Source organism: Tripterygium wilfordii, chromosome 18 (genome assembly GCF_013401445.1).
Source record: "Tripterygium wilfordii isolate XIE 37 chromosome 18, ASM1340144v1, whole genome shotgun sequence".
Taxonomy (NCBI): Eukaryota; Viridiplantae; Streptophyta; class Magnoliopsida; order Celastrales; family Celastraceae; genus Tripterygium; species Tripterygium wilfordii.
The window spans coordinates 8,758,978-8,876,367 of NC_052249.1; the positions used below are offsets into that span (position 1 = coordinate 8,758,978).

The 117,390-nt window shown below is 37.6% G+C and overlaps 6 protein-coding genes, 2 non-coding genes and 1 pseudogene across 9 annotated transcripts; 4 read left to right on the forward strand and 5 right to left on the reverse strand.

Annotated features, from left to right (window-relative positions):
- The first annotated feature begins 8,402 nt into the window (after positions 1–8,402).
- Positions 8,403–9,800, forward strand: LOC119983277 (protein SOB FIVE-LIKE 6-like). Its single transcript, XM_038826935.1, has 4 exons — positions 8,403–9,095; positions 9,179–9,265; positions 9,358–9,437; positions 9,528–9,800. Exons 1-4 carry the CDS (start codon positions 8,682–8,684, stop codon positions 9,535–9,537), a joined length of 591 nt encoding a protein of 196 aa, XP_038682863.1. The 5' UTR covers positions 8,403–8,681; the 3' UTR covers positions 9,538–9,800.
- An 8,954-nt stretch (positions 9,801–18,754) lies between these two features.
- Positions 18,755–21,951, reverse strand: LOC119983432 (annotated as a pseudogene).
- Positions 21,952–45,319: 23,368 nt separating this feature from the next.
- On the forward strand, positions 45,320–45,426 carry LOC119984905. Its single transcript, XR_005465003.1, has one exon. It is a non-coding gene; the product is annotated as a small nucleolar RNA R71 (small nucleolar RNA).
- A 2,962-nt stretch (positions 45,427–48,388) lies between these two features.
- Positions 48,389–51,871, reverse strand: LOC119983433 (geranylgeranyl pyrophosphate synthase 7, chloroplastic-like). Its single transcript, XM_038827116.1, has 3 exons — positions 51,803–51,871; positions 50,971–51,093; positions 48,389–49,909 (listed from the first exon to the last, which is right to left on the reverse strand). Exons 1-3 carry the CDS (start codon positions 51,869–51,871, stop codon positions 48,521–48,523), a joined length of 1,581 nt encoding a protein of 526 aa, XP_038683044.1. The 3' UTR covers positions 48,389–48,520.
- Positions 51,872–64,108: 12,237 nt separating this feature from the next.
- Positions 64,109–65,653, forward strand: LOC119983977 (geranylgeranyl pyrophosphate synthase 7, chloroplastic-like). The gene has a single exon (XM_038827718.1). The coding sequence runs from the start codon at positions 64,109–64,111 to the stop codon at positions 65,651–65,653; it is 1,545 nt and encodes a 514-aa protein (XP_038683646.1).
- A 13,982-nt stretch (positions 65,654–79,635) lies between these two features.
- LOC119983976 (geranylgeranyl pyrophosphate synthase, chloroplastic-like) lies at positions 79,636–81,513 on the forward strand. Its single transcript, XM_038827717.1, has one exon. The coding sequence runs from the start codon at positions 79,670–79,672 to the stop codon at positions 81,254–81,256; it is 1,587 nt and encodes a 528-aa protein (XP_038683645.1). The 5' UTR covers positions 79,636–79,669; the 3' UTR covers positions 81,257–81,513.
- Positions 81,514–82,341: 828 nt separating this feature from the next.
- Positions 82,342–86,364, reverse strand: LOC119983437 (uncharacterized mitochondrial protein AtMg00810-like). Its single transcript, XM_038827117.1, has 2 exons — positions 85,146–86,364; positions 82,342–82,399 (listed from the first exon to the last, which is right to left on the reverse strand). Exons 1-2 carry the CDS (start codon positions 86,270–86,272, stop codon positions 82,342–82,344), a joined length of 1,185 nt encoding a protein of 394 aa, XP_038683045.1. The 5' UTR covers positions 86,273–86,364.
- Positions 86,365–96,261: 9,897 nt separating this feature from the next.
- LOC119983978 (ribosomal RNA small subunit methyltransferase E) lies at positions 96,262–101,112 on the reverse strand. Of its 2 annotated transcripts, XM_038827719.1 has the most exons (9): positions 100,833–101,112; positions 100,623–100,696; positions 99,471–99,613; positions 99,332–99,378; positions 99,128–99,236; positions 98,892–98,953; positions 98,426–98,540; positions 96,801–96,965; positions 96,262–96,558 (listed from the first exon to the last, which is right to left on the reverse strand). In XM_038827719.1, exons 1-8 carry the CDS (start codon positions 100,995–100,997, stop codon positions 96,814–96,816), a joined length of 867 nt encoding a protein of 288 aa, XP_038683647.1. In that variant the 5' UTR covers positions 100,998–101,112; the 3' UTR covers positions 96,262–96,558; positions 96,801–96,813. The 2 variants fall into 2 exon arrangements, with proteins under 2 accessions (XP_038683647.1, XP_038683648.1); XM_038827720.1 differs by lacking the exon at positions 96,262–96,558 and having other exon boundaries at positions 96,831–96,965; positions 98,373–98,540.
- Positions 101,113–112,618: 11,506 nt separating this feature from the next.
- LOC119984906 lies at positions 112,619–112,724 on the reverse strand. Its single transcript, XR_005465004.1, has one exon. It is a non-coding gene; the product is annotated as a small nucleolar RNA R71 (small nucleolar RNA).
- Positions 112,725–117,390: the final 4,666 nt, after the last annotated feature.

The following is a 117,390-nucleotide window of genomic DNA, read 5'->3' on the forward strand; positions in this document are numbered from 1 at the left end:
TTAAGGGTTAATATGTCATTCTAAACAATGATATTTATGTAAAATTAAAAAAATTTAAAAGTTGTGTAAAGTTAAAGTTAGTACTTTAGTGGTAAACAAATAAAATTTCCTTTATTTTTTATTTTTATATTTAGTTGGGCTGCTGCTATGGCCTCTAAATGGTCTGCCACAATAGCAAAAAATACCTCATGGGCCATGGCCCATGGCCCATGATAAAGAGATGTGAAACTGGATGAAGGAAGCCAGTCCACTTGTAGCTAAGAAGGGCCTAGTCCTAGTAGATCATGGACTTAATTGGGTTTCGTGACTGGACCCTTTTTGAACCGCTAGAACTAGTGGCCGACCCCATGGTGCGTGCTACTTCTTGAGCCACGTGCAACCTAGGCTTGAGTTTCATCTTTTTCTAGGCCACAGATTAGCAGAGGTGTACACGGGGCCAGGTCTCAGGTCGGTCCCGACCCGATATTTTTTTAGAGGTGAGGGACCCGGTCCAGTAACCCTGTTAAGAATCTCCGGATTATTGGATTCGGGTTCTGGGTCATCTGATTTGGTTTAAAATTGCCTAAGGCCCAGGCCCAGGCCCAGGCCCAGCTCATACCCTTATTATGATATATATTGGACAGTGAGATTGGGAAAAGGACCGGCACTGCAGTAAACAAGTAACAATAACAAAATTAATAAGAATAACAGTAGGCCAGCAAACTTCATACAATAAAAAACCATAAAAAGTTTGACCCTATACTACACTCTACTTCAGTGTGAGCCAACAAGAACTTGTTCTTGCAGCAGCCAGCAATGACACCATTAAAACAATAAAAAGTTTATAACATTCAACCAATGCATCCTAAATTCCAGAGTTGCAATGACAAAATCCATGGTTTCAAAATAAATTGCTTAAGCATATTACAACCAGAATAGCTAATGAACTCCATTTCAACTAAAAGACTGCTTTCATAATTTCATATTACATCCCAATCACTTTATGCATTAATACCATTATTCAAAATCAAACAATCTAACAAAAACCCAAAAGGAAAAAAAGAAAACAAATTCCAATCAAGCTAGAGTTTGATGAATAAACCAAATATGAACATTGAACAGACGTAAATATGCCAGGAATATAACCAATTGAATTAACCAATATCCTATATATCAAATAAAAAAACCCTAAAATAAGTCAAAAATACTTTCTTGAATTGAACAGAACAGTAGAGGCAAAGACGGAGATGAAGATGGAGAGGATACCTGAGATGTTCACCGTATAGGCAATGTGAGATGCTGACAAAGATCGCAAGGGTGAAGGCCCAGACCGAGAGGCGGAGAAGCCTTCTCCGATGAGGATGAAAGCGCGATCGTCAGATACTCAGATGGATAGGTCAAACAATGATATGCTTCGACTGAGAGACGAGAGAGAGGAATTGGTAATCTAGGTCGAACTGTCGAAGTCTTGAAGAATGAATATATTTTATTTTCTACAATATACTAATTTAGTTTTACTTGTAATTACTAATATGTTTTTAAAATTTTATTTTAATTGGTTATCAGGTTAAAAGGTCACCCGAAAACATAAGAAATACATACCCGGTATCCAATCCTGTTAACTAAGGTCCGGGACTGGTTTGAAATGGTCAAATAAAAACCTTTTCTGGTTAGACCGATAACTACCAGGCCGGACCTGGTTTTCCGGCCCGGTATACACCCCTACATATTATAACTGGTTATTTTTGGGCCATTACGAAGGCCCAGATCTGGAATGACATGGCTTATTTAAAGGCCCATGTCAATTAGTCTAATTTTAAATTGGCGCGTAGTAATGAAGAAAAGTTAATAAATGGGGCCAGATTTTGTCCCGGAGAGCAAAATGATTGGGGGGAGTGGTGGGAGTCAACGTGGCAACTTGGTGCTGATGTGGCCCATTTCGTACCGCGTCCGTACCGTAGGTCGCTTTCACAAAATTTGCATGGAACCCAGAACCACGTGGCCTCCAGCCCTGGCTCTCAGAAGTCAGGACCGACCTGCATCTTCTACTTGCAGCTATCTCTAATTTGGATTTTGTACACCACCACATTATGGATTTATGGCCCCTTTCTTTCAGGAATTAACGGCATGTTCCCAAAAAAAATAAAAATAAATATTAAAAAAGAAAATTGGGTAGGTTATTTTTTTATTTATGTTTTAAGTAATAGAACTAGATGTGTTAGAAAAAAGACACGTGGTAATGGTAATTTCATATACTGCCAATGACGACAAAATGTCTATTAACCATTAGGCTAAGTATTAATCAATTCCTAAGTTACTTATTATTATTCTCGTAATCATTATCTTTTCAGTGTTGACTGGTTGGTTGTTTCTTAACATTGAATATATATAAAATTTATTTTATATTTTTTATATTTGAAATCGCTTTGACATATGCGGGATAGTGGGCTCCAATTCTTGATTCTAATTTTGGCTTCAATTCCCTTTCAAAAATCATGTTAAATCATGATTTCTTCTTGAAAATGTAATATTATAATTTAGAAGTTAGGAATTAGTGTTTAAGGTTTAGAGTATAGGGTTTGGAGTTTAGGATTACGATTTAGGTTTTAGTGTTTAGGGTTTAAAATTTAGAATTTAGAATTTTTTTTTTCAAAATTAATTATATTCAAATATTATGAATATCAAAATAATCAATAACACATTTTAATTCACGATTTAACATACTTTCAAGAGAATTAAAGCCGCTATCCCGAAATATGCCCATAGGGACTATGATAATAATGCTAACAGAACAAGAGAATGAGACATGTCAACATATAACATTAAAGTAGTTTGACTTGGTTATCGTGGCAAACAAAAGCTTCGATTTTGGATTCATGCGATGAGGTCAGAACAAAAGATAATGGGTCCTCAAGGCCCAGAGAGAACCCAAATTATGGCCCATATGAGCTGGATAGAACACTAAACATTAATGTTGCTTTTGTTACGGTTAGAAATGATATTAATTGAGAGAGAGAGAGAGAATCCCAATATTTCAATACTACTTGGATGTGATTTCAATGGGAAGTGATTAGAGAAGACAAAGACCAAATGGGCCTAGGAAGTTTTTAGCCTTTGATTCCTTTGGCGCCATGTGACTCTCCACCTCTAATTAGATAATGGGTCCATTTGGGAAAACTTTATATTTTGAGCAATCGAAGTGACGTGCTGTCAGATAAAAAGCTGTAAGGTGAATTATGTAAAGTGTTTGGTGCGTCACTAAAAGAACTATGTGTTGAAGTGAGGTGATATGCAAGTTAGTGTATGACATGTACAAAAATGTGGTCTGGTGTGTTCAAGACTTAAACAATTTTTTGTATAATATTTAAAAAATTATAACCAATTAAATTTTACAAAGATAACGTTTCTTGTCAAATAAAGATATTTTCTAAAATCACATAAAAAATCACGTTTTTTTTTTCGAAATAGAGTTCTGTAAAAAATTGTTTAGCGTGAAAGCAAATATACTAGCTGCTTTCACTTTGGCCGCTAATTGGTGGGGGTAAAACCCCCACCTCAATGGAGCGCCAAACATGGTCAAGGCTCATGCGGTGAGTTCGTTCGGCCTCCCCCGGGGTGCCAAACGAGCCCAATTCCCACATAGGTGTTTGTTTTGGTAATTTGAGAAAAAGGAAACAAATACAAATTTGGATAATTTAAAAAATTATTAGGTCGACATATATAGTTGTACCAAAAATTGTTAATCTAGAATTGGAGGATATAAGATCTGGTGTTAAATTTTTTTTTTTGAAAACAACACTATACTCAGGGCGTCAAATATGTAAGCACAGAAATGTTCCATCTCATAACGAAATAGATTCACCATAACTTTGATTTCGTACCCTAAATTTGATGTGTTGGGGTTTTGACAAAGGAGTGGGGAAGGGCACATGGAGAATATCAGCATATATCATTTTGTTTAGTAGCATGTGAGTCGTGATCTTTTGCTAATAATCACATATATTTTCATTTGGGGGGCACCTCCCTTGGTTATTCCCACGGCTTGTTATCCCTAATTTGGAATGCGAAGGACACCTAGTCAATTTCTTTTTTTTTAATTGTTTAGTACTACAACCATCATCAAATAATGTGAAGTACTATTACTATTATTATTTTATTGCAAACCCTAATCCTCGAGTCAAACGTAACTTTCTACATTTATTTGACCATAGTCCCACCACATGTACTATAGATCATCATAATTTCATTAATAATATTAAAATTTAATAATGTTTCTCTTATGGGAAGGCTTGGGGTTATTCATTGTAAATATGTTTTCCGGACCGGTAATGTTGTGGCTCATACTCTTGCAAGAAGGGCTAAGCATATTAATGGGCGGTTTACTTGGTAAAATAGATGTCCGTCGGATGTTGTTTCCCTCGTTAGTAGGGATCGATATAGTTCTTCTACAGTTTAATGAACCTTTTCTTCTAAAAAAAAAAAACAATCTAGTAAAGGAAGATACAACTATTTTGACTAAATATATAAAATGAAAGAATGGATAAAGATTAATTAAATTCAATTATTATTGCTTGAAATTTCTCTTATAGGGAAAGAAAAAAGTTAAATGTAATACTTGTACCTTGCTTGGTTAATTAAAATGAAAAAGATAATCACCATGATTGAAGTTCCTAATAATTTATGGAAAAAAATACATTTAAAAAAAAAAATAATTCATGCTATTGTTATTAGCATGAGATGAAATTCCAACTTTATCACCCACATAATTAGATAGGAGTACTATTTAAGAAGACAATAAAGACATGCATACAATTGCTCTTCTAGCTTGGATGTATTGAAACAAGTTGGACACATCTCCATCATATAATTGAAGAGATAATTATTTTTGGGAGGGTCCATTTAGAGAAGAAAAATCTGAAATCCAATTTAATGGAGATCATGTGGCCTCAGATTGAGCACAATCATTTGAGATTGCGAGAGGTCATAACATATATTCATCTCTCTCACATGCATAGTTACTCATAAATATATCGAAAATGTTAATAAGTGTCCTTATTACACTAGATAAGAACGAAAAAATTGGAAAAGGGTTGTAGTTATTTTAGCTGTAGTTAACTGTAATTACAGCTCTAGGTCCCAACAAATCATTTTTTTATGTTATTATTTTTAGGAGATATAATTTAGTGTTTAGAGTTTAGAATTTAGGGTTTAGTGTATGATTTAGGATTTAGGGTTTAAATTAAGAGTTTAGGGTTTAGTGATTAGGATTTAGAGTTTATGATTAATTTTTTTTTTTCAAAATCATCTACATTCTAACATTATGATCCAATAACACCAAAAAAAATAAAAAATATTATTATTTGGGGGATTTGGGGGGTATTATAGTTGTAGTAACTACAACCTTCCTATCCCAAAAAAACAACATTGAAACATGAAAAAACGAGTATTTTAAGTTTTAAAAATAAGGTGAAAGAGTATATATTACATATGACATACTATGATATGATGTAGTCAATTCTTAACAAGTGTCATTAGAGCACCATTAACACTATCCTAAATATACATACGTACCAAAATATTAATTACCATTGAAATTGAAAAGAACAATTTAGTCACATTGGAAGGATAACCAAAATTAAAGTTAGAATTTATTATAGTGAAAGAAGGAAGAAGAGAGAAAATTGAAGAGAGGTTGAAAATCGTGTGCACGTGCAAACATGTGTGTGAATATGTGGGAAAGCCCGCATGTGCACATAATATTACGTACGCACGCACACGTGCCCACATGCATGTGTGGTAAGAGTCAATATTATGAGATATTGTAAAAGGGATGGGGCATGTGGATTCATATAAACCTAGTCAACTTCATGAAATTTCTACTCTCTTCACACATTCGTGCATTCATGCCTTCAAAATTTAGGTGAATTCCAAATAGCTAATAATGAAGAAAATGGGTAATATGGATTCTTTAAAAAATGCTCGTTATCTTCTACGTTGGGCAAGAGATGTCAAGATTTCGACACTCAAGAATAGAAGTGTTTGGATTATGAATAGTACGTGTGTTCAGGTGTGTCAAAACTTATTGTCAATGTAAAGATTTTTGATAAGGGGTGCGCCAAATCTATCATGTTCACCAAACAAGTTGTGTGCAGTCTGAGAACACAAGGTTGCTAGTTCGAAGTAACCATATGAGAAAATGACTTACAATTTATTTGATGCCAAATGGGAAAAATAGGAGACAAAAGACTTACACTAGAATGAAAGAACTTCTATTGAAATAAAATGAAAAACAAAACATTGGTAGAATGCATCAAGAATTACATTGAATGAGAATACATCCTCGAATGTATTGCGGCGTGCTTTACAAGCTAAATCAGGAAGATAATCGTAGAGGCTTGAAAAGTAAATGGCTAAGCTAGAAACTAGTTGGCCAGAGCCATGCCAATTGAGAAGATAAATGATCGGAGTCATTGTCTAAGAAATCAATAAAGATTTGTAGACGCGGAGTCCCTGTTTGGCGCGGGATGTCTATTTGATGCGGAGTCCTTCTCCTTTTATATTCTTCATGGTGATCTTCATCTCCTGTTCCCTCGGCATGATCTTGACATGTACCGTCGTGGTAGATCATGGGGAACTGTCTTCTTGCTTGTTGTTTGAATTGCTGAGTTAATACTCTTCATAATTGCAGCCTAATAGGACATCATGGTGAGAGTTCCCTGGTTATGCTCCTTCTCCAAGATGCATGTGGGAATACTGAGGACATGCCTATTGTTCCACTATACTGAATTGTAGGCCTTGTGCTTATGATTGATGGAAAATGACTAAAAATTTCCATAATGATAGTGCTCCTGTATGCTTGAACTTGGGAGAATTTCTTCGTTTTCAAGGTGCAGGACGAATGTGCTTCTAGTCGCTGGTTGTCATGCAGTTGGCAGAAATGTGTCCGTGACATTTTAGGAATATATGCTAAAATTTCGATTTCTTTTGAACCTCTCTTATGCTTATTCAGCTGAAATCTCGATTTATGTTTAACAAATTGTTTTAAATAAGTATTAAAACAATTAGTGCAATGAATCCTTCTTCATAACTTTTCGAACATCGCCCTTTGAAAAATATTGATTTTCAGCAACTGTCTCCTGGATTTCAGGTGGAATAGCACTGGATTAACATGCAAAATGAATAAACATTAACCTAAAAATCTTCTTACCCTTGTCACGTGTCCTTTGAAGATTGGTTGACAATTGTAAATTGTGGACCCACGTTGGCACGTGTCACAAATGACTAGGGATGGTTTCTGGTACAAACAATGTAACTAGATAAATCATTGTATAATCATTCAGGACTAGTTGAAAAGATAATTTATTTCAAATGATTTAACGTCAAAAACAAAAATAGAAAATATTTGTTTTTTCGTTTTCTAGTTTCAAGTGATTATAGTTCTTTTTTTTCTTCATATTTTATAAAATGAAAAACCAAATGTGTTTTCTGAATTATTTTCTATTTTTTAGAAAATAAAAACAGAAAACACATGGAAAATAAGTATAGCAAACATATTCTAAATACTTGAAAATTTCACATAGATTCGAAAAGTGGAGATGGAATATCATACTATGAGAATGATTATATGATGTGGGGTACACAAGAATTAACGGGCCATTTGGTTGGCATTTTAAGGGGGGAATGAGGCGAACCGATGGTGAGAATCACTCATTCACTTGTTTGATTGAGTTTGGAGGGTGGAATCCCAAATTCATCCCACCCTCATTCCTTCCTTATGAAGATTAGCCAAGCTCACCAAAATGATGAGATTGAAATATCCACAAAGGAGAATGAGTTTTGATACTCAAAAGACTATTATACCTCTTATTAATAAGTAAAAGCAATCATCAAATTAATTTATTCTTATTTTTATGTGTAAAAAATTGGTTAACATGGAAATTGTACAATTAAAATTTTAACACTCATGCTCACTCTTCATTTCATATCAAACATAATAATGTTCATCTTATACTCACCTCACACTCCCACTCCCACTCCCACTCCCACTCCCACTCCCACTCATTGGATTAGCGACCAAATGCCTGTAAGTAGTTTGTGTTTTCAAAACAGCATTATTTCATCTTCACATTCATTTTGACACCAAAATCTAAAATTATTGGAGCTTATTAATTAAAACAACTGTACAAGGACCACTTAATATTTTTATCAATTAACCACAACAACTAAAGAAAAACACCCCCTAGTAATCGAAATCCCCGAAATAGAGAGAGAGAGAGAGACATTACTTCTCTAAGGGAGAGGTGTCCATATACCATGGAAGGGAAAATGGACGTGTACCTGGTTTTGTTAAGAGGGTACACAGTGCCTCGCTGTCTAGCATGTGAAGAAGTTGTGGCTCTTTCTCTCTCTCTCTCTCTCTTACATTCATCCACTATAACCCACACAACTGGCAATTCATTCATTTGTGATTCATTCACATAACATAAACATAAAAGAGAGTGAGTCAGGACAAAACCAGTCTAGGATTTGAGTCCGATTCTCTTTTGGTTTTTTCTACAAACACCTTCCCTACAATCCTTAGCTACTTAGTTGTAACTACCATAAATAGAGGCACATCACCATTTCACCTTCCCCTACTATTAATTACCTCTCTTGCTCATAAAACCCCCCCACTCTACTGGCCTTGATAGTAAACTAAAATCATGAATGTGTTGGCCTCAGAATGCAGTAGTGGTGAATCTGGTTGGACTTTCTACTTGGAACAATCTTTTCTTTCTCCAAATAATCAATTTGTTGATGCCAAGAGTGGGTTTTGTCATGATTTTGATGACCAACAAAGAGGCAGGAGGAACAGGCTGTGTGTAGAAGGAGCAGCAGAGGAGGAGGAGGAGGAGGACTTGTCTATGGTCTCTGATGCATCTTCTGGGCCACCTCATGTTAATGAAGATGATAGTGGGTGCTTCTATAATTCATTTAAAGCTCCTACATTGTCCAGTAATGGTGGGAAAAAGAAGCAGAAAATGAAGGAACGACGACGTATTGACCACAATCAAGAACCACCTTCTTCTTATAATCTTGATGATACTGCTAGTTCTCCTGCATTCAACTTCTCCAAGGTATGAATCATCAATCATCTTCATAGTTAAATGTTAATTTGTTTGAACTTCCATTGATGGGTTTTTTCCTGCAACTTTTGCAGAGCAATTTTGGTGTCACAAACAACAATCAAGCTTCAATGGAGAGTGTCTTGGACTACTCACAAGGGTTTTCAGCAACTCATTTTGAGGTACAGATTTAAAGAACTAATTAGCAGATATGCAATCAATGAATTAATACGTATAGTTTCACTGATCAGTCATTGATAATCAATTTATCCAGGGGAGATCTGCATACCAAGACCACCAGTATGGTTTCACAAATCCTTCTTGGTCTGGAAACCAACTTCATCACAATAACCAGTTAAGCAACATTCACTTGACAAGTATTTTTCTACTTACAAGTTTTCTTGTGTAATTGAAAGCTCAATGTGTTTTTAATCTGATTTGCAGGTGGTTTTGAATTCCACCAGCTCCTGCAGTTGTTCAAGTAAAGAAGGTAAGTAGATCTCAAAATAGGATTCTATTCCCTTTTCTTTTCTTTTCTTTTCTTTTTTCTTTCTTGGTTTTCCTTCTCCTGTCAATTTAGTGGGAAACAACAACCTGAGAAGAAAGGGAAAAAAAAAAGTTGGTAATAAATTCCTTGTTTCTGTCAAAATTAATTTCTCTTGCTGCTAATGAAAAGTGGCAGAAACAAAGGCAGCTCTCTCTCTCACTATATGTGCAGCAATTATATGCTTTAGCAACTTATCTTTCATGGAGCCCCATGCTTTTTCTTTATATGCATCCAACTACAATGCAGAAACTGATAAAACATGCTCCAGACAAACACCAGTTTCTCCACATTAAGTACTATATATATATATATATATATACACGCCTATAGCTGTAGTACATATACACTCTCATAGGATTAAGTATTGTCATTATTCACTACATTACTCTCCAAACCCCAATGAGAAACTATAGAAATTGAGCCTAATATCATAGAAAAAGAGACCAATACAGGGAACACAATGTCTATCCTTGAGTGGGTCATCCAGATTTATTAATTTAAGTGAGACATTGGGTTTCTTTTTGATGATAAAACAAAGAGCAAAGTAGTACTACCTACTACACCCACCTAACACTTTATCCAAATATCATTAGTAGTCAAGATATATATATTTATTTTTTTAGGTGGGATTTTCTCTAAATCTATGATGAGAAAAAGGCTCTATAGGTACCAAACATTTGACAATAACTGGATATCCTTGAGTACTTAGACAGTTTGATTTTTTTTTAAAAAAAAATTTATAATGACTCAGTATACATGTCTTTTGGATAATCCAATAAGCCAAAATTCGAGCCGGGCTAGGCACGGGCAAACCAGACAAACATGTTAGTTTGGTCGAGACCCAACGAAAATTACTTGGAAATACCTACGTCAGCTTAGAATCGGACTTTAGACCTTAGACGAGATTCTTTACGCCCCTAGTCCAGAAAAATAACCAGACAAGTGATTATACAAGATGAAAAGTGTGAATGTGTTATGGGCATAGAGTGAGATAAGATTCATAAGAATGCAATGACAAAACTTGATATTGTTGGAATATTTCAAAAGGTTTTTTTTTTTTTACTATTTAAAAAATGTCCAGAGATCCTGCCTGTGATCTTCCTGACCCAATGGAACATGCCTAATTCTTTTGTTTATTACACAAATCTCTCAATCCAACATTGTCTGCTCTCAAGCTGTCATTGGAGTTGGATCTTATACACAATGGTGTCAAATTTTCAATATTCAATTCTTTTGTTCCCAGAAAAAGTTGAAGTCGGGCATTTAGGATTGCCAAAAGTTCTGAGCTTTTACACGTGTAATTCTTGCAAATAATATAATATATTTCTTAGAGTAAGAAATAGAGGAGTCTTCTATGTATTAAAATAATTACAAAAAAAAGAAAGGAATGATAACAGGTATTTTAATAATCGAAATTCTTAAATTAATTATTATATACATAAAAAATGGATAAGGATCAAACTGTTGGGACAGCGGAAATATGAATGGAAAAGTGAGTGCTTGAGAAAGATTTTTATGATTGAATTCTCAATTACAACTTGAATATTTTGCAGTGCTGCTGCTCCTGCAAATTAGAGACTGATTTTCTTGTATTTTTTCTTCTGCATAGGATTACTACAATTTATAAAGTGCTGGTACATAGACTAGAATCTTCTAACTTAATTATTTCTAGTAACCAAGCACCTAGGGAGAAGAAAGGACATCTTGGATAACTTAGACATATTAACAGCTACTTCTAGAGAGAATGACTTCCAGATTATTCTTCAAAAAATATCTCTTATGAAAATTGCAAATTAACTTTCAACACCCCCTCTTAATTTGTAATTTTCAGCTCCTTCTTGAACTTCTCCAACTTCTCAACTGTGATGGCTTTGGTAAGCATATCTGCTGGTTGATCATTAGTATTGATAAACTCCAAGTAAATTTCTCCCATGCTGACTAAATCTCTGATGAAATGATGCCGCAGCTCGATATGCTTTGTCCGAGCATGAAACACTGGATTTTTAGTCATTGCAATGGCAGACATATTGTCACACCTTATCACTGTGGGCTGCTGCTGGACTTCTTGTAAATCAGCAAGTATTCTTCTCAACCAAACTGCTTCACAAGCTGCTTCTGTGGCCGAAATATATTCAGCTTCAGCTGAGGATAACGCCACGGTTTTTTGCTTCTTTGAGCTCCATGAAATTGCTTTTGTTCCAAGACAAAACAAGTAACCTGAAGTGCTTTTTCGGTCCTCCAAAGAACCAGCCCAGTCACTATCCGTAAATCCAATTAAATTGTTGTCATCTTCTTTCTTGTACAAGAGACCATGCTTCCTCGTACTGTGAAGATATCTTAGAATTCTTTTAGCTGCTGCAAAATGAAGTTTACTTGGCTCGTTCATGAATCTTGACACCATACTCACCGAGTGAACAATATCCGGCCTTGTATTTGTGAGATAAATCAATGAACCAACAAGGCTTCTATAAGTCTTTGCATCAACCTTCTGTGCTCCATCATTTTGTTGTAACTTTTCATTTAAAACCATAGGTGTGGACACCGGCTTGCATTTGTCCATTTTAAACTTCTTCAATAAATCCTCAACATACTTTTCTTGAGAGATAAAAATCTCCCCTTCAGATTGCTTCACTTGGATTCCAAGAAAATATTTCATTGGACCCAAGTCTGTCATTTCAAAATCTTGCATCATTTTCTTCTTGAAATCTTCTACCATCTTTGTGCTTGTGCCCAAATAAATTAAATCATCAACGTAAAGGCAAACTATGAGAAAGTTAGCCATACCTTCTTTCTTTATGTAGAGTGATGGTTCACTGGGACTTCTTTGAAATCCATTTTGACAAAAATATCTGTCAATTTTGCTATTCCATGCTCTTGGGGCTTGCTTTAGGCCGTATAACGCCTTATGAAGTCGATAGACTTTGTTTTCTTTTCCTTGCACCTCATAGCCTTCCGGTTGCTCCACATACACTTCCTCTTCAAGTTCTCCATTAAGAAACGCTGATTTAACATCCAATTGGTACACCTTAAACTTCAATTGGGCAGCTAAGGCTAGAACAAGCCGAATAGTCTCCATACGTGCAACCGGTGCAAATGTTTCGTTGAAATCAATTCCGGGCTGTTGTGCATAGCCCTTTGCAACAAGTCTTGCCTTGTGCTTTTGAATGGATCCATCTTCTTTGAACTTAGTCTTGAAGACCCACTTTAAGCCAATCACATCTTTTCCTTTTGGAAGATCAACAAGCTCCCACGTCTTGTTCTTTTCAATAGTTGCGATCTCGTCATCCATGGCTTTCCTCCATACATCTTCTTTGACAGCTTCATTAAATTTCTGTGGCTCACAAGAGAAGAGAGCAAGATCACATGACTCATAAATGTCAGTTAAAGAGCGCATTTTTCTTGGTGGCGAATCAGGACTCTCTTGGCTAGAAGGTCCAGAAACTTGCAATCTTGCTGGAGTTGAACTTGTACTTGGATTGGTTTGAGAGGATTGAGATCCATCTTGACATGCTGGAGTTGAACTTGCACTTGGATTGGTTTGAGAAGATTGAGATCCATCTTTACTTGTCCCTGGTTCAAGAAAATCATTCATAGTAGGTGCTTGAGAGAAGTTTTCTTCCCAAGTCCATGCAGCCAATTCATCAAACACCACGTCTCTTGAAATTATTAGCTTGTTAGATTTCGGATTGAATAGCCGATAACCTTTGGACTCGTTGCTGTAGCCAATGAAAACATGTTTTTCACCTTTCTCATCAAATTTCTCCCTTTCCTGTGATGGAATTAGAGAGTATGCAATGCAGCCAAAAACTTTTAAATGATCAACAACCGGCTTCCTCTTGTTCCACGCTTCATATGGTGTCTTGTCACGCACCGCCTTTGTTGGTGATCTGTTAAGAATATAGATTGCCGTGTTGACCGCTTCAGCCCAGAATTTGTTAGGAAGTCCTTTGCCTTTGAGCATACTTCGAGCCATTTCAACAACAGTCCGGTTCTTCCTTTCGGCTACCCCATTTTGCTGGGGACTTCTTCTAATAGTAAGCTGCCTTTGAATTCCATTTTCTTTGCAATACTCCATAAAAGGAGTATAAATATATTCTCCTCCACGATCAGTCCGCAAGGTCTTTATTTCATGTCCACTTTGTTTTTCTGCAAGAGCTTTGAACTGAAGAAATACAGAAAAAGCTTCGGACTTTTGATTAAGGAAGAAAACCCACATCATTCTAGTATAATCATCAATAAAGAGAATGAAGTATCTCTTACTGTTAAGAGAAGGAGTCCTTGTAGGACCACAAATATCTGAGTGCACCAATTCTAATGGAGCTTTTGCTCTCCAAGATGTTTTAGGAAAAGGAAGTCTGTGCATCTTCCCATAAATGCATCCCTCACATATTTTGTTCTTCATCTCAACAAATGGAAGTCCGATCACCATATTCTTTTGTTTCAGTAGGTGCAGCCCCTTATAATTCAAGTGGCCATATCTCAAATGCCACAATGTAGTTGAGTCAAAATTTTCAGTTTTGAATGCAACTTTCTCAACTTGGGGCATAACGAGAGGAAAAACCTTGTTTCTCATCTGTACTGTAGCCACAGTGAGATTGTTTTTCTTATCAAAAATTCTGCAGGTGTCATTATCAAAAGACAACGAATAACCTTTCTGTAATAGTTGCCCAACACTCAAGAGATTTTGAGCCAAGTTTGGAACATAAAGAACATCACCAATGAGATTTTTGTTACCTCCCTTTGTGTCGACAGCAATGACTCCTTTGCCTTCAGCAGTTTGAAACTTTCCATCTCCAAGCTTTACTTGAGAGGTGTAATTTTGATCAAGCTCCACAAAGATCTCCCGATTTCCTGTCATATGAGAACTGCAGCCACTATCCACGTACCAAGTATTGTGAGATTCATTTTGCACACTCATACAAGAAAAAAGTTGATCACCTTCATCTTGTGTGAAATTGACTTCATTCTTTTCCTTTTTCTCTTGAAACCAGCAGTCCCTTTGAGAATGATTGGGGATTTTGCATTTTTTGCATCTATATCGGCAATCTTTAGTCTCATGATTAGTTCTTTTGCAGATTCGACAAGAGGGAAAATAATTACCAGATTTTTGCTGCCAATTTCCTCTTCTTTCGTTCCCTTTTCCAGCATCCCCATTCTGTGCTTGCTGTCCTTTCCAGTTCCTTTGAAAAACACCTCGTTTGTTTTGCTCTCCTTTAATGGTTCTCTTGTTTGAGAAATTGATCTTGGATTGAAAAGCTTGCTCCAATGGTTGACTTGGCGACTTGTTGATTCTTTGCTCATGTGCTTGAAGAGAGCTCATTAGTTCATGGAAGGTGTAGGTAGATAAATTCTTTGACTCTTCAATGGCTGCAACAACATGATCAAACTTTGATGGAAGACTACGAAGAACTTTTTGGACAATTTTCTTGTCTTCAATGGTATCTCCACAGCTTCGAATCTGGTTCACAATTTCAGCCACTTTGGAGAGGAATTCTTGAATACTTTCACTGTCTGTCATAGCCATATTGTCAAATTCCCTCCAAAGTGATTGTAGCTTTAGTGAAATGACTTTATCACTTCCCTGAAATTCATTTTTCAGAATATCCCAAGCTTGTTTGGCTTTATTTGCGCCAAAGATACGAGGGTATATGGATTTGCTGACTCCTTGTTGAATATACCTCAGTGCACTTGCATCTTTCTTGACATTTTCCTTGTATAACTTCTGATTGGCTTCAGTCCAGCCGGTAGAGCTCCCATCTTAGTTGGTTCTGAATATGTGTCCTCCACAACTTCCCATAGATCTTGGGAGATAAAAATGGTTTTCATTTGGCTGCTCCAATAGTCATAGTGTTCTCCTTCAAATATTGGAACTTGATTTGGAGAATAGGCAAACATTGTAGGAACCGAAGTAGATGCCATTGGGGATGAAATAAGAGAGGTTTAGGGATGAAAAACAGGGCTGTGAACAAGGCTCCGATACCAAATTTGTTGGGACAGCGGAAATATGAATGGAAAAGTGAGTGCTTGAGAAAGATTTTTATGATTGAATTCTCAATTACAACTTGAATATTTTGCAGTGCTGCTGCTCCTGCAAATTAGAGACTGATTTTCTTGTATTTTTTCTTCTGCATAGGATTACTACAATTTATAAAGTGTTGGTACATAGACTAGAATCTTCTAACTTAATTATTTCTAGTAACCAAGCACCTAGGGAGAAGAAAGGACATCTTGGATAACTTAGACATATTAACAGCTACTTCTAGAGAGAATGACTTCCAGATTATTCTTCAAAAAATATCTCTTATGAAAATTGCAAATTAACTTTCAACAAGTGTGGGTTTAATTTTTATTGCCTTGCCAACCGCCATCAAAAACAAAACCTTTCAATACCCTGTAACATAACAGAGACTACATATATTGTTGTTTCTTACGCTCCTTAAGTTCAATAAATAAATAAATATATATATATAAATTCTCACATACTAAGATGCTTTACGGTTCACTTCATCATTTTATTTTGCACAAATAATCTATAGCAACCCAAATCAACGAAACACCTGAATAAAGTTTGAAATACTTACACAAATACAAGCAGTCCTGTCTAGGTGGAAAAATATCAAATGAACTATTTCATGGTAAAGTAAGTTAAGGACAGTATAGTGTCCCACTTCTCATACGGTTTAGCTTATCTCAACATACCTTCAAGTTGATCACAGCGAGTCTATTCCCCGGCACTGAATTGTTATTCTCCATAACCCAAGTCATTGACTTGAGATAAGGAATAACCCCCTGAGCATAAGGCCAATATATAGCTAAGTCAACACCTAATTTTTGCGTGAAAACTACTAGACTAACGAAAACATAGATTTTCATCAATACCATGCTTTCACTTGGGCCATCATCCCGGTGAAGGGACACAGGGGCCATGTGCGGACCATTTAGATCAGCAACAGATTGAGAATGGGCACCAGCATTGTTCAGATTAAATCGCCTTGACACTTCATCCTGTTGTGGCCATAACAACCGGGTTGTGTCTGACGCTGAGGTAGAAGTCTTCCTGTCATATGTATGTTTATCCAATTTAGCAAGTGTGTTAAATCCACACTTACAAACTACTCTTTCTTTCTATACTTTTCCAATGTGAGACTTTCTTATTGCTATACAAAATCCAACAATACTCCACATTTGTATAGCAAAAAGAATTATCACAATGTTTAGAATGAATTGGAGAAAAATAGATTTAATATGCATTAGAACATGTGTCTTTTGAACTTGAACCTTCCTTAGTGAATACTTGTCGGATTTACTGATGATTTAGTATGTACGGGAGACATTGAACTGTTCACCATATTTAGTAAACCTAGACAACAAGTATCACACATATCAAATCTTTACACTTTTCGATTCATACAGTTGTGTTCATTTTGGTCTTGAACAATCCCGACGTGAAGAAATTCAAGATTATATGGAGTATTGTTGGATTGTGACTGCATGACGGCTATTGGTAGAGCTAAAAATCATATGTATAATGGAAAGTCAAGGCACATAAGACGTCGACATAACATTATAAAACATATGCTTTCAAGTGGCATTATTTCCATTGATTATGTGAAATCAAAGGAGAATATTGCAGATCAACTTACAAAGGGTATACCAAAAGAGCAAGTTCTATAGTAGAAAATTCTAAACATTGTGATAATTCTTTTTGCTAAACAAATGTGGGGTATTGTTGGATTTTGTATAGCAATAAGAAAGTCCCACATTAGAAAAGTATAGAAAGAAAGAATAGTTTATAAGTGTGGACTTAACACACTTACTAAGTTGGATAAATATACATAGATGGGCTTGGGCTGTATGCTTGGGTTATATCAAAAGATGGGCCTTAGGGCTCTTGGGGTCTCATTGACTTAAGAAATATTCTTTATTTTTTATCCAATTACAGTTTATTTTTTATCTTAACAGTTATGTTTTGTCTGAAGAGTTGTGTCTGATCAACACAACTCCTCTGTGATAACTGGTTATAAACTGTTTCTTTGTTATTCTATAAATACAAGAAATGACATGAGTTTTATATTATCTGACATTCAAACCTTCATCACAAACACTTTGATCTGAGAGAGAGGAGAGAACAAGTGTGTAAAGTTGGTGCGTATGTGAGAATTTATATATATATACCTCTCCTCTCTTGCACTATACATTTGTTGTGGAAGCCACCGCATCTATAATTGAAAAACAAGTGCATAAATTGGTGCATATGTGAGAATTTATATATATATATATATATAAAAAATTAAATAATTAAGTTTTCACATTTTTAGTGACAACAGCTCCCTTGTCTCTTTGTCATCTCTGCCAAGGATAGAGAGCCTTAGCAGCTGCATCATACTTTACATATCAAATATGTTCACACCATGTCATATGATACGTGTACCATAGCCTTTGGTTTGTAAATAAAGTAGTACTAAAATAGATTTAGTCGATTTTTTAATAGGATTAGAGAATTCATATTATAAAAAAAAAATAAAACAAGTTGCTTATAAGTATTGAATGTTAGGTGAAAAAGCGCTTTTGTATTTTGACATTGTTAAATTCTAAATTGGAGCAAAAAAAAAAAATTGCATTTGGGAATTTATTTGATTTAATATATTGTCTAAGTCCATGTGAGCCCAAGGTACTCCTGGGCCCTGGCCCAAATGTGTAAATACTAAATAACATTCTAATAGAGGTCCATTATTTTGGGCTAAGGTTCAATTTTTTTTGAAGGGAATGTCAAAGTACTTGATTGCATTAGGAAAAAAATCAGTATAGAGTATCACATCTAGTAGTAATTTTTTCGACCCAATGTATAGACCAAACTCATGAAGACAATACCCATCAACAAAACGAAACAAACTAAAATCTACCGGTGCCATTTCTATAAATAAACCCACAATAGAAAATATAGAGAACTCAAATTATTCAGCAAATATACTAAGGCTGCCCACTAGAAAGAAAGAAAACAATGGGGGAGGAGGTAGAGAAGAAGGATCTTCACCTCCTCCAGTCAAACCGTCGGTGAAGAGAGTCTTAGAGAAGTTGATAGGGTTTTTGGATTCTGGTTATGTTTTTTGGATTTTGGTTATGATCACTCTATTACTCACCTATACTTACACCAGGCAATAGCAACCACATACAAGAATATGGTTCTAGTAGTACCAGCAGCAACAGTCCAGATGAAGCGAGGCATCCCGGCATTGTTTTTGCTCGAACAACTCGATGTCGATATTCATGACAAAAATTCCAGAAACTTAACAATAAAGGAGCTCAAAACTAGTGTTGCTGTCGTCAACATGACCCCCATTTGCAGAAGATGATTTTGTTTATCATCCAGCATTATATATATATATATATATATATATATGTTGATGTAATCTTCTGTGTCATCTACATACTCCCTCAGCTTCAAAGCATGAGAAACCAAATAAAGGAAGGACAGTCAATGATATCTCCATGGAAGAAGAAAACACATACTTATAATGTAGTAACCTAGTAGGTACTTGAGCTGCAAAGGCTGTGATCCACGAACCCTAGAGACATACAAGTGATAGCCCCCAAAATGCCCACGTGAAAGAAAAATAAAGAACCCAGTAGGAACTAGTATGACAGAAATGACGCGTCAGATTTTATTTAAATCAGAAACGACCAGTAAAGTTGAGTTGCATACTGTGGATAGTTTATTAAGTGTGCCCTCAATCTGCACAAAGTATGCTTCCAAGAGCATTTCTAACTCCTCTACATCAAGGGTTCTTGCCAATACCACTATGAGTTGTACTAGTACGTACGAGTCCCACGGCTGTCTTGATACGTACATATCATCCATGTCTCATCGAATAACATTGTAATTTATATCATCCCTGTTACTCGTAGAGGAGGAAGCTACAAAATCTTCAAGGTGATGAGCCGACCTGTCAGTCAGATACATCTCCGCCATATCTTCATCATCATCAAGCAGGTGTTCTAGTTCATCCCTTACCTAGATAGGAACAAGTGTACCAAATTGTTTGGGAAAGAAGAGCACTTTATAGCGTGAATAGTTTTTTGTTCCTTTTGAATAGAAAGATTTTTATTGAAGCACCAAGCTGGCGATAGCATGAAGAGGTTGATGCCATCTGATATCTGGACTAGCATATTATGCCAAAATGTAACGATGCTCATTCATTATCCTCACTGTTTATGTTCACAACAACCCCATAATTTTTAATTTATCAAATAGCAAAGATTGTTTCTTCAAATTGCCAAAATCAATACAAAACTGTAGACAACTTGGGTGCTCCTAAATGTGTTACTCGATCATCAATGGATTCAATTTCTAATTCCAACTTTTCCGTTATTTAATTGTTCTAATACAACAATTGAGGATCCGAAATTGGGTATTTGGCAACTCAACAGAATCGAGTTCGAGAATCCCAATTTGAGGCAATGAAAAACTTTCAGTGAACAAACGAAATAGAAAAACTTCGATGATAATAAAAGGGCATAAACAACTGCGCTGTAGGGTGTCTTTTTGGGTTACTTTTCATAATGTAAGGCGAGTTAAGTGTAAATACTCAGAGGTGAAAGCAGTTCACAATCACTTGGGGAGTGAACTTTTGCAAAAAAAAAATAAAATTATATTGGCCTTTAGATACTAGCCCAGACAAAAATTAATCAAGCCCCCAATTAAAATTTACTCGTTCTTTGTATGGAAGAGATTGAATCAAGAGTTAAGTCTTAAGAGGGTCGGGATATATGTTAGGGGTCTCATTACAAATCACTTTTGAACTGGGTTTTGCTTAACACTTCGTTAATCAGAATTTTGTAAGTGAAGGGTAATTTAGGTTATTCATTAAATATTTAATGTAAACTTATAAAATATGGGTATAAACTTATTAGAGTTAAAATAAATAGAGTAAAATAGGGTTGTTATTAATTGGTACAATTACCGTTACCATACCGATCCCTTCTGTAACTCAAAAAATGTTGTCGTTACCGTTATCAGAAGAGTCAGTATACAGATGGTCGGTGTACCGATTGATCAGTAATAGTAAACTAATAATTGATAAATTTACCACTTCTTAAAACTTATTTAAAAAAAGGAAAAATATGCCACATATATTCCACAACTAGGTGTCCCAACAGCATATTTGTTCATTCGTTTATTCTCTCTTCCCAGAACCATCTGCACTCACATTCCTTCGCTTCAGGAGTCTCCTCATTCAGTACAAACGAGGACATCCCATCATCGGTTTTTGCATCGGCATCATCATTTTCTGAAGATTCATTCGCATCTACATGCAGCAACTCCTCAATCTTCAATGGCAAAATAGAAGTGTTTCACATGGTAGAGCATGTATCTAGAGAGCGATGTTCTGTTTCTTATTTGTTTTTTGCTATGAGACCAGAGGTGACTAGGTGACGTAAAACGAGTGGTGTTTGCGTTTGAGGAAGGATTTGATGGGAATCAAGAAGAAATTGAGAAGGGAAAGCTCAAAAGAGTTGCATAGAAGAAATAGTCCTAACTTTTGACTCGGTTGATAGATTTGCTATTATAATATGTTTCTGAAGACTGATTTTTGTCCTCAAAAGTGTCCCAAAAGGGCTTTCCCGGTGCTTTCCCGGTTGAGATCGTTTTCATGCTTAAATTACCTGTTTAAGACAGGCTGATGGGTGATCAAAGTTTTATTAATTTGGTCAACCTTTTGTTTTAGGTTGTTTTGTTTTAGTTAATGTTTTTGTTGGTCTTTTTACTTAATTAGAGTCTCCTAGTGACTATTTAAGCTGCTGGACGGTTGTTATTAGAGATTATTTATTGAAGTAAATAAACTCTTTGGTTTACAACCAGTTTTCCTTGGTGGATTCTAATATTGTTTTCGAGGATTTACACTTGTATTTCTATTGATTGTTTCGTACTGCGTCACTAGGTGAGTAAAGTGAAAATAAACCTAAAATGAATCAATGATTTAGATTATAGGAGATCAATATAATGGTTATAAATTTGTAATTAAATAAAACTAAAATTAATATAATATTAATAAATTTAATATATATGTTAGTAATTGGGAAATTTATCGATTTTGAACTTTGATCACCGTTATCGTTACCGAATTCAGCGATAAATTTACATCAAAACCAAATACATCAAACATGTAACAAGCTAACAATTAAAAGTAAAAGAGTAGCAAAAATTCTAACTCAACCAGCCAAAACTGTACAACTGGCTCTACGAATCCTACTACTCTTCGACTCCTGGCGAAGGTCAGAAATACTCAGTTGTATACTTTGGTTGATGGGGGTAGCACCCATAATCTTGTACAAAGTCGAATTGTTAAAAACCTGGGCTTACCGGTTGAAGCTGTTCCTCGACTTTCCGTAACAGTAGGCAATGGTGAGAAACTTCAATGTGATGAGCGTATCTGACATGTTCCAATCTGTATTCAAAACTCTATTTTCACAGCTGATTTGTATGTGGTTCCGATTCAAGGGGCTGAATTAGTTTTAGGGGTTTCTTGGTTGGCCACAGTAAACCCATTCTCTATGACTATGTTCAGAAGGCAATTATGGTGCATCAGCAGGGCAACCCAATTAGGCTTTAGGCAGTTACACCCGAAACACCACAGGCAGTTGATTACCACCATTTACGCCGATCGGTTCACTTTGGTGCTGTAGGCACATGTTTAGAATTGACCTTGGACTTTCATGCCATTCACGAACCAGAGGAGTTGGTTGCTCACGAAATGACTGGGATATTGAGTCGATATGAGCAAGTATTCAACAAACCTCAAGGGTTGCCTCCATCTCGACCCTCCGACCATGCCATCCATTTAGTCCCAGGGACAAACCCAGTTAATGTCAAGCCTTATCGGTATCCTCACTTTCAAAAATCTGAAATCGAAAGGTTGGTTCAGGACATGTTGCAAGATGGAATTATTCAGCCCAGTACTAGTCCATTTTCATCGTCGGTTCTCCTCATGAAGAAGAAGGATGGTTCATGGAGGTTCTGTATTGATTATCGTGCTCTGAATGCAGTAACTATTGGGGATCGATTTCCCATTCCCAAAGTAGATGAACTCCTGGATGAATTAAGCGATGCAACTATTTTTTCTAAATTGGATTTATTGGCCGGTTATCACCAAATTCGGGTCAAGCAGGAGGATGTGGCCAAGATAGCCTTGCGAACACACGAGGGTCACTATGAATATCTCGTGCTGTCATTTGGGCTCACCAATGCTCCCTCTACTTTCCAAGCTACAATGAATACTATCTTTCGACCTTTCCTCCGCCGATTCATTCTAGTTTTCTTTGACGATATTTTGACAGCAAAACTCCTAATGACCATTTACAACATGTTGAAACTGCTCTACAGGTCTTACTTGCTAACCAGTTTGAGGCCAAGAGAAGTAAGTGTACATTTGGTCAATCCAACCGTTGAGTACCTTGGGCACATTGTCTCGGGCAAAGGAGTGCAAATGGATCTAGACAAGGTTATGGCAGTTGTTAATTGGCCACAGCCGCAGACAGTAAAGGCACTTCGTGGGTTCCTTGGGCTTACGGGCTATTACGGGCGTTTTGTTCGGAGATATGCTGTGATTGCCTATCCGTTAACTAATCTTTCACAAAGGGATGCTTTTGTATGGACTGACAAAAGCTCAGTTTGCATTTGCGTAACTCAAAGAAGCCTTGACCACGACTCCAATTTTGAAACTGCCTAATTTTTCTCTACCCTTCATGGTTGAAACAGATGCTTTAGGGACAGGGATTGGGGCTTTGTTAACTCAAGTAGGGCACCCTATCGCATATTACAGTGCCAAACTATCACCTCGCATGCAAGCCGCATCAGTTTATCATCGGGAAATGTTTGCCATCACTAAGGCTGTGGCTAAGTGGCGACAATGTTTGTTGGGTGGCCGATTCATCATTCAGATGGATCAAAGAAGTTTAAAAGAGTTGATGGATCAGACAATCCAAACTCCAGAATAGCAACAATAGTTAACTAAATTACTTTGCTATAGTTTGGATATTCACTATAGGCCGAGTAAAGATAATGGAGCCGCAAATGCCTTATCAAGACAGCACTGAGAGACCGCTAGCTTCCATGCTTTGTCCAATCCTCAACTTGATCTTGTGCCGCTTCTATTACCAGTGTCTGGAGGAAAGGTTGCAATACTGGTAGTGGTTGATCGTTTGACTAAATATGCCCACTTTTGTCCATTATCAGCTCATTATACTAGTGTTATTATGGCTGGTGTCTTTGTGAAGGAGATCATCCGATTACATGGGATTCCTCGCTTTATTGTCACGGATCGCGATCCTTTATTTTTAAGCCATTTTTGGCAAGAAATATTCAAATTGCAGGGAACTAAACTATCAATGAGTAGCACCTATCATCCACAAACAGACGAGCAAACGGAAGCTTGGAATCGCTGTTTAGAAATGTACCTCCGTTGCTTCGTACAAGATAACCCTGCATAGTGGCTCAAATTTCTGCCTTGGGCTGAATTTTCGTATAACACGGCTTATCATTCAGCTGCAGGGATGACTCCATTTGAGGCCCTATATGGTAGACCACCTCCACTACTTCATAAGTATATACCTGGTGCGACTAAACTCGATGCGATCGATCAGGAGCTCATGGCAAGAGATGAATTGTTGCGCCTTCTTAAGAGCAATTTACAGAGAGCCCAGCTGCGTATGAAGAACCAAGCGGATCAGCATTGGCGTGAGGTTCAATTCGAGGTGGGTGACTATGTCTTTGTTAGGCTACAGCCATACCGCCAACTATCTTTGCGGCTGCATCGAGATCAGAAGTTAGGTCCGTGTTATTTTGGGCCTTTTCCAATAATTCAGAGGATTGGATTAGTTGCTTACATGAGACCAGCACATGCCGCTACCATTGCTTACTAGTAATGCTGGGCCAGTTGTCCAACCAGTTACGATACTGAGTCAGAGAAGTATCAGTCGGCAAGGTCAAACAGTACCCCAAGTGCTTGTTCAGTGGGAGAATTTGCCTCAAGAGGATGCTACGTGGGAGGACTTGTCACATGTTGCAAAGCAGTTTCCTAATTTGAACCTTAAGGACAAGGTTCTTGCCACTGATGGGAGTATTGTCATGCAACCACCTGTTAATGCTGGGCTGAATGTTGGGCTGGACAAACCAAATGGTTATCTTGGGAAGCAAGTTGCTGACGTGGAACCAGTGGGTACAGTGACAGAGGAGGGTAATGGCACAGGAGACATGTTGAGGAGAATGCTGCGTGAAAAAAAAAAGGCCTAGCAGACTGAAGGATTACGTGTAGGGCTAGGATGTATTCAGTAGAAGATTAAATAGGAAAAGGGGGGCATGTAGTGGTTATGTAATGATTGATGTTGTGGCTCTTTTCTCCGGGTTATTATAACTACAGCAGCCCCAGCTGTAGCTCTTTTTGAGCTGCAAAATATTTTTATTTTTATTTTTATTTTAAAAAATTATATATGTGTAGTATTTGGAGTAACGATTTCAACGACGTATTTTTTGTTCGAAACAAAAATCAAATTTAATGTGAAAAATGTATAACAATTCTGAACCGTTGAATATAAACTCGAAACATCGAATGTTTCGATCGCAATGAATTTGATTTTTGTTTCGAACAAAAAATATGTCGTTGGAATCGTTAGACCGAATACTACACATATATAATTTTTAAAAAATAAATAAAAAATATTTTGAAGCCCAAAAAGCCTACAGCGGATAACTACAGCAGCCCCATGAACCCCTTTTCTCCTTCCTGCTTAGTTCTCTCTGGTTATTACTTGTTTTGCTGCATTATTTCCGTTTTGTTCTGCTGAAGTTCAGTATTATAGTTCATTAAATATATTATCAGTTTGTCCGGTTCATACCAAATGCAATGTACCTCTTAATTATGAGAGATATATAGTGGAGATGTGGAGGGACCCCGGGCCCGGGGAAGCCTTTAAGTTTTAGACGTGGCCGATGTGAAGGTATCAAGCTACAGGTATGTCTGTCACATATGATGTTTGGCTCTTTGTATGAATAGAAAGGCCGTTTTGAATTTTATTGTCCGAAAATTGTATATAATTGCCAAAACTGATAAGGCTCATTTATTCCACATATATGTGGACCAGCCAACTTGTAGCTTTGTGGCGCCTGTCATAAATATTCCCACTAAAAAATGAATTTGATTTAGCTTTTTTCCATATATGGCTAGATTCCTAGATATTTAGGTTTTGTTTAACTAGAGTGGAATATTTATGGAGCGACACTACTTTATAATTTATATTTAGCTTTTTTATTACTAATTATATATTAAATAATTAAGAAAAATCTGATGCTTAATCATGTCTCTAATATAATCCTGGCTATTGCATTTGGGTTCTAATTTTTGTCTTCTTGGCCTGAGTGTTCATGGAAGTTTGGGTTTGATCGGTTTTATTATAAGATTTTGTGTTTTCTTTATGAAATACCGATTTTTCTAAGAGCTCGAATTTGTAGGAGGGATGAATATTTTATCTTTTATATTACTAGTGAGGTTATTACTTTAACAGTACGCTCGACCACCCACGGCCACTCATGGCAAGGGTAACTTAAATCTCAAAGATTTATTGGTTTATCGTGAAAGATAAAATAAGAAGAATTAATTACCTAAAAATCACGTTAACTAATTTTAATTTGAAGGAACCTTTAGGTGTTGTCATCATAGTTGTCAAGAATAATCCAGCTACCTAAAGATAATGATAGAAGCCATTTCTTTGGTTATTTACTTTGCAACTTGGATCAAGAAAATAAGTTCATATAAGAAAAAAAACACACAAAAACAGCAATTTATAATAATATATTTCCAACTTGTTACATACATCTATATATATATATAAAACTGATGATCTCTCTGTGTCTTTGAAAATCACACTTATATAATTCTTTACATTATTGAATATTAATGGATTAATATAAATTAATAGCGTAATTTGATGTAACTAGTATTTTTTGTAACAGAATAACTTTTACTTCTAGGGTAATGAAGATGAGCAGCAGCATCATTTTCCCTGAAAGATCCACTTTCATCTTCATCAATTCTCCCCATGATCTTCTTCTCTCCAACACTGCAACTCCTCTTCATCTCATCATCATAACCATACCCCAATCCTTTGTTGTGATTGTTATTACGCACATATGAGCCCACATCATAGTTGGGCTTTGATCTGCTCTCGGACATCGATCGCGGAAGCCCGGGCCGGTGGTTGCTTGCCTTGTTTGGTGCAGAGCTGACACTGTAACTCCTCGCCAAGGATGAGGAAGCTTGTGGGTTTGGGTTCCCTGCCACTCCATTGCCAAACTGCTGCAAGCTCACCATGTAGAAATCCTTAGCCTTTGAAAATGTTCTAATTGCTGCCAACACAATCTTCATGGCCTTGCTTTTCTTTCTTGCTCCTGCTTTGGTTCCCATCTCAATTTGAAGAAGAAGAAAATAATGAAAGTTATTGGACTCTTAGGTTGGAGGTTTTTGAGATGGAGGAGACGGCTGTATATGTAATAATTGGTGTCTGTATACGTGTGTTGTGGTTGTGGTTGTGGTTGAGTATATATATATATATATATATATATATATATATCCTACAAATACAAACATAAAATAAGTACAGCTTTTTGACTATTGATTTAAGTGAAATGATTAGTGAGATCTACTATTTTGGGTCTCATATATTTTTAATCAATGGTGAAAACACGTGTACTTATTTTATGTACTTATAGGAGAATTCTTTTATATATATATATAAGAATTCTCTCATAGTCCTAAAGTGAGGTTTTAAAATGAGATCTTAACTTTTGAGGATCAAGATATTTTTTAAAAAATTTTAAAAAAATATATTTGTATTTTAATCGGTCTTACGAAACCAACGACATTTTAGGACCTCATTTTAAGACTTCATGAAAGAATTCCTATATATATAGGAATTCTACTATAAGTACACAGAATAAGAACCTAAAATCAGTATACATATTTTCACCATTGATTTAAAACATATGAGACCCAAAATAGTGAGTCCCATTAGTCATTTCACTTAAATCAATGGTCAAAAAATTATACTTATTTTATGTCTCTACTTTGTGTAATTATAAGAGAATTCCTATATATATATATGATAATATTTTTATTTGCGAGTTGCGTGGTGGTGGATATTTTAAACCAAAATTTTTTTAAAAAATGGTGATGCTCATTATCTGCTCATTATTATTTTTGTGCAATTAAGTCGGTATTGAGAGGACTGACCGTTGAAAACGTGTAATATAGTAGTGGCTGGAGAGGTCAAACTCAACCCTCTCCCATGCGAAAGTGAAAGAATGTTTGGTAAGCTCACTTGCACGTGTATATATATATATATATATATATATATATATATATATATATATATATATATGGTCACTTGCACGAATATCTTTTTTGGTAGACAGAAAACAAAAGTCTCCTAATTATTCGATCATATGGAGCATAGAAGGGAAAAAAAAAAAAGGTTATCGCGGAAAATAATATTCATAACAAAGATAAAAACAAATCATATATATATATATATGACTTTTTCTATATAGACATCCGCAAGTTAATAATTTGCGTATTAGGTTATTTTTTGAATAAATGTGGCACAAATCAATGGACTTCCATATGGTCGATTCACTTTTTAGAATACTTATATATTGGTAGACTTGGTAGTGGTATTGAAGAATTGAGTGAATGAGACAGTAGAGAGAGAAGGCAGGACACGTTGAAAGTGTTGCACATTGGTCAACGAAATTCAGACACTTTTACCTGCACTCAGTAAGTCCACTAGCACGCATGCATTACTTCTTCATTGGGAATAAATATATATATATATTAAAATTATTACAACTACCACGTCAGAGTTGGCCGGCAGGTTCGGAGATATCTAATTAAACCTGCATTCAACGCAACAGTTATGCAACAACATAGCTTGCGTTTTGTTCATCTACATGACACTAATCAACAATGCTAGAATCCCAGAAATAATCATCTCAAACATAACTCAACAGTGTGTGACATTTATTTATTGGATATGATTACATCATATGTAGCAATGAGCCCATTAAAAACCATACTCAATGAGCCTATTGAGTGTGATTATTACCAGTGGCGGACCCAGGAATTTGAATAGGTGGGGGCATAAAAGTATTGTGGGGGTTCGAGGGCAGCGCCCCCGGAATTTTTTTTGTTGGGTTCTATATGTAATCAATTTATGATTATTGATTGCAAATACATTAATAATAGTTCAAAGCAATAAGAAGATACATTGTAATTATCACAATAGCATTCAATATGTCTCTATCTTTTATTTGCAAAACCAATGATGATTCACATGTAATCTCCAACATAGTCAACATTAGTTACAAATTGAAAACAAAATCAAATGATTGCAAGTATCTCAAAAGGCCATGTGCTTGAGTTTTTTTGTTGAATTTGTAGCGTCACATGAAACAATTTCTAAGATTTATGAGGTTGGGTTGGGTCTAAACTAGTTAGTGGATTGGACAAAAATTAATGGATTGGGGGCATCAATTTTTTTGATTGGGGGCCTTAAACTTTATTTGACATGTAATTAACTATTTATAGCATATTTAGTATTAATTGTTTTTTCCACTGGGGGCACGTGCCCCCAGTCCATTCAACGTAGGTCCGCCTCTGATTATTACCGAGATTTTTATCATTATTGTACACTAATTGTATGGTCTAACTACTAGAGTACATATTTTTTCCTATTACTCTTATAAAGGACTTCTCACATGTTCACCAATTTTACATACTAATTTTTCAATCATAAATATAGTGAGTCTCAGAACAAATGTATAGTCTCCACCTTTGTTGTGTTTTATCATAGCGATTAGATTTTCCATGGAGTTGTCAACTGCAAGCATGGATGACGACGTACACTGATTGATTGGTAAGATAATAATTAAAAGAAATTCAAAATTATATATACAATTGCGTGAAAGAATTATATTTTTTTATGATAAGTTGATTGGTTAATTAATTAATTAATTTCATTTGTGATAAGCATTTTATCATCGATGTATATATATTAAATAAGTGGCAATAATTGAGATGGAACCTTGCTATTTTATATAATTTTTTTTTTTGAAAAGTCCACAGAACACATACTTTAAGCCATGCCCGAGGGGTATACAGACCACCATAGTGGATGAAAAACTATCCAAATCTCAAATCCCTTGGGGAGAATAGAACATTGAACCTCAAGGTCCTGAACAGACAACCTAACTAATCAAACTACATCTCATTCTCTATTTTATATAAACTTATCCTGGCAATGAGAACAACTTGACCAGAAGAAAGATGGATGGAGCGTAGTCACATCCACATTATTACAAGTATGGTCCATCTATTATTGCTCTTCCACAACCCAGCAGAAAATAAAACAATATATTTTCAAAATATATATTAATAAATCATGTTCTGTACATGCCTCACGGTTCACTGTTCACATGTGCGATTAACTAATTTATTATAACAGCGGCTTAATTATATATTTACTAGAATAATCTAGTAGTCGACTCGCATTTTTCAAATTGTTTTGTTTGTGTGGATAAACGTCCACATTATCAATTAATTTGTTTAATTAATAATTAAGGATAATATCTAGTTGGATATTAATCAAATTAAGTATTTAATTTTGAATGGTATTATCTTGAGAAATTTGATAGACTTCTAATCAAATTAGAAGACATCAATTCTTATCCCTTATGAGCCCATAAATAGAGGGTCATCCTTTGTATTTGACACACCAAATAATATACGTAAACGCTCTCTCTCTCAAACTCCGATCTTCCACCTACATGATCAAGGCTAGTTAGGGTGTGAATAGTGAGAGGACTTTGGTAGCAATCCCTGAGTCCAGACGTGTTCGTAGATCCGTGTTAGTCACCGACGTGCCAACGGTAAACGACGTGGAACTAAGCAGCTCGATCCGTGAATCTACGCTACAACAGGTATTCCGCTGCGTAATGATACAAGTGTATATTTTTTCCAACAATTTGAAAAATAAAACAATAGTAGTTAATCATTGTTCACTAATAAATCGTCTAAATCCTTACATATTTTTGGTATTTACTTTTTGGTAAGCCAAATATGGAGTATGGCTCATGTTATCCAAATCATGTTTAATAATTTTGTATTCATTATTTCTCTCTCTTTTTTAAAATAATAAATTAAAGTTGAAGGTAGTTATGTTGAAAAATATTAAAATATTTGATGTGATTTTGAAATGATGGATGTGATTGGAAAGGTGTAAGAAAATTAATAACGTAAAATAAATTTTTACTTAAAATAGGAGAAATTGTGTGTCCAAAATAGGGAATGGGAAAGACTCTATTCTTACTCCAATTTTTAACTCCAATTCTTCCAAAAAAACATATTAAATTATGAATTTTTTGTTGAAAATGATATGTTAGAGTTTAGGACTTAAGAATTAGTGTTTAGGGTTTAAGATTTAAGAATTAGTGTTTAGGGTTTAATAGTAATTACCAAAAAAGAGAGTCTAGGATTTATGATTTAGAATTTTTTTTCTCAAAATCTACTCTATTATAATATTTAGAACATGAAAATACTCAATAACACATTTTAAAATAAGATTTAGCCTAGTTTTTGGAAGAAATTGAAGTAAGGAATTGGAGCCCCCTATCACTAAAATAGGATACAGGATTGGACATGCTAAGCTATTTCATATTTCTTGGGAATAGATTATAATTAACTGCTTCAACTCTTTTAGGAGTAGTACTTAAAACTTAAATATCCACCCTCTTTAGCAGTCAATTAACGTAAATTCATGTTTTTTACTTTTTAATATTATATTAATTGAGAATGCGCGGCATATAAATTCTAAACGTTCATTGTATATAAATATAGATTTTCATTGTTTAAAACTTGTCCAACAAAGAAGGAATTGCTTTTCAATTTTGGCTAGCTTTCTCCCACATTTCTCGTCATTTTGTGCATGAAAAACGAGAGTGCATGTGTAATATTTTTTTTATTTTTTATTATAGGGAAGAAGATGGGGAGGCTCGAACTCAAGATCTCTATGAAATATTAGACACATGAGTGTCATCTGAGCTACTGATAATTCTCGAGTGCATGTGTAGTATTTATTACCAAGTCTATAGACAACTCCTATTCCCGAGTCCCTAAACATGTGATGATAAAACAACTCCTATTCCCGAGTCCCTAAACATGTGATGATAAAGGGGCAATTTAATCATTTTTGTTTAGGTTTGAAAGGATGGATTAAATGGACAAGAACATATATATGGTAAATGGGCCTCGTTCTGAGAAATGGATTCAAAAACCTTAGTATTGGACAGGCCCATCGAAGGTCCTTCATCTCTCAACACTTATGTTGATTGGTAATTTGGTAGTTTACTCATGGGCCGCTTCTAGAAACAAGCCCGAAAGTGGCATTTAAAAACTACCTGATGCACTTTATTTATTTATTTGGAAAACGTAGCGACTTTAACGTGGCATGTTTAAAAAAAAAAAGACTTTATAAAGACGCTTTCTTTAAAGCTTTTTTCCTGGCTTTTTTTTTGGTTGCCAAATTTTTCCTAGTTTTGATATGACTTGGAAGGGCCTTAGTGGCCAACACACCAGAAATAAATATAATTCATTCATTATAACATATAACACTTTCACCACTAAAAATGATTTTTTTCTTCGGCTACTGTTGCGTGATACTTGCAAGTGTACAAGTCGAAAAAGCAATAAAGAGTGAGTTGAGTTATCGTCCCACGAGAATATGTCGATAATTCAATCAAATATCAACCATGGCTAATCCTACACTAAATGGAGAATCGATGTTTGGGTTTGTTTGTCAACTAACACTAAAACAAGAAATTAAACAATTAACAATTAATTAAAGCAAGCAATCAATTCAAACACGGAATTAATTCAAGAACCCGAACACTAGGGTACCCAATGCCACCACTACCTATCCAATTACACTAACTTGATTCGTTAATCCCTAATTTTCTATTCAATCATTGACAATCAATTTCCCTATCCTATTCAATGCACCATTCCTGGCTATATCGAAAGTGCTTTCTATACTAACCCCTGTTATTCCTAACAATCGAATTCCAATATCAAAAACCCATTAAGAATGGTCGATAATCACATAACGATTGCATAGGCCATGCCCCTATATTCCAATAGTTCATGCAACCTATGTCATCTACAGTGAGAGCACACCCTAGGTATCTCCTTCCGGTTTCAACCTAGGCAAAACATCATTTGGATGGTGATCAAGCACCCAAAAGCATTAAGAACATCCATAGATAATCAACAAGAAAAAGGTATTAAGAATCACAAATCAAGTTCATTCAATATTCAAGGTGGGGTTCCATTAGGACCCTAGCTAGAAGATTATTTTGTGCAAATACATCAAAGAAGTATCAATTACAATCAAAACAAGGAAAAGAAAGAGAAATAGAACCCCCCTTGTGCTTGCGATTGAGAGAAAATGACTAACAATTGCCATACTGGTAGTCCTCCTGTCTTCGTGAATGTAAGAAGATTTCTTCTTCTTCAAAGTGTAGGACCAACGTAGTTCTAATCTTTGGCTGACGTACAGTCACTGGAGTCATGTATAAGGCCGTTTAGGAACGTACAGGCTTCGAACTCTGATTTCTCCTAAACCTCTCTTGCACTTATCCATCTGAAATCTCGGTTTCTGTTTAACAAAATGTTTTAAATCAAAATCAAAGAAATTATGACAATGAATCCTTATTTATAGCCTTTTGGAGAAGGTTCCTCAAACATCTATGATTTTCAGCAACTGCCTCCTGGATTTCAACTTAACTAACACTAGATTTATCTACAAAATGATCAAAATTTAATCTAAAATCTCCTTGCCTTTGTCACGTGTCCACTGGAAGTTGGCTTACCATTGCCGGTTGTGGACCCCATGCTGCCACATATTAGTAGGTGACTGGAGGTGACTTTCGGTATAAAAAACTAGTGACCTGCCTGTGCTTATATCCGAGTGTGATGTGTACGTATAGGAGTGAGGAGTACTAATATGATAACCAACACTTGATGCGATGTGGGTTCATTCTAAACAATCACTCCCGCGATGTGGGTTCATCTACACCAACTCAATGGGTTTCATCGACTCCATGAGCTTTGTTTCTTTTTATTTTTCAATTTCTCTCTCAATGTTCCTTCCCTTTTGTTTTCCCCTCCTTTAGTTCTCAATCCCACAGACTTACTGCGATTTCTATTTTTTTGCCCGATTCTTCTTTTACAGGGCTACGTTACTCTTTTAATAGGAGTGAATGAATGTATGATCCATGATAGAAATGAATAGAAAAAACAAATGCATGTGATGGATTCCCAATGATGTTCTTATAGACTCATGTAACCGACTCCGAATTTTTAGGATAAAAACTCTGTTGCTGATGATGAGACTGTTGGCTCTATTTTTCTTATTACTCAACCTTAGGTGTCCTTATCTATGGTACCACTTGTTAGACTTATATCAATAAAACATGTTTATTTAAGAGAAAATCACAAAACTCACGTCAATTCGTTCTAGATCTTAAATAGAAACGGGTGAACTTTCCCACCAACCCTAAAACTTTTTTTTTATCAGCCCTAAAACGTTTAGTTATATATACTGAACTACCAAATACTTTAATATTTAATCAATTAATAAAACTTCTATACAAATAGTTAATTTGATTATTTCTCAACAAGTAGATATAGTTTGTGTTGTGTGGAAAATACTTTAATATTTAATCAATTAATAAACCTTCTAAACAAATAGTTAATTTGATTATTTCTCAACAAGTAGATATAGCTTGTGTTGTGTGGAAAATAAGTATGTAGAAGAATTCTCACATGCGCACTAATTTTACACAATCGAAATCTAATATTTGTAATAAAATACAACAAAAGTGGGGGCCACACATTTGTCGTGAAAGCCACTGCATCTATGTCAAGTGCGTAAAGTTGGTGTACATGTGAGAAATCGCTTAAGTATGTAATCAATCTGTTGTTAATAAAAAAAAGTTGTTTCATGAGATCTATACAAGCTTTCATGCATGGTGTTACAAATTAATATTGACGTTAGAACAATTGGCCTTGAGAACGTTCCACAATTTTCCTGACATCTTTAAAAAAAATAATAATGCAAGAGAAAATCGAAATGAGGAAACAAAAGTTAAAAGGAAAAAATAAAAGAAAAAGAAAAAACAAGAACGATAGTATGATGGTCAAATTCTAGAATCTTGTAGGACATGAACTTGTTTGATAGAATCATCCCAAACTTTAACCTTTTTTTATTTGTATAACTCTGGTGTATATGTACGGGAAAATAATCTTGAAGTAGGTTACTCTGATTGGATCTAACTTAACAGATCTTATCTGTCTCATGATTGATTATTTAGACGTTTGGATTAGATTGTAGTTATCATCTACACGCTATCTAAATTATCTCGTATGGTTAAGAAAAATAGATAGATATTATCTAAGCCTTTTATGATAAATCGTGATATATTGGTTAGCTGAGATAAAACTCATCTACCTATTAGATTGTTAATCTCTCCAAGTGATAAACCTTTTTATGTTAGCTAAATCTATTAATCACTGATTTATATGAAAATCAATATTCCTTTCAAGAGATTTAACAAACTTAATGATAAGTTGGATTTAATCATAATCATATTATTTTCAATCGATTTTATCTATGAGACACATGTTGTATAAATGCACGATGCTATTCTCCAAGAAGATTATCGAAGCAATTAAAGAAATTCTGAGATCTTTGAGAGATTTCCTAGTGGATTTCAAACAAGACGAAGGTGACTTGAAAATCCTTGGTGAACTCCAAAGTTGGTTCGAGCTTGGTAGATTATGAGCAATATTGTCACAACAAATCCTTGATTGATTATGATGTACATTACAACTAAGGTGGACTTTAGCTGTGTTGGAACATACACTAGGTAAAGGTGGGTTGTGATTCAAAAGATTAGAGTGAGTGAGTCAGGTTCTAACCTTTGTAACATTTTTCATACTTAGTGGGTTATTTCAAAGGTTGGTCGCTTTATAGACTCGAGGTTTTTTTTTCGTAAACGTTATGGTGTTCGGTTATTGACCATCATAGCTGTTGTGAAATTATTCGCAAGCGGACAAGTCGCACAAGTAATAAAGAATGAGTAGAGTATCGTTCCCACGAGGATATTTTGGCAAATTCAACTTCAAAGTCAATTCAAGCAATTATTACACTAATTGGTAATGCGAATTGTGATTGTGGTCATTCAAAGCTAACAAGCAACTGCAAAATCACTAAGTAAGTAACAAATTGAACAATTAACTAACAACAAACGACAATTTAATTTCCAAGAAAGTTAAACACTAGGGTTCCTAATTTCACCACCTCTCATCCAATTGAACTCCATTGATTCTTTAACTCTCAATTCTCAAATTAGTTGTTGACAATCAATTTCCCACTCTATTCAATGTTCTATTCCTAGATACATCGAATGTGTTTTCAACATAAATCCGGGTTATTCCTAACACTCGGATTAGTACATTGTAAACCCATTAAGATCAATGGAAATCACTTAACAATTGCATAAGTCATAAACCTATATTTCTATGGTTCATTCAACTTATGTTTTCTATGGATTCTTGCAACCTTAGGCCTATCCTTCCGGACTCAACTCAAGCTAAAAATCATTCAAATGGTGATCAAGCATTTGAAAGCAATAAGTGTATCCATAGAAAATCAACAACAATAAGAGAGATTAAAGACTAAAAATCAAGTTCATTCAACATTCAAAGAGGGGTTCCATTAGGACCCCTAGTTAGAGGATTAGTTCCTCATAATCACGAAATACAACTTGAAATCCATACTAGCAGTCATTTAATACAAGAAATGAGAAGAAATTAGATGAAACCCCTGAAATTCCAGCTTGAGCTCCCAAGGGTTGCCGTCCAAGCTTGAGAGAATTTCTCCAAAGTTCCAACCCCTCAAAACCTAGCAACTTATTCCTTTTATACTCCTCATGACCCAGAGTCGTTTATCTCACAGGATGATGTCGTTTTGAGCTGATCTTTCTTGACTTTAGGTTGATTTCGGACATTTAAAGGCCTAAAAATTCGCGAGACTACTCTGGCCGATCGATCGAATTTTGGCCCGATCGATCGGAATTCTCCACTGTCCAATTCAGCTAAATCAGAATCCGATCGATCGGACATTTGGGCCGATCGATCGGTTTTTCCCTCCGGGTCCAATTTCTTGCTTATTCCTATCCATTAAGCTGCTTTTCTTCCATTTATGCTCCGGAACCTGAAATGTGCAAATAACACTCTTTAAGCAGCATATAATTCGAATTAACTCTTAAACAATGCAAGATTTCATATAAAAGGATGCACAATTATATGAATATAATTGGCATATCAAATACCCCCACACTTAATCTTTGCTCGTCCTCGAGTAACTCCAAAATCAAGAATGAAAGGAATTTTAAAACTTTCCCACACTCTCAGGAATGAAAGTAATTCAAAGACAAAGGAGAAGCATCAACAAAACTGTAGCTCAGTAATCTTTTTGACAGCCTTAGGATCATAAATCAAACTCTAGTAGAAAACACAGCACATTACAAAGTTTTTAGCTTCAACTTCAAGCCTCACAGATATTCACTCGCAAGCAAAATCGCACTGAAGTGGCTAATTGTTTCTCTCAAGTGCATGTGGGCGGAATATTATAAACAAGAACTCAGAATTCCCACATGCAATAATGTAATGAAAGCTTAAGAAACAAATGAAATGATCTCATGAGTGGATGTCACTTAACCAAGCAATTGACCAACATCCTTATTCACCAACTTGTGTTCAAATCCAAAGCATTCTCAAAATCAAGTGGGACTTTTTAAGCTTGTAATGTAGGGTAAAGGCTAGATGAGAAGGGCAAAGGGTATAGAATTTTGAATTAGTGGAGGATCATTATACAAAGAGATGTCATTCAAATTTTTCTCCATATTTCACTATCTTTCCATTCTTCCATCATTCCCTTTCCTTCACAATCAATTCACATTCACAATCGATTCACAAATATAGAGTCACATGCAATTGCAATTGGATATCTCTTTGTGACTTTTTTTTTTTTTTTTAAAGACTAAAAATCAAATTGCATGCTCCTGTTTCTTCTTTTCTATTAGTCAATACCCCCCACACTTCTTCCAAAAGAAATTACAACATCCATCCACACTCCCTCGATGACCAAAAGAAATTCAGCATATATCATCCCAATTTTTCATTTAACATAAATAATTCTTCCTCCACAATAAGAAGCAGGGAAATTGGCTATGAATAAAAGGTCAGTGTTTGGCTTCAAAAAGGGTGCAATGGATAGCATGTATAAAATATGATGAAAAAGGTATTTATAGATCCAAAAATGGCCTTACTCTCATCTTTCAAGAACACTATCGAATTTCCCACATGAAAGTGATTTGGATGTAATGTCATTCAATGAGAACTTAGTAAGCAACCGAGATGAAGAATAATGAGATCAAGCAAATATTATAGTGAGCAGAATAAAAACAATAGAGTTGATTTATATCACTCATTGAGAAACGAATGGCTCAAAACTCACATTGGTTCAAGTCTCCACAATTTGCTAAATAATGAATGTGCACTACCAAAAAGTTTTCAATTTGATCCTTTGGCCACAATTTTTTTTTTTTTTTGAAAATCAACAATATCAACTTTCTAAGCCACAATTTATCTCCAATGCAATGAACACATTAATAATAATAAGCATCATAGAGGGGGAAAAACAACACTAAAAATTTCAAAGAAAAATTTACACTACCATAAAATTCAAAGGTTCTAAAAGAAAAGAAAAACACAGTAAAACACAATAAAAGGAGAAATATAATCTAAAAAGAAGTTTTTCCTTCCCACCCCCACACTGGATGTGAACACTGTCCGCAGTGTTTCAAACTATGACTACACAGTAGGGAAGAGAGGAACAAAACAACCTGGGCGATCTCAGAAGGAACGACGCCTGGATGGAAAAGACACAGTGGATGGCCCAGTAGAAGCAGGTGCAGGAGCAGCTGGCGCTGAAGAAGAATGCATGGACAGCTGGCGTAAAAGAGCAACCATCTCCGACTGCTGAGCACGAAGAGCAGCCAGCTGGTCACGTGTCTCCAGCTGTAACATCTCAATAGCCTCCAAGCGCTCCTCAGTAGAGCGAACATGTGATGGATCAGCAGGACTGGACAGGGGACTGGAATCAGCCGGCTCAGCTGCCGGATCAACAGCTGGAGGGAGATGACCTGTACGCAGGTTCCAGTCGGCTGGGGAGAGCTCGGAAAGAAAAGGAGCATCATCGCCGGTGGCTGGTAGCTGGTGGCCCAAATGGCTGAGCAAACGAGTGATCAACCGGGGAAAGAACAACTGCAGCTTCTTCCCCGCACGCACCTCCGTGGTGCATTGCAGCATGGCGCGCACAAAATAATAGCCAATATCAAACCAGCACTCCTGATGGAAGAAATACAGCAACTCCAAAGTTGGTCCGCGCCTCTCAGATTTATGGCCATGAGGCCATAAATTTTTCTTCACCATACTGTCAATAACCCATAGGCGGGAAGGGATGGAGCCTCTCGTGGCAGCCTGTCTATTCTTTTGTCGGACAGCTGGATCAGGAACCAATGTGTGGAACATAGTGGTGTGGTCCACCTCTACCGGAGGGCCGACTGGGAGATCCTCTGAATAAGAAGATGGATAGCCAAGAGCATCACATATATCAGCAGTAGTGAATGTATATGAAACTGCTCCTCTGTCACCCTTGGGTATTCTCACAGTGTAATGCTCGGGACCGTCGTCGCCCTCACGGGAATCAACTGTGCGCAAAGTACGGTAAAAAGCCCGGATCAAGGTGGGATAAACAATAATCGCGGCCGGAGCATAGTCCCATAAGAAGTCTAACCGGGCGCGATGTAAATAATTCCTGGCCCACAAGTTCAACTGCTGCATCATGATAGCAGTATCAATCCTCCAATCTGGCTCAATACGGGCAGAAGCAAAGTTATCCTCCGATGGTCGCGGACGCGGAGGTGCCAAAGTCTTCTTCTTAGTGCCCCGCGCTCGCTTGGGGGAGGGTGGTGGTGTGGTGGAACCGGACGCCTCAGCTGCCTTGCGTCGTCCCATTCTGAGAGGGAGATGAACCCAAGTGAGAGAAATGAAGGAATGAAAGAAAATGTGAAAGAAAATGATGGAAAATGGTTGCTGGTCTCGGGTTCGGGTGAGAGAACAAGAGAGAAAAGAGAGAAAAAGGTGAAAGGGGAAGGGTGCAGCGCGGGCTGGGATCTTTAAAAACCCTGGCCCGCGAGTCCGATCGATCGGACTTAAGTTCCGATCGATCGGAATTTCCCACGGGTCCTTTTTTCACTTACCCGCTCCGATCGATCGGATATATGGTCCGATCGATCGGACTTTGTCTCTGTCCATATTTTCACAATTTTGCATATCCTGCACCAAAACACTTCCAATCCAACCCAGGCAGTTTTCAAAACAAGCAAAACAAATATGTACATGAAAATAAAGCAATGCAAAAGAAATTAGGGAACGAAAGTACCCCGGTTGGGTTGCCTCCCAACAAGCGCCTAGTTTATAGTCGATGGCCCGACTATGGCTTGCTCATTGTTGTGGATTTTGAAGAGGAAGAGTGACTTTCCCTCCAGAAAATTCAGCTGCATAATAAGGCTTCAATCGCTGCCCATTCACCTTGAATGAAGTTCCCATTGTTTCATGCTTTATCTCAACGGCGCCATGAGGAAACACCGCGGTAACTAGAAAAGGTCCGGACCATCGCGATTTGAGCTTGCCCGGAAATAGACGGAGTCTTGAATTGAATAGCAGCACTTGTTGCCCCACCTTGAACTCCTTCCGAACAATATGACTATCATGCCATTTCTTGGTCCGCTCCTTGTAGATTTTTGCATTCTCATAAGCATCAAGGCGAATTTCATCAAGCTCATTCAATTGCAATAACCGTTGTTCTCCCGCACTAGCCATGTCAAAATTCAGAATTTTAATAGCCCAAAAGGCTTTGTGCTCCAATTCAACCGGGAGATGACAAGCTTTCCCAAATACCAAGCGGAAGGGAGACATGCCAATAGGAGTTTTGAAAGCTGTACGGTAAGCCCACAAAGCATCATCTAGCTTTAAAGACCAATCCTTCCTTGAGGTATTGACCGTTTTTTCAAGAATTTTCTTCAACTCTCTATTAGAAATCTCCACTTGGCCACTTGTCTGAGGATGGTACGGAGTAGCTACCTTGTGAGTAATGCCATATTTGGCCAGCAGGGAATTGAATTGCCGGTTGCAAAAGTGGGTACCCCCATCACTAATAATCGCCCGCGGGGTACCAAATCTTGTAAAAATATTCTTCTTCAAAAACTTCAACACCCCTTTGGAATCATTGGTGGGTAACGCCAGGGCCTCCACCCATTTAGAAACGTAGTCAACCGCCACAAGGATATAGTAATTTCCCAAAGAATTAGGGAATGGCCCCATAAAATCTATACCCCACACATCAAAAAGCTCAACCTCGAGAATATTGGTTAAAGGCATTTGATTTCGATTTGAAATATTCCCGGTACGTTGACATTCATCACAAGCAAGAACAAAGGAGTGGGCGTCTTTAAACAAAGTAGGCCAATAAAAACCGGATTGCAAGACTTTAGCCGCCGTTTTGTTACCGCCAAAATGACCACCACATGGAAATGAGTGGCAATGCTTCAAGATATTAACCATTTCTTCCTCCGGAACACACCGACGAATAATTTGATCCACACATTGCTTCCATAAGAAAGGCTCCTCCCAATAATAAAACCGAACAAGATGGAGGAATCTCTTCCTTTGAGAGTGAGATAAATCCGGAGGAAGGATCTCCTTGGCCAAATAATTTACAAAATCAGCATACCAAGGAGTTGTAGAAGAGTGAATAGCAAACAATTGTTCATCTGGAAATGTTTCTTTGATAGGAATGGTCACTTCTTCACGCCCCTCCAATATTCTAGACAAGTGATCCGCCACCACATTCTCGGATCCCTTTTTATCTCGAATTTCCAAGTCAAATTCTTGCAATAGAAGAATCCATCGAATCAACCTTGGCTTGGCTTCCTTCTTCATTAATAAATAGCGCAAGGCTGCATGATCAGTGTATACAATGACTTTAGAGCCAATCAAGTACGATCGGAACTTATCAAGAGCAAAGACAACCGCCAAAAGTTCTTTCTCCGTTGTTGTGTAATTGAGTTGAGCATCATTTAGAGTACGGCTAGCATAGTAAATAACATACAGAATTTTATTCTTCCTTTGACCGAGAACCGCTCCCATAGCGTAGTCACTAGCATCACACATGAGCTCAAATGGAATGTTCCAATCCGGAGAAGTAATAATAGGGGCTGTAGTAAGCCTTTCCTTGAGAGTGGTATAGGCTTCCAAGCACTCCTTTGTAAAATGAAACTTAACATCTTTCAACAATAATTCACACAAAGGCTTTGTGATTTTTGAAAAATCCTTGATGAAACGCCTATAGAAGCCCGCATGCCCCAAGAAACTTCTCACCTCTTTAACCGAAGTTGGTGGAGGGAGTTTCTCAATAATTTCAATTTTTGCTCTGTCCACTTCAATGCCTTTTTGAGAAATTCGATGCCCTAAGACTATCCCTTCTTGCACCATGAAATGGCATTTCTCCCAATTGAGCACTAAATTAGTCTCTTCACATCTTTGGAGCACCATAGATAAATTTTTCAAACAAGAGTCAAATGATGAGCCAAAAACAGAAAAATCATCCATGAATACCTCAATTGTGTGCTCCACCATATCACTGAAAATACTCATCATGCACCGTTGAAAGGTGGCCGGCGCATTACATAAGCCGAAAGGCATCCTTTTATAAGCAAAAGTGCCAAAAGGACAAGTAAAAGTGGTCTTTTCTTGGTCTTCCGGAGCAATGGGGATTTGATTGTACCCCGAATAACCATCCAAGAAGCAATAATAAGAATATCCCGAAAGCCTCTCTAGCATTTGATCAATAAAGGGTAAAGGAAAGTGATCCTTCCTAGTGGCATTGTTGAGCTTCCTATAATCAATGCAAACTCGCCAACCGGTCGTAGTCCGGGTGGGAATCAATTCATTCTTCTCATTCTTCACCACTGTGATTCCACCCTTTTTGGGAACTACTTGCACCGGACTTACCCAAGAACTATCTGAAATAGGGTAAATAATTCCTGCATCAAGAAGTTTTAAAATTTCGGCTTTTACTACATCTTTCATATTGGGATTTAGTCGGCGTTGATGCTCCACCGAAGACTTGTAATCCTCCTCCATTAGAATACGATGCATACACATAGTGGGGCTGATTCCCCGAATATCTGCTATTGTCCACCCCAAAGCCATTTTGTGCTCCCTCAATACTCTTAAAAGTTTGTCCTCTTCTTCCGTATTCAACTTCGAAGAGATAATAACCGGTAAGGTAGTAGAATTCCCCAAGTAAGCATACCGAAGATGAGACGGAAGAGGTTTCAAAGTGAGTGTTGGAGCTTCTATGATACTTGGTTGTGGCCTTGAAGACAAGACACCAAGCGGTTCAAATCGCTGGAATCTTCTTGGTTTAGCCTCTTGCATCGATTCTAACCAGTTCATAAACTCCACCATTTCATCATCACCATATTCGAGAGCATCTCTATTCACCAAACAAGACTCAAGAGGGTCTTGGCAAGAATTTATGGAATAAGTATGAGCCAAAATATGGTCCACCGAGTCTATGTAAAGACAAGATTCCTCGTCATTCGGGTACTTGGTAGTGTCAAACACTTTGAACGTGACTTCTTCATCCGCAATTCTCAATACCAAAGTACCTTGTTCCACATCAATAAGAGTCCTCCCCGTACGTAAGAAAGGTCGCCCCAAAATAATTGGAGTATTAGAATCTTCCTCCATATCAAGAATTACAAAATCCACCGGAAAAACCAATTTGTCTACTTTGACAAGAACATCCTCAATGATACCCCGAGGATGTTTAATAGATCGATCCGCCATGATAAGAGACATTGTAGTGGGGCTGATTTCATGCAAGCCAATGAGCTTGGCTATCGATAGTGGCATTAAATTGATACTAGCTCCCAAGTCACATAATGCCCTTTCAATCACTGTACTGCCAATAGTGCAAGGAATAGTGAAACTTCCTGGATCTTTCTTCTTAATTGGAAGCTTTTGCTGCACTATTGCACTACACTCCTCTGTCAACTGGACACTCTCATAATCCTTCAACCTCCGCTTCTTAGAAAGAATCTCCTTCATAAACTTGGCATAGCTGGGCATCTGCTCCAAAGCTTCGGCAAAAGGTATGTTGATCTGCAATTTCTTGAACACATCAAGAAACTTTGAGAATTGAGAATCCGTCTTGGTGTTTTTCAACCTTTGTGGAAAAGGAATTGGAGGTACATATGCTTTAACTGGAGGTGCTGGCAATGAACTATCAGGCCAATCCAATTCAACTGCATACCGGGACTGCACATCCTTGCTTTTCTGCATATTTTCAACACTTTCATTTTGGTCTGCAGTGGTCCGATCGATCGGAATTGTAGCCGATCGATCGGATTTTTCTCCTGTCTCATTTGTAACTTCAGAGCTCCGATCGATCGGGTATGAGGTCCGATCGATCGGATTTGGACTCTGTTCTTCCTCAACTGCATTTTTCTGCAATTCTGCATTTTTCAATTTTTCCGCTTTTTCAGCATCGAGATCAGCAGCAGTTTTTACTAGATTCCCATTCCGTAAGGTGATAGCATAACAATGATCTTTACCTTTTGGATTCACTTCCGTTTGGCTAGGGAGTTCCCCTTTTTCTCTTGATGATAGAGCATTAGCTAGCTGCCCCACTTGTATTTCAAGATTTCTAATGGATGCCCCTTGATTCTGAATCATTGACGCTTGAGTTTGTAATGCAGAATCAGTCTTGCTAATGAAATTGTTGGTGTTGTTGGCTAATGCCTCCATACTTCCGGCCATTTTAGCAAACATTTCATCGATATCCCTCCTTTTCTCTTGTGGCTGAATTTGTTGAGGGGGGGGGGTTTTGCACATTTTTATTGTTGCTCCAAGAGAAGTTTGGATGGTTCCGAAACCCCGGATTATAGAAGTTTGAGTATGGATCATTTCGGGGCCGACTGTAATATCCACCTCCAATAGCATTAACTTGCTCACCTTGAGACGAAGATGCATTAGTGATCAAGCATTCTCCGGTTTGATGGTTAGTACTACAACAATAATCACAAGACATATGAGAAGGTGTGCTTTGCATAGCATGTACTCCTTGAGCTTGATTTAGTGTCAATGCCTCAATCTTCTTTGCCATTATAGCCAAGGTAGACATAACTTCATCATCTCTAAAACTTCCTCCTTGCTTTGGATTCCCCCTCTCCGAAGACCAAGAGTTAGTGGTTTTGGCCACTTTTTCCAGTAATTCTCTAGCCTCCTCTTGATTCTTGGTCATGAATGAACCTCCCGCAGCTGCATTAATAGTCTCCTTAGTATGCATGCTCAAACCATTATAAAAAGCTTGGTACACTACCCACTCCGGGAGGCCATGATTTGGGCAACTTCGAATAATTCCTTTAAAGCGCTCCCAAGCTTCATAAAATGATTCAAAATCCTTTTGGGCAAAAGACATGATATCCGCCCTAATTAGCACCGCCTTGCTTGGAGGAAAGAATTTCGTCAAGAATTGCTCCGCCATCTCATCCCAAGTGGTGATAGAGTTGGGAGGCAATGACATCAACCATCCCTTAGCCTTGTCCCTCAAAGAAAATGGGAATAACCTCAACAAGATAGCATCCTTAGAAGCTCCGTTAATCCCAAAAGTGGTGCACACATGCAAGAAAGAGCGAAGATGAATATTGGGCTCTTCATTAGGAAGACCATAGAAAACCACTGAATTAGAGATAATGTTGATGATAGCCGGCTTGATCTCAAAATTAGTAGCATTGATAGGGGGATAGCGGATGCTTGAAGGATTGGTGTCCCAAGTAGGCCTAGCACAATCCTCGAGAGAGCGAGGATCAAATTGTCTAGGAGGACCTTCAACCTCATCATCACCATGTCTTACATTAACACCTCCACCATTACCATTGCCACCATTCACATTTACAGCTCCACCAAGATCACCAAGATTTCCCCTTCCTTGATTGTCCCCAAAGCCTTCCATTTGATTATTAGTAAGCTCTCGTCTAAGATTGTGAAGAGTCCTTTCAATCTCCAAATCAATAGCAATTAATTCTGGATTAGAAGAACGTGTTCCCAAGCTCATACAAGAGGAAATAATTTCTGCAGAAAATTAAAAACCGAATTAGCACAAAAATTTCCTAAATTGACACCAAAAATAAAAATTTGCCTCAATCCCCGGCAACGGCGCCAAAAACTTGTTGTGAAATTATTCGCAAGCGGACAAGTCGCACAAGTAATAAAGAATGAGTAGAGTATCGTTCCCACGAGGATATTTTGGCAAATTCAACTTCAAAGTCAATTCAAGCAATTATTACACTAATTGGTAATGCGAATTGTGATTGTGGTCATTCAAAGCTAACAAGCAACTGCAAAATCACTAAGTAAGTAACAAATTGAACAATTAACTAACAACAAACGACAATTTAATTTCCAAGAAAGTTAAACACTAGGGTTCCTAATTTCACCACCTCTCATCCAATTGAACTCCATTGATTCTTTAACTCTCAATTCTCAAATTAGTTGTTGACAATCAATTTCCCACTCTATTCAATGTTCTATTCCTAGATACATCGAATGTGTTTTCAACATAAATCCGGGTTATTCCTAACACTCGGATTAGTACATTGTAAACCCATTAAGATCAATGGAAATCACTTAACAATTGCATAAGTCATAAACCTATATTTCTATGGTTCATTCAACTTATGTTTTCTATGGATTCTTGCAACCTTAGGCCTATCCTTCCGGACTCAACTCAAGCTAAAAATCATTCAAATGGTGATCAAGCATTTGAAAGCAATAAGTGTATCCATAGAAAATCAACAACAATAAGAGAGATTAAAGACTAAAAATCAAGTTCATTCAACATTCAAAGAGGGGTTCCATTAGGACCCCTAGTTAGAGGATTAGTTCCTCATAATCACGAAATACAACTTGAAATCCATACTAGCAGTCATTTAATACAAGAAATGAGAAGAAATTAGATGAAACCCCTGAAATTCCAGCTTGAGCTCCCAAGGGTTGCCGTCCAAGCTTGAGAGAATTTCTCCAAAGTTCCAACCCCTCAAAACCTAGCAACTTATTCCTTTTATACTCCTCATGACCCAGAGTCGTTTATATCACAGGATGATGTCGTTTTGAGCTGATCTTTCTTGACTTTAGGTTGATTTCGGACATTTAAAGGCCTAAAAATTCGCGAGACTACTCTGGCCGATCGATCGGATTTTGGCCCGATCGATCGGAATTCTCCACTGTCCAATTCAGCTAAATCAGAATCCGATCGATCGGACATTTTGGCCGATCGATCGGTTTTTCCCTCCGGGTCCAATTTCTTGCTTATTCCTATCCATTAAGCTGCTTTTCTTCCATTTATGCTCCGGAACCTGAAATGTGCAAATAACACTCTTTAAGCAGCATATAATTCGAATTAACTCTTAAACAATGCAAGATTTCATATAAAAGGATGCACAATTATATGAATATAATTGGCATATCAATAGCTTCTTTGGCCGGTATCCCCAGTGTCAAGATCCTTCTGATTGTCCCATGCCTACGTGTCTCATAGGTTGCTGGTTGCCCACTTTGACTTTTCTTCGATTGTACATTGAGCATCTACAGCGGACAACTTTGATTCATACCCAAGATCTTCTGCAAGACCAAGGTTCCCTAGATGAGCCAACATCTTCATCTTTCATAAATTAACCAAAATCATTCAACCCATCAACCTTCTCAATATCTACTTTCGAGAGGATGCGCCATCTCAATACCCAAGATCTTCTTCAAGACCAAGGTTCCCTAGATGAGCCAACATCTTCATCTTTCATAAATTAACCAAAATCATTCAACCCATCAACCTTCTCAGTATCTACTTTCGAAGAGGATGCGCCATCTCAAGAGTTTCTACGAATACCTAGAGTGCATTAGCAAAGACTTGAATTATATAACAGCAGATCAAAAAAACACAAGTATATAACATAAAAATATATAGAGAAAAGTAGGAAAGAATAACAACATAGAGTTTACCATGGTTCAGACTCAATTGGAGATCCTGAGTCCATTAATAGTCCACTATAATCCTTCAAGATGCTTACAAGATGAGTTTACAAGAGTATTTTATTCTCTCTCCCGCAACTCTTTTTGCTCTCTTTCGCAACTCTTGCAAGAATAACATAAAATCTAATTTTATTTTAAGTTCTACAAACTAAAATTTGCGGCAGATCACGATATCACTCGAGCGGGTGCATCTCGCTCGAGTGATATCATGTTTTGTTGGTAACAAATAATAATGGTTCCTTATAATAATCCTAAAGTGCTATCAACCAGCCCATTTGTTAGAATTACTTATTTAAAAGTAACTTATTTAATATTTTTGAAATTATGTCATTTTGGTAAAAAAAAAATTAAAAAATCAATTCATATGACAGCAACAGCATAAAAATAAAAGAAGAAGACGACAATATGCAGGAGAGAGACATCATGACATGAGGATACACACGATTAAAACATGATTTTGGTCGGGACTCCATCCAATGAAGGTTTTACAACAACACCACCCACCACTAGTTTTGACGGTCAGCGATGAAATGTGCCAAATGGTACAAAGGTGCAGCCCTTGCAGCGTCGAAATGCGCAAGCTCTTCCACCGCTTGATCAACCAGCTTTTGCGCAAAACTCCTCGCATTGTCAAGCCCCATCAGTTTCGGAAAAGTAGCCTTGTCGCTTGTCAAATCCTTCCCTGCAGTCTTCCCCAACTCCTCCGTCGACTGTGTCACATCCAAAATATCGTCCACCACTTGAAACAACAACCCAATACGACTCCCATACTTTTTAAGGCTTTCCACTTCCGACACATTCCCCCCTCCAATTATCGCTCCACAAACAACCGACGCCTCTAATAGCCTCGCGGTCTTGTGCAAATGAATATACTCCAATTCCTCCAAACTCACTTCCTTCCCTTCACATTCAAGATCCCCAAATTGTCCCGCCACGAGCCCGTCCAACCCGATCGCTGAAACCATCTCCACGATGGCTCCAACCACCCGTTCCGAAGGAACATGTATGGTCTCGGACCCTATGTGCTCAAATGCAAGACAGAAGAGCGCGGCACTAGCGAGAATTGCAACTTTTTCGCCGAACAATTTGTGGTTTGTGGGATTCCCTCGCCTGAGATAGTCGTTGTCCATGCAAGGAAGATCATCGATGATCAATGAACAAGTGTGAATCATCTCCATCGCACAGGCGATTGGCATTGCTGAAGCTTCATCTCCACCCACTAATTCACACGAAGCGATACAGAGTATTGGGCGTACACGCTTTCCTCCACCAAGAAGCGAGAACCTCATCGCCTCGCGAATCTTTTTGGGGGATCTTAATGGGACTGCCTCGTCAAGTGCTCTGTTCACTCTTTTGAGCTTCGAGTTCATGTAATCTTTGAGTTTAAACTCGCCTGATTCCCCACACTCCAGCTCCACAGAAGTGAAATTCTTGTTGGGTCTTCCTGGATCTGAACAGGGTGAGTCAATTTGGGCCAAAATGAACTTGAGAGCAACATGTTTGAGAAGGAAAATTAGGACATGGATAAGCATGCTTTTGTAAGTACGGAGGAGGATTTTGAGAACTGAAATTGCGATTTGTGCGAGTTTTTGATGGAGCTTAAATGGTACTATTCCATCAAGAGCCTTGTTGAGTTTTGTCATCATCAAATTGATGTAGTCTCTGAACTGAATTATGCTGAACTCCAACTCTTTAGTGATAATTTCTTGGGCTAGAGAAGGTTGTGGTGGTGGTGACGATGATGAAGAAAATAACTGTAGAGTGTCAGTACAGATAAGTTTCACAGCAACATGAATGAGAAACAAAAATGCACATCTGAGTAGGTATTTGCAAGCAGTGATGAGGGTTCTGAGAAGTGGGAAAGCCATTGAGAGACTAGTGCTTATAGAGAAGTACTAATTAAGGCACTAGAAGCTTGTGTGTCTATTATGACCTTGAAACGGGCCGCCGAGCAGTCCCGCATCACCAAATACATCATCATTTTACAGGGTGGTTCTACCCTCTAAGAAAAAGCTTCGAAATGGAGCTTTTTATGGGAATTTGGTGTTTGACATGAATACCACACCAAAAGATACTACTTTTATTTTTTAAAAATTTTTTTGGCAAGGGGTCCCAATGTCCCAAGCCTTTTTGCATGAGTTTCACGCTAAAACATGTTATTTCTTTTTAAATTTTTTTTTTTGCTATGGGTCCATAACTTTTTATTAAATATATTTAAATATTATATATTTATATTATACATATTATTGATATTAAATATATTTATATTGATATTAATATTAAATAGATTAGTTTATTAAAATAAATATAATAATTAATATTTATATTGAAATGAAATAAATAAAATTAAAAAAAATACAAACAATATATATTTTATACAACTTAACCGCTAACACAGTTAACAGCTCTATCAAGTACCAAACATCTCATACCTTATTTCACAATTTTAAATTCAGCTTTTTTCTCACAACTTAACCGCTAACATTGAAAATCAACACAACCGCTCTCCCAAACACACACTATATATAGAGAATATTATAGCAGAGGATTCTCTTCGAATAATTCAAGATCTCCTTTCACTTTATCATCATCATCAATCAAATATTCAAATCCTTTTCTTAGGGCTGATAATTTAATATTCCCTTGCACTTATGACAATTAAAGTTCGTTAATTCTACAAATGCCAAAGAAATAATCAGATCAAACATTCAGACACTCGTTTAGAAATTAAGAAAAAATCATTTAGCAAGTCCGACTATGATTTCCCCTATTTTAACCCAAAAACTTATTTTAGACGATTTTTATTATAACACCACCCCAACTCATATCCTCTATTTTAATATCATATCAATTTTTTCAGGGGTTTTTATCCATGAGTACAAAACTTAAAAATTATATTCCAACAAGAACAATCTAAAAAAAACTTTAGAAAAAATGACCAAGCCTAACAATTTACGAAAATACCCTCCATCCTTCTTCCTCCTTTCTTCTTCTTCCTCCTTCTTCTTCCTTGCGCCATCACATCAGAAGTTAGTCGTCCGACCATCATTTTCGATGAACGAACTACCAAAATGAAGCTCTAGGTCACCCCGATCAAAGCCCAGTCATCACCAACAGTAGAAAATCACTTGAGTCGTCGAAAAAGCTTCGTGAAATCACGACCACCGTTTGAAAAAGAGCTAGATCCGGTCAATACGGCCAACGCCGGCGACCATCAACACCTCCAATCAACTCCACAGACCAAGACGCATCACCTTTGAGGTCTTATTGCTTTTTCGAACCTTTTTTTATCTGAAATCGGATCTAAATTTGCAGATATTATATCTGTTTCGTATATGATATTACATTTGTTTTGTGTCTGTCAATATTATATATGTTTTGTATCTGTCAATATTCTTCTGAAATCGAATATGAATTTGCAAATATTATATTTGCTTTGGATTTGTTCTGATATGTTATCGGTTTTGGTCATTTTGGAACTTCAAACAGATAACATTTCATTAAGGACAGATAACATTTTAACAAAACATATAACATTTAGCAAGACAGATATCAAATCAATCGAAACATATAACATACACCTGCAGTCTGCAGATCTCGCATTAGAACCAAAAAACCACGAAAATCATCACAGAAATTGTCGAAAACAATGATGTGATGATAGATCGAAGGAAAACAACAAGATCTACAAGTCTCGTGATGTGTATGAGTAGATCTAGTTCGAACACAACAAAAATCTGGATGAAAAATCACTAAAAAATGTCATAGAACTCTCGAATAATCCATACGGGGCGGAGACGAAGCTTCCGGCAGCGAAGACAAAGCTTCCACCAAGATGAATCATATGTAGGAGGCATGTGCCATATTTGAGGATGAAGATAAGAGAATTTTAGACAATAAAACTATATATTTTGACTTTTTATCGTTCTTGAAATATTAGTTCAAACTATATGGACTTTATGGAATAAGACCTTTAAGAGTGTCTTTATTGAAACAAAACTTTTTAATGAGAGATTTATCCATAATTTTCCCATTCTTTTTTAATATTTTTAAGAGAGGAAAGAGTAGAGAAGTTGGAGGAGAGAGAATTTTTAATGATTTGATGGGGAAAGAAATGTTCAATCGAATTTCCAAATATACAATGGAGCTTCTAATATTCGATGTTGGTTCCACTTCTACTATTCGATGCTGGTTCCGTCCCAAGATAAACCCACACTCATTTTATCACAATTTTGATAGCCATTTTCCCGAATATACTGTGGAGCTTGTATCTGATTTTTCTGTCATCTAATAAAAGGCATGGAAGATTATCATGAACTCTTTTTTTGAATGGATAAAGTTCTATTAAAGCACCAACGGTGTGCCACCCCTTAGAACTATTATTAGAAGGCTGGGAGAAAAGACTCAGGAAAATTGGTACAGAGAGAGGAAAATTATTACTGGAGAGCACCATTTAAATAGCTCACTCACTACAGAGCCATTAATAACCCAATGGACATCCCATCAGAATACAAGCAACGTTCCAAACCCTTCTTGTCCAGGGGCGCGCAATTAAGAAGAAGATGGTTTATAGATTCAGACTCTCTTTACAAAGGCAACATCTATTAGCTAGAGAGAGGCCTCCGTTTCTGCAAGTTGTCTAGAGTCAGGATTTTACCCATAAAGCTTCCCCAATCAAAGAAAACAACACACGGTCGGGCATGCTTCACACCGAGGCTATGGCTTAGTTTGGTAAGGCATTTTGAAAATAGCATATATGTTAGTAAAAATGATGGTAGCAGAAATGTTAGAGAATTTTAGTAGCGGAAATGCTGCTCGAATGTTGTGTGGTGTTTGGTTGAACTTTTGTTCGTAACATTTTTGCTGAGTAGCATACATTTTTGATGGAAATTGATCGATTTTGAGTATTTTGAAGAACCGTCAATTAGAAAATGTAGTTAAGACCTTGAAGAATATTGGAAATATTTTGAAATTTTTGGTGAAGCCAATTGATCCAGAATTTCAAGACAAATTTTCCTAAAGTGTGTTTTCGGCAGAACTGCGCTACCTGTGAAGAAGTTGGTCTAGAAGATTCCACAGAATTTTTCTAGAGACCTGTGAGATATCCCTGGAAAGCTAGGACATCAAGTTTCAATTTGAATATTTTTCGAAATTTTTATGAAGGTTGTAACGTTGTCAGAATTAGTGAAAGATGCAGCAGTTCCAAGTTAACTTAGGAATCAGACTTTCCTTCTATTGTTCTTTACTGTTTAGGAAACTTGGGGTTGCCGTGAGATTTCCTTGGGATTCTAGTATTTTTTTAGAGGAAGTTTAGGGTTTTGGAGAAACATATTTAAGTAGAAATTTTGAAAACCAGAACTCATTATCACACACGTTCAAACACTTGAACACTCAGCCGACTTTTCTTGGGTGTTCTCCAACTTTTCTTGTGACTTTCATTCATCATTATATGTAACTAAACGCTTTTGCTAGGGCGTGATGAAGTCTTAATATGATTCTCTAGTTTGTTTATTACTCTTATCTTTGATTGCTCTTTTGATGTTAGATTTCTAATCACTGTGCTATATACTTGTTTGATTGCTTGGATGATTGACCACCAACTAAGTACTCAATTAAGTAATTTGATGCAAACTCAATTAGATACCATACGGGGTTTGGGACCAGCATCTTGTGATTAGGATTTGGGAATGCCAAGTGTAGATACCATACTCCTAAGGTTTACATGACATGTTAATGAATTATTGAACTTAAGGATATCTTGTATGTTCATATTTGAGTTAGATACAATAACCAAATTGCATGTTAAAATAAACGAATTAGCCTAGATACCATAGGTAATTCATCTCTTAATGGATTCGCCAACAATATTGATTAAGTGGATAAATGTGAGGTAAGAAACTGTTAGAGATATGGTACAACGGGAATCAAGTGATGAAAACTTATCTAGTATCAATTAGCAACATTCAAGGAGATTCAGTTTGCTATAGGTTGTGTTGCTAGGGATCATACGGGGTATTTGGTTGCAGCTTTAGCTGCTAAGGTGGGTTTTTTAAACTCGATGGAATGTGCTGTGAATTATTTGCTATTCGTGAAGGGTTACGATTGGCTGCTGAGTGTTCTATGATTCATTTGAAAATTCAGAGTGATTCCAAAGGTGCAGTTGATAAGATATATGCAAAGGAGACATTGTTGAATGAAGTGGGCAATGTTATACATGATATTCGGGTGACAAGTGAAGCTTTCCAGTACATAAAATTTGAGTATTGTCCTAGGTCTGCTAACAAAATAGCACACACTACTGCAAAGTTTGCGTTATCAGGTCCCACATCTCTTTTGTGGAGATCTCCATCTGAGCCACTTTGGCTTGAAGAAGCTGTAATGGCAGATATTCTGTCTATTGATTCTTAATAAATTACAGATTTCTTTTCAAAAAAAAAACATTCAAGGAGATCACAACAACATTAACGAGATCACATTTATCTTGTTCTCATATATAGAATTGTATAATTATAAACAGATTTGGTATTATCTAGCTCATTTATCAAGAATGGATACCTTGGACACCTATATATTTGTACGCACATTATCAATGAAAGTTAAGGCAAATTATTCTTCAACTTCTATTATTTACAAAACAACTTGAGAGGATTATTAAAATGGATTCATTGTTCTAGTATTTTCATAAATTTGCTTTTACAATCAAAATCAACAACTTTGTGTTTTCTTTTCTTCGTTATTGTAATTTCATTGTTTGCTATCTACAATCAATCATCTCTCAATAATTATTTCTTTTGCTAAATTTTGTACGTTAGTTAATCGTATTGTTTATCCAATCCTTGTGGTTCGACCTCGTACTTGCATAACCTATTCTAGTACGGTCTTGTGCACTTGCGAGTATTTTAATTTAGAATTTGTTTTTGCTTATTTTGAGCGATCGAAAATTGCTATCAATACGATTTTTGTTGTTCAAAATAATTAGGTAAATTACAGACAATTCGTTATAAAACAAAAACAATTAATCAATATGTTCTACATTTTAAGGGATTTAGGGACATGTTGAACACAAAAATAAAAATAGAATAAAGGATTGGCTATAAGTCAATTGAGGAGTGCTTACTTCAGTAGGGTGTTGAAAAGGTTTTCTCTATCAATGTTGATAATGCAAGTGCAAATGACAAAGAGTCATTGAAAACTTAACAAAAAGTTTGCTTATTGGGAGGGGAATTTCTTCATATGAGATGCATAACACATATACACATATATATAGATTGTCCATGATGGCTTGAAGAAGCTGGTAAATCAACTGTGGCTAGAATTAGGTGTTCGTAGAAAGTCTTGAGATGGCACAGGTTCTTTATATGTCAAGCGTGAATATATGGAACAGGTTCTTTATGTCAGTCTGACTGGTAGTTTGATGTATCCTATCAAGTTAGGACAAAATCATTTTTATTTAATATTTTCTCTTCATTCAATGATTGTAAATCAAGTGTGAGACTTTTTTTTTGTTTCCCAAGATATCCCCAAGCAAGTTCAGGACTAATCCTCCGAGGCATGATCTAGCGTCAAAGGTGGGGACCTCTCCCGAGAAGGTTTTCTTCTCCATAAGGATTCGAACCCAAGACCTTGCTTAAGGGACTAGAGCTTCTTACCACTCAGGTCAACCTTCGTTGATAAGTGTGAGACTTTTTTAGTGAATATATATGTCTGAGATTATTTAACACCGTATTTATATGCCCATGACAAGGTGAACACACGTTATGTTGGACAATACAAGAAAATATAATGCATCAAGTTATGGTAAAGTCATCTTCATTTATTATTATCTTATCATCGAATTGTAAACCAATTGCGAGACTTTTTGAATGTATATATGCTTAAGTTTATTTAATTCTGTACGTATATATGCAAGGACCCACAATATATTGGGCTAGACTTCTACCAACTTTAACAGGCCTTATTATTGGGCTGACTGACCGACACAAAAATGTGCATGTGTGTACTTACATCAAGTGTAGGGTAATCGACAAGTAATAAAATCCGAGAGTCTGAAATCGAATCCGTAAGAAAACAAATGTAATTTTCGTGGATGAATGTAAACAACTAACTAAAGATCTAAACGCAAAGAGTAACATGAAAAGTGTGGAAAAAGTAAAAGGACTGAAAGTTTGGTAAGCATGTGAACAATTTTGTAACCAAATTAAAGCAAGATTTGATTGAAAGCAATTTATCAAAAACATCTAGCCCCTAATCCTTTCTGATGGATACTCATTTCTCATGCTCAAAGTATAATTGCAAACACACACAACCCATACAATGCATTGTGCGTTACTATTAACTATGCATATGCAAAGGAAATTGGACAAAAAGACTTCGATTCTTACTGCATGGAAGCCATTGGGCCTCATGATCTACGATGAATACAAAGGGGTAAACACATATTCTTATGGATTAATGTACACCCTTGGGCTTGACTTTGCTAGCACCCTAGTTTTACACTCAAATGTCAATTAACCATAACTCTCCCAAGCATATTCCGTGAAGTACACAAATTTTCAACATCAATACACATAATTAATAGCTATGCAATAAAAACTCAATCAATTAAGGAAATCATGCATTGGACATTTAACAATTCCTAAATCAAGCATATTAAATTGAATCCCTAGACTATACAATCCAAAAACACAATAAACATATTATTCTCATGGACTCAAATACACAACTATCACAAAATTGAAAGAGAGAGATCGAAGTTGTTAAGGAGGATATCAAGGAGAATGATATGATCATTGCCTAGCAGAGTATATTATCGATTCCATTACCTTAAATGCATGTATAAATTAGGCAATGTTTACATCTGTATGCTATTGTTTAGGCATGACTTAGTGCTAGAAGTTAGTGTACAGAAGAGTTTCTTCTCCTATATGTATCATCAACAGAGACGTAAATAATATACAATTTTCTCAATATCATACACAATTCTTTTTCTATGTTTTTCACATGGTATCGGAGCTTAGGCTTCAACCCTTCTTGTAAAACATCATCAACTGCAAACCATTATTTCACCTTGCCTCCACACTCATGGCAAAGACCGACAACAATGACCCAGAAAAATCTGAGACAACCAAGATACAAACCAATAGGCACGATGATCCAAGTGATCCTCTCTATCTCCACCACTCGGACCAACCTGATCTTATCCTGGTGACCCAATCGCTGAATCAAGAGAATTATCCTCTTTGGAGCCATGCCATGCTCATGGTCCTTATTGCCAAGAACAAAGACGGTTTCATCGATGGAACCGTGACCAAACCTGCCACAAGATCCACGGCAGAGGTAAAACAATGGACTCGTTGTGATCTTCTTGTCAAAAGGTGGATCCTCAACACAGTAACACCTGCAATCAGACAAAGCGTCATGTACAACGATAGTGCTCTTGCCGTTTGGAATGAACTAAAGGAACTACTCTCTACCACCAACAGTGTGTACCTTTTTCACATTGAGCAGGAGATCCATGATTGCTTGCAAGGCAACATGACCATTGGTGAATACTACACCAAGCTCAAAAGTCTCTGGGACAAACGAGATGCACTTTGTCCTCTACCACCTTGTAGTGGGGATATTGCCAAGACTCTACATCAATACCAACAGACACAACACACCATCAAGTTCCTTATGGGACTCAATGAGGTTTATGCAGCAGCACGTGGTCAAATTCTTCTCATGGATCCACTGCCTCCTACTAACAAAGTGTTCTCTCTTGTCAATCAAGACGAAAAACAACGAGTCATCTCTTCACAAGGTCTGGGTAAAGCACTACAAGTAGCAACTTTTGCCGCTAGAGAAGGGTTCAATCATATGGGGAAAGCTCCTTTGTCCCGACTCTCCACTATTCGTTGCCACCTTACTGGTCACTCCATTGAAAACTGTCAGGCACATTTAAAATGTGACTACTGCGGACACAAAGGTCACACAATAGACATTTGCTGCAAGCTTAAGAGGGCCAAGTCTCACGGTGATAAGAGTAATCATTTGAACACAAACTCTCATTCTCGTTCAAAGGCTCATCATGTAGGTTTTCAACCAGACGAGACTGACAGCACACCATCTTCCTACAACCTCACGGCATATCAATACCATGATCTCCTTGCTCTTATTGATCAAAACAAAGTAGGAAATATGGCTAGTCAAGTGAATGCGGCAACTACAATGAGCAACGTTTCAGGTAACATAGTTTGTGCAAACTTTCTTACCCCATATAAGGAATGAATTTTTGATACAGGTGCTATAGATCACATGGTCTGCTCATCGACTCTTATGACCACCAAGACACCAATTCGCAATCGTCATGTAAACCTGCCCAATCATGCTATGGCTCCCATAACACATATAGGCACCATACGGTTTTCTGATAATCTTGTGCTCTAAAATGTTTTATGTGTTCCATCATTTTGATTAAACTTAATGTCAGTAGCCAAATTAGCCAAAACATCCCTATGTTCTACAATTTTTACTGATGTATCTTGCATTGTTCAGGACCAACGATCGGGGAAGATGATTGGGATGGGAACTGAGCGCAATGGACTTTATTACTTGGACGTTGCTAGGATATCTGGGTGTCATTCCGCCTCAACAATTACACCTTAAACTCATCCCATTTATGGCACCAGCGTTTAGGTCATTTATCTAATAAGAGCCTACGGGCCATATCTTTGTCTACCAAAAATATTCATTTTTGTTCAGTTGATGATTGTGTCATTTGTCCTCTTGCCAAGCAAACTCGTAACTCTTTTCCATTGAGTTCTATTACTACAAAAGTTCCATTTGAATTAATTCATGTTGATATTTGGGGGGATATCATATCCAATCACTCAATGGGGCAAAATACTTTCTTACAATTGTTGATGATTTTTCTCGTTGTACTTAGATTTATCTATTACATAGCAAATCCGATGATCTCTCATTTCCTTCATAAACTATGTTGAAACATAGTTTTCTACTCGAATCGAAGTTATTCGCAGTGATAATGGCCCTAAATTCTCCATGCATAATTTCTACTCTGAAAAAGTGATTATGCATCAAACCACTTGTGTTTCCACCCCACAACAGAATGGGGTAGCCGAACGCAAGCACCACCACCTTCTAAATGTTGCCCGCTCCTTACTTTTTCAAGCCAACCTTCCTAAATCTTTTTGGGGAGATTCCATCTTACCGCTGCTTATCTCATCAATCATACTCCCACTCCCGTTCTTGAAGGCAAAACTCCATACGAAATTCTCTTTCACAAACCACCTTCTTATACACATTTACGTGTGTTTGGTTGTTTGTGTTTTGCCTCCACTCACCATACTCGTCCTAATAAATTCGATGCCCGTTCTATCCGTTGCCTTTTCCTTGGATACCCATATGGTACCAAGGGCTACCGAGTTTACAATCTCAAAACTGGTCAAATATTCATCTCTCGGGACGTTCTTTTTCATGAACAATTATTTCCCTACACTACTTCCGCTGCCACTCTTTCCCCTCCTTCCAATTCCATATTGTTTCCCACTCCAATGGCCTCTATTGACCCATTACCGACAACTGCACCTAGTGCCATGCCCATTCCTTCAGACACCCGCACCTCGGCTACATCAAACAACCCATGCTTCTAGTTATCTTCAACACTACCATGTGGAAGTTTCATTACCCACTCGGGATCCACCGTCATCGCCTCCATCATTGGCTGGACATGCAGGTACTTCTCACCCTTTATCTCATGTTATATCCTATGATAAATTGTCTCCTTCCCACAGGGTCTTTGCCACATCCATCTCAGCCATCAAAACACCCACCACCTTTTCCCAAGCTGTCACCCCCAATGGCGCCATGCTATGGACCAGGAGCTTCAGGCTCTCCAAGAAAATGGTACATGGTCCCTCCAACTATTGCCACCCCACAAGAAACCCGTTGGCTGCAAATGGATTTACAAAATCAAATTCAATCCTGATGGCACTGTTGAATGCTACAAGGCACGGTTGGTTGCCAAAGGTTACAATCAGATTGAAGGTTTTGATTACAAGGAGACTTTTACGCCGGTTGCCAATCTTGTTACTATCCGTCTCCTTCTTGCCGTGGCTGCCACTCAACATTGACATCTTCGTCAGCTTGACGTCAATAACGCGTTTCTCCATGACGACCTTGAGGAAGAAGTATATATGTCCCTACCTCCAAGTTTCGGACGAAAGGGGGAGACTCGTGTATGCAAGTTGCACAAATCTCTGTACGGGCTCAAACAAGCCTCTCGAAATGGTTCATAAAATTGTCCACAGCACTCAAACTTGCTGGTTTTCATCAATCCACGTCGGACTATTCACTTTTCATCCGAACCTGAGGTAGCATATTCACTGCACTCCTTGTTTATGTTGATGATGTCATCCTCGCAGGGAATAGTCTGCAAGACATTGAGGAGGTTACAAATGGTCTCATGAGACAATTTAAGTTGAAGGATCTCGGTGAGTTGAAATATTTCTTGGGTATAGAGATTGCACGTTCTAGCAAGGGGATCACTATTTCACAACGTAAATATGCTCTTGAAATACTAGAGGATGTAGGCTACCTTGCTGCTAGGTCGGTAAACACTCCTATGGAACAAAATTTATCCCTCAACAAGACTGATAGAGAGTGTATCAGTGATCCTTTTTCTTATCGAAGACTTGTTGGAAGGTTGATATACTTGACACTTACTCGCCCAGACTTAGTGTATGTTGTCCATATTCTTAGCCAATACATGGATAAGCCCCGTACTCCAGATCTGGAAGCAGCTTACCGAGTATTACGGTACATGAAGCAAGCCCCAGGACAAGGTATATTATTCTCTGCCACTAGTCCGATACAGCTGAATGCTTTTTGAGATGCGGATTGGGCTAGATGTCGAGACTCACGTCACTCCACCATAGGATATTGCATGTTCCTCAGACAATCACTGATCTCTTGGAAAACTAAGAAACAAAACACAATGTCCCGCTCAAGCACTGAAGCAAAGTATCGCTCCATGGCTTCGGCATGTTGTGAAATAACTTGGTTAAAGTACATCCTACGTGATCTTGGAATTAAGCATCCACAACTAGCTAGGTTGTACTGTGACAATCAAGCAGCATTACATATAGCGTCAAATCCAGTATTTCACGAACGAACGAAACATATAGAGATTGATTGTCATCTTGTAAGAGAAAAAATTCAGGCCTGCTTACTCAAGACATTTCACGTCTCGACCTCGAAGCAACTGACAGACATTTTCACGAAGTATGTAGGTGTCCCACAATTTTCCATCTTACTTAGCAAGTTGGGCATAGTCAACATCTATTCCAACTTGAGGGGGAGTGTTAAGGAGGATATCAAGGAGAATGATATGATCGTTGACTAGCAGAGTATATTATTTATTCAATTACCTTAAATGCATGTATAAATTAGGCAATGTTTACATCTGTATGCTATTGTTTAGGCATGACTTAGTGCTAGAAGTTAGTGTACAGAAGAGTTTCTTCTCCTACATGTATCATCAACAGAGACGTAAATAATATACAATTTTCTCAACATCATACACAATTCTTTTTCTCTGTTTTTCACAGAACTTACGACTCTTTAGACATACCTTGAGCAATCAAAACATGCATCCAACTTTCGGGATTAGAAATTAGAGAAAAGAACAGCTACTCATGATTATTACAATAAACATCCAATATATTGTTATCTAAATTAGAATTGATACAAAATCAAGAGAAAGCACCAAAAGAATAAGAAAAATCTAGAGTGAGAAAAAAAATCTACATTACTCCTACTCCTAAGAGAATGAAGAATGGAATGAGAGGCAACCCTTAGATTAGGTTGTAACCCCTTTATTACATGTCAAAATACCTATTTACCTTTATAGATTAGGATGTCCGGACAGATGGTCTTCATCAAGTTTCCGTTGAAGGCTCTGTTTCATTTTTCAAGAGAGGTGTCTAGACACCTATTGAGGGTGTCTGGATAGAATATGTTCGGACACATAAGGAGGTGTCTTGACACTTCACTGCATAAATGCCTAGAAATTACTCCAACTTGCCCGAATTAGGTCTGATTCTTACAAAATCAAAAGGAAACACTTGTAAGTGTAAAACTAAGCTAAAACACAATAAAATACATTAGTTAAGTGCTATAACACCCTAATTAAAGGATATTGGAACCTCAAAATAGAGATCCAATCACTGACCCATTACATTAAGTGTAGCCTTAGAGGATTAGATACGTCCTTGGATGTACTCTTAAGATTCTAACTCTTTTGATTAAATCTAACTTGTCAGATTTAATCAATTATTTTTAATTCAGTGAATGACACATATCAATCATATACGATTCAAAAGAAATATTTGTCAATGCTTTACACAATCAGAAAACACATTTCTCAAAATAATGAGCTTTTTTTTTTTTTAAGTCCCTACTTTGTTGAGAAAGATGATAATAGATTATCATATGCTCCGAATTGAATTAACCCATTTACAAGTAAAGGAAGTTGCTGAGAATTTACAAGTTCCAGTGGCAGGCATTCTCTATGTCATTGCCAAACACAACCCCTGTATAATAATGCTTCGGCTTCCACATGGAAACATCCATGCATGCTAAGATACGATGGTATTTGTTAATTATCACGAGCTTGACCATAAATACTCGTCTTAAATTATCTCCTTTGTATGAACCATGCATATCTACACAGCTTGTCAAGGTTGTTTGGTGTAGATGCACCGTATTCATACTATATAATATATATATGTAGGATGATGATGATGTTCTTACTGTCCAAGAAAGTAACTAATAAATTATTGTCATCCACTCACATAACTACATTTGGGTATTGGATGTACGTATATGTCATGCAACACAACAGCAGATCGATGCTTATCACAATTAATCTCATTGAATTTTAACAACCTCTCCATCTCACTCCAAGGGTACGTGCCCCCTCATGTATTTATGGCTCCGTCCCTGTCTTCAATTATTCTATCTCTATGGCATTCACATCCTTACGATCAACGGACCCTAATCTCTATCCATTTTAGCTGGAAAATAACCTAATGTTTGTAAGGATTTCACACTTACCAAATAATATCATATCCTACATGCATATATGGTTCTTGAATTTGGCCATCATACTATTCTTGTTCTTTTTTATTTTCCTTTAATTATTTTACTGTCATTTAAATCTTCTCTGGCTTTATTTTTTTCAAAAACATGTCATGGAAATTATTGAACTTCCTCGTGGCCAATTGTTCTATTTTATTATCAACAGATTGATTACACACTTACTTTCCATACCACGAGAAATAAATTAAGTTAATTATTGAGAAATAAAAAGTTTTAGGATTTTTCAAAAAAGGTTTTAGGGTTGGTAGGAAAATCAACTAGTTTAGATTTAGGAAGTTTAGAAAGTCTTTAGTCTACTCCATATTCTTTGTATACAAGAATTATTAATTGATGTCTTATTGATGATGATGACGACAAAGTGAAAGGGAATCTTGAATTTTTTTCAATGAGAATCCCAACGAGACCAAGTTATATTTACTAAACCAACTAGAAATGATTCGAATGGTAATCAGTTGGGTTAGATATATATGTGTGTTTAATGTTCAATTATAACCACAAACATATTTCTCTACGGTATTTAAAAAAAAAGTTATATTTACTAAACCGGATGTTAACAAATGACATATAGTCCAAAAAAATTTTCGAGGGCATTGCCCCCTAATCCCCAGTATCCTTCCTCATTCCAAATCCTAGTTATGTCATTGCCGGTACAAAAACAATGAACTGTGCCAATTCACGAGCAATTGGTGTATTTTTTAAATTTGAATTGTAAAATACTTATTTACATTCTCAACTACTCATGTATTGTCACAAACCACGAGTGAATTAACATCATCCCATTAGTTCTGGACTTCTGGTGCAGCACATCAGTGATTGACGTGGTGCGTCAAAGCAGTTGAATAATTTCTCATATATCTTCTCTATATATAACACACAAAGACACTAGTTTCAAGTGCCTTAAGTATTACTTCTCTATAAGCACTTGTTTCTCAATGGCTTTTTCACTTCCCATAGCTATCATCACTGCTTACAAATACCTATACGGATGTGCATTCTTGTACTTCTCTATAAGCACTGGTTTATCAATGGCTTTTTCACTTCTCAGAACCCTCATCACTGCTTACAAATACCTACTCGGATGTGTATTTCTGTACTTCTCTATGAGCACTGGTTTCTCCATGGCTTTTTCACTTCTTAGAACCCTAATCACTGCTTACTTATACCTACTCAGATGTGCATTTTTGTTTCACATTCATGTTGCTCTGAAATTTCTCAGTATTGAAACTGTACAATTAGTTTCTTCACCATTATCACCATCACAACCTTCTCTCGCCGAAGAAATTATCACTAAAGAGTTGGAATTCAGCGTAATTCAGTTCGGAGAGAGCATCAATTTGAAGATCAGAAGAGTCAACATGGCACTTGATGGAGTAGTACCGTTTAAGCTCCATCAAAAACTCGCACAAATCACATTTTCACTCCTCAGAATCCTCCTCCGTACTTGCGAAAACATGCTTGTCCATGTCCTAATTTTCCTTCTCAAGCATGTCGCTCTCAAGATCATTTTGGCTCAAAATGACTCACCCTGTTCAGATCCAATAAAACCCAACATGAATTTCACTTCTATGGAGCTGGAGTGTAATGGATCAGGCGAGTTTAAACTAAAAGAGTACATGAATTCGAAGCTCAAAAGAGTGAACAGAGCACTTGATGAAGCAGTCCCACTAAAAACACCCAAAAAGATTTGCGAGGCGATGAGGTACTCACTGCTTGGCGGAGGAAAGCGGATACGGCCAATACTTTGTATCGCTTCGTGTGAATTAGTAGGTGGAGATGAAGCTTCAGCAATGCCAATCGCGTGTGCGATGGAGATTATTCACACTTGTTCATTGATTATCGATGATCTTCCATGTATGGACAACGACGATCTTAGGAGAGGGAATCTCACAAACCACAAATTGTTCGGCGAAGAAGTTGCAATTCTCGCTAGTACCGCACTCTTCTGTCTAGCGTTTGAGCACGTAGTATCCAAGACCAAAAATGTTCCACCGGACCGGGTGGTTCGAGTGATCATGGAGATAGGTTCAGCAATCGGGACAGACGGGCTCGTTGCGGGGCAATTTGGGGATCTTGAGTGTGAAGGGAAGGAATTAAGTTTGGAGGAATTAGAATACATTCATGTACACAAGACCGCGAGGTTATTAGAGGCGTCTATTGTTTGTGGAGCGATAATTGCAGGGGGGAATGTGTCGGAAGTGGAAAGACTTAAAAAGTATGCGAGTCGTATTGGGTTGTTGTTTCAAGTGGTGGACGATATTTTGGATGTGACACAGTCAACGGAGGTGTTGGGAAAGACTGCAGGCAAGGATTTGGCCAGCGACAAGGCTACTTTTCCTAAACTGATGGGGCTTGACAATGCGAGGAATCTTGCGCAAAAGCTGGTTGATCAAGCGGTGGAAGAGCTTTCGCATTTCGATGCTGCAAGGGCTGCACCTTTGTACCATTTAGCACATTTCATCGCTGACCGTCAAAACTAGTGGTGGGTGGTGGTGTTGTAAAATCTTATGGGAGACGGTTTTCTCATCCTCCAATATTCGTTTTCTCACCCCCAATCGTCCCTCAATCTTTGAATTTCAATATAGGATCGACTATCGAGTACCAAACAAAATCATGATTTAATCGTGTGTATCCTCATGTCATGGCGAGGTTATAATATTCTAATTCATATGTATAATAGTTTATCAAAAAATAAAATAAATAAATAAAAGTGAGGTTATAATATTTTATGCGTTGCTGTCATATTAATTAATTTTTTATTTTTTACCAAAATGACATAATTTTACAAATTTTAATCCAGATAGTTACTTTTGAATAAGTTAGGTATTGATATGATATTTGCATTGGGAGAAAATGAAGTCTTTGTTTCATTCAATATGTCTTTAATTATACGTTAGCAATTGTGATTAGCTCTTAATTCTAACAAATTGGCTAGTCGATAGCACTTTAGGATTATTAAAGACGGAGAGTCTTGAGTTTAACTTTCACCTCCAATTTTTATTTTTTTTGGTTTTGAGTTCCATAACTTGAAAGCTCTCTAAGGAACCATTATTACTTGTTACCAACAAAACATGATATGGTTTCTAACAACTAACATGATGTGGTGCTGAGTTGATGCAAGATTTTGTCCAGAGACAAACCACTGGAGCGGCGTAGGATTCCATAGTCTCGGCCAGTCGAACTTGGGAGGGTGACATCTCGAGCGGGATGCACAAGCTCGAGTGATATCATCATCTGCCGCAAATTTTAGTTGTAGAACATAACATCAAATTAGATTTTATGTTATTCTTGCAAGAGTTGCGAAAGAGAGTAAAAAGAGTTGCGGGAGAGAGAATGAAAATACTCTTGTAAACTTATCTTGTAAGCATCTCGAAAGATCGTAGTGGACTATGAATGGACGTAGGATCTCGAATTGAGTTTGAATCAGGGTGAACTCTATGTTGTTATTCTTTCCTACTTTTTTTTTAATGCAATGGACGATCAACTTTATTCAAAAATCATTATGGGGTAGGCAATCCCTACAATATCAGCCCGAATGAGATCATTACAATAAGAAGGGGGAGTTATAAGATGATGAATGTCCATAGGTAAGCTAAAAGCATGAGAGTAAGATTATCAGCACATTGATTAGCCTTCCGATAAACATGACTGATCACTACCTGCCACTCGAGCTTGCTTAGAAACCCTCAAATACGGTTCACAAGATACATCAAAGCATAAATAGGAGAAGATGAACTAGTAAGAGTATCCGCAACCAATTTAGAGTCCACCTCCACCGCTACTTTTCTACAGCCCAAATCCCAAGCTTGCTTCAAACTAATAAGAACTCCCCACATCTCAGCGCAAGGCACAGAGCATAATCCTATGTTCATAGCAAAACCTGCCAACCAACTTCCAGAGCTATCTCTAAAAATGTCTCGCTGTAGCTCTTTTCATTGTGGCCCGAACAGCTCCATCGTATTCACTTTAATCCATCCAACCTCCGGAGGAATCCACCAAACCAATTTTTCAAACTTTATCCTTCTTTGACCTACTAGTCTACCAACAACATCAGCAGTATACATGAAGTGATCAATTTTCTGCACAATAACATGCATAGGGTTTGGAGGGACAATAAAATCTTCCTCAAAAAGGCACCTATTCCTCCAACTCCACATTAGCCAACATGTCACCCAAAAACCATGGTCCAAGGGACACCGTAAGGGGTAATTGTAGTGGCAAAAAACCGTCAGATGATTCAACCAGCGATATTGGGCGACGGTCAACGCAATGTGGGTCGGTCAACACCCATCTACATCCAAAGCCCTCGGCAGCCCATGAAAGGGCGCACAAGCCCATCTACATTCAACGCCCTAGGCGGCCCAACTTCGGGCGCCCAAGCTCGAGATGGTCGACTTTGTTGATCATCATTGATCATGTTCGGCCCAGTCAATCAACGACCCCCAAGTTGGTCAACCATCAAGACAATCAACCACCAAGTTGGTCAACGCAATCAGAACAAACTTAAGGTAGTGCCCAAACTCTGACGTCCAAGCCCAAGTCGATCAATGCCCAAGTTGGTCAACCACCAAGACGGTCAACGCAACCAGAACAAATCTAAGACGGCCTAGCCCATGGGCGTCCAGCATCTTCGGGCGCCATTATCAGGCGACCAAACCAAAGAGATCCCACTCCATCAAATGTCGATGGACGACGCCCGAGTCGATCAACGCCCAAGTTGACTAATGTCCAAGTCGGTCAACACTACGAACTGCTGGCGAGCATTGATCATGCTCACCTCAGGTATCAATCGTCCAACTCAACTCCATTGCATATCATGCTTATAAGTGCATATTATCAATCATATAACTAAACCATGATCCCCTGCTCTGACTTGGCCGCCCTAAGGCAACTGTCATCTGAGACCATTGTCGAACTTAGACTCAATAAGACAAATACAACCTCTGACACAAGCACGCCGAGTCAGTTGACATGCAACATTGAGCTGCCTGATCTTTGTACGATCTCATCCTTGACCAACCAAAACAAGCCACGCGTCCTGACACCCGACACCACCTTCCCACGATTATCCGTATCATGTACTCCATGTCAGTCTTGGTCGTCACGCAACTCTACTATAAAAACCCCTTTCTTCCTTCGTAAAGGGGGATTTGGAGGGACTCTGGGAACTTCGGATATGGAGACTCTCTCATTCACTCACAGAGTTTCTTCAACCTTTCACCTCCGACCTTGGACCTTGAACCTCCAACCTCAACCTTCGATCCTCCATCGTCGACCAACATCCAGCTTATATCTTGCATCTCTACGGCCACCTCATATGGTCTCCCACGTTGCTTCTCATATTGACATTTCTTACTTTACACCTTTTATATATTTGCTTTACTTGATTTTCTCCGATTACTGACTTGAGCGTCGGAGGTTCTTTGGCAGGTACCCCACCGGTGCCAAAGTTCTTCGATCTCAACCTTGCTTTGTTTTTCAGGATCCCGCTGTAGAAGGCCTCCGTATAAATTACGTTGACTATTCAACGATTGTAGATTCGGACATCTACAATTTGGCGCCCACCGTGGGGCCTCTACAGCTCTTTGCCTGACAAAGCGAGAAACCACAACTTCAATCGCCTTGAAACATCATGTCTCCTCCAGAAATAGACCCCATGGTCAACGTGCTGTCTCAACTTAGGGCCATGAGAGAGGAGTTACGTGGAAACTCCATTGAGATGGCAGCTATGAGAAGATAGCGACATGAAAACTCCATTTGGATGGCGTCTGTGAAAGAGGAGTTATGTGAAAACTCCAATGTTATACTGACTTAAGCATTGGAGGGTCGACGGTTCGTCGTTGACCAACCCTCACCTTTGTTTTCGAAGCACAGAAACATAAGATGGATAACTCGAAAACAGTAAGAGGTGGAAGACATATGGCGCTCAAGCTTTGAAAAGGAACAAAAAGGATGGTGCTCGGAAAAATGCAAGTGACGAGCTAACCTTAAAACTACGACACCGGGGCAAACATCAACAACAATCCAAGCTAAGTATCTTTGAATTGTTACAAATGTTTATTCTTATGGCAGGTGTCTGAACTTTCTAAGTGTTTGGGCGTTTGTTTTTATAGCTCGATGGCCAAACATACATGGTTCATCCACCCGAAACCCAAAAATTTTGCACACCCAAACTATATTTAGATTTATCTTCGAAAACGATTTCCACCGCCAGTATAACCCTTCTTCTTTACCTCTACCGCCAGCTCCCTTTGAAGACAAGAAACGCCTGGCTCCCAAAGATTAAGGAATGGACTAAAGAACAACAATGAGTTTACACGCAAAATCTTCGACAAAGACACTTCATCCAAACTGAGGGACAAATGATACTTGGTGTGCGAGTTTGTCTGACAAGTCATACTTCAACCATCAAAAAACGTTAATACTATATACCACTTAAAAAATTTTCAAACAACTTTTTCTTGTCTATTCTTCAGAATTAACGTCCGCCGCCAACTTCCTCAAATTCTCCGTTTCTTCCTTAGCTTCTTCAGCTTTATCTCGCAAACGATTAATCCTCTTGACCTCATCATTTACCTTGAACTCATCCTTAGCCTTAGCATCATCGCTAGCCAAAATCTTCTTGCTCGCCTTGCTAGCCAAATGTCTCTTGCTCGCCTCGTCAGTCAAGAACATCTCGCTTGCCCCGCCAGTCGAGGTAATCTCGTTAGCCTCATCAATCATAAACATATCTTCGCCCCGTCAACCGAAATCACCTCGTCAGCCAAGAGCGTCTCGCTCACCTCGTCAGTCGAAATCCCCTCGCTAACCTTGTCAGCTAAGATCATCCCGCTCGCCTCGTCAGCCAGGAGCATCTCGTCCGCCTCATTTACATGTCAAACGTCACCCAAGTTTGTCTTTATCCAAACCAAGTATTATTTTTATCACCCAATTCGATGTGACATTCGTCTTATACATATCTGTGTACTGCTTCGCCGCTTACCGTTCTCTATTATACATACTAGCTTGTTTCATTAACTTGCACGTTATCCCATTTTTTCGTATATTTCACCTTGCACGCCCTGTCAATGGCACTTCTCGGTTCGTCCGCCACATTTGCATGCCAATTACTTTATATCTTTATTGTCTTGAAAGTTGTTCAATTGTTTACTTACACATTTTTTACTATTAACTATTTTATATATACCTGGATTTTGTATAAAGGCGCCACCAACCTTGGCCGCCATTCCTACTATCATATTAACTTGCTTGTTAGTTATCATATAACTTATTTTTCTCTACTATACGTCCTTTATTTTATTAAAAGCAAGTTGCACACTATGTCATTGACGCTTCTTTTACGTGGCTCACCACTCATATATTGTTTGAACTTTAAAACCAAATTCTATTGCTAACCTATCTCTTACATCGATCTCCAAAAAGCTCTTTGCCCGTCTCACTAGCCAACAATCTTTGGTCGGCCTTGTTAGCCACGTCCAAACCCAAAAGCGTTGTAATACTATTGGGATCCAAATTAACAAGGGTATTCTTGTCATTAATCTCTTAGTCTATATTATTATCCGCCACTTTAGTTTATACTAACACCAAGTTTAAGCTAAGAACTTGTGACCAGATACTTCACTCAAACTGGGGAACAAATGACATATGATGCACAAACACAAAGGAGGTACAATGGAGAACCAATCCCAAATCCATGGCACTCGAACAACATCAAATTGAGAGGCAAGAGGCATACGATGCTTGAGCAAGAAAGAACAAAGCACTTGTGGCGCTCGAACATCAAATTGAAGGACATGGCGTTCAAAGTATAATATGACAATAGAAGCGAACGAGTAAGCTAACTCTTCAAATTGCAACCTAGTTGTATTGATCTAAGTCAACGTTGTCTTTCGTCTCTCACTACCCAAACCAATGACTGTCTTTATCACCCAATATCTAGAACAATATTGTCTTTACACAATGCAAACATGAGTTTTGAACAGCAATATTCTCTCACTCTTCCCAACATTAACTTGATTATTTTATAGCTTATCTTTTCCTCAATCATACATGTTCTTCATTTTATTATAACAATTTGATCTCCGAAATGCCTTTGCTTACCGAGTCTACTATTTCGTCACTAATCTCAACTCTAATTTGTCACATACCAAACTTAGGAAATTAGAAGCAACCTTTCATTAATAAAGATAAGTACAAACCTAGTAATACTCTTCTAGACATCAAACTACTGTTCTAACCATTACTCTACTAAGCATAGAACCTACTTAACTAAGATTGTATGCCCAACATCGTCGCCCCCAACATTGTTTGCCTTGCTACCTTCACTATCGGTATTTGCGCTGTCGTCTTCACCTCCACATTCTCCCCCAATATCCTCGTTTCCGTCAACGTCTTCTCTTCCATCTTGGAAATTTACACCCGTTCTTTATTTTTTCTAATTTTTCACAATATTACATTTTATCTCTTGCCACGTTTTTATCACTGCATCTTGTAGTGACAGACAACATTATACGCCATAAACTTTATCTCTCAATTGTCTATATATACATATCTTCTACTTTTTCCCACACTAACTTGTTTATTTCGTAGTTTACCTCTCTACTATTACGCATCCTTTGACTTATCATGACAGCACATCATTGGCGCTTCTTATGAATGTCGCCCGCCCATCGATTAAACCTTAGAGGCCCAATTCTTATTAACTTGTTTCATCACTTATACACATGCAGACATGCTTCTCGACACACGAATCTGTTTTTCTTTTTTCATATATGGACCCCACTTTTTCGTTTCTGATCACATTCTATTTTGTTTACAACTCACTATGTTTTTGAAATACTTTAACATTGTATTCACGACAATTGCATCTCGAATTCATATTATTATTTTTTTTTTTACACTAATTATAATTCCATATTATTTTAACTTGAATCATACTCTCACAATTTCCTATGCCGCACGTCATTGGTGTTTCATAGGTTGTTTGCCACTTTAAACATTGACTTATCTTTTATACCTTGCCCTATTACACTTTATCTTTATCTCATGCTCACCAAGTGGCTCACCACTTTCTATTATGCCTAATCTTGTGTAACATTGACTCAAGTAGTCCGCAACTTTAAAACGGCGCTCACCATTTTAAGTCGGTACCTCTCAAATTGCTCGTCATTTAAAGACAGATGATGCTCCTCGAAACATACAACTGAAACAAATCCAAGTATGCCAACCTTGGCCGCCCAAGCAAAATCCCAAGTCGGTCAACACGACCACTTGAGCAACATCCGAGTCGATCAGTACGATTACTTGAGTAATCCAAGTCGGTCAACGTGACCGCTTGAGCAATCCAAGTTGATTAATACAATCACTTGAGCAAACCCAAGTCGGTCAAACACGACCACTTGAGCGATCCAAGTCGGTCAACGTGACCACTTGAGCAATCCAAGTTGATTAATACAATCACTTGAGCAACCCGAGTCGGTCAACACGACCACTTGAGCGATCCAAGTCGGTCAACGTGACCACTTGAGCAATCCAAGTTGATTAATACAATCACTTGAGCAAACCCAAGTCGGTCAACATGACCACTTGAACAATCCAAGTTCATTGATACAATCACTTGAGCAATCCAAGTCGATCAACATGATCACTTGAGCAAAGAAAGTCGGCCAATATGACCACTTGAGCAACATTCCATGTTAGCAAGACCACTCGAACAAACCTCGTAATAGTAACAGCGAACTACTCTCGCAGTCAGACTTCGTCTAACTCCGAGAGTGGGGGACAAACTGTAGTGGCAAAAAACCGTCAGATGATTCAACCAGCGATATTGGGCGACGGTCAACGCAATGTGGGTCGGTCAACACCCATCTACATCCAAAGCCCTCGGCAGCCCATGAAAGGGCGCACAAGCCCATCTACATTCAACGCCCTAGGCGGCCCAACTTCGGGCGCCCAAGCTCGAGATGGTCGACTTTGTTGATCATCATTGATCATGTTCGGCCCAGTCAATCAACGACCCCCAAGTTGGTCAACCATCAAGACAATCAACCACCAAGTCGGTCAACGCAATCAGAACAAACTTAAGGTAGTGCCCAAACTCTGACGTCCAAGCCCAAGTCGATCAATGCCCAAGTTGGTCAACCACCAAGACGGTCAACGCAACCAGAACAAATCTAAGACGGCCTAGCCCATGGGCGTCCAGCATCTTCGGGCGCCATTATCAGGCGACCAAACCAAAGAGATCCCACTCCATCAAATGTCGATGGACGACGCCCGAGTCGATCAACGCCCAAGTTGACTAATGTCCAAGTCGGTCAACACTACGAACTGCTGGCGAGCATTGATCATGCTCACCTCAGGTATCAATCGTCCAACTCAACTCCATTGCATATCATGCTTATAAGTGCATATTATCAATCATATAACTAAACCATGATCCCCTGCTCTGACTTGGCCGCCCTAAGGCAACTGTCATCTGAGACCATTGTCGAACTTAGACTCAATAAGACAAATACAACCTCTGACACAAGCACGCCGAGTCAGTTGACATGCAACATTGAGCTGCCTGATCTTTGTACGATCTCATCCTTGACCAACCAAAACAAGCCACGCGTCCTGACACCCGACACCACCTTCCCACGATTATCCGTATCATGTACTCCATGTCAGTCTTGGTCATCACGCAACTCTACTATAAAAACCCCTTTCTTCCTTCGTAAAGGGGGATTTGGAGGGACTCTGGGAACTTCGGATATGGAGACTCTCTCATTCACTCACAGAGTTTCTTCAACCTTTCACCTCCGACCTTGGACCTTGAACCTCCAACCTCAACCTTCGATCCTCCATCGTCGACCAACATCCAGCTTATATCTTGCATCTCTACGGCCACCTCATATGGTCTCCCACGTTGCTTCTCATATTGACATTTCTTACTTTACACCTTTTATATATTTGCTTTACTTGATTTTCTCCGATTACTGACTTGAGCGTCGGAGGTTCTTTGGCAGGTACCCCACCGGTGCCAAAGTTCTTCGATCTCAACCTTGCTTTGTTTTTCAGGATCCCGCTGTAGAAGGCCTCCGTATAAATTACGTTGACTATTCAACGATTGTAGATTCGGGCATCTACAGTAATAAGAGGAGAAGAAAGATTTTCATAAACCCAGTCCTTCAAGTTGCTAATACCAAAGAAATCATTAATCCCACACCCCCCAAAACTGTTCCAAACAGACATATATAGCCCAAGAACAGCCCCGGACAACATGTAAACGTGTTTCAACCTTGTTAACACCATCTAAAACAAGCACCATCAGTGTCCATACTTCACCTTTGTCTCTCACTATTAGTGAACAATCTCTCACTGGTTAACAACCATAAGGACACTACGAATCCTCTGAGGGTCTTCTCACTCCCAAACCTTATCCCAAACACGTTCAAAAGTGTCAGTATTATTCTGGGTTAACATCCTATACCCAGACTTACACGTATACTTACCAGATGTATCTCCACTCCAGAAAAAACCATTCGGACCAACACAATCACAAGGAGGAGAAATAACCGAGGCCAAGCACGTTGAAGCCCTCTCCATAGGTTAGAATCAGCATACCCAGGAAGCACCATGGGAAGCCTCTCATTCCCCACACCATATTTATGTCGAACAATCTGGACCCAAAGCGAATCCACGTTAGTTAGCAACGCCCAACCATGCTTTAACAACGAAGCATCATTCTGGTGAATTAACCTCTTAACAACGAGACCACCCACCTTACGGTCGCTACAAACCATATCCCATTTAACTAAATGAGGCCTCTTTGTATCTCCATGGGAACCCCAAATGAATTGGCGATAGCACTGCTCTAGACTCTTGCAAACAGCAATCAGAACTTGATTGTTGGCATTGTATAAATTGGCATAGCCGCTAGCACACTTTGGGCAAGAGTAGTCCTTCCCGCTAAAGACATACTAGATGTTTTCCAATTCCTTAGCCGCCCTTTAACTTTATCTACCATATATTGAAAAGAATGAGATCCAATTCTTTCATGAAAAAGGGGAACTCCAAGCTTCCTACTTTTCTCTATATATTTTTATGTCATATACCTGTGTTTTCCTGATCTACTGTTATATACTTGTTATTGAAGTCTTTGCTAGTGCGCTCTAGGTGTTCATAAAAAGTCTTGAGATGGCACATCCTACTTCGAAAGTATATATTGTGAGGTTTGTTGGGTCGAATGATTTTGGTTTATGGAAGATGAGATGTTGGCTCATTTAGGGAACCTTAACATATGAAACGGGTTTTGGTTTATGGAAGATGAGATGTTGGCTCATCTAGGGAACCTTAACATATGAAACGGGTTCCTTATGCCAGTCTGATTGGTAGTTTGATGTATCCTATCAAGTTAGGACAAAATCATTTTTATTTAATATTTTCTCTTCATCCAATGATTGTAAATCAAGTGCGAGACTTTTGTGAGTGAATATATATGTTTGAGATTATTGAATACCGTATTTATATGTCCATGACCAGCTGAACACACGTTATGTTGGACAATATAAGAAAATATAATGCATCAAGTTATGGCAAAGTCATCTTCATTTATTATTATCTCATCATCTAATTGTAAACCAATTGCGAGACTTTTCCAATATATATATATATATATATATATATATATATATATATATATATATATATATATATGCTTGAGTTTATTTAATTCTGTATGTATATGCAAGGACCCACAATATATTGGGCTAGACTTGTACCAACTTTAACATGCCTTAAAATTGGGCTGATTGACCGACACAAAAATGTGCATGTGTGTACTTACCCTAAGTGTTGGGTAGTCGGCAAGTAATAAAATTCGGGAGTTCAGAATCGAATCCACAGGAAAACAAATGTAATTTTTGTGGATGAATGCAAACAACTAACTAAAGAGTTAAACGCAAAGAATAAAGAGGAAAGTGCGGAAAAAGTAAAAGGATTGAGAGTTCGGTAAGCATGTGAACACGTTTGTAACCAAATTAAAGAAAGATTTGATTGAAAACAATTTATTAAAAATATCTAGCCCCTAATCATTTCCGATGGATACTCATTTCTCATGTTCGAAGTATAATTGTAAACACGCACAATCACACACAATGCATTGTGCGATACTATTAACTATGCATATACAAAGGAAATTGGGCATGAAGACTTCGATTCTTACATGGAAGCCATTGAGCCTCTTGGTCAACGATGAATACAAAGGAATAGGCACATATTCTTATGGATTAATGTACACCCTTGGGCTTAGCTTTGCTAACACCCTAGTTTCACACTCAAATGTCAATTAACCATAACTCTCCCAAGCATATTCCATAAAGTCCACAAAATTTCAACATCAATACACATAATTAATAGCTATAGAATAGAAACTCAATCAATCGGGAAAATCATGCATTGGACATTTAACAATTCCTAAATAAAGCATATTAAATTGAATCTCTGGACTATACAACCCAAAAACACAATAAACATGTTATTCTCATGCACTCAAATACACAACTATCACAAAATTGAAAGAGAGAGATCGAAGTTACGACTGTTTAGACATACCTTGAGCAATCAAAACATGCATCCAACTTTCGGGATTAGAAATTAGAGAAAAGAACTAGCTATTCATGATTGTTACAATAAACATCCAATATATTGTCATCTAAATCAGAATTTATACAAAATCAAGAGAAAACACCAAAAGAATAAGAGAAATCTAGAGTGAGAAAACAAATCTACATTACTCCTCCTAAGAAAATGAAGAATGGAATGAGAGACAACCCTTAGATTAGGTTGTAACCCCTTTATTACATGTCAAAATACCTATTTACCTTTATAGATTAGGGTGTCCAGACAGATGGTCTTCATCAAGTTTCCATCGAAGGCTCTGTTTCATTTTTCAAAGGAGGTGTCTAGACACTTATTGAGGGTGTCCGGACAGAATATGTCCGGACACATAAGGAGGTGTCCCGACACTTCACTGTAAAAATGCCTAGAAATTACTCCAATTTACCCGAATTAGGTCCGATTCCTACAAAATCAAAGGGAAACACTTGTAAGTGTAAAACTAAGCTAAAACACAATAAAATACATTAACTAAGTGTTATAACATCCTAATTAAAGGATATTGGAATCTCAAAAATAGAGGTCCAATCACCGACCCATTATATTAAGTGTAGCCCAGTGCAGTCCCCTTAGAGGATTAGATACGTCCTAGGTTGTACTCTAAGATTCTAACTCTTTTGATTAAATCTAAGTTGTCAGATTTAATCAATTATTTTTAATTTAGTGAATGACACATAGCAATCATATACGATTCAAAAGAAATATTTGTCAATGCTTTACACACTCAGAAAACACATTTCTCAAAATCATGAGTTTTTTTTTTTTTTAAAAAGTCCCTACTTTGTTGAGAGAGATGATAATAGATTATCATATGCTCCGAATTGAATTAACCCGTTTACAAGTAAAAAACATGATGCGGAATCCCATATCGGGCAAGAATAGGTTCAAACCGCAGTATATAGTAAAGAGCAATCCTTACTCTAGTAGCCAAGGTTTTCAGGGGGATTTGCCCTCTGGGCCTTGGTTACAGCCGGCCCATACTCGCATGGGTGTCGGTTGGGCTTTGGCTGCTGTTGTTTGGGCTGGGCTGGTTTGCCAGTTCCCTCTGGTGTGGGCCTGTTCAGACTTTGTGGATTACCACCCTTCGCTTGGGCTCGTGGCGTGCGTGTGTCCTGCTGCATCAGGAAGTTGCTGAGAATTTCCAAGTTCCAGTGACAGGCATTCTCATGTCATTAAATGCCAAACACAAGCCCTGTATAATAATGCTTCGGCTTCCACATGGAAACATCCATGCATGCTAAGATACGAATGGTATTTGTTAATTATCACGAGCTTGACCATAAAAGCTTAAGTCTTTATTTTATCTCCTATGAATGAACCATGTCTATGTACAGTACTGTTTGTCAGGGTTGTTCGGTGTAGATGCACCGTGTTCACACTTATATATATATATATACATGCCCCGTCTCTTACGCGGGATCCCGCATTCTCTTTATGTTGCGGGACATCATTTTCCGTCCATTAGATACATCAAACGGCTACAAATCACCATTACCCTTTAACCCTTTTTTTGACCTAGCAAAATATCAAAACCCGTTTTCTATCTTTCTCCTTCGTCGATCTACAGCAAAATATCAAGACCCGATTCCTATCTTTCTCCTTCGTCGATCTACACCATCTTGCGTGTATGGACTCGAATGACCAAAGCAATGACAGTCTTCGTCAAAACCATACCCAAATGATCGAAGCAAGGCAGAGTCGACTTACATAACTACATTTGGGTATTTGTTGTACCGTATATGTCCTGCAACCTGCAAACATGAGTATCACAACATCATTGAATATTTAACCACTCACCATCTCATTCCAATACAATTATAAAGTTTTATGTACGTAAGACGACTTAGACTCTTGAGACTTTCATTCAATGTTACAATTATTCACCAACAATATTTCAAGCTTTCAATTAATATATATTTAGCTTGGTAAGTTTGTCATGATTTCAAACTTTCCAAACAATTTTATATCCTACATGATTCTAGACTTTTGACCATCAAACTATTCTTGTTCTTTTTTCTTCTTTTTTTTTTTAAATTTCAAATTAATTATTTGTTTAACAGTTCTATTTATTAATTAAGTAAAAGTATTTGGTGGTTAAGTATAATTAGAACCATAAAGATAAACGTCTCAGCAACTGGGATTGGGATCACAGTGATCTTAGTTGCTGAGGTGTATGGACGAAAATTAAAGTGCATGTGATGGACTCTACGTGCACTTTGAATGTTGTCCATACGCCTCAATAACTGGGATCACTGAGACCTCTAGTTTTGCTGTAATTAGAAGTTTCAGGATTGTCAAAAAAATGTTTTAGGGTTGGTAGGAAAGTCAACTAGTTTATATTTGGGAAGATCATAAAGTTTTTGGTCTAGTCCATATTCATTGTATGCAAGAATTGTTAATTGAGATTTTCAATGATCTATGCAAGTTTCTGTGATTATTAAATGATATCTTATTGATGATGATCAAGTGAAAGGGAATCTTGAATTTTATTCAAATAGAATCCTGGTTTTTTGTTTTAGTTTGTGAATATCATATAGAATTATTTAAGGTCTCAAAAATGACAATTCAATGATCCTACTACAATGTCTTGCATTGATGCGGCGCACCAAAACCAATTGGACGGTGCCAATTCACTAGCAATTGGTGCATTTTTGAAATTTGAATTTTAAAATACCTATTTATATTCTCAATTACTCATGCATTGTAACCAACCGATAATAAATTAGCACAGTTCCATTAGTTTTGGTGCAGCACATCAACGAATGACGTGATGCGTCAAGACCATTAAATGATTTCTTGTATCCTCTGCCATATCTTGTCTATATATAAGACACTAGCTTATGGTGCCTAAGTATTACTTCTCTATAAGCACTAGTTTCTCAATGGCTTTTTCACTTCCCGTAGCCCTCATCACTACTTACAAATACCTATACGGATGTGCATTCTTGTACTTCTCTTTAAGCACTAGTTTCTCCATGGCTTTTTCACTTCTGAGAACCCTCATCACTGCTTACAAATACCTACTCGGATGTGTATTTCTGTACTTCTCTATGAGCACTGGTTTCTCCATGGCTTTTTCACTTCTTAGAACCCTAATCACTGCTTACTTATACCTACTCAGATGTGCATTTTTGTTTCACATTCATGTTGCTCTGAAATTTCTCAGTATTGAAACTGTACAATTAGTTTCTTCATCATTATTACCATCACAACCTTCTCTCGCCGAAGAAATTATCACTAAAGAGTTGGAATTCAGCGTAATTCAGTTCGGAGAGAGCATCAATTTGAAGATCAGAAGAGTTAACATGGCACTTGATGGAGTAGTACCGTTTAAGCTCCATCAAAAACTCGCACAAATCACATTTTCACTCCTCAGAATCCTCCTCCGTACTTGCGAAAACATGCTTGTCCGTGTCCTAATTTTCCTTCTCAAACATGTCGCTCTCAAGATCATTTTGGCTCAAAATGACTCACCCTGTTCAGATCCAATAAAACCCAACAAGAATTTCACTTCTACGGAGCTGGAGTGTAATGGATCAGGCGAGTTTAAACTAAAAGAGTACATGAATTCGAAGCGCAAAAGAGTGAACAGAGCACTTGACGAAGCAGTCCCACTAAAAACACCCAAAAAGATTTGCGAGGCGATGAGGTACTCACTTCTTGGTGGAGGAAAGCGGATACGACCAATGCTTTGTATCGCTTCGTGTGAATTAGTAGGTGGAGATGAAGCTTCAGCAATGCCAATCGCGTGTACGATTGAGATTATTCACACTTGTTCATTGATTATCGATGATCTTCCTTGTATGGACAACGACGATCTTAGGCGAGGGAATCTCACTAACCACAAATTGTTCGGCGAAGAAGTTGCAATTCTCGCTAGTGCCGCACTCTTCTGTCTTGCGTTTGAGCATGTAGTGTCTAAGACCAAAAATGTTCCACCGGACCGGGTGGTTCGAGTGATCATGGAGATGGGTTCAGCGATCGGGACAGACGGGCTCGTTGCGGGGCAATTTGGGGATCTTGAGTGTGAAGGGAAGGAATTAAGTTTGGAGGAATTAGAGTACATTCATGTACACAAGACCGCAAGGCTATTAGAGGCGTCCATTGTTTGTGGAGCGATAATGGGAGGGGGGAATGTGTCGGAAGTCGAAAGACTTAAAAAGTATGCGAGTCGTATTGGGTTGTTGTTTCAAGTCGTGGACGATATTTTGGATGTGACACGATCCACGAAGGAGTTGGGGAAGACTGCAGGCAAGGATTTGGCGAGCGACAAAGCTACTTTTCCTAAACTGATGGGGCTTGACAAAGCGAGGAATTTTGCGCAAAAGCTGGTTGATCAAGCGGTAGAAGAGCTTGCGCATTTTGATGCTGCAAGGGCTGCACCTTTGTATCATTTCGCACATTTCATCGCTGACCGTCAAAACTAGTGTTGTCGTAAAACCCTAGATCGATCGAGTCATTGCCAAAATCATTATTTAATCCGGTTAAAGATAAAAGAAAATGCATGAGTCCTAGATTACTAAGCAATAAGTGTTGAGTGTGGTATATCTGAGACAGACCCACAGACCTGCCTTTCATAATTGTACTAATTTTGGGAGTGTGGGGAGTTATTGTCTTTGGACCTATCTCCAATGCAACTTGTACCATAACTTGACATTAAAGCTCTCTAATTATTTTGGAACAGGAGATTCACGTGTCTAGTTTATTTTCGAACAGGAGATTCACGTGTCTAGTTTTCACCTTTATGTCTTCATAATTTTCCATAAGAAACTATAAGAACTACAACTATTCTGAATTTTGACTCCAATTAAAAGCACAAGAAAATTTCAAACGCAATCTTTTTCGGTACTTATTAATGCTATATCTCACAAAAAAAAAAAAAAAAAAAAAACGTCCAACAAACTAATTTTCTGGAGGGGAGTAGAGGCTGAGCCAGTGGAGCTTGCAAGGGGACTCAACGTAAGACCATTGGATCTAAATTGTGTCCCACGATATGGTGAAGGTTTTGGGGGAGACAAAGATGGTGACTTTGGAAAGAGATGGAGGAGGAAGAAGAAGGTGCGAGAGAAAAATGAGAAGCATCATGCTGTGATAATGGGTGAAGACCGCTTGAGCGCATAGACACTCAAGCAACTCTATGATGGATCAGTGCGACGATGCACCCGCGTATTAGTCGTTCGAGTGGAAGGTGTCCAGCAAGATGTTGTGTCTGTCGAATCTGATTGTGACTTTTCTATTTTGTCTGCTTTAGTATTTATTTATTTTCGTCTGATCCACATCTCAGGGTCAGGCGCTGATGAACACATTGAAATATCCATGTGGCTAAGAACCCTTACTTAGGATATTGATTAGTGTTTTGTTTGCTAGACTATAAAAAGTTATAGACTACAATAGTGTAACTTTTGGTTGAATTAATACAAATCAGAAAGTTCCTCTCTTTTCCTACTTTCGCTCAGTTCTTGATGGATTGAACTAGTAGAAGTTGTCCTCATAATCATGTATTTCCCTTTGTTTAATCGTGCATTTCATCAGTTAGCATCGGAGCATTGCACATTCTTAAAGCATGCTGCCTGTTAGAGAAGTAAAAGGATATGTTAGAGAAGTAAAAGATCTGTATTTCACTATATATTGATTGTGTACAACATGCCTTTATATAGGCGTTAGAAAGGAAAAGTAAGAAAAATAATGTCAATAAAGTAAATCAAAGATGTTGTTGATATCTTTGACAAATTCAAAGATTTTGTTGATTTGTCAAAGATATCATTGATATTTTGCTGATATCTTTGACAAATTCAAAGATTTTGTTGATTTGTCAAAGATATCATTGATATTTTGTTGATATCTTTGACATCCCCCCTCAAACTCAAGTTGGTGCAGTAGAAGTAAGCTTGAGTTTGGAAACTAAGTCTCTGAAACGACCTGGCAGGAGTGGCTTGGTGAAGAGATCAGCAGGTTGGTCATGACGGATCGAGTTTAACACAAGAGGGGGGGGTGAATTGTGTCCCCAAATTCCAATTGGAATCCCTTTTTCAATTTAAACAAATTAATGGCAATTAACAAGTAGCACACAAATTTGGACTCTAATGATTTTCCTAATCAATATTCAATCCAATGCAAGATGTGATACAATATAGTGAATGACCAAATATCAAATAATCAAGAATTGCACAAAACAGATTTTCAAGCAACACACTGCACACAGAATTTTCAACTCAGATTTTACCTATCAAATGATGTCAAAATGCAACGAAATTTTATATGCAATGTCACAACACCTTAATAAACACTATATCAAAATTTCAGATCAAAATTCAAAGTTTAAGGCAGTCTGCTAATCTCGGACAGATTAGGGTTTTGAAAATCCTGCAGTTTGAAACAAGTAGTAAATATAAACAAGTAAACAAAGAAATCAACACAGCGATTTATAGTAGTTCGGAGACCCTTCTCCTACGTCTACTACCTAGATTCACCAACCTAGGATTTTCCCAACTCCACTAAGGTGTGGTTTTAAGAGACCCACAAAACTCCTTACACCAAGGGTTTCTAAGAACTCCCTCAAACTTCAATGTTTACAATTTCCCCTAACAAAGGGAATTTCTCAATGGGATTTTCAGCCAAGGTTCTCACAGGTTACCTCAAAGGTATTTGGTGTGGAACTCTCAAGATTACAGCAACACTCTCAAAGATAGGATTTTAAGAACAAGAGAGGTTTAAATTGTAAGTAAACAAAGCCTAAAGGATATAGGAACTTCCCTTTTGCAAAAGCAAGAGTAGTGAGAAGTCCTTGATTGTAGAGGCTTGTATTGGAGAAGATTGTTGTAGCAAATAGCAAGAAAGCTTGATGATTGATGAACTTGATAGCAAGAGGTTTCTCTCAAGGATAATTTTCAATTTGCTTCTCCAAGTTGTATGAAAGGGAAGATCCTCTTTTAAAGGCAATTCTCTCCTATGCTTGCAGCCATTGGATCAAACTTCAAGAGTTGATCTCTACCATCCATTGCAGCTCCTAATCTTGGTCATTGATGATTTGAGCAAACAAATCTCCACCATAGAGCATATAGACGTTGGAAGCTTGAGAGAAGTCAAGTTGTACCTTTCTTCCATAAGTGTTGTCACAAGCACAACCCTTTGATCAATGTACGTCTTCAAATCTTGACCATTCAAACTCTCTTTAATTCTCAACCATGGATGTAAATTGTACTATGCCATCTTGTCCCTTCATTTTGAATCAAAGACTTCAAAAGTGATCCCTTAGTCAAGGATCTTGTTTGATTGCACCAATCCTAACTTTCTTGGTAGCACATGTCTTGAGTGAAAATGTCAAACAAGAATATATCACTAATGATAGAGAGGACAAGGTTTGTCCCACATGTTTGAAAAGAGTTGTATCTCCATGAAGACCACAACCAATAGCCTCAATGTTTGATTCATTCAACTTGATTAAATGTCTTAGTGGAAAGTTGGCAAATATAGGATTTTTCATTGTTTCCTAGAGCTCCAAGCTCATTCTTAGAAACAGGACTTCGACCACTCTTGAACATACTAAATTCTGAGCCATATGAGATCACAATGATGATTAACCTACAAGGAAATAGGAGATAGAACTCCCCAATTGCATGTAAGCTCAAAGAGCTTCATATAGAGCGCATAGGTTAATTACATTAGAAAAACAACCCAGAAAATTCATATTACTGGATGATAAATCATTTTATATGTATTAGAATGTCCATGTAAAATTTCATAACAATCGGAAATCGTTTGGTCACTCAACCAAGCAATTAGATCACTAATAGTGAAACCGATAAATTCTAAGTGTAAATTCAAAGTCATTTTGCAAACTCAGTGTAAATGACCTTTTCTCTTGAACTTTACTAAATCAAATATGTTCATAGTGATGAAACTAAGATTCACACGAAATTTCATTTAAATCGGAGTTCATTTGGTTCACCACGTTCACAAAGAACACATATGCACAAAATTAGGTAAAACCTAGTTTTGGCGGAATTTAAGCATATGACCAAATATATATGTGATGCACTTAATTTCTCATGAATATAGTCCTAGAACATATATTAAACCTTCTTGTGCATGTGGTTCAAGTTTCAAGTCATTTGGACCTAAGTTGGTTAAGATATGATAATTGGAAAATTGATGCTCTAACTTAGTTCATGTATGTTTGTTTTCAAAACTTAATTTCCAGCACTATCTCAAAAATATATAGTCATTTAAATTCAATTCATATAAATCAAATATTTCTTTAATGTTTCATTATCATTTATAATTGATTTAATATCATCAAAATTAGACATATAGGACCATAGGTCCAACAGGTCAAGGGTAGATATTGAGCAGAGTTGAATAGTTCCCTGTGTGACATGCTGACGAGTAAAATGGCAATCAATCTCAATGTGTTTGGTACGCTCATGGTAAACATCATTGTGAGCAATGTGGATTGCACTTCTATTATCACAAAATAGAGGTGTAGGACTGGGAGATTGAACTCCCATATCTCCAAGAAGCCAACGAAGCCAAACAATTTCTTGAGTGGTAGTAGCAAGTGCACGATATTCAGCCTCCGTGCTCGAACGAGCAACTGAAGTCTGCTTCTTGCTTCGCCAAGAAATGACAGAATCCCCTAACAAGATGCAAAAGCCAGTGGTTGATCGTCTATCAGTGGGATCACCAGCCCAATCGAAGTCAGAGTAGGCGCGCAACTCAAGTGAGGAAGCAGCAGAAAAATGAAGGCCGTAATAAAGAGTTGCTTTGATATAACGCAATATATGAATGACTGCTTCATAGTGGGAAGAGCGAGGAGCTGACATGAATTGACTAACAACATGTACAGCATAGGCTATATCAGGGCGGGTGACAGTAAGATATACGAGACTACCAACCAATTGTCGATAGAGGGTGATATCACTGAGAGGAGTACCATCAGAAGGTTTAAGCTTGATATTAGGTTCCAGTGGAGTAGAAGTAATCTTACTATCTGTGAGACCTGCTCGAGCAAGTAAATCAGAAGCATACTTAGCCTGAGATAAATAGTACCCGGTAGTGTCCGAGAGTACTTCAAGGCCAAGAAAGTAACTTAGAGAACCAAGATCCTTCATCTCAAATTGTTGTTGAAGATATTCCTTAAGATCAGTGATACCAGAATAATCATCTCCTGTAATAATCATGTCATCGACATAAATTAGTAGAAAAACACAGCCTAAGGCTGTCCGACGAACAAAGAATGCTGAGTCATAAGAACTGGATTGAAAACCACGTTGTTGAATAGTAGAGCTAAACTTGGCAAACCATGCGCGTGGAGCTTGTTTGAGGCCATATAAGGCACGACGAAGGCGACAGACTGTATTAGGGGGATGTGAATAGCCAGGAGGAGGTTTCATATAGACTTCTTCAGCAAGATCACCATTGAGGAAGGCATTCTTCACATCCATCTGTGACAATGTCCAACCTCTAGCAGCAGCAATAGCTAACAGACTGCGTACTGAAGTAAGACGAGCAACTGGAGCAAATGTCTCTTCATAATCAATGCGATACTCCTGAGTAAAGCCTTTAGCAACAAGACGGGCTTTGTATCGCTCAATAGAACCATCAGACTTGGTTTTTATTTTGTAAACCCATTTGCAACCAATAGCAGACTTATCTGGTGGGAGAGAAACAAGATCCCAAGTATGAGATTGCTCAAGTGCTTGCAATTCTTCAGACATAGCTTGTTGCCAAACAGGATTAGATTTGGCCTCCGAATAGAACTGAGGCTCATATAAGGTAAGAGTAGTGGCAAAACACTGAAAATCACGAAGTTTAATAGGAAGTTCTCTTACCCGGGTAGAGCGTCGAAGAGTAGGGGAACTGGTAGTGTCTGCAGTAGATCCATCAGACAAGGAAGACAGTTCAGGAGCAGGCAAAGTAATTTGAGTGTCACCTGTATGAGATTCAGAGGGAGATGGTTCATCAGGAAATAGATCAACCATGTTAGTGGGAGAAGGAAGAGATAAGAAATGTGATATTGAGGAGAACAAAGTGTTTTCCAGAAATACGACATGACGAGAAATGCGAAGTCGTTTGGAGATAGGATCCCAACATCTATAACCTTTATGTTCTATCCCATACCCAAGAAAACAGCAAAGACGAGTACGAGGTTCTAATTTAGTGTGTTCATGTGGTTGAAGGAGAACAAAACAAACACATCCAAATACTTTGAGTAAATTGTAGTTAGGAACAGACCCATAAAGACGTTCATAAGGCGATTGATTACCAATGACTGATGAAGGAATCCGATTGATGGTAAACACAGCAGTGAGAGCTGCTTCACCCCAAAAATGTGCAGGACAAGAGGCAGAGATAAGAAGAGCCGGAACAGTATCTAATATGTGTCGATGTTTACGTTCGGCTCTTCCATTTTGTTCGGAAGTACCTGGACAAGAACGCTGACAAATAGTGCCATGGTCATGTAAAATGGTTAAGAATTTAGAATCCTTATATTCCATGGCATTATCAGTGCGAAAAGTTTTAATAGGACATGAAAACTGAGTTTTAATCATCTGAGAAAATTCATGATAGATTGTAGTAAATTCAGAACGAGTTTTCATGAGATAGATCCATGTAAAACGAGAGTAATCATCGACAAAAATTACAAAATATTTGGATCCCCCCATAGAAGCAGTAGGAGAAGGTCCCCAAATGTCAGAGTGCACAAGGTCAAAAGGTGCATGAGAAACAGAATCACTATTATTGAACGATAAAGCAGATTGTTTAGCTAGAGGACAAGTTAAACAATCAAAATGATTATTAGAAACAATTCCCAAATGACCATGAGAAACAAGAGACTGAATACGACTAACAGAAGCATGACCCAATCGAGAATGCCAGAGACTCAAAGAGGAAGCTGGAACTGTGGATGCAACAAACTGATGACACGGGAGAGTAGGATGCAAGGGGTGCAAAGAGATGAGCTCATACAGTCGCCCAACTTTACGGCCTGTCCCAAGCGTCTGTCCCGTCTTCGGATCCTGTACAGAACAGCCAGAAGGAGTAAATAGAATATTAAGACCAAGTTCACATAACTGACCAACGGATAACAGGTTCAAAGTGAGTTGTGGAATAAGAAATGTATTGGACACTGATAGGTTTGGAGTAGATATGTGACCAATATGACTAGCTTTTATCCTTGAACCATTGGCAGTTTGTATAGATGGCAAATGCGAAGAAGAGTGTGTGGAAGTGAAAAGAGTAGAGTCAGCAGTCATATGATTGCAACATGCTGAGTCAAAGAACCATGATGATGATTTACCTGACACAGTGGTGGATGCTGAAATAGAATGGTTACCAGAGTTAGAACGGAATTGATGAAGTAGTGACTCAAGATCACTGGTCAATTGAGTGGTTGTGGGTACATGTTCAGGACTCTCCTGTGCAGTATGATCAGTTGTGGCAGCGGAAAGATGTGTTCTGGAATGAGTGCCCTGAGTTGATCCACCTTTGCTGGGACAATCTTGTTCATAGTGTCTTGGTCCAATTTTGCGACATATGCGACATTTGCGAGTTGGACAAGTAAGTATCATATGACCAGATAGATGACAATATCGACACTTTGAAGAAGTGTCAGCTTTCTTTGTTTGGTGTACCTGAGGAGTGGCAAGTACTGTGTCGACATGTCGTGGTTGACGGATTGAGAGCCGTGTTTCTTCAGAAACAAGATCATCAAGGGCTTGATCAAGAGTGGGTAATGGCTTCTGATGAAGTAAGGCTGCACGAGTAGGCTCAAAAATATCTTGTAAGGCCATAAGAAATTGAATCAGCCGGCGATGGTCTTTATATGTGGTAAAAGCTTTGGCATCTTCAGTATTCTTCCAGACTGGTTCAGTAGGAGTGAGTTGATCCCAGAGAAACTGCATTTGAGAGTGAAAGTCAGTGACAGTTTGTCCGGATTGTTGACGTAGCTGATTGAGATTCTGAATTATCTGATATTGATGAGAGAGATCGGTGGCAGTGTAACGATGAGCAAGATGATCCCAGAGAGTTTTGGCAGTATCAAATCGACCAAAGTGAAGATTGATGGAGGATACTGAAGTATTACGAAACCAAGTGATGATTTGATGATTTTTGCTATCCCAAGTTTCTAAACGTTCAGCAAACTTATCATCAGCTTCATCTTGGGATTGTGTAGGTAGAATGAAATCACCAGTGACATATCGCCAAAGTCTCCTACCCTTGAGAAAGCTGCACATGGCTTGTGCCCATAAAACGTAGTTACGCCCATCTAACACAATGTTGATGGGTTGAGAGATATCTGATTTGTCCATAAGTGCAATAAACAGGTGCAAATATAACAACCAGATCAAGGAATGACGAAAGAAAGGACTGCAGTAGGCAAGAAAGATGAAATAGAATTTGAAGGTGAGAAACTGATATGAAATGGGACAGTGATTACCAAGGCTCCGATACCATGTTAGAGAAGTAAAAGGATATGTTAGAGAAGTAAAAGATCTGTATTTCACGATATATTGATTGTGTACAACATGCCTTTATATAGGCGTTAGAAAGGAAAAGTAAGAAAAATAATGTCAATAAAGTAAATCAAAGATGTTGTTGATATCTTTGACAAATTCAAAGATTTTGTTGATTTGTCAAAGATATCATTGATATTTTACTGATATCTTTGACAAATTCAAAGATTTTGTTGATTTGTCAAAGATATCATTGATATTTTGTTGATATCTTTGACACTGCCCAAGAGACAAGTTGCATGGAGACATGCGACTTCGGAGGAGGTGTATGCAAGGGAGGAAGCTACCCAAAGACAATGCTTAGAACTGATGGAATAGATGAGGGAAACGTTTGCTAGACAGATGGACTTGCTTGCACAACGATTTGATACTGCACAATATCTCCACAAAAATACGACACCGAATTTGTAGGAGGTTGAATATAACAATGACTTCAAAAACATTTTTGGCGACGTGGGCGCAAAGGTAAGAAGACACTTCAAGAATCCTAATCCAAAGTGATGGGAGGCAAGATTACGAGCGAGTTCCAAAGAGACGGACAATCGAATGAGTTCCTAGATTGGGCAACTGCTAAGAAAGAGGGAAAAGAAGTGATAGATTTAACCAAATCCTTCTAGATAAAATTAAGAATCCAAATATTATTTCAAACTTAATTCATACACGTTAAACACAAGCAAATATATACAACTTTCTTTAACAGCCTAACAGTATATATGGTAAACAATCCTATCACTTTGTTTGTTGCACGTTAATCTTCATGACTAGATAACTAGTTGTTGAAGATAAGAGTACTGAAGCTTCTCTTGTGCAAGATCAATGATCTGTAGAGATTTGTTCACTTCTCCGTTTGATGATGTTGATCTGATAAGGACAGGAGTAAGCTTGTAGTTGAACCATCTTTTGTCTTGAGCAAGTCTCACCTGAACCAAACATATCACCAAGTATATCTCACTTTGAACCATTTGAGGACTCATGAGGAACTTCCTTATCTCTCCACTGCCTTATCTCCCCATATTGTAACCTTATCTCTCCATGAAACTTCCTCATCATTGTGGTCCTCATCCATATGATGTTTGGTTTGGTCAGCAGAGGATAATTCGTGGATTTCCTCCCTCAAACGCAGCCGAGGTTGGAGGCTAAGTTTGGTGCGGAAGTATGACAATTGTGCTTTAGACATGGGCTTCGTAAATATGTCGGCCAATTGGTTCGTAGTGGGAACATACTGAGTAATAAGTTGACCAAGTGCGACTCGCTCGCGAACAAAATGATAATCCAACTCAATGTGTTTGGTTCGTGCATGAAAGACAGGATTAACAGTCATATACAGGGCGCTCATGTTGTCACAAAATAGTATTGGTGGTCTGCGGATTGGAACTTGCAAATCCTTCATAAGAAATGTGAGCCAAGTAAGCTCAGCAGCTATATGAGCCATGGCGCGATATTCCGCTTCCGTACTAGAGCGAGCAACTGTAGTTTTTTTTTTGCACACCAGGAAATGATATTGCTGTCAAGGAATGTACAGTATCCTGTCATGGAACGACGCGTGGAAGAACATCCAGCCCAATCTGCATCAGAGAAAGCACATAAATCAAGTGTAGTGTTAGACGAGAAATGTAACCCATACTCAATCGTTCCTTTAATGTAACGTAAAACACGTTTGGCCATTTTGAAGTGTGCAATTGTAGGGGCATGCATGAACTGAGAGATATAGTTGACACTGTACGAAACATCTGGGCGGGTTAGGGTGAGGTATTGAAGTGCCCCTACAAGGCTCCTGAAATGGCTGGGATCAGGAACAATCATGGTGGATTGGAGACCTTTTGTTTTGGACTCAATGGGCGTATGCATCGGTTTACAATCATGCATGCAAGCTTTTTCTAAAATGGTTGATGCATAGTGAGTCTGTGACAAATGTAAGAGGTCGGCAGTAGGTGTGACTTCGATTCCAAGGAAGTGATGTAGTGAACCCAAGTCTTTCATAGCAAACTCGTGACTAAGAATTTCAATGAACCTATCTACTAGTTGAGTGTTTGAACCTGTTAGTAGCATGTCATCAACATAGAGTAGTAAAATTAGTGTCTCGTTAGTCGTGTGAAATACAAAGAAAGAAAGATCAGCCAAGCTACAAGTAAAGCCATAATTTAATAGAAAATTGCCGAATCTATCAAACCAGGCTCGTGGGGCTTGTTTGAGGCCGTAGAGAGCTTTTTGGAGCTTGCAAACATGATTAGGATAGCTGGAGTTAGTCATTCCAGGAGATTGCGTCATGTAGATGTCCTTGGTTATGTAGCCATGCAGAAACCCATTTTTCACATCTAATTGGCGGATATGCCATTGTTGAACGAGAGCAACTGTAATGACCATGCGGATGGTACCAGGTTTGATGACTGGAGAAAAGGTCTCCGTGTAATCGACTCCATCTATTTGATGATAACCCTTGGCAACCAATCGGGCCTTGAGACGATCTAGTGTACCATCAGCCTTGAGTTTCGTCTTGAAAACCCATTTGGACCCAATAACATGCATATTTGGTGTGCGAGGAACCAGCTGCCAGGTTTTATTGGCATGAAGAGCTTCAAGTTCGTTGGACATAGCTTGAGTCCAACCAGGATGAGAGAGTGCAGACCGAACACTTTTGGGTTCACGTGGGACAGTTGGATGAAAGGTAATGAGGGCATACTTTGGATTTGGCTTGACAATTCCAGCTTTTCCCCGTGTGATCATGGAATGAATACCAGAAGGGACTGATGGCAAGGAAGTTTCCTCTGTCCCAGAGCTGTCTTGCATAGCGGAAGGTATTGTAGCAGTTGAGACATGTGTTGGCAGAGGTGAGGATGGTATTGAGGTCTCCTGGAAGCTTGCTGGTGGTGAGGCGTTAACAAGGTTGGATTGGTGTTCTGCATGTGTTGGACCGGATAGACTATCCAATGATGGCACGGGACAGGCTGGTGGTGAGTGTGGTATTGAGGCCTCCTGGAAGTTAGGTGCATTCTGAGTAGTAGCAGTAACGAAATCTCGGAGAGGAGTAGTGGGTTGAGAGAGTGCGGTTGGTGTGGAACAACTTGGATCAATAGAAGTGGATTGATCATTCACCGTTGAGGTACTTGGTGTTTCATCACTTTGAGGTGGTGTTTGGCTAGGTTGATAAGAGTACAGGTGTGAGGCAGAAGGATGCACGGGTGCTAAACTTTCATCACTAGTATCCATTGTTGCTAGCCATTGATCAAAGATGTGTTGGAGTTGATCAGAGGAAGGAGCTGAGCCATTGACCTTGTGTTGTTTGTAAGGAAAAGTCAACTCATCAAAGACAACATGTCGAGAAATGAGCATCTTTTTACTTTGAGGATGGTAGCACTTGTACCCCTTGTGATGTGGGTTGTAGCCTACAAACACACACAAAGCACTTTTAGGATCAAACTTATTTTTTCGTGTATCCCAAATGTATGGGAAGCATTTTGAGCAAAATACTCGTAGTGTGGAATAGTAAAAATGCTTGGCATATAACTTAAAGAACGGAGTGTCAAAGTTTATACCAGACGATGGTAGACGATTGATCAAGAAAACTGCTGTACTAAATGCTTCAACCCAGAGAGATAAGGGCAAGCCACTATGAAAAAGCATTGTCATACCTAGTTCTCGGATTACACGATGTCGCCGCTCAACCATCCCTGTTTGTTCAGGTGTATAAGGACAAGACAATTGATGGATAATAACCTTGTGAGATTAAGTGTGATCTCAATTTATTATTCACAAATTCACCCCCACAATCGGAGTGAAAAAATTTTATTTTTTTGTTGAATTGACGATCAACATATTTTTCAAAATCAAGATAGGCACTCACGAAATCATTTTTAGATGTAAGAGGAATAAACCAAGTATATCTTGAATAATCATCTACTAGACAAGCATAATAACGAAAATTTCTTGAAGATAAAATAGGTGCTGGTCCCCATAAATCACAAGAAATTTTATCAAACATTTCAGCACTAGAATTTTTAGATAATTGAAATGGTAATTTACTGAGCTTGCCTAATTGACAACTATCACAGAAAAATTGTGATTTATTCAAACCTAAAACATTAATAGCTCATTTGTTCTTTAGGAAAACTAAGGTACCCAATTGTGGATGTCCCAGCCGTTGGTGCCAAACCTCTGCAGTTCCAGACTTAAACCGATTGGAAAAATAAGCTTCAGGTGGGTTGTGCAGAACATATAAATCACCCTTGCGCTTGCCTGTAATCACCTGTTGACCTGTCTCTCATTCCTTAACACAAAATCCAACATTAGAAAACTCAAGATTTAAAGGGTATTGACTGGTCAATTGACTTACAGAAAGTAAGTTTTTCTTTAAATCTGGCACATGTAATACTTGAGGTAATCGTAGGGCTACATTATTTCCTTGTATACTTGATTCACCGATACCTTTAATAGGCAAAGGAGATCCATCTCCTACCAAAACAGAATCAAAACCAGTATAATGTTGTAGATTTTGGAGTAAACCGAGGTTACCTGTCATGTGGTTAGAGGCACCGGTGTCAGTGGTCCATTCTGTGTCAGTAACTGTGTTATCCAATGTGAGTGTGGCAAGGGCATGAGGAAGCTCCTGATTCTAATTTTGATTGGCAAGTTAATTCCACCAACAGATTTTGGAGACATGTCCTGCTCTTTTGCAATGGGTGAAAACTTCATTTCTATACAACTCTCTTTCAATTGGTGTCATTCTCCTACAGCCAGGTGGAGGTGGCCTTCGTGGTCCTTGTTGTTCATATCCCGAGTTAGGCATCTGATTTCGGGAGCCATACTGCATAGATTGCCCTCCTTGAGCGTAAACCACGACCATCACTGGAAAATTGATTAGAGGATTGGCGACCCCCTTTCGAATTTTTGTGTCCATATGAGGCAGGAGATCCATGCATGTTGTTCTGTTGTTTCTGTCCAAAAAATGCATAAGATGTACCAGAACCATTTAAAGTGTCTAGGGTACTCACATTGTTTTCGGGAACTAGTAGGTTCCACTGATCATGGCATTGCAACTGAGATACAAGCTCTGAATATGTTGGACGTGGTGGACGCATCATAGTGGTGATGAATTGCTTGTAATTTGGCCCGAGACTTGATAAAAGGTAAAAGACTTTGTCATTATCTTGAACTAGTTTTCCAATTGCAGCTAGACTATCACAGATTGCTTTGAAATTCTGTACATGATCTCCGGTTGATGTATTGTCACTTTTGCGAAGAAATGAAAGTTGATGACATAGTGAAAATTCTCTTTCCTGAGAATCTTGTGCGTATGCACTTTTCAGAGAAGACCATACCAATTGAGTAGTTTCAAGCCCTATTACCAAACCAAGTGCTTCCTTTGTGAGTGTAGCAATGAGCCATCCACGGAGTGTACGATCTGCCTTCCTCCATTTGACATAATCAGGATTTGATTCAGTACTTGTCACAGGTTCTCCTTCTTTGCCATCAGCATCAATAGATTTCTTGATGACAATTATTGTAGAAGGTGGTCCATCTGCTGTAAGATGATCCACAAGGTCTTGACTTTCAGCAAGAGCTAATGCTTGTTCTCTCCAGGCAGGGTAATTTGACAAATCAAGATGTTGGGTAATAAAATTGCTGATGTTGAGGTTTTGGTAAGCCATGATGGGAGATTCGTATTCTGTGTTTGAATGTTTGAAAATTGAGACAAAAAAAAAAAAGTGTGTGAACTTGAGGAAAAGAAATTGAGGGGCTGTGTATGTGAGTTTGCTGATGTGTAGCTGCAGTGTTTGTAAAACGTGAGAGACTGGTTGTGAAAGAAGGAATTTTGAAGAAATTGAAAGTCTGATAACTGGCTTGTGTTTAACAATGGCTTCGATACCAAGATAAAATTAAGAATCCAAATATTATTTCAAACTTAATTCATACACGTTAAACACAAGCAAATATATACAACTTTCTTTAACAGCCTAACAGTACATATGGTAAACAATCCTATCACTTTGTTTGTTGCACGTTAATCTTCATGACTAGATAACTAGTTGTTGAAGATAAGACTGAAGCTCTCTTGTGCAAGATCAATGATCTGTAGAGATTTGTTCACTTCTCCGTTTGATGATGTTGATCTGATAAGGACAGTAGTAAGCTTGTAGTTGAACCATCTTTTGTCTTGAGCAAGTCTCACCTGAACCGAACATATCACCAAGTATATCTCACTTTGAACCATTTGAGGACTCATGAGGAACTTCCTTATCTCTCCACTGCCTTATCTCCCCATATTGTAACCTTATCTCTCCATGAAACTTCCTCATCATTGTGGTCCTCATCCATATGATGTTTGGTTTGGTCAGCAGAGGATAATTCGTGGATTCTTCTTAGAGTTCATGGATGAACAAGATGAAGAATTATTGTCGCCAATTTTTGATAATTATCCAAATACAGATCTGCTACTGCAAGAAGAGATCAAGGAAGAAATAATGAGGACAAATCCGACATTATTCAAGTAGCATATCTCGACCATATTATGATGCATGTTGAATTAGTTGTTTTGTCATTCTAGATTGGTTTAACATAAAGTACTCTTCGGTCCCATTGATACTTGAAGTTGAGGGTTCAAGGATGTATTAGTCAGAGACATGCTTTATTATATCAGTGATGTTATTCCCGAAAAGAGTTTTGCTACTACAAATCTTCAAAACTTGAGTTCAAGTTTTCTCTAACAAGGGGAGGCTGATGTATAGTGAAGGCCCTCAAGCGCATGGACAAATCACTTGAGCTACTGTGTGGCAAATTAGTACGACTCTGCACCCTCGTATTAGTCGCCCGAGCAAAAGGTGTGCCACTGAAGCGAGAAGTCATGTTTGTCGCATCTAATTGCGATATTCCTATAATATCTATTACCATGCCCAACCACGTCTGTGCCAGCTCCAAAACCATAGAAAGAAGCATGGCCATGCCTATTTTTCTCAATAAACATAATAGCAAAGGCACATGCCATTACCGAAGAGGAGATTACACATAAGAAGGGATAAACAATACCAGACTTGGAGTCATCATGCTGTAGATGAACAATACCGTAATAAAGTTTAGAAAGACAGGCATTTAACAAAATAAACCGGAGTCCATGTTGAGAAACCATGATGGTAGGTCTAATATACATTACGGCGTGAAACTTGACATTCATAGCTTCAAAAATTTCCCATGTATCCCGTACACAGTCCATGAAAATAAACCTGACAGGATTCAAATAAATATTTCAGTTGAATATTAAGTTGAGATTAGCAATAGGAGGAAAAGGCTTTCAGATAATTCCAAGTACCCCCTCTCCAGTCACTCATGCAGTATATTAATCGCATCTATGAAAAGAAGCCTAAAATCTCAGTTCAATTCAGCAACATAAAAAATGTGTCATATATTTCTGAGATGAGTAATAAAGGCAAAGTTCATGGACTAGGATATGAATGCACAGCTTTACCAGCAATAGATACTTAGGAACTGGAGGCTTGCTGAGAATCAGACCACAACATCAGAGTAGCCAAAAGTGCCATTGTAGCAGTTTCAACTCGCAAACGATGTGGCCCGAGCCCAACAGGTATAGCTCCTGCGTCCATCATCATATTCACCTCTTTCTTAGTGAAGTCTGAATCAAACGCCAACATAAAGCAACATAAGCTTTCATTTCCCAACCAAAATATATAGCCTAAATTACAAGGTGTTTGAAGCTATGTCAGAAGATAAAAGGAAATACTTAACTTATCAAAAAGAATCATGACACAACTAATTCCTACGGCTGAAAGTTCAAAATTAGGCCACCAGAAAAGTTGTCTAATTTATATTTTGAATGCGCCAGTATAGGGACGTATTCAGTGATAGCACATTGCTATCGCATCATCATCATCATCATCATCCAAGCCCTTATCCCAAAAATTTGGGACCGGTTACATGAATCTATGAGAAAATCAACAGGAATCCAATTTGTGTATTCGCATTTCTATCTAGGATCATAAATGAATCATAATCCATGTCTTTTGGGATTCCCGTTGATGAAAGTATACATTAGAAAATATAAATCCAATTCAAGAACAAAAGCCTTCAATGATTCAATCTGTATAGAGTCGATAAAGAGAGCACCCAAATACCAAAAAAAGCTTGAATGTTAATGTCAAGGAATCTACAGATGTTCATGGATTCACATGCCCAATGTAGTTCAATCACATTTTGAGTGTACATTTGAAAAGGTACAACCAATCTACCAATTTATTCTTCTAAAACATGGAAGTACTTGAGATTAGGGACATTTCATGTGTGTACCTCACCTACGCCCAAGAAAGAAGAAAGAAAAGTTACAAGTTACCAGTAGAAGAAATAGGATGGTGTCCGTAAAAAGTCATACCAATACTTGTAAGCGAGAATATTTTTAGAAAAGATGAAACTAATTACCATATATACATGGCTTTAAATATTTTTAAAAAAAAAAACCCAGTATAACTACCAACAGGAGACCTTTTGTTTCCTTTCAAACAAGTCCTGGTATACCACCAATATCCAGAAAAACTGAAGATTGTGTCTCCAATTACAAAATCACACATAACCCCACCTACATGAAAAAATTCTGCATTCCCCGATAAATCTTTATGAACAGCACTCAGTAACAACTAACTACATTTCAATATCTTATTTTCAAACAAACTATTATAAAGAAAAATATAGTATCAATATTTCAATGCCTAGTCCTTCATTTGTAAGGTAAAACCACCTGTAATGCACATAGTCATCTACGTGGGATGCCAAGAGATATGCCATATGGGACCCAAAATCATCACAACTTGAATAACTTTAAGTGCCCCCTTCAATTCAATATTTTCTTTTCTTATTAAACTGCTTCACTCCAGCAATCAAATAACATTATAGCAATTAAGAATAAGGTCAAGCTTGTGCAACAAAACCTTTCAAGTTTTCCATGGCTGCTAGACAAATGTAAGAACAAGAATAACTCAGAACGACTGACAACATTACCTTAAATCACTGTTCTATTCACAAAAAATACCTATGTACATGCAGCAAAAGATAACGACAATAGCAGTTATGATGTGTACTGACCCCCTTCTGGTCCCACAATTATCAGCCCACTACTTTCCTTTTTTGAAGAAGTCAATATGCTAACAACAGGGGTAGCTTCCGCAACTGCTACGAGCGATATCTTGGACTCTTCAACCTTTGTAGTGTGAACAAAAGAGTTCAAATTTCAATAATCTCAGTAAGGAAGAAATCAAACCATTCATTTATCTTGAAGCATATCATTTGCAAATCAATGGGAAGTTAGGAACCCTAGAATACACAAAAGCTGTCGATTTACATACAAAAACCAATAAAATTCAACAAAAAAATCCCCTACACCTATAATCAGAAATGTTTTTAAGTCAATTCACAGTTTAGGTCAATAGCACATCAGTCATATGCTGTACTGTAGCATCACTCGGTAATGTTTCAGGCATATTGATAACCAATACCATTGTAAATGCAAACAAATTAATTGTTAAAGTAGGGAGAAGAACTGAGAACGCACAAGAGGTAAAAGGCCATCAATTTTTGTAGGAGGATTTAGAATCATTTCATGCAGCCGTTGACCTGACAGCGATCAACATGGTAAAGAAATGAACAAAAATGAAATTAGATATGTAACTTCAGATATTCTCTTCTTAAAGAGATATATATTGACATGAACCTCAATATCCAGAAGCAAATATCTATCCAAATCCACTTAAAATGCACATTAAGAACATCACTGGATCGAATATTTACATTGTTTAGCTGCCGCTAAAATAACCCGTTGCAATCTGTCTAATCGATTGTCTGACATTGAAGGAGAGCGTTCTGTCAAAAGAGGGGTCACACTAGAAGCCCCCAGCTCCTGTGGCAGAAACAGAAAGCAGGGGCATAAGCAATTTTGAGAGGGAATGGCTAAAGTACTAAACAGAAGATGTCCACAAAACATTTAGGGAATACTGCGCATTTCTCGACAAGCCAGTCAGCTCGACCACCCTTTAGAGTACCTAAACAGGAGCAAATCTTTCAGCATCATACGGAAAATCAACATGCTTTACCTACTGTATAGACTACTTCAACTAAAAGACCCAAAACTCACCAAAAGCTGCAAATACATGCCACTGTGTGCTCTGAGGAAGAGCTACTTTTGGATCTAGCATAGCAACAAAATCAAGTCCCGAGCGATCAATATTCTGGATGCACCCTTCCACGAGACCTCCTTTACCATTGAATAGCTCCACCCTTGCAGAGCATTATTTGGCTTAATTAGAAGCTGTAATTAATAGGCTATCTAAATCAACTCAAGCGTAACAAGTCTCCACATGCAACTTGTTCAAACCTTCACTCCAACTACAGACTTTACCCTTGTGTCCCGCATTAGTTGGAAAATCAAAGACATGTCATTAGAATTCAAGCTATCTGATGTTAATCACCAGAAAATGCTTGAGGCAAAGGATAATTCTTGGTGCAACAAGATAGTCATGTTATTTCGGTGTAAAATGGCAACATAGCATGTTCATGTATCAAAACCAACGACACATTTATGAACATTAAAAACATTGGGAGAATTGCAGCGAAAGCAATAAGTGACCAATGAAATTAATGATGCACTTACGTTGCCACCGATGGCAAAACCTTAACAATGAAGATTTCTTCTCATAAAGTATTCACCAAATAGCCCAAGGTGGTGCCGCCTTTATACATTCAAATAATTTTATATGGTTGTATTTTAAAGCAGGGCATGGATAATAAAAAGTCTCTGAGGAAAGTCATGCATAAAGAAGACATCTACCTTAAAGAACCCGTTTAGGACTTTACCATTACAAAACAACCCAGGTTCTAACAAAATTAGTGGGAGGAGGGGGAAGAAGAAAAGGCCAGTTCAGCATTTGGGCATCCTTACCATAGAACAAAGAAATCAAAGACATCCTAAAAGTTAGATAGAGCATAGTTTAAGAATAGCAACAAGAAAAAGATGAAAAATAGTGGAATTCTGAAAGTTCCTTTCCATATTTCACGTAAACAATTTAAATGAGTCACTTCCATGATTAAGCCGCAAGTGGTCAAACGTTTAAAGAAATGTGCTTCAATCCGAACATTCTTTGCTTTCTGTTTCCCAATCATCATTGACTGTTTCAAATTCCATGCCAGTTTATTGATTATAAGAACAGACAAATTTTCCAAGAGTATCACTGCTAGTGCAAGGTAAACATCAAAATGAGACGACTAAAATCAATGTCATTTATGGTACCTATCTTCTGTACTTAACCTCAGAACTTTGGTCATATGCCAGAATTCATCACCTTGGACGCGAATAGCAGCCCCCTGCTTTTACAGAAACAAATAAGAACAACTTGCACAATCAACTTAAGATAAAGAGATTGTGCTCAGCCTCAACATACATGTATCGTACGAATATATATATATATATATAAATATATATATAAGAGAGCGTGAGTGCCTTGGAAGAGGGAAGAACGGGAGAGAAGAAGCGAGGAAGACCACCACGAGACTGGTTCGAGTAATCTGAAGACGAGAATGCACGGAGGCTTAGGGCTTTAAACGCCGAACGGTTCAAAAACTCCGCAAAAGGGGATCGAGCTGGTGCTAGGGCTTGTAATTGCATTTGCTAAAAATCGAATCTCAAAATCTGCAACGCACAGTTTTGATATGGGAACTTGAAAGAACGCTTTTCTTCTTGCTGTATTGTGTTTATGCCTTGAGCCAAGGTGATAAAATTCTTTCCGATCGGCATGATTCAATTTAGGGTTTTTTTAAAAATAACCCTCGTTAATAAATAATTTTTAAATTTAATCATTCTTTTCAAAACACTTAAATATAACCCTTTTATCAGTGGAAAAGACATTCATATCCTTTCACGTCTTTTCATGTATCACCTCTCTCTTGAAACCCTAAAAATGGTTTTCCCTCCTAAAAGCACTCCTCTCCCTCTACGAAACCACTCTCTCTCTCCTTCAAACCCAGTAAAACCACCCATTTATACCTCTTTCATTCAAAATTTGTCACAGATCTAGTGAAATCCATATGTCAAAGCTCAAATCTTCAAGGTTGAAGTATCGGGACGTCTAAGCTCCGTAAGCTGCCATAGCGACGTCTTCGAAGACGCAAACAAGCCTAAAGTCGGCAACGCAAGCTCCGTATTCGTTCCCGTAGAACATATAAGTGCTCACCGTCTTCGCTAAGTGTCCAACCCTTCGTCTCCTACTTCACCGAGTCTGCATTTTACCGCACAACATTTTGTGCTCAAAGATCTTGTCATTTAAGTCGAGAAGGAAGATAACACTAAACTAAGGTTAGTGTAGTGCATTTTATGAGTTACTATACCAGTACAAATATTTCGTTGATAAATGCCTTTTCGTTGATGTGACACAAATTTTTCGTTGGTTACTTCGTTTGTTTTCGTTTAACTCGGGCAATTTTTTCGTTGATAAAACATTTATAGGGTTGATAATATCACGATTTCAATGAAGGGGGTTTCTCACCCAACAACTTTAACCATGACTAGATGCATAGCGCAGAAGATGATTCGACCAGTCAAAAAATATAAGGTTGAAGACATAATGAATAGGATGGTTAGACCAGTCGTAAATGGCGGAAAGTTTACACTTACACTTCACCATTCTGGGATTCTTCAATTCTTTCCAGGAATATCAACTCGTGTGAAGTACGTTGGAGGATTCATAGACGAATTTAATTGTGACCCTTCTTCGATGTCCATGTTTGACATTGAATTGTATCTTGAGGGTTTAGGGTATGAAACATATTATGAGTGCTACTACCAGGTATCAGGTATCAAAGATCTAGAACATGGACTTCGGATATTGAAGAACAACTGCGATATAAGAGATACAGTTAATGGATACGAATGTATCAACGTCTTTGTTTCCCACAAATATTCAAATGATGAGGAGCCCAAGGCAGATATGGCAGAGGATGTCATATAAACTGTTCAAAAGGCAGCAAATCTCGATGAATAATAGCAACTTTATGGTTATCATATTAGTTCGTTGCTGGGTTTGTAGTTTTGTTATTAGGTTCTGTTAGTGTAATAAAAACACCAGTAAATATATTTCGTTGCTAAACTTGTGTATTTTCGTTGCTAAACGTGTATATTTTGGTTGCCAAACGTGTGTATTTTCGTTACTAAACGTGTGCATTCTCATTGCTAAAGGTATGTATTGTCGTTGATATCAGACAGGTTTTTTAGTTGATAACTGTTTTACTTTTCTTAAATCATACCAATTGCAGGTATTTCGTTGATAACTGTTTTACTTTTCGTTGCTAAACATGTATAATTTATGCATGTTTCGTTGACAAATTGTATGTTTTTGGTTTTTAATTTTTCACATGCAAGCTTTGGTTGATAACCCCGTTACTTTTCGTTGAATTTTTTGGTTGAATACTCACTTATTTTGTGATTCAGAAATGGAAGAGATTAGTATATTGGTTCGTTATTGTGGGTCTTGGAAAAAGGTTGGTCTCAGTTATGCATATAAAGGTGAGAAGAGTAAGGGCATGATCATTCCAAATGATATTTCCTACAACCAATTATTGGATATGGTGTATGAATTGACCAATATCGATCGTCGGACACATAACATCCAATTGAAGTATATTTTCAATGTCCATGGTCCAACTGAACCTGTTGAGATTGAAGGTGACAGGGATGTTCATTTTTTTGTAAGATGCAACAGCGACAAGAACATACCTGGGACATCTCTATGCATTTCAAACACTGATAGAGAGGTATATGATGATGATACTGAGGTAAATTTTGAGTTAAATGATGATCGATATGATATTACAGATACAGAATTGTTTGATGAACCCGACATAGTTGGATTCAGTCGGAACATTGATGATCGTAACGAACCTAAGATAAATATATCAGAAGTTAACGTCAATGATCATACAACTGCCCAGGAAAATTTTTCTTCTGAGGGTAATGCTGGATTTGTCGGTTCTAATTCAATTGGTGCGTCACAAAGGTGTGGTAATATGATCTCACCTGTTGTACATGATGATTCATATGCTGTTTTGAAAGTCGGAGAAATATTTCCAGACAAAAAGAGTTTGTTTAAAAAGCTATGCATGCATGCGCTTCATTTGCACTTCGAATTCAAAGTGGCAAAATCGACAAAAACTCTTTTTGTTGTTAGATGCAAAGTAAGTGAATGCAAGTGGTGGCTTCGAGCAACAAGAGTTGAGGACATTTGTTTTTTCGTGATAAAGGTATATCGTGACAAACATTTGTCTTCTTCTTGTTTTGAATTTCATGAAGCTCGACAAGCAACAGGTTGGGTTGTGGGGGAATGCATTAAGTCTAAATATGAGGGGGTTAGTTGCATTTATAGACCAAATGACATTGTCAAGGATTTTGAGAGAGTGCATGGAGTTTCAATCACTTATGGGAAAGCTTGGAGGGCTAGAGAAAGTGCCCTACATTCATTGCATGGTATGCCAGAACAATCTTTTGCTAAACTTCTCTCTTTTTTTGCACTATTGGAATCAAACAATCCAGGAACAGTAACACATATTGAGTCGGATTCTATCAATCGATTCAGCTACTGTTTCATGGCCATTGGACCATCATTAAGAGGTTTTCGTACTTGTATAGGACCTGTAATTTGTGTTGATGGAACTCATTTGAAAGGTAAGTATTTTGGAACATTATTTGTTGCCACATGTTTGGATGGAAACAACCAGGTTTATCATTTGGCTTTTGGAGTAGGGGATTCAAAAAATGATGATGCGTGAACATGGTTCTTTGAAAAATTGAATGGAGCTATTGGAAGCATAGATTCACTTGTTTTTATCTCGAACAGGAATGCAAGTATTGAAAAAAGTATCCGGAGAGTTTTTCCAGAGGCCATACAAGGTGTTTGCTTGTATCACCTTGGTCAGAATTTGAAGTCTAAAAAGTTTAGTGATTCCGTCATCCTTGTATTCTACAAGGCAGCAAAGTCATACGATAAGGTGGAGTTTCACCATATCATGAATCAAATACGCAGATTCGATGCAGGTAATGTTTTCAAGTATTTAAGTGAAGCTGGTTTTGAGAAATGGTCTAGGACTTATTTTCCTGGACAACGGTATAACATCATTACAACAAATATTGTTGAATGCTTAAATGGAATATTGAGGGATGCTCGAACCTTACCTATTGCAAAGTTGATGGATCATCTGCAATCTTTATTACAATAATGGTTTCATGAGAGACGATCAATAGCTCTTGAAATGAACGGTGAACTGACTGACTATTACGATAAAGTTACAGAAGAAAGAAGGAATAGGTATGTAATGTAATTTAATTCTCATTGATAACGTTGATAATTTTCGTTGATGATTTATTTATTTTGTTTAGAATTTTGTTATTTTGGTTGATAAAACTTTGAAAATTTTTGTTGATGAGTTATGTATTTCGTTTAGAATTTTGTTGTTTTAGTGGATAAAATTTATCGTTGATAACTTTGATGATTTATATATTTCGTTGAGAATTTTGTTATTTTGGTTGAATAAATGTTTCGTTGATAAATATTATTTTTTGTTAACTACTTATTTTTTTCTCGTTGACTACTATAATTTTATCGTTGATAATTAAAAATTGTCCATTTTTCAGGGCTAGAGTCATGACTGTGGAGCCTATTAGTATAAATACTTTTCTTGTTAAAGACGGTGATGATGGAGGCCAACTGGATTTGGCCAGCAAGACTTGCTCCTGCAGAGTTTTTGACATTGACCATATACCTTGCGTCCACGCTTTTGCAGCATGTAGAGTTAGAAAATTATCAATAATTTCATTGTGTTCGCAATATTATCATACTGACATGCTGCTACTAGATACGCAGAACCAATCAACCCTGTTTTGAACACAGAAACTAATGTTCTGACTGAGGAAGTGAGGGTTGTGTTACCACCAGAAACCAGGAGAAAAAGTGGACGACTAAAGAAACGTCGAATTCCATCATCCGATGAGCAAATACAAAAAAAGAAAATGCAATCGTTGCAAATAAGATGGTCACAACCGTCAAACTTGTAGTGAGCCCATTTGTTTACACCCTAGCATGTCAACACAATGAAAATTATGTTTGAACTTGGTCATTGGTTTTTATTTGTTAGGGTATCTCATGTTTCGTTGATAACTATTATTCGTAACGTTAATTACTCTAACTGTTTCTGTTGGTAGTTATATGTTATGATCCATAGTTTTTCGTTGATAACTATTATTCGTAACGTTTATTACTCTAACTGTTTCCGTTGGTAGTTATATGTTATGATCCATAGTTTTTCGTTGATAACTATTATTCATAACGTTTATTACTCCAATTGTTTCCGTTGGTAGTTATATCTTATGGTCCATAGTTTTTCGTTGATAACTATTATTCGTAACGTTGATTACTTTAATTGTTTCCGTTGATAGTTATATGTTATGGTCCATAGTTTTTCGTTGATAACTATTATTCGTAACGTTGATTACTTTGGTAAATATAGAATATCATATATATAAATGAAATAATTACAGTTGTATATATTAAATACAGATAATATGTTAGTGAAATAGTAATTACATTTCCATCATACCCATTTTTCATGTCTCGACGGCAAATTTTTCCTAATAAATCTCATGTCCTTAGGTTTCAAAATGGTCATGTCCTTATCGGCTGAGAGAATCTCTATGAATTTTATACAGAACATGCCGCAGTCCGAACTGAACGAAAAAGGAAGCGAAATTAGATCAATTATTGATTAGAAGAATATTTATTAAAGGAATAAAAAACCTTACCCATTTTGTTGTTGAGGAACTTCAGGTTGACGCTCTATGGTCCATGGAGATTCATTGTCGATGACGTTAGCCCGCTTCAGCATCTTGGGGATCAATGTTGCAATGGATTTCATTTCATTATTAAATGTCTCCTGTCTAGTGTGTTTGATAAGTGAATCATAACAAATGATCCTTTTTTTTTGAAGGTCTATCACACCAGCAGCCCAATGATCAACAGTTATATTAATTGGGAAATAAACCTTATCCAAATTGGACCAAGAGACCATATTTGCCTTAGATCCGTCAACAAAATGCAGTAGAAGATCATCACGGTCCCAATGTGAAGGCTCAGCGTTCTATTCGTGTAATTTGTAACGGATGTTGAGATATGTCTGGAAAAAAAATTATATTGAAATTGTCAACGAAAAAATATTTATGTTATAAACGAAAGAGTGTATCTTATAAATGAAAAGTGTAATATAAATGTCAACCTAAACATAGATAAAATCAATGATAATTAAAACACTTACATGGAAAGGTGTATCCATAATCGCACATTTTTGTCTGAAAATATCAATATTCTCAGACATTCTTTTACGAATGAACTCCAATACAACGTTAAGATGCTGCAGAACATATTTATATCATTATAAGAAATAAAATAAGTTTATCAACCACAAACACCAAAACCAATACAGTTATCAACCAAATCTATATGCATATATCAACCTATAATTAATTCACATATAACGACAACCATTGGATATCAACCTAGGTAGAAGCAGTACTCAACGTAAAAGTAATTCAGTTATAAAAAAAATTTAAAAATTTTCATTAATATAATAACTAATGTATAAATTTCTATGTCATTAATAGAAAAAGTAATGTACAAATTAAGAGTTATAAGTGCGTACCGTATCTAATAGCCACTTGTTTTGGTCCATGATTGTATCAAACCAATCCTTTTTTGCATCAATTATTTTTAGATCAATTATCTTATCCTGATTGATGAGATTCTTATAGAATTCATCCATTTCAACTTCTCATTCGTTCGGATACTCTGAAATAGGATTGAACTCTGGTAGGATCTTTCTCTTCTTTTTGGAAGGGTCCGTATATGGTGACACTTGGTACGGACCCCTCTTCTTCAATCTTTTGCTCTGATACTGTTGACCTTCGGTTGCCAGTTTTGCCAACAAACGTAATTTATTCGCATCAGTATCATCCTCCTCATTAGCAATAGAACTAATCCCATCAACCATTTCTTCATTCTCAGTTTCTTCAACTGAGGCATCAACCTTATCCACATTCAAATCAACCAGTTCATCAGGTCGATCAACTTTAACTTCAGTGATACCAACCATAAGCTCATTAGTATCAACCTTATCTGAAGTAGTTTCAACCGTGTTGTCAACCATAAACGTAAGGTTATCAACTTTAAGTTCACTGTTTTCAACTTCAAACTGGTCATTATCAACTTTATCATCAACCTTGATATCATCACTGTAAACCTTCTCATCAGCTACAGAAGGATTATCAACATGACGATCATCATCATCAACATTCTCATCGACATGGGGGGCAACATAAAATCTATTTGCATCATCATCATCATCGTTAGATTCAATTGGCAAATGATCCACCTTCTCAATAATCTTGCTAATAACTCTATCCAAATCTTCATTGGATTCATTTGGCAGGTGATATTCCCCCTTGATGGATGTTATATCACCCTTCTCCAGGTGCCCAATTTCCACCTGCTCAACTCCAACTCCATCTATATCATCATTTATTTCTGGCTTCTTCTTCATTGAAGCCTTCCTTCTCCTGGAAATGAGCATTTCCAAACCCACTTTTTTCTTCTTCTCCAACTCTTGTAACTCTGATATTTTTTTGTCTGCCTTCGGTATTAAACGTGTGCTCCTTCTCAGAGTATTTTTCTTTACTTGCTTCCCCTTTTTTATCGCCCTCATCTTCACAATCTTCCTCTTAATCCCCACCTTTTCTTCATTTTCCTCAACTTTATCATGTACAATTTTCTTTTCTTCTTCTTTTTTGCTCAACTTCTGAGCAAATTTTAGGCCCACAATTTCGTTCTCAATAGAACTGAGCCTCACTGAGATATCATTTATCTTTCCATCCAGTTTATTTTCTAATTTAGCAAGAGTATTGATATGGATTTCATTGCAAGCGCACAAATCGCACAAGTAATATAAAGATGAGTAAATTATCGTTTCCACTAGGGATGTGTTGTCAAAAGAAATCAATGTCAAACAAGCTCCAATTATGTAAATTGGAGAAAATGATTAGTGATTGATTTTTGATTTTTACTAAACTAATTAAAAAGAACAAAAACAAATCAAACACAAATATGAAATCAAGGATGGAAAGCACTAGGGTACTTAACTTCACCTCACCTATCCAATTCAATTCCCTTGATTCCTTAATCCCTAATTCATCTCTCAATAATGACAATCGATTTCCCAACCTATTCAATGTTCTATTCCTAGATACATCAAACGTATTTTCAATATAAATCCCTGTTATTCCTAACAATCGGATTAATATATCAAAAACCCATTACGAACTATGGAAATCATTTAGCGATTGCATAAGTCACAAACCTATATTCCTATGGTTCATGCATCCTATGTCATCTATGGCTTGAGGCAAACCCTAGATATCTCCTTCCGGTCTCAATCTAGGCAGCAAATCAATTGAATTATGGCCAAACACTCAAAAGCATTAATCACACCCATAGACAATCAAGAGAGAAAGAGAAATCAAGAAATAAGGAAATCAAGTTTATTGAATCTTCAAGGTTTGGTTACATTAAGACCCTAGTAGGAAATCTAGCCACTCATGGAAGCAAAACACATCATTAAACAAAGGAAATCAACCATAGAAACTAGGATAGAAAAGGAGAGAGGAAACCCCCTTGTAGATCCTCTTCTTCTCCAAGCTCCAAGGTGGCCTCCAAGCTCTCCAATGGAGGTAGCACGAAATCCAGCTCCCCAGCCTCCAAGCTCTCCACCAAAACCCTATCTTATGCCCTTTTATACTTCTCCAAACTCTTATGTCGTTTCCAAAACAAGTTGGGGTCGTTTTGGCTTAGAAACACGTGAATTCGGGTCTTTTCCGCGAAACTATGCAGTGCTGTGAATAGTACTCCGATCGATCGGGAATAGTCCGATCGATCGGAAATACAATCTGTCTCGATGATATTTTTAGGTGTTTTGGCAGGTCCGATCGATCGAAAATTAGTCCTGGGCTCCAAGTCTTCATTTTACACTCTTTTCCTCCCTTTCTTGCCTTGACACCTACAATATGCAAATATAGCTTTCTTAGGCAATATTAACTCTTAATCAACTCAAAATGCAATGAACTTATATGTAAAGGATGCACAAATGTATGTATATATTTGACACATGAAACACCCCCACACTTAACCTTTGCTCGTCCTCGAGCAAGTTGAGAATGAATAAAGGAGGGAAAGAGTATTTTCTGTTAAGCTCAAATGAAAAATAAAACAACTAAGACCTATTCTAAATAAGCAACTAATCTATACCACTTTCGTAGGGCTCACGATGACACTTAGCATGTGCCAAAAGCCTTTAAACCCCTAGGTGCCCCTAGTAGGAGGAGTTGTGTCTCCTGAGGGTTTACCAGAATGATACCCATAAACATTAAACAACTTCAATGCCAAAATTCATGCCATCAACAAGAGTATAAAATGAACTCACAATTGCAACCCTATCCACACTAACAAACCAAACATTAGGGCATTCAAACCAATAAAAGCATTCCTTCAAGAATCTTATCTCATCCACTTTGCTTATAAATTCAAGAAATGATGCACATAATGGATTTCACTTGATATTTGGCTTCAAAGTGACATAAACAATGGTCATGAAGTCTTCCAAGAACAATAAGAATCAAAAAGCAAATACAAAGAGCATTTATTCAAACTTCATTCTTATTCACATTTTTTCTTTCCTTTTCTTCTCAAATGTGACTTGTGCAATGTTCAACCTCCTTAAGCTTTCTAAATGACCCATGTAACGAGCTTTCGACCAATGACTCCCAATCCAGTTGGCTTAGGGCACTAGGTGTTAAGACACCCCAATGGATCTAATTACCCGAGTCAAAAAGGCTACGAGGTTAAACTAGTCACCAAGGTACTCTAACATTCATTTCCTACCTTTTTACGCGAAACTCATTGCTTGCTATGCAAGAGGCCCGGTTACTCAGCAGAAAACTTATGAAAGAAATCATTTATTCACAAACACAAAATATTTTTTTTTCTTTTCTATTATATATATATATATATATATATATATCTATATTTTTTTTTATTGCTCAAGTAATGCTACTTAGAATCATATTGATCTCAAACAACCACAAATACCAAAGTCAAGTCATATTTCATACCCCACAATCAAGTGTTCCATATTCACAAAAGCACAATGGACAAAACAATTTTCAAGATAGGAAAACTCAATTGGAAAGAATGTCCATAGCAAGATCCATCAATGCTTCAAGGATCACAAAATTCATCCAAATACACTCAAGAATGGCATGACATAAGGCATTTGAAGTCAAAATTTTTATTATTTAACAAAAACTAGAAACCTAAATTCCCACCCCCACACTTAAAATATGCAATGTCCTCAATGCATGGAATAGGTGAAAATAAAACTAAAAAGATAGGGATAGAACAATAAAACCTGGGTTGCCTCCCAAAAGCGCTTGGTTTAAAGTCTTCAGCCCGACTTCCCTTTTGGATTCAACCGGGATCCTTGAGAGTTGTGGTGTAGACTCCCCTTGATGGCTTCCTAGGATTAACATTGGATTGCTTAGGTTCCATGCAAGGAGAATAAGCTTTCATCACCACCATTTCCTTAGGATATACATTTTTCTTCATTTTCTTGGTCTTCCTCTTCTTCTTTTTGTTGCTCTTCTTTTTCTTCTCCTTGGGATCTTCAATTTGAGGCTTTTGAACTTCAATTGCAGCTTGGGAGGCTGTCTTAGGAACTTCATGCTCAACCTTGGAATTTTTGCCTAAAAGAACTGCCACCGGAATATATGGAACTTCCTTCTCAAAAGTGTCGGGGATGATCATGTCAATATGCTCTACTTGGAGGCATTGTTGAGAAATCTCCTCTTGCCTCCTAGTTCCAAACACTTTAAAAGTGATTTGGTCACCTCCCGCACCTCTCAAAGTAAGCTTCCCTTTTTCAACATCTATCAAAGCTCTCCCGGTGCTCAAGAATGGTCTTCCCAAGATTATAGGAGTAGTGGGGTTGACCTCCATATCCAAAATAAGAAAATCAACCGGGAACATAAGATCACCCACCTTCACTAAGACATCCTCTACCATGCCAATAGGATACTTGATAGATCTATCCGCCATTTGCAAAGACACTGTGGTTGGACTAATCTCCTTCATCCCAATTTGCTTAGCAACCGACAATGGCATCAAATTGATGCTAGCTCCAAGATCACATAAAGATCTTTCAATCAAGGTGCTTCCAATGGTGCACGGAATTGTGAAACTTCCCGGATCATCTTGCTTAATTGGGAGCTTCCTTTGCACAATGGCACTACACTCTTCGGTTAATTGTATCTTTTCATGCTCCTTCAATCTCCGTTTCTTGGATAAAATCTCCTTCATGAATTTGGCATAGCAAGGAATTTGCTCTAAAGCTTCGACAAAGGGGATGTTCACTTGAAGCTTCTTGAATACCTCCAAAAATTTAGAGAATTGATCATCATTCTTCTTAGTGCTCTTCAATCTTTGAGCAAATGATTAGCGATTGGTTTCTGCAGAAATTCTTTCTCTTGTATGAGCTTGGGAACACGTTCTTCTAATCCAGAATTAATTGCTATTGATTTGGAGATTGAAAGAACTCTTCACAATCTTAGACGGGAGCTTATTAATAATCAAATGGAAGACATTGGAGACAATCAAGGAAGGGGGAATGTTGGTGATCTTGGTGGAGCTTTAAATGTGAATGTTGGCAATGGTAATGGTGGAGGTGCTAATGGAAGAAATGGTGGTGATGAAGTTGAAGGCCCTCCTAGGCAATTTGACCCTCGCTCTCTTAAGGATTGTGCTAGGCCTACTTGGGACACAAATCCTTCAAGCATCCGCTATCCTCCTTTCAATGCTACTAATTTTGAGATCAAGCCGGCTATCATCAACATTATCTCAAATTCGGTTGTTTTCTATGGTCTTCCTAATGAAGAGCCCAATATCCATCTTCGCTCTTTCTTACATATGTGCACTACTTTTGGGATTAACGGAGCTTCTAAAGATGCTATCTTGTTGAGGTTATTCCCATTTTCTTTGAGGGATAAGGCTAAGGGATGGTTAATGTCCTTGCCTCCCAATTCTATCACCACTTGGGATGAGATGGCGGAGCAATTCTTGACAAAATTCTTTCCTCCAGGCAAGGCGATGCAAATTAGGGCGGATATCATGTCCTTTGCCCAAAAGGATTTTGAATCATTTTATGAGGCTTGGGAGCGCTTTAAAGGAATTATTCGAAGTTGCCCAAATCATGGTCTTCCGGAATGGGTGGTGTACCAAGCTTTCTATAATGGGTTGTGCATGCATACTAAGGAGATTATTGATGCGGCTGCGGGAGGTTCTTTTATGACCAAAAATCAAGAGGAGGCTGGGGAGCTGGATTTCGTGCTACCTCCATTGGAGAGCTTGGAGGCCACCTTGGAGCTTGGAGAAGAAGAGGATCTACAAGGGGGTTTCCTCTCTCCTTTTCTATCCTAGTTTCTATGGTTGATTTCCTTTGTTTAATGATGTATTTTGCTTCCATGAGTGGCTAGATTTCCTACTAGGGTCTTAATGTAACCAAACCTTGAAGATTCAATAAACTTGATTTCCTTATTTCTTGATTTCTCTTTCTCTCTTGATTGTCTATGGGTGTGATTAATGCTTTTGAGTGTTTGGCCATCATTCAATTGATTTGCTGCCTAGATTGAGACCGGAAGGAGATATCTAGGGTTTGCCTCAAGCCATAGATGACATAGGATGCATGAACCATAGGAATATAGGTTTGTGACTTATGCAATTGGAGAAAATGATTAGCGATTGGTTTTTGATTTTTACTAAACTAATTAAAAAGAACAAAAACAAATCAAACACAAATATGAAATCAAGGATGGAAAGCACTAGGGTACTTAACTTCACCTCACCTATCCAATTCAATTCCCTTGATTCCTTAATCCCTAATTCATCTCTCAATAATGACAATCGATTTCCCAACCTATTCAATGTTCTATTCCTAGATACATCAAATGTATTTTCAATATAAATCCCTGTTATTCCTAACAATCGGATTAATATATCAAAAACCCATTACGAACTATGGAAATCATTTAGCGATTGCATAAGTCACAAACCTATATTCCTATGGTTCATGCATCCTATGTCATCTATGGCTTGAGGCAAACCCTAGATATCTCCTTCCGGTCTCAATCTAGGCAGCAAATCAATTGAATGATGGCCAAACACTCAAAAGCATTAATCACACCCATAGACAATCAAGAGAGAAAGAGAAATCAAGAAATAAGGAAATCAAGTTTATTGAATCTTCAAGGTTTGGTTACATTAAGACCCTAGTAGGAAATCTAGCCACTCATGGAAGCAAAATACATCATTAAACAAAGGAAATCAACCATAGAAACTAGGATAGAAAAGGAGAGAGGAAACCCCTTTGTAGATCCTCTTCTTCTCCAAGCTCCAAGGTGGCCTCCAAGCTCTCCAATGGAGGTAGCACGAAATCCAACTCCCCAGCCTCCAAGCTCCCGTCTAAGATTGTGAAGAGTTCTTTCAATCTCCAAATCAATAGCAATTAATTCTGGATTAGAAGAACGTGTTCCCAAGCTCATACAAGAGAAAGAATTTCTGCAGAAAAATAAAAAAAACCAATTAACACAATTTAAAACCTAAATTGACACAAAAAACAATTGCCTCAATCCCCGGCAACGGCGCCAAAAACTTGATATGGATTTCATTGCAAGCGCACAAATCGCACAAGTAATATAAAGATGAGTAAATTATCGTTTCCACTAGGGATGTGTTGGCAAAAGAAATCAATGTCAAACAAGCTACAATTATGTAAATTGGAGAAAATGATTAGCGATTGGTTTTTGATTTTTACTAAACTAATTAAAAAGAACAAAAACAAATCAAACACAAATATGAAATCAAGGATGGAAAGCACTAGGGTACTTAACTTCACCTCACCTATCCAATTCAATTCCCTTGATTCCTTAATCCCTAATTCATCTCTCAATAATGACAATCGATTTCCCAACCTATTCAATGTTCTATTCCTAGATACATCAAACGTATTTTCAATATAAATCCCTGTTATTCCTAACAATCGGATTAATATATCAAAAACCCATTACGAACTATGGAAATCATTTAGCGATTGCATAAGTCACAAACCTATATTCCTATGGTTCATGCATCCTATGTCATCTATGGCTTGAGGCAAACCCTAGATATCTCCTTCCGGTCTCAATCTAGGCAGCAAATCAATTGAATGATGGTCAAACACTCAAAAGCATTAATCACACCCATAGACAATCAAGAGAGAAAGAGAAATCAAGAAATAAGGAAATCAAGTTTATTGAATCTTCAAGGTTTGGTTACATTAAGACCCTAGTAGGAAATCTAGCCACTCATGGAAGCAAAATACATCATTAAACAAAGGAAATCAACCATAGAAACTAGGATAGAAAAGGAGAGAGGAAACCCCCTTGTAGATCCTCTTCTTCTCCAAGCTCCAAGGTGGCCTCCAAGCTCTCCAATGGAGGTAGCACGAAATCCAGCTCCCCAGTCTCCAAGCTCTCCACCAAAACCCTATCTTTTGCCCTTTTATACTTCTCCAAACTCTTATGTCGTTTCCAAAACAAGTTGGGGTCGTTTTGGCTTAGAAACACGTGAATTCGGGTCTTTTCCGCGAAACTGCGCAGTGCTGTGAATAGTACTCCGATCGATCGGGAATAGTCCGATCGATCGGAAATACAATCTGTCTCGATGATATTTTTAGGTGTTTTGGCAGGTCCGATCGATCGGGAATATGGCCGATCGATCGAAAATTAGTCCTGGGCTCCAAATCTTCATTTTGCACTCTTTTCCTCCCTTTCTTGCCTTGACACCTACAATATGCAAATATAGCTTTCTTAGGCAATATTAACTCTTAATCAACTCAAAATGCAATGAACTTATGTGTAAAGGATGCACAAATGTATGTATATATTTGACACATCAAGTATCCTTGACCAATCCCCTGATCAACGAACTCACAAACAATCCCATCTCAAACGTATCATCTGACTTTTTAACTGAACTGACATCAGAGTCAGCTCCTGGGTTCTGCATGGGTTGCTTAGCTTTCTTTGTCTTCTTTAATACGACTCCTACATTCCCTTCACAATTAGATGTGTACTCCTGCTCATTTTCTGAGTGTGTATTCACCATTTCAACGACTGTAACCTGAAGATGAAAAAATCATATAAATTAAAACATCTACATTATATTATCCACGTAAATATATACGATACCAACGTAAAAATATACAATATCAACGTAAATATATACAATACCAACGTAAAATTCTCATTAACAACTAAAACATCTAAATTATAAATTATCAACCCAAACATTGTCACTATAAACCAGAAAAATATAATTACCTCCTCCCCCTCCAGTATATCATTGACAGTCTTCGACTTTGGTGCCTTAGTTGATGACTACTTCAACATTCTAGGCAACAAATTCAGATCAACACAGTTTGCAAAATTTTCTGCAATACTGGGAATAATCTCATATACCCACAGTTGGAAAGCCCAAGGAAAACCCAGTAGATTGTACCACTCATAATCATTCTTCTTAGCCTTAAATTTCTCGGACCTTCCAACAAGACAATTAGTTAGGGACTGTATTGTCTTCTTGTATGACAAAGTTCCGCATGGGTACTTGTTGAACATATCCAGATAATCGATCAGATTCAACAAATCAACATCAATCAACAGCTTAACATCTCTACCTAAGAGCACAGACTCAGCAAAATATACAAGTGCTAACTTAAAGACATCTTCTGGATCTTGGCACTGCATAAATGTCCTTTGTAACTCTTAGTATGAAATATGATAGCTTCCATTGAAATACTTATATTGCAAACCCACCCTAGGTTCGCCAGAATTCTCCATCTATTGCAAATATAATGAGATGTCTGGTAGGGAGTGACACCTCAGTCCACTTATGAGGTTAAATTCCTTTATTGAAAAACTAGATTCTTTTCCACCAATCAAAAACACCAACTTCCCTTTTTTTCATCCTCTTTTGATTGTATTTGCCTAAGGAGGAGTTGGTGTACAATCTGTGGAGCCCATTTAATGTTTTTCAGTTGTAAGAACGCCCCAAAACAAGATCTCTTAAACAAAGTCAACTGATCTTCGTTAAGCTTACTTTTGATATCGCTTATTGTTTCATATAACTTTGAAAACGAAAGAACCTTGGCATCAAATCTCTCATTCAAGGGAATCTTGTACGCCATTTTATGTCAATTCTGCACGTATATGAAAAGTGTAAAATAAGTTTATCAAACATAAACACAAATCCAAAACAGTTATCAACTAAATATATATGTATTTATCAACCTAAAAGTAATACAGTTATCAATGAAAAGTAATACAGTTATCAACGTAAAAGTAATACAGCTATCAACGACAAAGTAATAAAGTTATCAACCTAAAAGTAAGACAGTTATCAACGAAAAAGTAATACAGTTATCAATGACAAAGTAATAAAGTTATCAACCTAAATAAAAGCAGTTATCAACGTAAAAGTGATACAGTTATCAATGAAAAAGGTACAAACTTTCATGAACAATACAACACCTTTCTACATGTACTGGAAAACTAATAACAACCAATATGCATGTCTTTACCAACGAAACCCAACACCCTATAACATATATGTTACACGCATGACTGTTTTACTAACATCTTCCAAAAATCTCATACATATGAACGAATATTCAAACAAAAATAACGTAAACCAGCACCATCAATCCATGAAATGAGACTAACCTTAGTTGCGTTCATTGTTGTTGTTCGTTGGTAAAAAACCAGAAGAAATTCCAACAAAGTGGTACGTCTCGAAAGAACGAAGAAGATGAAGATGTGAGAGACAATTTTT

Coding starts and splice junctions, on each gene's coding strand:
- LOC119983277 (XM_038826935.1), top strand. CDS start 8,682: ATGAATGTGTTGGCCTCAGAATGCAGTAGTGGTGAATCTGGTTGGACT. Junction 9,096..9,178: donor CTGCATTCAACTTCTCCAAG/GTATGAATCATC, acceptor CAACTTTTGCAG/AGCAATTTTGGTGTCACAAA. Junction 9,266..9,357: donor TTTCAGCAACTCATTTTGAG/GTACAGATTTAA, acceptor CAATTTATCCAG/GGGAGATCTGCATACCAAGA.
- LOC119983433 (XM_038827116.1), bottom strand. CDS start 51,871: ATGCCTCCTACATATGATTCATCTTGGTGGAAGCTTTGTCTTCGCTGC. Junction 51,094..51,802: donor GGAAGCTTCGTCTCCGCCCC/GTATGGATTATT, acceptor GGGGTGACCTAG/AGCTTCATTTTGGTAGTTCG. Junction 49,910..50,970: donor GAAGGATGGAGGGTATTTTC/GTAAATTGTTAG, acceptor TGCCTTAATTAG/TACTTCTCTATAAGCACTAG.
- LOC119983977 (XM_038827718.1), top strand. CDS start 64,109: ATGGCTTTTTCACTTCCCATAGCTATCATCACTGCTTACAAATACCTA.
- LOC119983976 (XM_038827717.1), top strand. CDS start 79,670: ATGGTGCCTAAGTATTACTTCTCTATAAGCACTAGTTTCTCAATGGCT.
- LOC119983437 (XM_038827117.1), bottom strand. CDS start 86,272: ATGGATGTGAAGAATGCCTTCCTCAATGGTGATCTTGCTGAAGAAGTC. Junction 82,400..85,145: donor CTTGACCTGTTGGACCTATG/GTCCTATATGTC, acceptor CTTCTCTAACAG/GCAGCATGCTTTAAGAATGT.
- LOC119983978 (XM_038827719.1), bottom strand. CDS start 100,997: ATGCAATTACAAGCCCTAGCACCAGCTCGATCCCCTTTTGCGGAGTTT. Junction 99,614..100,622: donor AGGTTAAGTACAGAAGATAG/GTACCATAAATG, acceptor ATGCTCTGCAAG/GGTGGAGCTATTCAATGGTA. Junction 98,954..99,127: donor TTTAGCGGCAGCTAAACAAT/GTAAATATTCGA, acceptor GATCGCTGTCAG/GTCAACGGCTGCATGAAATG.